This window comes from Netta rufina (genome assembly GCF_964035555.1).
Source record: "Netta rufina genome assembly, chromosome: 3".
In the NCBI taxonomy this organism is placed as follows: Eukaryota; Metazoa; Chordata; class Aves; order Anseriformes; family Anatidae; genus Netta; species Netta rufina.
This window is the reverse complement of record NC_140125.1, coordinates 105,743,014-105,885,702: the sequence shown is the minus strand read 5'-3', so window position 1 is coordinate 105,885,702 and position 142,689 is coordinate 105,743,014. Positions and strand designations below refer to the sequence as shown.

At 47.1% G+C, this 142,689-nt stretch overlaps 5 protein-coding genes across 6 annotated transcripts; 1 reads left to right on the top strand and 4 right to left on the bottom strand.

Annotated features, from left to right (window-relative positions):
* Positions 1-13,826: 13,826 nt before the first annotated feature.
* On the bottom strand, positions 13,827-18,608 carry RRM2 (ribonucleotide reductase regulatory subunit M2; the record flags this gene model as incomplete). Of its 2 annotated transcripts, none has more annotated exons than XM_084284997.1 (10): positions 13,827-13,979; positions 14,358-14,471; positions 14,607-14,711; positions 15,131-15,264; positions 16,007-16,101; positions 17,208-17,341; positions 17,830-17,946; positions 18,127-18,281; positions 18,367-18,436; positions 18,516-18,608. In XM_084284997.1, 10 exons carry the CDS (start codon positions 18,606-18,608, stop codon positions 13,827-13,829), a joined length of 1,170 nt encoding a protein of 389 aa, XP_084141123.1. The 2 variants fall into 2 exon arrangements, with proteins under 2 accessions (XP_084141123.1, XP_084141124.1); XM_084284998.1 differs by having other exon boundaries at positions 18,127-18,261; positions 18,371-18,436.
* A 12,022-nt stretch (positions 18,609-30,630) lies between these two features.
* CYS1 (cystin 1) lies at positions 30,631-37,147 on the top strand (the record flags this gene model as incomplete). The annotated part of the gene is made up of 3 exons (XM_084284471.1): positions 30,631-30,789; positions 33,240-33,292; positions 36,452-37,147. The coding sequence occupies 3 exons, from the start codon at positions 30,631-30,633 to the stop codon at positions 36,558-36,560; spliced, it is 321 nt and encodes a 106-aa protein (XP_084140597.1). The 3' UTR covers positions 36,561-37,147.
* A 1,326-nt stretch (positions 37,148-38,473) lies between these two features.
* On the bottom strand, positions 38,474-46,710 carry KLF11 (KLF transcription factor 11). The gene is made up of 4 exons (XM_084283334.1): positions 46,602-46,710; positions 44,109-44,363; positions 41,818-42,769; positions 38,474-40,008 (listed from the first exon to the last, which is right to left on the bottom strand). Exons 1-4 carry the CDS (start codon positions 46,641-46,643, stop codon positions 39,662-39,664), a joined length of 1,596 nt encoding a protein of 531 aa, XP_084139460.1. The 5' UTR covers positions 46,644-46,710; the 3' UTR covers positions 38,474-39,661.
* A 2,455-nt stretch (positions 46,711-49,165) lies between these two features.
* On the bottom strand, positions 49,166-74,737 carry GRHL1 (grainyhead like transcription factor 1; the record flags this gene model as incomplete). Its single annotated transcript, XM_084283358.1, has 16 exons — positions 49,166-49,291; positions 49,653-49,717; positions 51,036-51,121; positions 51,824-51,912; positions 51,993-52,030; positions 53,150-53,289; positions 54,714-54,765; positions 57,437-57,595; positions 65,662-65,756; positions 66,750-66,861; positions 67,210-67,366; positions 67,835-67,911; positions 68,298-68,688; positions 70,096-70,166; positions 72,260-72,446; positions 74,718-74,737. The coding sequence occupies 16 exons, from the start codon at positions 74,735-74,737 to the stop codon at positions 49,177-49,179; spliced, it is 1,854 nt and encodes a 617-aa protein (XP_084139484.1). The 3' UTR covers positions 49,166-49,176.
* Positions 74,738-82,912: 8,175 nt separating this feature from the next.
* On the bottom strand, positions 82,913-131,107 carry TAF1B (TATA-box binding protein associated factor, RNA polymerase I subunit B). The gene is made up of 15 exons (XM_084285228.1): positions 131,041-131,107; positions 130,197-130,295; positions 129,632-129,719; positions 127,666-127,763; positions 127,275-127,370; positions 126,574-126,706; positions 122,921-123,077; positions 116,262-116,361; positions 95,267-95,414; positions 92,906-93,083; positions 92,553-92,599; positions 89,991-90,081; positions 89,460-89,530; positions 87,037-87,262; positions 82,913-83,596 (listed from the first exon to the last, which is right to left on the bottom strand). Exons 1-15 carry the CDS (start codon positions 131,056-131,058, stop codon positions 83,425-83,427), a joined length of 1,722 nt encoding a protein of 573 aa, XP_084141354.1. The 5' UTR covers positions 131,059-131,107; the 3' UTR covers positions 82,913-83,424.
* Positions 131,108-142,689: the final 11,582 nt, after the last annotated feature.

Here is a 142,689-nt window from a genome sequence, read left to right as displayed (position 1 = left end):
TCTCACCAGATGAGGCAAGACAAATTAAGCCACCATCGGCCATGGGAAGGCCAGCAAGGTCACAACATATTTGGGAATTCCCAGAGGAGACTGGGGTACACACAGTGCTGGCAGTAGGTACTCTGTCAGGTACCCTAACACGCAAAACTAAAGGTATGGAGTGATAACCTGCTGTTATGACACATACCACACATACCAGGGTTTTAAGGAAAACTGTGAAGAAGAAGAATAAAAGTAAATAAGATTCCAGCTGGAAACTTTGCTAGCAAGAACAATGCAGTTCCAAAACCAAGAGTACTGAAAGATTCATGCTATCCTTGTCGGGGAGAAATACAGAAAGAAAAGGACGGGTATGTTTTAGACTCAAAAGTAGAAGTCAAAGTACGGCTTTAAATGAATAGCAGAGATGCCTCTTCACAGATTTTGAATGGATACAAGCAGGCTAGGAATGAAAACAGCAATTCTAGGCGTACCACAGCATTGCTCATGAAAACTCACACCTGAATACATCTGTTACAAGCAGCCTGACCACCAGTTTCAGCTGGAAGGCAATCACTTCCCCCAGCACAACACCTCCACGTAACAAGACGAGTGTAAACCTAAGTGATGTGTAGACAAACCGTGATCCTTGGTTGGGTGCAGCCTGAGGAACCTCCTGGATCAAAGCCTCGATGAATTTCACAGCCCCAGAGTGTGACAGAGGGAATTAAGTAAGCATCTGAAGGGAACATGCCCAACAACCTGCCTACAGGAATGAAAAGCAACCATTAAGGGGTAGCAGCTAAAACAGAAATTGCATTGCTAGAAGCCGTACTTCAACATAATCATTATATTTATGTACTTTAAAATCTTGCTGTTAAGGCTTTAATCAGACTACTCACTTGAAATAACTGCTAAATCCTACACTTTCAAAACCAGATTTTTTCCATCTACATCTACGCAAAATGATCAGAATATAAAGGTTTCCCCACCATGGGATTTAACTATTTCCTGATGAAGACAACTTGCAGAATCTGAAATAAATTATTCCTGCAGTGCAACTAAAAAATGCTGCCTGATGGACTGAAAGCACCGCAATATCAGTACATGACAACACACCATTAAATCGCACCATAATCAGAATCTGCAGCTCCCAGGTTCGCATTCAGAATCTGAGCCCAGGTAATTCAAATCTTGCCCCCTCCTTAAACTGAATAAAACATGACCTGTGTTTCTGTTCTGCATATTTCATTCACTGTAGCTCGCTTCCGTGCAACTCTCAACAGCAAATCCTGTGAAACATAGGGGGAAGACTGCACACTTCCAGGGTGACTTGACTTTTGCTTAAAACATGTTTTATGTCCTTCCCGAGCACAGTTTTCCAAGGACAACACCATTAGTGATGTGATAAAGCACTGACTGCCCACATGGGGAAGGCTTTGAATAAGAAGACCAAGCACCACGTGAGGGCACATACCTTAAGTGTTCCCACCTTTCCCAGCCATGGGGGAAGGAAGAGGTCTTCTATACAGCAAGAACTGGAAGCTTCATCAGGAATAAGAGCCTTGTCCAGTTTCTTCATCTGTCTCAGGCACTCAAGCTGGCATCTGGATTTGGTTGCTTGAATTAACTCCTGTGTCCCTCTGAGCTTCCTTCCAAGTAGCCAAGCCACAGAGTACACCTCACAAACCTTACACAGGTGATGAAGAGCACAGTCCCCAACTTTCAGTTGCTCATGGGAGCTGGCAGCACTCGATTATTTAACCTACAAGGGAAAAATTTTGTCCCACAGAGAACAATTCCTTGGAGCACATCACCTGCACCCCATATTGAGAGCAGGCAGCCTGAGGCAGGGGGGAAGAAGAGTGAGACACCTCATGTGGAGACCCACCAGGACCTGCTTGTTGCTGCTGCATCCAGCCCTGCACGCCTGGAGGAAAACTTGCAGGTTTGGTCTTTTAATCTATGAGGGAAGCATGTTAATTCTGTAAGAGAGAAGAAAAGATGTGCTTGATTGGATTTTTGACTCCCACCCAAAGGAAGGCTGCGCATCACCATTCTGTTCCTTCACAAATCTAAGCATCTGCTTACCAAGAGCTTCAACTCTTCACCCTTCAAAGAAGTCATCATAAGGAACAGGCTGATAAATTTGCTGCATTTGATTCTTAGATGAAGGTTCTAGTCAGAGACTTCGTGGGTTAGCAACAGTTACAAAAAAAACATAAATGGATACGTATCTTTGTAAATAGATAATATGTAAATGAATTATGTCCATAACTATTTTCATCTGATTTTATAACATGAACCTCACATCCATGACATGATCCATTCAACATGTTAATCTTTGGCACGGATTAAGCATGACCTAAATTTTGGTCTGTCTCTCGTGTGCTCTTGCAGGAAAAGGGCTGTTTACAGTCACACAGCTCAGGCATGATCCCACAGAAACGCACACAAACTCAGGGATCTGCTCCGTGCAAGCCCAGGGCTGTCGGCACCCACCTGTGCAGAAATGCTCCAACACTCTTTTATCCTTCTTTTGTAGTTACTTTGCAGACATAGGCATCAAATGGAGAAAACAACATGACCACCACACCGCCTGCACTGTTTCAACTGCCTTGTTGCCACGTCAAGCAGAACATCAGGGCAGGATGGGAGGGAAGCACGAGGGAGAGAAGGAACACGGGGCATGCAAAGCAGAAATAAAAATGCAAAACAAAAACTATAGCAGAGGAAATCAAGAACAAAAGAGGCAAATTCAGGAGACAGGCAGTCGTGAAGCTGACAGGTGAAGCGATGCGAGGAGCGCATACATGACTGGATTGCAGTAGGCATGATGATGCTCTCATTCCTATCAAAATGGCTGTCACATGAATGCCTTCCCTGTGCCTCTCTATTTACCCTTTGCTGAAACAAGGCTCGCACAGCTCCCAGCCCAGGACAATAGGCAGCCATTCAAAACTTAACAATAGTCTGTTAGTCTATTGAGAGCAGCTCTGACAGATGGGCACTGCTGGATTTAGATGTGCTGGCTCGCACCGCTCCCGCCTGCTGCTCGCGGTCCCGCGCATTAGTGTAAGCCGCCCTCCTTGGGCTCACCCTCTCTTTGGCAATCACATAACCCCAGGGATTAAGCAGCAAGCAGAGTGCCTGTTCAGCAAAGGCCTGGAAGAGGTTGGGTGCGAGCAGAGGAGGGGCAAAAAAAAGACAGAGCAAACTGGAGGAGGACAGGCCAGACCCCAGCATGAGGTATCCCGTTTGCAAAGCCCACAGGCTTCAAATGCATCAGCAACCCCACGCAGCAGCTCCCAAAATCTGGAGCTCACCTGACCAGATATAAATGTCAGCACAGGAGTTATTACCAGGGTCACCTGCACCATCTGTGGAGAGCAATGGGCACTTGTCAGGCACCTTCCATCCATCCCTCTGGAAGCTGGGGTCTGATGGCGGTCAGACGAGCTGCTCCCTTCATTAACCAGAGCTTAGGGTTACCAGCCCAGACATAAATTTCTCTGCCACTGGCATAGAAACTTAGGAGAAATTAATCCCAGGACAGTGCACGTGATGCTTGCTTGTCATGCAGCCAGCTCCATGCCAGCAGCTCTTTGGCCAAGATGAATAAATATCCCTTTGACAATCTGATGATTAAAATTAAACATCTTATGCACGATGTCGATGGAAAACTGAGGGAAGTGGCTTTATGTAATTAACAACTGTTTGGGGAGATTTTTCAATAAGTTTTTAAGGGCAACATTATTTGTCATACACCTGCCCTAATCAAGATTAACACCAAGAAAATGCGGTTGCCTCTGGGAAATTACTCACCTTGCAGACAGTACAGGAAGCTTTTTCTGAAGTCAGGACTCATCTTCGAGTGCCCAGTCTCGAGAATATGTCAAGAAGACACCAAGGGATCGGGGTGTGAGGGTTATGACGCTTATGGGTTTCCAATTTTTTTAAAAAAAATACCGTTTCAGGAATCCGTACCCCAAAAACCAGAAGCAACCTGCAGAGGCCATACCCACACTGGAAGCACAGTTCAGGACACTTACCACGTTGCTTCAGAGCCACTCTGCTATTCCCAAGCCTGGCATCCTTTTCTGAGGCACCAGCCCTGCAAGTAAACGAAGAACGAAGCCTCAGCAACCTTTTGCTCTGTGGAGGGAGCCACAGCCCTGTAACACAAGACGAGGCTAATAATATCTTCAGGACACATGGGTCTGGGTAACACAAACGACATGATGGTGATTCAGTTCGTAATTAAACTTCCTGTTAGAAATATCAAGGTTCCTCTGATGGCACCAGCAATTGCTCTTCTGACTCATCTAGCTGTTGCCGTAGCCAGGCAAAATGAAACCTTCTTTGATCCTGAAGGTATAAATAATTAAAGGAACTATTATTTTGAAAGAGTACCTGGCATTTCAGTTACTGAAACACCATCAAAATAAATAGCTACATGCAGAGGAAAATACTACATTCTACTCGAGAATGGTAGCTTTTATTACGATGTGTATTACCTGAAAGACAGCAATAAAGCATCTATCCAACCATCCCGTGGAAGAGATTTACTGCCCATCCGTAGCTGCTTCCAGCAAGGTTATCCTACATGGCCAAATGAATCGTAGTCAAGTGAGAACCAGAAACCCACACCTTCCAAGCCACTGTTACAGGGTCAGCAGTATGGAAAGTCTTGGTTTTTTGACATACAGGCCCAAATTTTCCTTGGAGTTAGTACTGTCTGAAAACAGATTTACAGGCCCAGGCCCCAGGAGCAGAGCAGTACACCATGCCCTTGGAGGCCTGGTGCATGGCTGCGGTGTGAGCCCTCGCTGCCTGGAGCCTGCACACTGGGCTCCTGGCTCCGAGGAGCTGAAAATTTTACCCCCAGTAGAAAAACATAAAAGCACTGCACCCCTTCCTAGCCCAAAAAGTGACCATTCCCATAGGGCCCAGAGGAAAATCTGCATCAACTCAATGAATAAGGCAGGGGAAGATGTGAGCCCATGCCAGGCCTCTGTAGGGCCCCCAGTGTAAAGACAGAAGCAGCCTCTTTACCACAAGGCTCCCGAGACCCAAAAAAAAAAAGGCTTTTTAAAAACAAAAAACGTTTTTAGCTCATCTCTCGGGAGGTCTGGAGCAGAATTCGCAAAGCCTGAGGACTGACCAAGTGGCACTGCTGCCACACGCAGCACCCCAGCTGCCGGGAAGCATTAAGGCTGCGGTTAGTTAATTAGGGAAGGGATCGTAAGAGCCTCACAGTTTGACCTCACCCTCATTACAGACGGCACCGAGCTGCGCCACTCACTCCAGCAAGGGCAGGATCAAGTCGCCTGTGGCTCACGGCAGCCCACTTGTCCCCATTGATGAGTCTCTTGTTTCTCTTTGCCACAAACAACTTGAAAAGCCAACAAACCTAGCTCCTGAATAACACACGAAGGTGAGAAACCCTTTCCAGCCTCCCTTCGGCGAACTCTTAAGGATGAAGCACAGGGCATAACAGCTCCCGTAATAGTTCCCTTGCTGGTACAAGTTCGAGGTTTATTTTTTCCATCGCTCCTCTTCCTATTTAATTTACCAACTTGATTTTTGGCGGCACAAAAGGCCTGATTTGCAAAGATGCCGTGAGTGAATTCGGGGGAACACAGATGTACAGCTCTTCTGAAAAGCACGCCTCACGCTGTGAGACCAAAGACTGAAAAATTACCAGCGAGCGCTCTATTTTTAGCTGCGCTATGTCATAATATTCACCATTTCCAAGCAAAACTTTCTGGCAAATATTTAGAAGGCAGCTTACAACCCCTGGCTCTGTCAGCAAACCACGGTGGCTACCCAGGGCTGCTGGCTGCTGTTTTGCCTCTCACCATGGCACTTTTATGTGGCTTCTGCCAGTTGGCACACATAGGACAGGCTGACATGAGGCAAACCTTTTATGCTTTTAACATATGGGAAGCAAGGGATAGTTAAACCACTGTATTTGGGGCCAAAGGGCCCACATAAGCCAGTGGAAAATATTTCTGAGTTTTCACAGCAGGGCATTTGCAGCCCTTCTGAACACTGGCAAGCTTTTCCCAGCCTCACGTAGCCAAAGAGCAGCACCAACCTGCTAATTAGCCCTGTTGAGATGGATGCTGCTAATGAAGGTCTGCTCTGCCAGGGTGTGGGCTGGGGAGCAGCACGAAAACCAAAAGGATGGAGCTGCACAGATCAGCACTGCCCAGCTCCATCCCTCCTCCAGCAGCCCCATGCTACAATTCAGGCTCTGTCCTCGAAGCTGCCCCACGTCCTGCTCCCTGGTGAACCCCCAGAGTTGTGCAGCTGACATGACAGCTCCATTCACAGCCCAGGGTTTTAAATGAGCTACCAAGCTCAGCAATACGTGGTTTTCTCAGCAAGTCAAATGTGCTCTCCAGGTGAAGCCACTCAAAACAAGAGCTGCCTTCCACCTGGGTTAAATACCAGCTAGTGCTTTGGTGAGCAGCAGGGAGGGGGGCATGCACACGTTCAGACCGATTAAACCCACCATTAACACCTCACCCAAGATCTACTGTGTGATTGTACCTGATATACATTATTCCTGGACTGACACTATCCTAAGTGAAGGATTTACAGGAAAAAATGAAGAACCCACCTCTGCTGTCTTCTCATCACACCCTCCCACCCACCCCAATATTTCTAACACCATTAAGTCCACCTCCCTGTTTGGATTGATTTTATTCTGCAGGAGGCTGCAGGGAGAGGCACAACCCTGATTTTGGTGGAAAAAGCCTAAATTAACAAACATAATGCTCTCCCCCTACTGAGGGCACTGGTGACAGCATCCTGGGAAGCCCATCTCTATAGGGGATGCACAGCTTGATCGCTACGGCCCCAGCATCCAAAAAGAAAGCTCAGCAGAGCAGGCACAAGCAAGAACTAAGTTCAGTCATTGATTTAAATACATGGCACATCTCCTAAAAGAATTATCCCCATCCTCTGTTGTATTGCACAGTGAAATTGGGCGAGTGTGATGCACTTTCTCATAGTCCCCTGCCCACGAAGTTGCAAGGGAAGGACTCGTGCTGCAGATTCAGCAGCTCCCCAAAACCTCAGCAGCCCGCATGGCAAAAAGCCTGCTACAAAATCTTGTAGAGAGGATTTGAATGCCTACTCTGATTGTGAGCTCTGCAAGCAAACAAGCAGGGGATGTCCTGTACTGCTGCAGCAACTACAAGAACAGATCCTGTGTTTTCCCTCAGGGGAAGCCCCAGCAGCCCAGCCTTCACCCCAAATGTGACAGTCACCTGGCACCTCGCAGACAGCGGGGCCAGCAGCCTGGGCACCGCACTGCTGGGCTCGCTGCTGGTTTTTCCTTGTGCAGGAGCCCCCCTGCTGACAGCCAGCTGTAGTGCTTGCAGCAGGTACAAGTTATTGCAAAACATGACTTCAGATTAAGTGCTGGGGCAGCAGCCTAACTCCAAAAGAAATTCTGCTGGAGCTGATGGAGAACCAGAGCATGGATGGGTGAACAGGAGGTAGAAGCAAGCCTGAGCTCACCTGCAGAGGTGAGGGGACAGCAGCCGCAGGAGGCTCAGACACAGAGATGTCACCATAAGTACCAGCTGCATGGCCAAGCTTATCAGGAAGCCTGGTCCTGAACATCTCTCTTCAGGCAAAGTTACTTGGTCATCACAAACAACTTTCCCTAACCTGCCCAAAATTCACTCCCCCCTTGTGGAGTCTGAGCAGCGACGCTTGAGTTTATGCGCACATTTAAATCTCAGTCCTTTTGCACGTGTTATGTGGGGATGCGAGAGGTGAAACTGCATCTGCTTCTTGATTATCTACACAATATTGAACATTTCACTTGAAACATTTTTGCTTTAATTAATTTAAATGCAATCCAGCCGTCCTGCCATTTCATATGTAATCCTGGGATTTAGTAACAGCAAGAGCAGTAAGAGCTGAACGATGAAAAGACAGCAAGATTAAAAACTTACCATAAAATTAGCCTACTTCACATAGCAAATAGCTTTTCAATTTGACAAGGGATAACCATTTTATGGAAAATGTGTATTAAAAAATAATCCTGTTACATTCTCCAGCGTTTGCCAGTCTTAGCTCCCAGGCAGCAATAATAACCAGATCAGGCTCAGTTTTCTGTACGTCCACATGTATTTACAGCATCATCAGGAGTAACTGTAATAGCTACATCGATAGGAGATGCAATTTCCAGAAGCAGTAATCGAAACAGCAAAGTCATTGTTAAGCCTTGAATGTGTTTTGCTTGAAGCTGTTAGAGAATCCGATACACAAATTAATATTTTGATTCCTTTTAGGAGGGAATTACATTTCACTCCTCCTTATAGCTGGGGCTGCATTTAAGTGGCATCGCAGCAATGTTCGACCAGAACAGACACTTGCAAATGGGAACGCTTGGCCCTGCTAACATCTCTGTTGTGAAATGCTCGTTTCCAATCCACTCCCTGCCTGAACACACTGCTGCTTCTGAACTTCATCTAATGAAACCTCGTTGCTCCACAGCTTCCCTGCCAAGTCCCTGCTCCCTTCTGCTCCACTGAACTTTAACTTTTGAAGCACAGAAGTGTACTTTTTTTGGGGGGCTGAAACATTTTAGCATCACCCTGAAAATCAATTCATGGCAGAGATAAACCATTTAATTAACTCCAAGGGAGAGAGGTATAGGAATCTGGCTGTCAGCACACTTTGCTACTTACAGAACCAAGATAAAACCAGAGCAGGTGGCAACCTGAGGCTGCTATTCATTTGTGTCCTGAATTGGGAAAAACACATCTCAGTGTCTCGCCGAACAGTGATTTGAGGTGGGAGGATGGAGATTCACTGACACAAACGCTTATTGAAAGCTCCTGGATCACATCAAAACAAAATTATTACACAAAAGGGTGCAAAGGAAGTGAGAAAGTCACCGCAAGAAGTGCAGCCGAAGCCCAATGCTTCATCCTGATGTTGAATCAGGAGGATTTTGCCAGTTGAGTGGCTCAGGGATAAATTCTGACAAATAATTGAAATTACCCAGGAGGATAGGCAGGAATTCCCTTTGCCATTAATCAGTAACTGGGGAAACAATGTGGCTACGGCTATCAGAGAAGGCCAGCAAAATATGAAATAAAACCTGTAAGTGGTCAAATAGGCACCAAATGGGATTTTGAAGTGATGAGATGGGCCCAGGTTTCTCCCAAAAGCTTGGGCACTGACAAAACACGCACCAACCTTCAGGGCATCAGATTCAAACCAGGGATTAGTGTCACTCCTCCGCTCTTGCAAAATCTCCTGGGGCTGCACCCCAGCAGCACCTGCAGAGCCATGGATTTGGAGGTTTATTTCTCAGGGGACATATCCAGGTACATGCATGCATAGCAAAAACTGGTTTGCCCCAAAATTTGACCATCTACAGAAATAGCTGCAGGCACCCTCCTCGGGACCCAGCAGCTCGGCCTGGAAGTGGCTGATTTAACAGTTTTAGTTACCTGCCAACTCATTTGCATGGCATTAATTGGCTCAGTTACCTGACGATTCATTTGCTAGAGTCACATTAGGATGAGGTTCTAGCAAAGTAAAATTGTCTCGCTGCTAGGGCAAGTGGAGACTACACAAACTGGATTTCACCAGGAGCCCTCGACAGCACCAGAGGCTGCAGCAGGAGTACCAGCACCCCCTAGCCCAAACACCAGAAACACAACCCAAAAGACCATAGTTTGCAAGTCCAACCTTTGGATGTGCAAAAACTGCTAACTCTCCCTTAATTTAAGCTAAATCCTACAATATTTGGAAGTATAAATTACCAGTAAGTGATAGCAGAAACTGGCCTTGGATGCTTTTTTCCCCCCCAGTCTGCTTCCAAGAGGCACCAGTGTGTATCCAACATGGGAATCTTCACCCTTAGGCCAGGGCAAAAGCCTCCACACGAGCATTCAGTGCCAGCCAAGTGCTCCCGAGTGCTGCATAGCACAAGCATCTCCTAGTAATTCACTGTAATCTTCATCTGACGAACAAAGCAACGTTGCCTGCGGCTTGAACTACACACTGCATTACAAGCCCGGAAAAGGCAGGAGAGGGATTTGGTTACTGGAAAAAAATTGCAAAGCCATTCCACTACGGTATGTTTCTCTTGATATTTCAAGTCTCAAAAAAATGAGTAACAGCAGGGGGGAGAAAAGGTGTTCATTTTAAATTCATTCACCCCCGATGCGTCTCAGGATTTCTGCTTGCAGCAAGAGAAGAAGCATCCACAGCAGGGGGGATTATAACACCACCCTTTCTTCTGCACTCACCTTCACAGTGAACTCCTCTCCAGCAGGTTCAAAAGCACACGGTGGTGTGGGGGGTAACCTAAAATCAGGAGCTAAAGCCACAGCTCTGGTGGCCAGCCAGTGCCCCAGGACTTGCTGTTAGCCAGCAGATGGCCAGCAGAGCACCAGTAACACCCAGACAGGGGAATGAAAACTGGTGTTCCTTGTCCATCCCACAGCTACCTGGCATTTAGCTAAGAGCAGGTGCCCAGCAAACACCACCTTTTATCTGCTGATCAGCAAAGAACCCATCACTGAAGATATCAAAGATGTCATCTTTCTGGCACGCAACACTCCGAAGGAATAAAGCTGTTTCTCCGCAGGCTGAGGAAGGAGCAATGCCACCATTAAAGGCAGCTGAGGCATAACTCTGACCTATAAGCTAGTCCCGATGTGAAGTCCTGTACCACAGAAACCGAGTGACTGTGTTGTGTGAATCAGAGGAATCAGTAACACCCCCAAGGGATGGATTCCTAAGAAAACAGCAGCTTCCCATCAGCAAACAGGACACGAGCAGCTCTCAGATCCTTTCTGATGGAAGTATTTACTACTTATAATTCATTAGGCATGGAGGGGCCAAAGAGGTAATCAGCAGCTTAAAATGAAATGAGGCATCACTGACTGTGAGAAGTGGGCTTTGGAAGAAGAACTCCATTCACTTACTACTTTTGGGCAATTTTTCTGACTTCTCACCGGCATAGAGGAAGCAGCTACCCTCCGGGGAGCGCTCCAGATTGTTAATATGCCTTCAGATCCGCAGGCTGGCTGTGCCCTGCTGCAGGCGTGAGCAGCAGGAACTGTTCTCTGACCTCTTCTGGGCACAAATTGCTGTCATCACTCCAGGAAATTTGAGAAATCTGGGGATTTTCTTTGTCATTACATCCTAACGGTGCAGTTGCTTCCTGAAGACGAGCCTAACCTTGGGTCGCCGCTCTTGCTCCCCCACATTGCCTAAGATTTTACATCTGACATGCAATTTGGAAAGAGAAAAGGTGTCAATTAGTTAGAGGCTTTCTCACCTGTACCCATGCAAGTGTTTTTTAAAACCAACAGAAGAAATAAAAATAATGAGAAAGCTTTAAGTTAGTCTTCTTCCATTGCATCTGGTGCTGTTAAAAGCTGTTAATTGTATTAATAAATATAACACAGGGGGATAGCTAGGGATCAGGGCTGCATAAATCAACTGACAGACATCAGAGCATTGCACGAAACACATCCGTTTTTACGTATCCCTCAGTATTTTTCCTCTACTAGCCTAATTGCTTTGCACTTGCGGCAATTACTGTGCCAGAACCCCCACCAGACAGCTGTTCTGATTCATACACATACAAAAAAAAAAAAAAAAAAAAAAAAATCAGCCCTTCCATCACTTCGCTTCAGTCTCCACTGATTCCTCTGCCTCCGTTCCCAAACATATCCTGAAGGGTCAGTTAAATTTTCACTTCCCTTCATTTTTCTGTTGGTTTATTTCTGAAGGGAAGCGACAGCTTCCATTATCCCCTCGGTGCTGAGGAGGATCAAGTGTCAAAACAACTGGCATCTCGCTCGAATTAGGAACTAATCGCTTCCCGGTAACTAAGCATTTTATCAAGGCTTGGACGTGATCTGTGTAATCCAACCAACAGCAAGATGTTTAATTCCTTGTGAAAACAAAATTAAAAAAGGCGGGGCCAGATGCAAAGCTTTCCTCCGGATCACACCATAAGAGCTGATTTGCATTACGGGGCGTTCGTACACCAGAAGTCAGTAGGCATTTATACATCTGCGAGGCCAGGAGGAGATTAATACCGACCACAGCAGGCCTTATTCTCTCCTTGAATCGCTTCTGACTAATTCCTATCTAATCCATCCCTAATGCGCCCACGTCTACGGTGTCTGTTACCCCCCGAGTGCGCTTGGCTAAGGGACTTTCTTCCTGCCTGCCATTAGAAGATGACTTGGCCATCACACCTCCATTTCAAGCAGCACTTCTGGAGTATCTGCAAATATAGTGCTGGTTCTTATCTCCTGAGTTCAGGGTAAAAAGAAAATCACAACCTGTCCACCCCAATCATTTCCATCCTTGCCATATATTTAGAATCAAGTAGAAAGGGATCGTTACGATACAGCGAGACCTGACTCAGAAAAACGAGCTCAAAACCCAGCTTGCTGAGGGAGCAATGCTGATACTTAGCAGGAAACATGCCCAATAACGTTAAAAAGAACCAAGTTTCAGCATTTCAGAATGATGCATCTGGCCATTCAGTCTAACACGTCCCCAATTCCAGCTCCCAGCACGTTATTCTCAGCCCACTGCGACTGCTGACCTGTTACCAACATCAGTGCTGCAGGGGCATTTTGGAGCCATCTGTTACACGTCTCGCATTTTCTGCTTTGCATTCCAGCCTTCGGGGATTTTTCTTTTTTAATAATTTATGGTTTTGTTCCCTAGGACAGCCTTAGAAAGCACATCCTCCTTTTGTTCCCTAGGACAGCCGTGCACATCCTCCCAGCTTCACGGACCCAGGGGAGGAACAGTCACACACCATCAGCTTCAGTGCACCCAAGAGTGAAGGAGCAAGGATCAGCAAATCATTTACTTCTAACCCAAGAGTGCATCTCTCAGAGAAGCACCATACGTACTGCACACATTTTCAAAGAGGGAAGCCTTCAGCAGAAAGAAGCCAACTCAGCATTCTTCCAGCTCACAGAAATGGTTTAAGTTCCATCAGGTTTCTTTCCCATTATCAAATAGACCAACACAAGGAAGAAGACAGTAGCCAATTTCAGTCTCTCAGTGGGGTTTAACATGAAATAATGTTCCCAGATACTGAAGAACAGCAAAATCTAGCCACATATTGTTCTCCAATACACAGAATATCCAGCTTATTACCAAGTTGTTCACCTTCCATACCCTTTTGTTCTTTGACAGATTTTAAAATCATTGCAGTTTGTTTCACAGAACCATTTTTTCATGTTATATACCAGGAAAGAAGCACAAGACACAAAAGGTTCGGTTGCAAAATCATGAACTTTTAGACTTGCATTTTACCATTAGAGTATTATGAGACAGTTCTTTATTTTGAAAGTTAAAGTGCCAGGTTTATGTACAAACTATTAAAATAACATAAAAAAAGTAAACTTAAAACCTGCTAAGAAAGCAGTGAGGTCATGTAGCTGCCTCCAGAGTTTTCTACAGAGTATTCAACAAGTTTAAGGCCAGAATTTCCCAAACAGTCCTTTCTAGATGTGGAGAAGCTAGTGGTGATTACCCAAAGCCCCCATCTGGCAGAAGGAAGGAGCCCCCATTTCACCAGATAAGTAGCGTATGTTGCAGGAGATACATCTAAGCATTCTAAGAATTAACACCTTTGGCAAAGTCTAACAAAAAGGGATTTTACTGCTGGGGTTACACTAGCCTCCTTAGAAGTACCCATGTCTCCACACCTCTCAGGAGTGGGATTTTAGTACAAAACATGAAGTCACAACGTGACTCAATTTGTTTGATCTTTCCTTGTGACGAGGAGAGCATACACACTAACTCATGCCATCTCAGTCCATTTAAAATTCTGCATCCAGGGTGAACGAGTTGTCTGTGGGCTTTGACATGACTCCCATCCTCTGGTATTCACCTACTCGCTTCTCGAAGAAGTTGGTCTTGCCTTCCAGAGAGATGTTTTCCATGAAATCAAAAGGGTTCTCTGCTTTGTATATCTGAAATGCAAAGGTAATGAATGCTACAGTCACTAGGGGTGCTCAAATCTGCAACTCATGAAAGCATTACAAAGATGGCTAATGACACCACTGGTAGGCTTGCTATGCAGTGAACAAAAGCCTCTGCCCCACGTCTTCGCTGTTCATTCCTGTCTTTACATTCTCGTTCCCATTAGACAGAAGCACAGCAACTCCTACGTGTCTTTCATTAGTGTTCTTTTGCCTTTTCTGCTGTGGGTACCCAAACAGTTCCTAACAGCAGGACTAATAACTGAATCTGTAAGTTATACCAATATCGCTGCAGCCATTTGAGGATTTGGGTTTCTGGAAGAAATTAAACTTACTATGGTCATGACAGATTCTGTGTGTTAGCCTTACCTTTTTAAATCCCAGTTCCAACATAAGCCGGTCTGCTACAAACTCGATGTATTGTTTCATTAAAGTGCAGTTCATGCCAATCAGCTTAACAGGCAGTGCCTCCGTCAAGAATTCCTGCAGAAAACAGAAGCACACCGTGTACAGCAGCCAGCATTCACTCTGCACCGTCTAGGGTAATTTTATACCCAACAGCTCCACAGCTTTGCACTTAATGGTGACCAAGTTCCTAAACAAGCAGCAGACAATTACCTGTTCTATGAGGACTGCATTCATGATGATTTCTTTCACCCTTTCCTCCGACGGTTTGTGTATCAAGTGCTTGAACATGAGGCAGGCAAAATCACAGTGCAGACCCTGGGAAGAGGTTTCAGAAAATTGTCACGAATGCTGATTTAAAAGAACCACTCGAAGCAGTAGCACAGAGTAACTAGCCTAAAGACTAAGCACCATTATTGCCCTTGCCACATGAGTGTTATCTGCAGTCAGCTTTCTGCCTACCCAGGAGGTGCAATGAATTCAGGCCAGTACCAACTGCATTTGTTCCCTCAGCAAGGGAAAGAGCTGGTGAGAAACTTTAAGCTCCTTCTGAGTTAATAAAATAATACTTTCACTCACTAAGATCCACGAGACCACATGTTTACACACTTTAGTGAGCTTTACAGACTGCCTCTTTCTAAATACAACCCTGCAGAAAAATACAGGCTCCAGCAGAATGTCATTACTTCGAGCCACATGGCACATCACCATATTAACTGCTAAAATTTGAGCCTTACCTCATCTCGACTGATGAGTTCGTTAGAAAAAGTGAGTCCCGGCATTAATCCTCTTTTCTTCAGCCAAAAAATTGAAGCAAAAGAGCCAGAAAAGAAGATGCCTTCCACGGCTGCAAAAGCTACTACACGTTCTCCTGTTACAAGGAAATGGATGTTGGTATCACATGGAAGACTTAACAGGATTAAAGCTGAGAAGTTGTGAATAGACTGATAAACAGAGCCCTTGAAGGACAATGAAGCCTTCTGCTCAAGGCTGCTATAACCTATCCATAAAGCTATTCTAGCAAAGGCTTCTGGTTATCAAGTAGAACTTTGGAATAAGAGAAGTAAAACCAAATTAGAGCAGCTAGCAGGTAGCTGAAGCCAAGGCTCCTTCCCCTTGGTTAAACATCAATGCTGCCTTTTTCCAAAGAGTGCACACAAAGAGTAGTCATTTTGGCAGCAGATTGAAGTCAGTGTCTGCTCATCCTTAATTAAGTGAGGAACTTTGGCCTCATTTAATGCTTTAGCAGTAGCACAATAATGATCTCTACCATCTCTTCTCACCTGTGAAGTGAGACATCAAGAATCACTGGGGCAGAGGAGCCACTGCCTCCAACTGCTACAAGCCTGCTGGAGATCAAGGGCCAGTTCTAGACACGTCTTATCAATTTGTTCATACAGCAAAGTATATGAAGATTGCCATGTGAACTCATTATTCAAAACACCAACAACTTTACAAATATTCATGTTCATTTGCAAGACGAAAATCTCCAGAATTATCCCAGGGCATTTATTCATCCCTGTGACAACAGTCTCTAAACTGCCTAGAGGAACGGTGGTTCCTCCATCCTGCTAGGGAAGGAATCTCGCTCTGCTTCCAATAGACGCACTCACCATATGTCGCTTTCTTGTCCCCAATCCAGCGCATGGCCCAGTCAGCCTTCTTTTTAACACATGGTAACGTTTCAATAGCATTGAAAAGGAATTCCCTGCAAAGCAAGACGCGTCAGTAGCATGAGACAGCAGCACAGCAACATAACATTCTTAACCATAGATGGTGTTATTCTCACAAGTGCTCTGTACCCTCAATATTTAAGTGACCTGACCCATTTTATTTTGCACCTCTCTCTATTTGTGTCCATCTACTACCTCTGCACCACCTTTCTGTCATGTCAATACCAGTTCACACGAATTTCTGACAGTGTCAAGGGCAGTACTGTTTCACCAAGTATTATACCTGAAGGAGGCTTTCAAAACTACAGGCCAACATCCAGTGCCAAGACCTAAGTTTTCAGGTAAGCAACTCTTCCTTAAACACTTAGTGGAATTAAGCACCACAGAGCAGACAATTCTTCCTTAAACACCTGGTGGAATTAAGCACCATGGAGTAGAAATGTCAGCTTTCAACAAGGTATCAGCAACTAAATCTCTCTCAACCACATCTAGCACCAGTTATTTCTCTCAACAGATGTTGGTCTTACAAGAAAATACCAGAATAAATCTAGTCTAGACTGCACAAAAGCCCTGAATTTAGCTTTAAAACGCAACTCTTGAATTGATCCATCTCATTGCACTTTGGCTTTGTTTTTTAATCAACATCAAAAGCCACTTTGGGGAAATAAAGTGTTTTGCTTGCTATTAAGCCCAGCAAAAACAGTCAAATCACTAGGTGCTAACCATTAACTAGATTTGCAGGGTTTTAGAGATATTTTAATACAAGTGGTAAGATTCTTTAATACAAGCAGCAAGATTCTCAGAGAAAATATCCTACAGAACTACCTGCTAGGTGCAGTGGGTCCTCTATGTGAGAGCTTACTGTAATTTAATATAGCCACTTGTTTGTTGTATCTTTTACATAGTTTCGTTTCTTACTTTCAGCGTTAAGTGGTTTCAGTTTCCTGCAATCTAGGCAAAATCTCACACTTAAGAACAAAAAAATATTCTCAAGTTGCTTTTAAGCAGCACTTTTACCATTATTTTATATACATCTAGTTCAAATCCCCAAAATCAGCTTTCGAGTCAAAATAATAGATATACAGCAATTATATCTCAACAGCTCAGAGTTTCAGACCTTTCATTGTCAGGCAACACTAACCTCTCCTTAGAATCCTTGATGTACGTGTCAATCAGAAGGCTATACATTTCTGAATGTATGTTTTCCATGGCGATCTGGAAGCCATAGAAACAACGAGCTTCTGTGATTTGTACTTCTTGACTGAACCGCTCCACCTAGAGGAAATAAAAGAGCATTTGTGAAAATTGTTAGATAAGTTGCAGGTTAGAAGCAGCGGTGCTGTCTTTAACTACTCTTGCTCAGCCCACAGAACTCTCTGCAGATTAGTCCCAGAAGTGTGGGGTCTGAGCAGGAAGAAGAGGAGCAGTTGCCCCTCACAGCCCCAAGCCATGAGTTGGTTTTTAATCCCAGCAACAGGAAACTTTCTTAATTTTCCTCAGCCTCCACTAGGGAGGAGAGCAGTGGCAGGTTAGAAACAGATCAAGGGCTCTGAATTGGGCAAGTGCTACTACTGTAGGGCAATGTTCACTGGGGAAAGGGCAAACTTGGGTATTACAAGGAGGAAATCTGGTCTGCTAATCAGGATCAGGCAGCACTACATGCCCTAAGCAGACAAGCTGGCAGTTGTGCCATAAACCATGCAGTTATCTGGCTAGGCTCAATCCCCAGAGCGGCCGGGTGTCGGGGCTGTCCCCACACCCACCAGGTTCTCGTTGACAATGCCGTCGCTGGCAGCAAAGAAGGCGAGGACGTGCGAGATGAAGTATTTCTCCTCGGGCTTCAGCGACTCCCAGTGCTGGATGTCCTTCGAGAGGTCGACCTGAAACGTGAAGAGAAACACATTAAGAGAGAACATTAATAGGAAACGATGAAATGAGGAGGAATAAGAGCTCCTGAAGCAGGGATGATGTGGATGAGACACCCGTGGAGAAGCCTCAGGGCTGCCCCAAGGCTTGGGGGGGGGTTCCTGGAGGAGATGACCCCGTGGGGACCCCCTCACCTCCTCCGCCGTCCAGAAGGAAGCCTCGGCCTTCTTGTACATCTGCCAGATGTCGTGGTACTGGATGGGGAACACGACGAAGCGGCGGGGGTTCTCCCGCAGCAGCGGCTCCTCCTGCTCGGCGCTCCGGGGGCCCTGCGGCGGGCGGGGAGCGGCTGAGGGAGGGGAAACGGGCCCCGAGGGGGCACCGCCAGCCCTGAGGGAGCCGATTTAGGGGAAAAACGCCTTCGGGGCGTGCACTCACCGGCTCCTGGAAGATGTTGCGGGCCGCCTTGCTGGCCAGGACGCGGCTGCTGCTGGCGGCCGGGGGCTGCGGGGAGAGCGGGGCGGTGAGAGAGGGGCCCGGCAGGGAAGGAGGGAGGGCGGGGGGGAGGGAAGGGGCCGCTCACCGTGTTCTCCTTGTCGCCCAGCGCCAGGCCCTTCAGGGCCGGCAGCCGGGGCTGCTCCTGGCGGGCGGCGAGCGGGGCGCGGGCGTGCAGCATGGCGGCGGCGCGGGGAGCGACTGGGGGGCGAGGGGTCCCGCCGTCCTCTTTATATACCCCTTCGAACTTGGCGCCACAACGTCCGCCGGCCAATCAGAGCCCGAGCCGCGCCCCGAGCGCGGCGCTCATTGGGCGGGAGGCCGGCCAGAGGCCCGCCTCCCATTGTGTCTCCGGGAAGAGGGGCACGGAGGTTTTGGCGCGCTCGCGGAGGCCACGCCCACCGAGCGGGCAGGCCACGCCCCCTGGGTCTCTCTGCCCCCCGCCCCCCCCCCCCGGGTGCTGAGGCGCCCCATGGGCCCGGGGCCCTTTTCTCCCTGTAGGAACCTGAGGTGCTGCCCCCCAGGCCCCATAAGTTCCAACCAGTCACACAGTCCACATCACAGACCTGGGGCCGGGCTCCCCTCGCCTGGCAGCCCCCAAAAAGGCCAGCCCGGGCAGTGGGTTCAGGGCATTTGTCCCATTTAGGGTCTGCATGCTGACGGCAGGCACCCACCCCAAAGACTGAGGGCTCAATACGCACCCCAGCCCTGGGACCCAAAAACCCCATCCCGGTTTTTTGCGCCCCCAAAGACCACATCCCAGCGCCCTGAAAAACCCACCCCAGGCCACCCTGACGGCCTCTGAACCTGATGTAGGACACCCCAAGCCATAAGAGCTGTTCCTGTTAAAAAAATAAATAAAAGAGGCTGTGAGGCCATCGAGGCTATCCCAGCCTCCTACATCAACCATGGGGTTGGCTATCAGGGAGAAACCTTTCCTGGCCATCGTGCTCCACAGCCAAGGTGGTGCCCCCATATGGGGTCAGGAGGCAGGGGGCAGCTCCGGCCACCCCCCAGGACGGTGATCCCTGCGGCAGGAGGGGCAGGGATCCCTGCCAGCACCCTGTAGGGCCCTGCTATCTCCTGCCACCTCCTCAGCAGGCACCTCCACCCTGCCCTGCTGCCGGGGAGCAGATAGCCACAACCAACCCCACAGCCCATCCTCCTCCATCACAGAACTGCATCAGGGGGCAGCCATTTCCAGGGGATTTTAGGCCCAAAGGGGGTTTTAATTGCGGCTCCCTGATCACAGACAGCGTGCCCCATCTCTTGCCACACATGGAAAATTACAGGAGCCTGTCAGTCACCACAAGCGGATATTTCCACTGCAGCTTCCTTTGGGTTACATTCCTCTGCCTTTACTCACACGAAATGCATACACAGGAAGGCAGCCCAAGCTGGTCCCTTGCTGTGGGCAGCTTGCAGCAAGCAGAGCTCCTGCACGGCAGCTTTTCTGGTGCATCTCAGTGACCACAGCACCAAGTGTCCCCAGCTGCTTTTCTCTTGCTCCAAAAACTTAGCTTGCCCTGCTCACAAAGCAGCCAGGAGCCCCCACGCCCTTCAAAGAAAAGCAGCCCCAAAACCATGGAAGTCAACAACCGAGGAGACCGAGGCAGGACAGCAAAGGGTGATCCTTCTCGCTGCCTGCTTTTCTGGTGGCATCTGCCAGACACAGCCCTGCAGAGCCTGGGAAGTTTGGTATTTGGCTGGGTTTGGTCACAGTCACATCAAGACAGGACCAGCAGCCTCCTTTCATTTTCAGAGCCTGTTGCTCTGCCAGGACAAACTTCATCTTGGGGCCCAGCAGTGACCCCATGGGGGCAGAACAAGGTGCAGGGGACCCTACTGCTGGTCAGTCCCTGTGCACAACCAGGCAGCAGTAGGAAAGATCCCAAATACACGCAAAGAAGTGAAAGATGAGACAGGCACAAGCCTGCTTGTGAAGGCAGTGGTAATGGGCAGTGAGTAATGAGCATAAACCTGGCCTGTCCCACTCTGGCCTCAGCGTTAATGAGCCGAAATGCAAGTTTTGCTGAGGGTAAAGGGATTAGGACGGATGATTTGATTAGCCCTGCTGCCTGGCATCCATCACGGCGCTCTGCAGCCAGCCCAGGGGCTCAGCTGCCCCAGCTGTGCCTGCCGACACACCCAGCTGAAGGCAGGGGAAAAAGAAACCTGCACAAGATGGTTTCCTGTGACTGTAACTTCAACACACACAAAAAAAAAAAAAAAAAAAGGCCAGAAGATGCGTCATGTCCCATCCCCCCGGTTCCTTCTAAAACCTGTAACAAATCTACTCTCTCCTCCTTTCCCATAGCAGTGCTTGGGGCAGAAGAGGCATTATTTTGTTTTGTTAACAGATACCTCTCTACAGCCAAATTACTACTGGTGTTTCCTTCCTAGGAGTTGAGAAAAATTTCCATGATTTAGGCATCCCAGATCCATCACAGCAAGGCATTACATGACCATTTGTTACCTACTCTGCCTTAGAGTTGCATCTCCTCCAGTTTTCCACAGTAGTTGCCTTCCCTTGTTACTGCCCCCATTTCTTCTCTAGTTTTTCTGTTATTTTCCAGTATTTAAGTTCCAGTCTATGCCCTTTTCTGCAGTGCTGCCACATGAATTCTTCAAGACAAAGCACTTTGCAGCCTCTTTCGCCTGGGCTCCTTCCCCATCCCCGCCCTGGCCCTCGGGCTCACATATGAGCTGGTCCTGCTGAGCACCAGCCTCCATCAGCTGCTTCCAGCCTCATTTTCCCCAGGCCGCCCAAAATCTGGAGCCCAGAGCCTCATCTCCCATCCTTTGAAGCTCAAAAGCAGCTCTGCAAAGTGGCCCCCGTGTTCCCCAGGGACACCATCCCTTCCCTGGCACCACGCTTCCTTGCCAAGCGGGACAACCTGGAGACATTTCTCCGGCTCTGAGCACCACTTTTTAAACCCAGCTACCTGCACAAGGCATAAAAATCCCCCAATGGAGGAGCAGCCATGAGACAAGGACAATTTTCCCGCAGCTGCCCGTCCCCATCCCCTGGGGAGCAGAGGGCCAGCAGGGGCTGGTGTCCCCGGGGCGCAGCAAGGCAGGGGGCACAGGCAGGCCCCTGCAGGGCTGCAGAGGGGTTTGTAGAGACCAGGATCCGTCCCTGCCCGACCCCAGGATCCTTTTCCTGGCAGCTCTGACCCGGCGGGGACAGCAGAGGGAGCCCGCAGGCCTCCCCGTGCGCCCCCGCTGCGCGCCGCAGCTTTGCGCAGGGCTTGGGCAGGGCAAGGGGCGCTTGGGCAGCACGGCAGGGAGAAAGAGCAAAGTGTTGAAGATGTCATCTCATACCCTAGAGACAAGAAGGGAAAAAAAATATATATTAAAATTAAAAAAAAAAAAAAACAACATTTTTCTCAGAGTCATTGAAGTTCCTCTCCTCCTCGTCTCCCTGTAATTTGTGGACCCCCGGTGCCTTTTTAGAAATAATATTAAATTTCCTGCATGTCAACCAGCCAGTAGACCTGATCCTGGACGTGACTTGAATCCGATGCCGTGTAATTCCCAACAGAAGCCGTTTAACCTTGTGTTTTTGGAGGAGGACACCTGTCCCGCTGCCCCTTCAGCCCAGGCATCCCCTCACCACCCCCGGCTGCACCCACCCTGTGCCTGCCCCTGCTTCATCTGTGCATTTCCCCCTGTGCCCCATCCTACCACTCCCAAAAATGCAGAGGACCTCAAAGGCCAAGAGGCTGTGCTCACAAACACCACCACGTGCTGATGGGACAGGCAGTGGTGGCTTTTCTCACCCAGCTGGACCGGGGTTTCCCTCTTCTTCCACTTAGCTCCTTGTCACAGGCCTCCAGCAGGGACATTTCACGAGCGGATTTTTAGCCGTATTCTTCTCGCTGGTTGCTCTCAAGCCAGTTCAAAGCTGCTGGAGCATTGTGCGACCTGTTAGGGTTGGTTTACATTTAACATTGTGAAAATAAAAGAAAAAAAGAATTAAAAAAAAAAAAGAAGAAGAAATAAATATAAGAAAGAAATAAATATAAGAAAGAAATAAATATAAGAAAGAAATAAATATAAGAAAGAAATAAATATAAGAAAGAAAGAAAACCTCCTGACAATTTGGGTTTAGAGAGAGAAAAAATAAGGTGAGGTTGGGTTGCGGGGTTTTTTTTGTTTGTTTTGTTTTAACCTAAAATCAAGTCAAGCCTGTAAGCAGTGAGTGAGGAAAAACAAGTTTCTAACCCAGCAAAGCTGGCTGGGCATTGCTAAGCACTTCCCCAGCTGTGTTTTATTCACCAGGGGGAGGGCGGAGGGTCTTCTACTCGCAGCTCTCTCAGGACAATTGTTATTTCCACTTAAAACGCTTTCAGGAGACCCTGCTTTTGAGTCCAATCAGTGCTAAACAAGAGTCGGGGGAGAACTTTGTCTCCTTTTAAACCGAAATAACCTCTTTATGGGAAGTTCTTCTGGAACTGGTGTAAAAACAAACTATTTTTTTTTTAAAAAAAGAGAGAGCAGAAATCATACCCTTCTTTCCAAAGCAGGCCTCAGCTGCTATGGTTACTCGCTGTGCTGGGAAGAGCCCTTCCTGGTGTTCCCCTTGCTCGGAGCTTGTGCAAAGCCCGAGCTGCATCTGCTTGCAGGCTCAGGGCCACTAGCGAGGATTAAAAGGCTCGTTTATAACAAATTGCAATTAAGTACCTTGAGACTGCAGGAGAACAACAACTTTCCAATAGACACCAGCACTCAGCCTCCAAAACTAGAAGAAATAAACCCTCTTAAACCCATTTTAGGAGACCAGACTTCTCCTTTTGTTCCCCCATTTTTTAATTAAGGCTGGATGAAGAGCAACAGAAGCTTTCAGTGGGTTGCCTCCCAATATCAGACAATATTTCCTCCCAGTATCTCCATCTCAGCACGAGGGGATGATTCAGATGACATCCTAGTTTAGTTTGCTCTTGCACCAAGAGCTCAAAACCCTGCGAGGAGCATCCCAGGTGCTCCTGCAGCCCCCGGTGGTATTTCAGCAGCTCTGCAGAAGCCCAAGACCCACGCCTCCCAGACCAATGTCCTCCGGGGACCCCTGGGATCAAAAGGCAGCACCAAGACCTGCTGCTGCCTTCAGGCAAGCGGCGTGGAGGCGCTGCCAGCTGTGGAGCCGAGGCTTTTGCCCGCTCAGGGAACTGACTCAGCCGGGAGCGGGATGGCATCGGGCCGCGCCGGGGGAAACGCGCTGCCGTCAGCACAAAGGGAGGCCACGCGCAAGGTTTTATAGCTCGCCGTTCATTATTCCCGTCCTTCTTGCACCGAGGTGTCAAGCAAGAGCCTGGAGATGAAACGGCAGGAGCCAGCATACCGATGCACGTGGTGGTTTCCAGCCCCGCGCCCTGCTCCACGGCACAGAAACCACCCGGACTTGGAAGAGATCGCAGCCCGCCCCCGTGTCACAAATTTCCAGTTAAATCCCCACCTTGCAATCCCTTACTCAGGGCTCTGAGCTGCCTACTTTTCTCATCTTTTTATTCTCCTGACAGGCCAAGACCGCTTGGTTTGTGAGGACGGGTGGTTAATAACCCCGGTCATTACGGTGCCGAGCACCTTGCCAGCCAAGGGAAGCGTAGGCAGGCTTCTGCAGCCTTTTTTTTTTTTTGCTGTGGTTTTGAAGAAAGAAAAGGCCTTCTAATTAAGTCTGGGCTTACCTCAGAACCCAAACCTACATCACTATCAGGAGATTCAGCACTAAGTTCTTCTGGGGCTGTGGGAACCGTTTCCACCAGCCAGCAAACCCCGTCCACAGAGGTCGCATCCACCCCGACAGGAGCAGGGAGCCCCATCAGCCAAGGCTTACGCCGTGCTGTCACAGGGAGAGCACGTGCTTGCTGCAGCATTTTGTAATAATTAGTACCATATACGTTGTCTCCAGGACTTTAATGCCCAACCTGTGTAAGGGCCATTTCGTGAAGCTCAGCAGAAAACCCCTCGTTATTAAGCAAGTCATTATTCCTCGGTAAGTGCGCCCTGCTCGTAGCGATGCCCTGACACGTCCCAGAAGGAGCAGGCAGCAGGCAGCAGCCTGACTTGCTCATGACTCAGTGACATTAAGTCAGCTTGCTTTAACTAACCGTCTGCGATGCTGCGAGCCCTGCTCACCCCACAACTCAATTAAATAACACAAAATTTGCAAAACGCCACCGTCCCCAGATCTAGACTCAGGTCTCACTTGGGGTCAAGACAATTGGTCTAAAAAAGCAGATCTGACAGCAAACTTCCATATGCTTTATTAAGGCCACTAAAAGCCTGTGAGTGCTCATCTCTAGAAGTACCTGAGGCACCAGTCCTCCTCCTTCTGGGAATTTCTCCCCAGGTTTAGGAAGCACAAATTTGTCTGCGAGCACTGCTCAGGTGCTGCTGAGAACTGACCCAGGTATTTCACAGCATCCCGGGGCTGGCTGAGCAGTGATGAGAGCCTCAGAGAAAAATAAAAAAAAATAAAATAAAATAAAAAAAAAAAAAGAAGGGGATTTATGCAGAGATGATGTCCAGGTGCTGTTGCACACAGATTTTACAACCAGGGGCATAGGAGGTCAATTGAGGTTATCTTGATGTGATGGTAATAAGCAGTTTGGGCCTATGGTAAAGCAGAGGAACAGTAGAAGAAAATCACGTGAGTGTACGGACTATGAATAAATAATATCACAGATCCCACAGTTTTGTTAGGAATTACTTTTCTAAGCAGAGCATCTTTGCTCCCTGGGGTCTGTCCCCACAAGGCACTCTGTTTTCCCAATTCTGCTTAGGTTTTCTACCCTCAGCCACGCACATCTGCCACATCCCCTCGGATTACACACACCCTTATCTACCTCTAGCTTTCCACCAGCTCCAGAACAGCTTTTCCCTCCTGGGCACCACCCCCTTGATGCTTAAACCTTCATACAGCCAGGGCAACAAACTCAAGTTCACCATTTTCAGCGCAGCCAGCCCTGGTTTGGCCACATCTCTGGTGCAGGGTCGGCCCCTGGAGTGGTGAATTTGTAAATCTGCCCTGTTCCCATCCCTGTAAATCAACGCCAGCACGGGCAGGGAGCATTTCCAGCTCGTGTTCCCACAGGACTGGTGTGATGCTGGCCACCTGCTTGGGACCCAGCCAGCAATGCCACCCAGATAAGCGCACTTTGGACTTCCCTGCAAACAAGCGTGGCCTCAGAGGACCCATCTGTGTTGGTAAATAAAGGCAGCCAGGGCCTGTCCACAACACAAAAGCCCTCTGAAAAAAAAAGAAGCAACACAAAAGCCCTCTTAGGTGGACGCTGTGGAGGCTTCCTGCTCCTCCTCCTCCTCCTCAAACGAAGCAAGGAAAATTCGGGTGGGAAGAGCCTCCCAGCAGTTACCTGCTCCAGCCCCCAGCTGCCAAATCGGCGCAGGTTGCCCAAGGCCAGGCAAGTTCTGACAGCCTCCGAGGATGGAGACGCCACAGCCTCTTTGAGCAGCCTCCTCAGTGCTTAACCACGCACAGGGTGGGGAACTTTTCCCCGTTTTCACTGGGAACATCACCTCTCCCTGTTTGGCCCTAGAGAACAGTCCAGCTCCATGTTCTCATAAGCTCAGGCCCGTGGTTACCACCATGCAGGAAATCAGGCTTTGGTTTTTATCTTTTGCCCTCCTACTCCTGCTCCAGCCATTTATTTCCTATCCTGACGTATTTATGAGCTGCCCACACAGGTTCAGTGCCCCCCGGGTACCAACTTGCACAAACAGCACCAGGGCTGCCCCTCACTGCTCATCCACGAGGCCATGGCATCAGCACACCCCTGGGGATGTCCCACAGATGTTGTGAGACCGCTGATAGCTGGTGGCCATACAAATAATGTTCAGAATAATCCTGAGCAATAGGATTTCAGTAGCCCACTGACACCTGTGGGCTCATTCACCTGTGGGAAAGGTAAACGAGCAAGCCTTATCATTTCATTCACTTTTCACAGGTCAGAAGTTGGGGCACAAACTATTTTTTTTTCCCAGTTGCATGCTGATTGGGAAAATAAACCCCAAACAGAGTTTGATTGTCCAAATTTAACCTATTGTCAGTGCTCTGCTGTATTGAGGACATCCGTGGCTCTCCTCCAAGGAGATCAGCAACAGGACCCAGGGAATGGCCACAAGCTGGAACAAGGGAAAATCTGATTATGTTTGTGGAATAAAAGCTTTCACCGTGAAGGTGGTCAGATGCTGGAAAAAGTTTCCCAGAGAGAATATGGACTCAAAACTGGGCCAGGCCCTGAGCTGTGTGACCTAGCTGGCCCTGATCTGAGCAGAGGGTTGGACTCAGACCTCCAGATGTCCCTAACAGCCTGAATTGTTCTGTTATTTTAGGGCTTTGAGACCCAGCACTTTCTGAAGACGGGTCTGTTGTCCGTAAAACCTTCCCTGCCGTGCGTCTCTTCAGACGTCAAATACCAAAAATCACACGAGCTCTTGCAACCAGCAAAAGGCCGAGGCTCCCCCTCGAGGTAAAAGCACATCATTTGGCACTTCAAAGCCCAGGTGGATGACGGACAATCTCTTGCTGTTGCCAGCAGAAGTGATGCTTCCAGATTGAGCCCCAGGGCAGGATGCACACCGCCACTACAGACCCCCCGGTGGCTGCGTCCCCTCAGGGACACGGGCTGGCTGGCACCAGGACAGCTCATGGGGGCCAGGCACGATCACATTACAGCCTCTCAGCGAGTTGTTCCAGGCCCAGAGCCACTGACATTATCCAAGTGCGTGCCTCTGACCGTGGGGCACTGCCTTGGCTCCAGCCTGAATTGGGCTAAGGGCACACAGGGACAGCCAGCAGGGCCCCGCTGCCAGGGGACAGCCCTGCCAGCTCCCGTAACTCACGCGGGTGGCTGAATACTAGGTCAGCTTCATTGCTTGCTGGTGGGATATTAACCTCGGCTGTTTTTTTCCTCCCTGCGGGTTAAAACCCCTGGGGAACCAAGTCAGATGCTGCCCAGGCCTTGTGAGAGCAGGCCTGGTGTCACCCGCCTGGTGTCACCCCAGACCTCTGCGAGCCGCAGCTTGTCCCATTAAGGAGATTGTCCCAAGTGTTGGTGGCACTGGGATGAGACATAGCTGAAGGATTGCTCTCTGTGGGGTCCCAGCAAGCCTCAGCTGAGGGAGCTGAGGTCCAAGCCCAGCAAGGCCTTGCCCAGCTGAAATCCCATAGCCTGCCCCACACCAGGGACCAGCCGGTCTTCAGACCTCAGCCTCGGCCACACTGAGGGGCAGAAACAGCTCCCAGAACTGGAACCAGAGCAAAGTTTGCACTGGGAGGGGAGGTTCAGCCCCGACGCCCAGTGCTTGGTGCTTCCATACACCCACAGGCCTCTGGAGCTCCTCGGCTCAGGGAGGTGGTGGTGTCACCATCCCTGGGGTGTTCAAGGAGAGGCTGGATGTGGTGCTTGGGGACATGGTGTAGTGGTGACACTGGTGGCAGGGGGATGGTTGGACCAGATGATCTTGGAGGTCTCTTCCAACCCTAATGGTTCTGTGAGCCCCACATGGGGACAGGGCAGCAGGGCCAGCACACACACCCCACAGCAGCTGGTGGCAGAAGCTCTCCCGTGGCACAGCCTTCTGTGGTACCAACAGGAAAAATGCACAAGGACATGGTGGTGAAACCCATAAAACATAACCCTTCCCTGGGCCGGGACTTCTGGGCAAAGCAGGGCCCTGCCCTTAACCCGTGGGCTGCAGGAAGGGAAATCTTTTCCTGACAGTGCTCAGGGTGCAGCGAAATCCAAGAGGTGTTGAAAGGACAACTCTTAAAAATAGGCTTTTATGTTTATTTATTTAAATACGTGTTCTCAGCAGGTTTTCTGATGAGTCAAACCCCGGTCCTAAGCCAAAGCCCAGCTCCGCTAATTACACAGGGGCAGCCTCCAGCGTGTCCTGGGCTCCATCCTGCTGTAGGACAGCTCCTCAACAAGGGAACCGGCCTCCCCTGCTGGAAAACACCCACCTTGTAGGCTCATATTTTCCTCCCACCTTTCCAGACCGTCTCAGCTGCTGCAGGGGACGCCCAGCAGCTACTTGAGGCCTGCTGTCCCCAGGGATGGGGCAGGGCTGGGGGCACCAACCCACAGCTCCCACCATCTATCCCAGGACCTCTCCTCTCTGGGTCCCACCGGCCTCCACCTCAAGGATATTTTTTTCTTGGGGCTTAGAGGCACAGGATATGAGATCCCCACATCACAGCCTGAAAAACCATCACAACTGTATTTTTTTTTTAATTTTTATTTTTGCAGGTTTGGTGCCAGAACTGTAGCAAACCCAGGTGAAGACTACATCAGGGAAAAGGAATTGAAGGCCAGGCTAGCGGTCCCATTGCATGGTAGAGGCAGGCTCCAATTTGAGCAATGCACACATTTCCTTGCTGCACACGAGTTAATGCTAGAAAGGCGGATTAATAAATAAACCTGCTCACCGAAGGGTGACACCAGCCCCGCAGTTCGCAGTGGGACAGATTGAGGTTTTCCCGATGGCTCTGCAGAGACCATATCTGACATGATATATACATTAACTTTGGGTTTAAATCCTTTTTGTTCCACTGCTCTTATGCTGAGGGAATATATCTGTTGAAGATTTGTAGAAAATCCAGTGTCAGAAAAGAAGGCAGAATCAAAACATGCAGCGTAATGCTTGTTGTCACAATGTCAGCTTGCTCAATGTGCTACCTGTAGTGCCCTAGAAAAGCTCTGGTGGGAAGACAACATGAGAAAGCAGAGTTCCCCAGCCCTGTTTTGGTTATCATGGTGAGAGGAGCTGCTAGTTCACCCAGCAAGCACACTCCTTGTTTGCAATAGGGATCGTGACCGCTGGCACCCCGCCGTGCCCTGTCATCCCTCCTTGCTCTCCAGCTGCCGTCATCATTTTTGGACACGGGTCAGGACAGTCATTCTCTTTTATTCTCCTTTTTATTCTCATACTCAGGGAATGAGCAACCTGAAAATACGATCAGAAAGGGAGATTTGGCCCAGACAATTGCACCTCTCAACTCTGCTTCAACCATTGATTTCAGAAGTCCGGCAAAGCCCAGCAAATACCCCAACGGGGCAAACCAGCCCTTGTGGCTTTGCTGGATAACAGCGATGTTAAAATCTGTGGCAGCAGCATCCCCCAGCAGGGCCCCGGAGCCGCTGCCTCCCCCGAGGCCATGTCATGGCCGCTGGCTGGGTGCCACCCGCAGCTGCCAGCCCTCGCTCCTGAAGATCAGCCAGGATGCTAAACACCGGCCCTGCTGGGAAACCATGCTTAAAGCCACCAGAAAAAATAAATAAATAAAATAAAAAGGGATTTGGTAGCTGATTTTTGCTGCTTTTTCCAAGAATTTATGGGTTTACCAGGCTTTTAACTTTCTGAAAATCTTCACTTTAGTCCCCAGCAGACTTTGCAGCAGGGAAACATCTCCCTGTCTCCTGGATAAACCCTGGCAGCATTTTGGGTCGCCGCTGCCCCAACACTCCCTGTCCCCAGCTGCTCCCAAACCCGACAGGCTCAGCTCGCCGTGGGACGCAGGCTGTGCGCAGGCGGCGTCAGCCCAGGCGGATCCGAGGGGCTGCCCGCAGGCTGGGAATTTTTTTTTCCATCGGGGCCGCCAGGAAACTTTCCAGGAGGCTCCAGGCCTGCAGGGAGCCGGGAGCTCTGCTGGTGGCCAGGGCCTGAAGGCAGTGCCACCGCTCGGGACCGTGCCCAGAGCATCCCCTCTGTCACCTGGGGCATGTCACCAGCCCTGGACGTGGTGCTGGGCACCCTGAGTTTCCAAAAACCCCCCGAGGGTCCCCTGTTGTGGCTGGGGATCTCGCAGGGGCTGCGAGTGATCCGTAAATGCGTCGCCCTCCTGGCTCCCCCAGTTTGGGGAGGCTTTGGGGGACACCCCACGGAAGGGCTGATCCCAACCCGTGGCTGCTCTCGGGGCTGTGGCAGCCTCCGGGGACCCTCCCCGAATAGGGACGACCCTAGGGAAAGCGGAGAGAGGGCAGAAAAGACAGCAAGGCTCCCCCATATCCCCCCTTCCCCCGTTTTCCCCATTCTCTCCCCCTCCTCCCGGCCTCCCCGGGGGCTCCTTCCCCGCCCGGCGCCGCTCCCCCCTCGCCTCTTGACCGCCCCCTCGCCCCCCTCCGCCTGCCCCGGAGGCCGGCCCCAGCCTTCAGCCGGCCCCGGCTCCGCTCCCCGAGCCCATGGGAAGCGGCAGCAGCCGCCGCCGGGGCCCGGTGGCCACGGGGGGAGGCGGCGGAGGCGACCCCCGAGGGCCGGGGGCGACCCCGAGCCCGGCGGAGGCGGCGGCGGGGGGCGAGGGGGCGGCGGCGCTGCCCACCCCCGGCAGCCCCCCGAGGGAGGTAAGTGCCCCCCCGGGACCCTCAGCGACCCCAAATCCTGTCCCCTCCCAAAGCCCAAGGGTGGTCGCAGCCCCCCTTGGGGGCTCGGTGTTACCCCGAGTTGCTCCTCGTCCCCGTTGTTTCCTCGGGAAGCCCCCCAAAATCAATAGGGTTTCCATTACCCCAAAGGGAACCGGCCCCAAATGGTTCCCGGCCGCTGCAGCTGGTTCAGGAACTGCTCCGTTTCCTGGATTTTCCTCCGGGGAGGGGAAAAGCAGAGATTTGTTTTCTTTCCCCTTGCTCAGAAATCACCGCGGGGTTCAGAAATCGTGAAGTGTCCGAGCTGGAAGGGACCCACAGGGATTAAGAATGGTTTGGGCAACGCTGTCAGACACAGGGTCTGGTTTTGGGGTGGCCCCGTGTGCAGCTGGGCTCCACCATCCGTGTGGGTCCCCTGCGATTCGGGGTGCCCCGCGTTCCTACAGCTGGTGCTGGGGCCAAAAATTGCTGGCATCGTTCGTCTTCGCTGGAAGTTGCTGTTGTGGGAGCTGCGTCCTGGTTGTAAGGAAAAAAAAACCCCGAGCAGGGGCACCGCCAGCCCCAAGGCGTGGGTGAAACGTTCCCACTGCAGCAGCGTCTCTGGGGGTCCTGAGAGGGGCGAACGGGGCTTAGGGACGTGGTGTAGTGGTGGGACTGGCAGTGCTGGGCTTGCTGGTCTTTAGGGTCTGTTCCAACCTAAAAAGATCGTATGATTCCATGATTTACTGACAGAAATAAGTATTTGGGGTGCGATACTTTCAGTCGTTTTGCTTTTTTTCTATGACCAAACCGCATGCCCGTGGCACGGCGACGATTTGCACGCAAACGCAGTCAGCGAGCGGGAGGCTCGGCGAGCACAAAAAGCAGTTTTATGCGAGTCTTAAAGGAAAAAACAAAACAAAACAAAACAAAACTGAAAGAAAGGAAGTTTTGGGAACGACAAAAGGAGAGAGCTCGTACTATCAGAGGGAGGTTTGCAGGGCAGAGCTGGGCTCCTACCTGCGCCGAGGTGGCCGTGGTCCCTCCCGGGCAGCAGCCCCACGGGCTCCGTGCCAGCTCGCAGGATGCGGGTTAGGATTTAGTTAGGATTTAGTTAGGATTTGGTTAGGATTTAGGGTGTTGTGCAAGCCGCCGTCCCACCCTTCCCACGGGGAGGTTTGTGAGCTGGGGGGCAGGAGGAGATGTGGGGTGAGGAGGGGAGGGCAGCAGTCCACCGCCCAGCCGCGGTGCTGCAGTGACACAGGCAGAGCCTGCCTTAACCATCTTCTGCTGGGGTGCAGCACGTCTCCAAAGCCCTGGCTAAGTCCCAAAAGCTGGGTTTTTCAGCCCAAACCAGGCGTTTTCCACCCCTCGGTGCATCACCCTGCTGCCGGACGCCCCCAGCCGACGGCAGACGCGGTTTCCTGCCCTCGCCAAACCAGGCCTCCGGCCGCAGAAATCTGATCGCCCAAATCTCGCAATTTATCTCTGCCTTTCCTTCCTGCTTTTATTCATGGCCAAAAAGCATGTCCCCCCCTGAGCCCAGACATTGCACGGGTCACTTTGATCCCGGCACCACCCCTGACCCAAACCGAGCACCGTGCACGCGTTCCCAGCCAGAGGATGGAGCAGAGAGGGGCCCGTCCTTTCCCTCCTGTACCCATTTCCCCTGGATTTTGTTCCCGAGGTGCTGCTTGGCCACCCACAGCATTTCTCATGTCGCTGGAGGGTGCTGCCTGCCGTGCCAGCAGGGCCAGCGGGCTGCTTTTGATGCTCCCACTTTCCTGGGAAAGAAGCCTCGGTGCTGACGGATCCCGGGGAGAAGGTGGGAGCGGGTTTTGCAGAGGGAAGCAGATCTTGCCGCTCTGTCCCGATGAGTAATTAATTCTGCCTTCCACCCACATGACACGTACGGCTCGTAACGTGCAGCAGTCAGCCAAAAAAAGGGGGGGGAAAAAGGCAGCCGAGCGTGAGCCAAACCCACCCGCAGTGTGGGAAGGAGGGGTCCCATGGTGGGAAGGGCTGAAACCCATGATTTGGGGCAGCAGCATCCTGGTGGGGACAAGGAGGAGGATGAGGATGAGGAGGATGAGGCATGCTCCAGGATGTGGAACATTTTGTTGGCAGTGGGAGGCTGCTGGGAGGTGATGCTCTGTGACCAGAAGGGAACTCTTTGCTGGCCATCAGCTCGTGCAGCCAGCCCCAGGAGCTGTTTCCAGGCCCCAAATCCTGGCTTTGGGGCTGTGCCTGGCATGTAAGACATGGTGGCTTCGGCAGCCAGCTGGGTGCCCAGAAAGCTGAAGGAGAGCTGGCAGGACTGTTGCTACTATAGGGATGCTCTTGCACCTCCGTCATCTTCACAGAGGTTGTTTGGGGTGCAAACACAGCCCCCTAGAGCTGAACACAGCTCCCAGATGTTGCCACTGAGATACCTGATGTTTGTTCTCTTCAAGGCTGTGTTACCTGGAAGCCCGCCCGACACAGAGAACAACAACGTCAGCAATGAGTGAGTTCCCTTCCCTTCCCTTCCCTTCCCTTCCCTTCCCTTCCCTTCCCTTCCCTTCCCTTCCCTTCCCTTCCCTTCCCTTCCCTTCCCTTCCCTTCCCTTCCCTTCCCTTCCCTTCCCTTCCCTTCCCTTCCCTTCCCTTGCTGGAGGAATTCCTGCACAACCAATTAAAGAAATAAATGTTGAGTGGGGAGCAAAAAGGAGACAAGGAGACTCTGCAGAACCACGGCCAGGAGAGCAGGCACCCGTGGTGGGTGCTGGGAGTGGGCACGGACTGCAAAAATTCACGTGGGACCCCATTAAGCATGGCAGTGCACAGGTCGGATGACATGGCCCAGGATTGTTACAATGATTTTCTAATTGCTCCCAAGCCCCGTGTCACGAGCAGAGTTGCCCAGCCGTGGCTTTGACCCATTTCCCCGCCACGAGGTCTTGCAGAAGGCGTTGTAATGATTAATCCTGGACTTGCCCGTCCTCAGCAGAATGATAAAAACCCGTGGCCTGGATTCATCCCACCTCATTTCCAGGCATAGCACTGGGGCTGACTTGATTAACTTGGCTGACCTCTGTAGGTCCCTTCAGCCATGGCCATCCTGTGGCTCTGGGCCTTCCCAGTTCTGGACAGGAGCACACGTCTTGCTTTCCTCTTGCCTTAAATGCTTTGCTTTGGCCTCTAAAATCATCCTTACTGCTGCTTTTTTAACTCCCTCCAAGCTGTTAATAACTTTTTAGCCCTCAGATACCCAGAGACATCCTGATGGGTTGCCTTGGCCTGTTTTCCTTTGCTGTCCCACCAGGCTCTTCTCCTGGCACTGCTAAATCTCATCTCTCTCCCTGCCCCAAAACAGCCAGATCTTGAATAATTTTTCCCTCGGCGTCCTGGCCTGCTGTTTTCTGAGCCAGGAAGTCTCAGAGCCCTCGGCTGGGTTCAGCAGGCAGCGCCTCGACGTGGTGGCGTCCCTCCTGCCTTAGCCCTCTCTGAAGACACTCCCAGAGATGCAGGGTGTGCTGGGGCTCCCGAAATCAAATCCAGACTTTGTTTAACAAGCCCGTGAGATGAAGGATGGGGCTGGGAGGGCCTCGTGAAGTCCCTTGCCCATGCTCTGGCTTGGAGCCACGCTCAGGCCTCCGTGTGGCCAGGCCCTGACAACCAGGCTGAGGCCTACACTGCTGTCCTCAGGGCGGAGAAGTTTCTCTTTTGAAGCAGATGGAGCCACTCTTTTTCAGACGTACTGCCGTTTTTCCAAATTAAATGACAGATAGATTTGCCACAATAGCAGAGAGAAGGAACTTGGGCACGGCCCTGCTCGTGAAGTGAATGCTGCCCCCTTCATCCCGCTGGGTTCCGGGGCCTGCGTGGCAGTGGGCTTTGCTTTTGCCTTCTTAAAAACACACATTTATGTTTCACCCAGCTTGAATTTTACCTGGAGACTTCCTCTGGTGCCTGGGGGTCACCAGCCAGGCCAGGGGATGAAGAATAATTAACAGCGAGGAATTAGCAGTCGTTAGGAGAAACAATGGCTCTTCTGTGGGTCCACGAACGAGCTGCCAAGAGCTCTGCCTCCGACCCGACCTACCGTGTAACGTGAAATTAGTTGGACTGTCCTGGCGCAGGGTTTATATCAATAAATCAGGTGCCAGCTGGGTGTTTAAGTCGGATTGCTCCATTTCCTTTTCCCGATTCTTTCAAATTCAAAGGAATTCGCTTTGCAGCTGCTGGCTCGTGGGCACTGGCTGCCAGCTTTCCGCCCTTATTTGCTGCTGCAGCAGAAACCAGAGCGCTCACAGCCCTTCAGGAGAAGAGAAAGGAAGAAAAGGAAGGCGCAGCAGAGCCCGCTGGCTAAATCCTCCTCGGGAGCTGCCAGGAGAAGCTGCAGCCGAGGGCAGGGTGCAATGTCCGTAGCCCAAGGCCCACATGATGCGGCTGCCATGCCAGCTGGGGGCCAGGTGGCTCCCGGGAGAACATCAAACTATTCCTGACATGCACGGGGCACGGCACGAGCACTGCCAGGCTGGGCCAGCTGGGCTTTTTGTCTTAAAAGGTGCAGCTGCCTCCGTGCAGCTTGCTCCAACGGGCAAGTGCCTGCTTCGGAAACATTACAGACACGCCTGTGCCCAAGGAGAACCGCTCCTGGCTACCAAAGATGGCTGCGGGTTTGTGAAACCAACTCCCAGATATGAGAAAGGTTCCTTGGAAAAGCATTTCAGGGCATTTTCCTTCAGTTCAGGGCATTTTCCTTCAATTCAGAGCATTTTCCTTCAATTCTCATTCCACACTTACCTGCTTTGGGGCAGCTCTCATCCCATAACCAGGGTTCTCAGTTTTTTTCCCCAAGGGATGCTGAGACAAATTCATCCAAGGCCAAGGATGAGATGGAGCTCATCCTTAGACACATGGTAAGCCGTAGATGCTAACGGTGCTAGAGCTAGAGCCATGCCATCGGATATGAAAACCTCATTTTAGTAACCAACTGACTGCCCTACAAAACCATTTATTTCTCACTTACCTGTTCCTGGAGGGCACAAAGTGAACGCACCGAGCTGCAGGTCTGTGAAGACGTGTTAATACCCAAGCTCCTCCAAGTGAATTGTGGGCCCAGCAGAGCCCACACACAGAGACCAAACCTGGGGAGGGGTTTGTTCAGGCCCGTGAGAGCCCGGACAAACAAAACCACCTTTTAACCTTTTATCTTACACATCTCCAAAGCAGAAGTGCAAAATACCAGACCTGGGGAAACGCAAGCTGTTCCTACAGGTAATGTCCAGCCCTATCGAAAGGGGTGGAAGCCAGAGGGTAGGCAAATCCTGAAATAAATAAACAGAAAATAGTCCAAACACCTTTCTGCAGAAAGCCTCGAGGCTAGGAACTGGTGTAAAGGTTATGGCGAGCTTTAGCTGGCCATAATTCACCAGAGGGTTATAGGGTTACGGGAGTGTGAGGCGCAGCATTGCGAGGGCTTCACTTTCATGAACTCACCGGCTGAAATAGGTGCCAAGTAATAGCAAACATCAGCCAGAGCTGGAAATCTGATGCGTATCTCTGTCTCAGCGAGCCACTTGCGTCGCGACTGTTCTATTCACAAGATGAAATCAGTGCCTTTTTGTGTCTTCGCAGCTGGGCTCCCCCTCATGCCCGCAGTAACTCCTGCCCTTTGCCAGCAGGTGCCCGGGAGGGAGCAGCAAGCAGCCGGCGGGGCGCCCGGCCGTGTCCTACGACTGCGCGGAGGAGGAGCTGATGGCCAGCATCGAGCGGGAGTACGGCCGCTGAGCATAAAGCGGGGGGCAGGAAGCTGCTGCCGACAGGCCACAGCCAGGAGGAGGAGGAGGAGGAGGAGGAAGAGGAGGAGGAAGGAGAGGATGGGCAAGAGGCAGTGCGACTGCTCCGGAGGCACGGAGGATGACCTGAAGAAAACCGTATTTCCCAACGAAGGCGTACTAGAGCTCTGCTGAGATGGTGCTTTGAAGGAAAACCTTATTTTTTTGTTGTCCTGGCGATGCAGGTGCTGTACCCGCAGCACAAGGGCTTTCCCCCCAGTCCCAGCAGGAGACATGTCCCCAGGGCCACCTCACCGTGGCCATCTGCTTAGAGAGGGCCTTGCAGAGCAGCTCGTTGCCACCCGTTCTCAGCCATCGCTCCTGGCCTGCCCGTGCGTTTCTTCTCCTCCGTAGCTGGTCTAGAAGAAAAATCACTACAATTTATCATTAGCTGAATCAGAAAGGCTGGATCGCCACGGAAAATCGTGTTTTCAGCGCTCCCTGACAGGGAAGCCTGGTATTTTAGGGTTTCTGCCTCTGTTTTGCCTGCATCTTAATGTGCTATGAGTAGCTGCTTATTATCAGGAGTAGAAAAGTGCCTTATTTCTGCCTTCAGCTGAACCGTAAAAGGTGCCAGATGAAATCTGCACAAAGCGTGTGCAAGCGCAAGGGGAAACAGCAGGGCGCAGCTGTATTTCGGCTTCTTTGTCGTTCCTGAAATCTGTGTAAGGGAAAGAAGCGGATCTGTACTCTGCATAACTCTCAATAAAGGCAAATAAGCCGTTCAGAAAACGTCTCCAGTCGGTGGTGCCACTTTTTGAGTCACCATTTGCTGTTTTTCACCTGTGTTTGCCTTTTCACGGCCGCAGCCAGCAGCTGGGACAGCGCCGGCAGCAGCGCCTCGCCTCCTCTCACCTCCCGTTCCCTTCCGTGCCCCCTCCTGTTCCCACGCCGCTGCCATCTCAAAACGTAGCGGCCAGAAATAAACGCTGCCCTAACCTGGGAGGCAGCCGGAGGCGCTTACGAATGTAAACAATTACAAAAATAAAAAAAGGCTGCGCTTGAGGGCAAGTGAAGCAGTGAAGCCCTGAAGTCTTCCCCTGGCCTGGATATATATCCTAAATTGGATGTCTTTACACAGTTCTGGAACATATGTTTATAGGAAACCTGAAATTTCACTTTTTTATGATTTAAAAGTGGTCATATTACATAGTTTTTTAAATAGGAATTTAAAAAAGATACATACAATAATGCCCAGCCACCCCTCCGCACACATCTGCAGGAGGAAGAGCCGCCTTTGTGTTCCCACACCCGCCAGGAAATTTCGTAGGGTCAGCCCATCGGGTCCTCCCCGTGATGCAACAACCTAACACAACCTTGTGTTAAATTATGGAGGGAGTTCCCAAGCCAGTTTGCTCAGGCGGACACCAAAAAGGGTTGGTTTGGGGGGAAAAAAAGCAAACAAAGAAAAAAGCCGCACACAAAGTACTGAATTGGCTATCAGATTGAGACAGGACAGTCCTCCCCCTTTATAAGCATGCTAAAGCAGCATCAAAAAATCAAACCTCTTGTTCTAGGGAACTTCAGAGCAAAAAAAAAGAGCCGAAATCTTTCATTTTTCACCACGTTAACGTGGCAAAGGGGACGCTGCCCCCGAAAGGGTAACACTGCAGGCATTCAGTGTGCCCGAGCACATTTTGGGCCGAGCCCCGGGGAGCACAAAGCAGGCCTGCACGTGCACACGCTGCGCGGCACGTAGGCCAGCCAGGGGGATTGCGGCGCGGCGAGAGCAGGGCGTGGATGTTTTTAGGTGAGGCACAGAGCTCCAGAGCACCCAGCACAGGCTCCAGCCCTACGCTTACAGGTAAGAACAGAGATTTCCCTCCCCGGTCACATTTGCAGCTGGTGTAAAAGAAAATCCATGCAGCGGGGAGAGTATTTCATTTAATAGAAAAGGGTGATTTCATACAAAGTACAGGGGGGAGTATAAGGCCACATAGAGAGCATCATCGGGATGACACGGTGGCTGGTTTTTTAAGTTAAGACATGATTAGTATTTCCTCTGGTGCTTCGATACGGGTAAATGAAAGCCTGGAAGAGTTTCCTATAAGGTGCATAAGCATCCACAAGACATAAAAAACTTAATTTCTCATTTCTCCTGTGTTCAAAAAAAAAAAAAGCCCGAGACCCAGCGAATTATTCACAGGTTATCTTGCCCTTTTTGCATGTTTTCAGTAGATTTTGATATGCTGGATTAATGGGACCAAAAGGATCATTTTTAGTGTCAAGGCTGCTCAGCAGTATTCGTACCTCCCCTGGAGCAGCTCCAGCAGAACAGCCTGGCTCCTCCAAACTTTGCTGAGGTGGAACGTGGACCTGGGAATGCCCGGCACCTCGGGCTTTACCAGAAATCACAGCACCCCCCACTCACAAAGGGTACGAGCTTGGCTGAGGTTGGAATCCTCAAGGCTTTTATTCTGCTTCTGTTGTGTTTTGAAACAATGCCACACACAGATCTCAAAATCTCAAACCTCCGGTGCCACCTGCACAAGGAGGGTGTAACAGCACCAGCCCGCTGCAGGATCGGGATCCCAAAGCGTTAAAACCCCAAACACTGAGTTTTGAAACGTTATGCGTTCACAGAATGCTCTGAATGCGTTTCTTTAGGCTACCTGAAAAAGTTCCCAAAGCCCTGGGTCTCATCCTGCACACCCCTACTAATGCAGGCCAAGTAATTGCCTGCATACCAAGACCAAAATGAATAAATACAAAATATATTTGGTATAGAAAACACTAGTATAAAAATTAAAAATCACCCTGTTTCACTGTCCATCGGAATATTAACAGCAAGCATTACAAGTGACTTTTTGAACCTATTGCCGAAATCATTTCAAAAAGAGTTCTGCTTTCCTGAAGTGCTGGTGATTGCATTTGCCCCAAAATGGAAAAAGAAACAACACGTAGGGAAGGGATGAGGAAAGACAGGCCAGATTTCTCACATCGCATTAATAACCGAGGACCTAAAAAGAAGGAAGCTGAAGTGTGCACAGACACGCTGGGGGAGGAGGGTTGCGCTGGCAGTTCTCTCGCAGCCAGCAGAGCCCTTCCCGACTTTCAGGAAGCTGGAGGAGGAGGCGCGCTCCCAGCCTCGCCCTGGCAGACAGCTGGCGGCACGGGGATGAGCATACCGAGAGCGCTGCTGCTGCCGCTGCTTTTGGGTTTCTCCACCGTGGCGATTCTGTTCAGTTTGCCAACCTCTGTCTGCCAGCTGGGCACCTTCTTCGTGGTCATGTGGCGGCGGGTGTGCTTCGTCAGGTGGTCGCTGCGCATGAAGCGGCGCTCGCACACGGGGCAGGCGAACTTCTTCTCCCCCGTGTGAGTTCGGCGGTGGCGGGACAGTTCGTCCGAGCGGGCAAACTTCTTGTCGCAGCCTTCCCAGTTGCAGCTGAAAGGCTTTTCTCCTGCAGGACACGAAAGAAACACAACTTGTTGTCATTATGCTCCATTTCATCGAAGAACTAACTTATAAGTTCTAGCCTAAAAAAAAATCTGATCTTTTTCCCTGAACTGCTCATGCATGAAGTCACCATTTGCTGAAGTGGAAGCTTAATTCCAGTTTCAGAGATAAGCAGAAACAAGACCGATGATTTTTATTTCCTCACCTCTATTCTAATGATCTTTAATCAAGCCTATTTTTTTAATTGTCCAAAACCCAGTTTAAAGAAAAGTGATTCTTCACAAAGCAACATTATCTATCGACTGAACCAGAAGCAAATCCCTCTGAGCCCGTCCCTCCTACGTGGCCACTACACGGCATCAGCAAATATTGTGGGCAAGAAGGAACCTGGAATCCAACCTCCCAGACCCGCTGAGGTGCTCCAGCACCGCATACCCCCGTGGGGTACCAAGGAACACCCTACACGCCTGCGTGCCCAGACACCGCTGGCATTTCTGGCTGCCAGCACTGAAAGCAGCCAGGCAGGCTTTCAGCGTCACCTCGGTGCCTGCTTAACATCGGAACCGTCCCAACCAACGTGACCCGCAGAGCTCCAGATAAACATCTACCGCGTGACCAGATTTACGGCATCCCTTTGGAGCAGAACAAGAAGGCCGGAGGAAAGGACGCACCGCAGCAGCTCTGTCCTCATTGCAGGGGTGAAGCTCTGCACTGGGTGAGCGTGGTGGCAGCTGAACGAGCGGGATGAAGCAGGAGCAAGCTGAAGCTGCTCTGCCCACTGGTGCCGTGCAGCAGGCTGGCTTCCCTGCAGATCAGCAATGCTCAGCAGACACCCGCTGCCAGCCCGTGGCTGTCCCGCAGCGCCAGGTTCACTCAGCAGCCTGCAGCGCTTCCCTCAAACCCGCACTGAAGCAGCCGAGCTCTGCTTTACACGGATTATCGGCTTCACACAGAGTTTAAGCTCTTTTCCCAGAGGAACTGTCCGGACAAGCTGGCGAACTGCTGGGAAGCCTTGCCATGGAAGCTGCCTTCTAATAAACCAGAGGGTGGGGGAAGTAAGGCAAGGAAAAAAACTAGGCAAATGTTTAAATGAGCTGGTCTATACCAATAATCTGCTATCCTAGGCCTTCAACACCAAAAATAGTCCCTTCCAAGAGCTCAGAAGTTAGTTGTAATAGAAGCTCTGAGCTAGAAAAAGGGTAAGTGAAATACATTTATACTGCCTCCACGCTAACTAGGTGTTACGGAGCAAATTAGCGCTTACTAATTGTAATTAACTTCCATTTACTTACACAAAGGGAGTTCTGGAAGTAAGTGAGAACAGTTAGATTCCTGCAGCAGCGCTGCTTCCCAGCACTGTAGCCCAAAACCTTAACGCACACCCCTTTAGCCTAGGCAAAGCTCTAGGAAAACGTGCAGCATTTGACTTTCTCTCTTTCCTTTTACTTTACAAAACTGAACGGCAACCACCTGCGCTGCAGCTGGGAGATCCCTCCACGCTCAAAACAAAAGCTTGCACAATCCCCTTCAGCCTAGTCCAGGTGGCAGAGATCCACCCCGATCCACACACGCACGCAGCGGGCTGCGCTTCGCTCCAACTACAGCCCGCGAAAGCCAGCTAATGCTACGGGGTCAGCCGAGGTCTCCGAACAAAGTCTGGCTTGTTTTGCCCGCCCATGAAGAACGAGCATTCTTCTCTTCTCCGAGAGGAGCACAAGATCCCCGATCACCTGCCCCTTCCCCTTCCCACCCCTCCCGGAGGAGCCGCGCACTTCGGCACCCCGAAGGCAGGGCTCATCCCCCCAGTACGCACCCGTGTGGGTGCGGAGGTGGGCTTTGAGGTGGGAACTCTTGAAATAGGTTTTCTTGCAGCCCGGGAAGTTGCAAACGTAGTTCCTCCGCCTAGAAAAGTCCATCTGGGGGGTGCAGCTTTGCCCGGAAGCGATGAACACGGGGGCTGGAGCAAGGGGCAGTAACTTGGTGCTCCCCACCGTCACGACCGTTTGCGGGCACGGCGGTGCCTGCGGGACGGCAGGCTGGGGGAGAACCAACATGACGGTCCCCTGAGGCACGGAAGGTCCCATGAGCACGGGCTGGGAAAGCGGGGCCGTCTGCGGGAGGATGGGTTTCATCGGAGTCGAGACCGCCGGAGCGGGAGGCTTGACGTAGGCGTTGATCATGCTGCTCTGTCTGCTCAAGGGGACGGAGATCTGACACACAACCTGGGGGCTCGACACGGGGACGGGCGGCACCGGGGTGGCTCTTTTCTGCAAGTCCCTGTCACAGTTCTTTGCCACGTGGGGCTGCGGCGAAGCGGGGCGGGCTGGAAGCTGCCCTTTATCGGTGGCGGGGTCGTCGCGGTCACGCGCGTGGGGCGGATGCTCCGGGGAGGTTTTGCCGAGGACGTCGGCGGCAGCGCACGCGTCCTGGGGCGCCCTGCAATGTCTTCGCTCGGCCGCCCCGCACCACTCGGCCGCCTTCTCGTGCGGGGCGGGGAGGCGGAGGCAAGCCGAGCTGTCGCCCGTGTGGCGGATCACGCTCGTGGCCATGGCCCGGCACGGCTGCGGTGTGGAGGGCTCGGCCCCGCGGCTCTCCACGCTTATCAGTGACGGTTTGCTCACGGGGGACGCGGCGGTGGTGGAGGTGAGCGAGCAGGAGGCCGTGTTTGCCATGACAGTCCTCGGCTTGGAGTAAGTGAGCTGCGAGGAGAGGAGCATCGCGGCCGACATCTCCACGAAGTCCGGGCTGTGCGGCGGGGTCATGCACTGCACAAAGAGAGCGCCGTTACACAACGCTGCAGCTTCACAGCGCGGTTTGCTACGGTTTTTAAAGCAAAAAGAAAATTTGGCCCCCTCCCCAGAATGTCAGAGCCTGCTTGCTGGGGAAAGCAGTTAAAGCGTGCGTTGCTTCACCTGATGGCCACTGGGAACAGGCGTAAAAGCAGTCTAATAACAGGAATGCAATGAGGCAGGCTGTAAAGCTGTGTATGACTGTTCCACGTCTCCTCGCTGCCTTACAAAAACCCTCTGCTTTCTCCTCCTCAGCAGCAGGAGCAGCTGTAAGAGGCTACGAGGGCTCTGCTGTTCGCAGCAAGCAGAGCAGTGACAGCAATCCCGTACTGTTTAAACTGCTACCTTCCAGCAAGGCCCCAGTCTTTTAATAATAATCCCCCACCAGCTGGCAGGGCAGTAGGATAAACACACACAGACTGCTCTCTCCCCTCACCTACTCCTTTCCCTCTGGGCTCTTGCTGCCACCACCTCGCCTTCCTCCTTTAATACCAAAAACTCAGCCCACGCCTGGCTCCTGTGCTGCTCAGGAGACAGTTCCAATGCTGAGTGCCAGGAGCCAGAGAGGAGCAGCCCAGCAGCCAGCTGCGGTGCCACCTCAGCCTTTTTTCCTCTGCTGCTCCTTTCTTCTGACCTAAAAAGTCTACCGGCTGAAATAGGGCCTTCTAAAACCCCGATGGCACAGAGGGTTGCCTTTTTTGCTGTTGTTGTTTTGTTTTTTTTTTTTATCTACGTTTATTGCAACACAAATTGCAACAACAACAAAAAAAGTGATTCAGCTGACATTAGTCAGCCAGAGTAGGCCAATGCTCTGGAGAAACAGCAGGCTGCATGTAGAAACACAGCATAAAGCTAATTAAAATCCCCGTTTCATAATGGGAACCTGTGCTTTCTCTTAGAGCAACGAGAGCGAAGCCAAATGTCGTCAGGAGCCTTTTTCCTAAAGCACTTCCAGCTAAGTCAGCGCTGAATCACCGCAGCTGGTTCTGCCTTTCTTACTGCAAAGCCTCCCAGAGGCAGGAAGCGCGTTTTTCCACCGCCCAGGCTGCCCAGAAAGGCGGTGGGGTCTCCTCCGAGGCCACCTGGCCGTGGTGCTGGGCACCCTGCTCTGGGTGGCCCTGCACACCTCAGGGCTGTGGGATCCTGCAAAACTTCCAGCCAGCACCCAAACTGCCTGCCCACATCCCTACGTTTGCTACCCAGAGAGAGCAGAAAGCTGTGGCTATTCCCTGCAGGGACACGTAAGCAAGGTGAGCATCCTTCCCATCAGAGGGCTGTAACCTCCAGACTTATTCTGCAGTCACGTTTCTCTTACCAGCGTGGACAAATAATCCTTTGGTAACTCAGAAGTAGCCTCGGCGTGCATTGTGAAATCGCCAGAGTCCGAGAAGGGCGTGAGGGGTCTTATCTTTAATAGGTCACCCTTCTGCGATCTTTGCCCCCAGGAGCTCATGCAAACAAGGGCTTCGACGGCTTCGATGTCATTCTGCTCCAAGGTGCCGCAGGAAGACCTCTCGCTGTCGTGGCGCTGCCGTTCTCGGATGGACTCGTAGATGTCCACAATGTCAACCTAAAGGCAATCGGATTACCGGCTGTTAGGACGCGTCCGCAGACAAAGCTGCCGCCACCCCCGCGCTGTCTGCTGGCGATGAAGGTCATCTGAAACAGATCCCAGGCCCGCAGCAAGACTTTTACCAGGCAGCTCAACTCTTCCCCTCCCCCCGCCAGCTCGCCTCCCCACCCCCTTACTCTTCTTTTAAAAAACAAAAAAGAATAAAATAAATGACTTGCAGGAAAGGAATTGATATGTGTAACACGCAGCTTGGGTTTCCAGGGCTACTTTCCTGGATGACACCGCTCTGAATAAACACACCCCTCGCCTGCACACCAGCAGAAAGAGAAGAATTCTCCTTCCAACCTCGTTGAGGCAGGGCTGTCTCCCAGACCCCACGGACTGCTGGTATTTAGCACTAATCTCGGTCCTGCCTCACTGAGAGCGCAGCTTCCAGGCCGGCGGTGAGATGCTCTGAGGGCTGATCTCTGGCTCAGGGTACCACGCTTTGCAAAGACACTTCAGCAGCGCAGAGCGAAATTCAAGCCCCATGCTGCTACGCAGTGTTCATACACTGCTGAAAAGGGCTTTTAATTAAAAAAATAAGAACCTCTGCGTTGTTATCACACCCTTCAGGGAGCCCTGCTCCTTGGGGGACAGCACTTTGGGACCGGAGGCCAGGAGCTTTGTTACTGACTCAAGTAACAAGCTGAGTGGTGTCACGGGGACACAGATGTGTGTGCGTGACGCTGTTGCCACTACAGACACAAATGTTTCCAACAAAATGGATCTGAAACAGCGAGCGAGCCACCCACACAGGGCTCTCACCTAAAACACCAGGCACCCAGCGCAGGGGCGTGAAGGCTAGGGACAGGGAGGGGTTAAGGCTCTCTAAATTAGGAAGCCAAGGGGTTGAGTGCTCAGGAAAAGAAATCAAACATCTCCACGGAAAATAATGTCAAGTGGAAGGCGGGCGAGCACGATGCAGGGCGTGAGCCCCCATCACCTGTCAAAGAGGTGCCAGGCGAGCTGCCGGCACCGCCGGGCCAGCGCAGCGCTTATTTCAGGATTTCATTACTTTTTTTAGCCGACATTTCAGGCGAACGGCTTCCCCTGCTCCCAAATAAAATAATAATTACATAAAACAAGGGCTTCCCGCGGCCGCGCCGTGCCCGCTGCCAGGCCCGCCTGTCCTCGCCTCACCCCGCGGCAGGAAGCGGGGGCTGCTCCTGCTCCTGCTCCTGCTCCCCGCGGCGCCGCCACTTCCTCCGCCCGGGGGCGAGGCGGCGGCTCCGGGAGGGGCCGGGGGGGGCGCCCAGGGGGGCCCAGGGGCTCCAAGCCCTGCAGGGACCCGGCCCCGGCCGCCCCCGGCCCCTCGGGGTCCCCTCAGCGCCCCTCTCCCCTCAGGGTACCGGCCGCAGCCGCCCCCAGCCCCTCAGGGTAACGGTCACAACCGCCCCTCAGGGCAGCGGCACCGGAGACCGCCCCTCAGGGTCCCGATATCTCCTCAGGACCCCCGATATCTCCTCAGGGTCGCGATATCCCCTCAGGATTACGACCCCGGCCCCTCAGGGTCCCGATATCCCCTCAGGGTCGCGATATCCCTTCAGGTTACCGACCCCAGCCCCTCAGGGGCCCCGTAGCCCCCTCAAGGTCCCCAATATCCCCTCAGGATTACGACCCCAGCCCCTCAGTGTCTCGATATCCCCTCAGGACCCCCGATATCCCCTCAGGGTACCGATATCGCCTCAGGATCCCGACCCCAGCCCGTCAGGGTAACGATATCCCCTCTGGGTGCCGATATCCCCCCAGGATAACGACCCCAGCCCCTCAGGATCACGACATCTCCTCAGGATCCCGACCCCAGCCCCTCCGGGTCGTGATATCCCCTCAGCATAACGACCCCAGCTCCTCAGGGTCCCGGTAACCCCCTCAGGGTCCCCGATATCCCCTCAGGGTCGCGATATCCCTTCCGGTTACCGCCCCCAGCCCCTCAGGGGCCCGGTAGCCCCCTCAGGGTCCCGACCCCAGCCCCTCAGGTCCCGATATCCCCTCAGGATAACGACCCCGGCCCCTCAGGGTCGCGATATCCCCTCATGTCCCGACCCCCCCCGCCCCCTCCCCGCCTAACGGTCCCCTCCCCGCCGAGCACGTGCCCGCGCTGCCCCCCGCTGCTGCCCCCCCCGTACCCCAGCTCCCCGCTCCCATCCTCTCCGCTCCCCTCCCTCCCCTCCCTGTGCCCCGCCGGGCGCTCACCGGGGCCGCATCGCCCATCCCCGCGCCGGGCGAGCCGTGCATGGCGCGGGCCCCGCGGGCGGCGGCGGTGTGAGCGGGCTGGCGGCACGGCGCGGCGCGGCCACCCCGCCCCCGCCCCTCCCCTGCCCCGCCCCCGGGGAGCGGCCCTCGGCCAATCAGCGCGCGGCGCGCCCCGCGCTCGGCCAATGGGAGGCGGCGGGCGGCGTGATCGCGGCGTGCCGCGGGGCTGGCGGCGGGGGGGGCGCCGCGTGGGAGTGGGGGGGGGAAGAGGGGGGAGGCGGGGCGAGGAGCGGGAAACTGGGGGAAAGGTCGGGGGCGGGGCCTAGACGCGGAGGGGGCGTGGCCACTGAGAGGGGGCGTGGCCTGGCGGCCACCCCCGCCAGCTCCGTGCAGCGCCGCACGTGGGCAGCGGGGTGGGGGGGGGGCGCCCTAAATTGCGGGAGTTTTGGGGACACTGGGGGTGGGGGCACCCCAAAAAGCCGCTGGTGGGAAGGGGAAGAGCCCGAGGTGCTGCCCCCACGGGCCTACGGAGCTCCGCACACTCCCCCGTGCAGCCCACGTCCCCGCCCCATTGAATGAAGGGCTGCTGGTTAGAAAGGACCATATAAAATTTAATAGGGCGGTGGGAAGTACACGGCGAGTTACAAAACAGCTGAGGGACCGCGAAACGCACACCCCGCAGCGCTGCTACTGCTCCAAGACCCGCGGCCCAGCGGAAAACAAGCATCAGGCTGGGGCTCCCAGCCGTGAACCCCACACCCTACACACAGCCACAGCTACTGAGGTTCGGCCCTAAAACTTCCATTTTTAATAAAAACCTGTAAATATATATATTCCGTATCTAAAGATCAGCTTTAAAAAGTTCCCTTGCCATAATAACTCCATTCCCCGGAAGGTGAAGGGAAGCCCAAGGGGGCAGGTCCAGTGCCAGGCTGAGCGCTCTGTGGGATCGCTGCAGGGGCTCTCTGTAGGGTCACGGCCGTCGTCTGTAGGGCCACGGTGCCGTGCTGCTCTCCTGCAGCTCACAGACCCCTGGGATCCATCCTCGTGCTGGATGTGGTGGCCGTCAACCCACGCAGAGGAGAGCAGGCAGCACCCAGCGCAGGACCCAGCTTGGGATCCCAAACACAACCCCCAAAACACTCATGTCTAAGTCATAAAATAATAACAATAAAATATATATATAAAAAAACAACCTTCTGAGTGTGTAAACCTGAATTTCTGCAATTTAAGCCCATTCCCTGGCGCTCTGCTGGCCCGAGGCTCCAGCTGGGGCTCTCCCTGTGCCAAGTGGAGCAAAAGGCGGCTCTCCTGTTTCCTGCGGGCTCTGCTCCTGCCCCAAGCAGCAAACCCTACCCGTGTCAGTCTCGCAGCCCTATATCCCGGCCAGATTTCCTACCCAGAGCAACCTCTGTGCCCTAGGCGAAGCACATGCAGCTCTTCCCAGCCCCAAAACACGACAAACCCATGGTGAATCCCCATTGCTAGGAAAACCAGAGGGGTAAGGACCCAGCACTCGCCCTTCCCTGCTCGTGTGGCACCCCATAACGTGGGTTTTTGCCCTAGAGCCCGGTGCTGCCGCTCCCCTGTGCGCCCCTCACTCGCTGCTGATCAGAGGGCGCCTTTCCCTTCCTTCAGAAGCACAAACGTGGCACCATGGCACTTCGGGGAGGTTTCTGGCACTCCCTGCTACCAGCTGCCCCATAGGATGCACCCCATTAATGCTCAGCCCCCAGCTCCCTCGGGGCGCTCTGCCAGCGTCCAAACGCGCTCCCCTGGGGCGGAGGGTGAGGGTTTGTCCGGGTTTAAACAGCCCCGTTAAACATCTGCGTCCCCTGCACGCGGCTTCCTTCTCGCTGGGCTTCGTCGCAGAGACTGGCGGCACGCAGGCGAGGAGCAGGGTTTATATATATTATATATATCACTCCTATGTACACAAATTTACAAACCTTCAAAAATATATTGCACTTATATACAATATAGCTTCATCTGACGAGAGTTCACACAGTTACTAAGGCGAGTTCTTCATAAGCAAGGCAGTTTTTACTCCCTCCCCCCCCCCCAAAACAAAAAAAAAAAAATGACCTCAACGACCTGCCCTGTTAAGGAGTAAACATCACGAAGGCTTCTCTCCGACCTGCCCCAAGTCCTCCGGGTGTCACGGAGTGGTTTCACAGCCCTACCTCGCAGAAAACAGGCCGGCACAAGGCTAGTAGCTGAGAACAGGCTCCCACGTGGCTACTGAAGAGATAAATAAGGGATCACCGCTCTACAAGGCCACCTTCCAAGGGTTTTTTTTTTCCCCTCCCGTAGTTACTAGTGTTTTATACATGCTCTCTATTTAACTGCTGCTCTCTGCTCGCTCATTTCAAGTGCAAATAAGGCCATGAGCGTTCCCACCTTCTCTGGGAAGAGCAGAGACACAAAAGGTGTTAGGCAAAAGCACTGTGATCCCCAGAACGAGCCGACAGCTGGCTGGCTCCTGGAGAAGGCGATTAGTGTTTTACCCAACACGCCAAATTCTGGGAAAATGTTCACTCGAGACCTTTGGTTAAAATCCAGAGGCTCAGCGATCTTAGATCTCGGTGAGAGTGAGCTTGTAAGATCCCCCGACCTCTTCGATCTGCAACTGGAAGGTGTCTTCGTTAGAGTAGTGTTTCACAATGTTGTCGTCCATGTTGACCAGAATCCTGGAAAAATAAAAAATCAGGCTTGAGGTAATTCTGCTATGAAAGCACAACGCTCGGAACCACGTTCCAAAGGCGATAAAAGCACTCATTTTTCTGACCAGAGGGATTTGGGGGAAGGGGCTAAGAAACTGAAGGGGCTTCAGAGAAGATTTAGAGAAGAACCAAGAAAATTCCTGAAAGATTAAAAGGAAAAATAAAGGCGTGTTCATGAGCTGAACTTGGAGGGCTTCTCCAACCTTCATGGTTCTGTGATGTGGGATTTGCGTATGAGCAGTGCACAGAGGCATTTAAAGCAGGTCTGCCTACAGGTTTGGAAAAAGGTGTTCATGTTCTCAGAGTTGCAGCACGGGTACGTACTCACCCCTTTTTACACTTTTTGAAGATCTTTCCTATTTTGTCGAAAGGAACGTCGTACTTGTCAGATATCTGGAACAAAAGGAAGCAAGCATGGGTAAAGCAAGGAGACTGCCAGTGCTGCCTTCCTATTGTACGGAAAGCAACAATAAAAGGTCTGCTCTGCCCTTTCAGGGCAATATTAAGTCTGGAACACAAGGAGAAGCCTAGAGATGAGAGCCCCTCCTCTGCAGTTTGCCAGCTTCAGTGCAAAAAACGTGAATGTTCTAAGCCCGGCCACTGATTTCTCACCAGGCAACCCCCCGCCCACCCGACAAAAAGCCCACACAGAGCAAGAAACAGGAAACAAACACTCAGCATCCTCTCCGGGCTGCCTTCAGCACATTGAAAGCCACTTTTAAATTCAGTGTCAGAAGGGTGAGGTGAAAACCAGTCATCGCAGTGGCTGGTAGAGGGGGAAATAGCAAAAGAGCAAAGAACCCTGCTGTTAAAGACATACACTGATCATAAATGTCTCCCTTTACCCATCACAGGGTTCTCCAGGTGGAACCACAGCCTCTGAGCATGACATTTCATCACACAGACATCAAAGTCACAGGGTGGTATCCTAAATCTGATTTACCCGGGCAAATTGCTCTATTGCACTGACAGCGAGCACCAAACCAGTACGGACAGGGCACAAAAGCACGGGAGGGGCTCTCCAGCCTGCATTTTTGAGCTTTGATTCCTTGTTTTACGAAGTCCAGGTGAAATAATCAAGGTGCAGCTTCAGTGCAGGACCCATCCCTGGGTCCCAAAGCTAACCTGGCTGTGCAGCCACAAAACATCTGTCCTCTGCGCCTCGGCAAGGCACCAGTCACAGAAAAACAGGCAGAAATGTCAGTGTTGAGCCTGTGCCAAGCATCGCGCCGTTCCCCAGGGTTAAGCTCTGAATTTCCTTGCAGCACTGCAGCAGCAGGGGTGGTGGAAGGCTATTTTGGCAGTCACCCACCAGGGAATTAAATTCATGCTTGTGTGCACGGATGCATAAAAAAAGTATTCAAGCACACTCAGAAGCTGAGACTTGAAAAAGACAAGCCTGGATTTTCAGGAAGGCTCAGAAACACCTTCTTACACTCAGACCTTCAGTGTGTGGAGTAAGTCACTTAAAAGGGAAGCTTCCAAAAGCTCCTTCAGCAGTGAATCGAAGTGTTATTTATGTTCATTTTCCCACTAGTGAAAGCACACCAGCCTTCTGCTTTTGATCCCAAAGCAGCAGGAACACAAGGACACAAACTGGGATCAGCATTCCTACGATTATTTGTGCACGACTGGACAGCCAGGGACTACACTCCCACTCCTTTTTTCCTCCAACTGAAGGCAAGGACTAGGAAACAGCCTCGTTACTTACAGCTTCCATCAGGCCTTTCAGAGATGGGGTCTTCAGCATAAGTGCATCAAAGACTTCTTCTGACTCTTTCCGGACATACAGCAACACTGGAAAACAAATCAGAGAGGAGGTAACTGTGTAACTGCTCCTCAAAGACCTGGGCAGTAGGTGAAGCCAACCCAGCCACCTCTTCCTTTTTAATTAATTTATTTGTGTGCTCCCCCACTCCTCCTGTGCTGTCTCATCGGTCTTCCTTCCCCTTAACAAGCACCCTCAGTGTTCTCAAGCTAGCAGAGAGTCAGCGTACAGAAAATCAGCCCCATTAAAACCTGCGTTAAGGCTGAGGAGCAGGCCTTATCGGCTAAAAAGCCAGGACTTGGACATCTTTGCCAGCTTTAATCCGTCTTCTAATGACTAGGTATTGCAGCCTGGATGGGATACAAGGGTCTTGTTTTGTGGCATACAGCAGCAAGAGGAACAAAGAGGCCTCATTCCCTTTTGTAAAATCCATCGTTCCTTTTTAGTTTACGCAGACTACAGCAGTAGCCCCATTCACATCCAACTTGGGAGCTGTAACCTTTGCCACATCAGAAGTTTAATCCTCGCCTTTTAATCCTTTAAACTTCATCATCGTCTTTCCACACACAGCTCTCACCAGGCAGCACCCTCTGCACCATCTCCAAAGGGGATCTCATCCCAAAGGGATCTGATTTTGCACGACCCCACAGCAATATCCAATCCCACAACAAAGTGCAGAAGTTGATAACAGCTTTAAAGAAGCAGAACACTCTCCCAGTTTGGTTCAATACCTCTTTTTGGTTCTTCTATTCTGGCCATCTTATTAGGACTGGCGATGAAGTCCTCTTCACCAATATAAGCTCCTCTCTTCAGGTTGGAGCTGTCATTGACAGGACAAAGAGTTAGGCACAGCACGGTTAGAGACAAAACTTGATGAGGCTGAAGTAGCACCACTCTTACCTTTCACCCTCCAGCTCTTCCGAAGCAACAGGAAGGACCTTTTAAAAACAAACAGAACATTTATTTTTGACTTATGCAGAAAAACTTGGGATGATCCTGCTGCTATCCACCCAGAGGTGCCCCAGGGACGAGTTTTTGTTCAAGGATCGGTACAGGATACAGGGGACAAAGAGGCTGCCAGGTAGGGAGCCTGCCGAAACTACACTACTAGAAGTGAGATGCTTGGGTCCAAGCAATAAATGTTGCCTTCATTTTAATAAACAGATAATATTTTTGCTTAGGGTTATAAAATATTTTATCCAGAACTGGATTTTGTTTCTTTTCTTATCTTTCAACCCTGTATCAAAAATAAGATCAATTTTCCCAGAAGCCACTACGCATCTTTACCTCTTCATAAAAGAAATTGAAGGATCGCAAATGCTAAAGATGGGAAGATACAAGAGCCAATTGGTTTTCTGTCTGGTGCAGTGTCTTCCATCAGCACTCAGCAGTAGGAACCTTTGATTTTTAACACGTGCTTTTTCCTACAATCTTACAGAAACACATTTATTCTCCCAATCCCTGGTAGGAGCTCAGGCAGTGCTCTTCAGAAGTCAGGTTAACATTGTCACATGCCAGAACTCTCGACACAGTGAAGCTGAAGGTTTTGAAGTTTCACTCGTGTTTTTTTTTTCCTTCCAGCTTCCTGTCAGCTGGGACTTCCCAGGAATGCTGCGGCAGGGTGCTCTGGCAGCAGATCACAAAGCTGAGACATTCGCCAGCTCCGCCAAACGGCTTTTCACTCTGCAGCAGGCTGAAGAGAGAGAAGCCCGAGGTCTACAGCAGCCCACCAGAAACCCGACAGACTTTACAAGAGAAAAACAGCCTGCGGTTCCTTCAGGGAACTCTCAGCTGGAGATGCTTGGGGAAAAAAAAATCACTTCAGGTTCTTACCAACAGGAATTCATTTGAAAATAATTAATTCAGACAACATCCCTGGGTAACTCCAGCCAACACGTCTCGGAGCAACGTCCCTTGCTCATTTAAGGCTCGCCCTGTGTTTGTGTACAGCCCCAGTGCAGACAGCCTGGTATTTGGGATTTATTTGCACGCACAGCACCCCAGACTTCTTGCAGCTACGCCCCCCAGCCCTCCCCAAGCCTGCGGGCGGTGCTTACGTGAGCCCCGCGCTGCAGGTTCGCAAAGTGAACGTCAGGAATGAAGAGGACGGGCTGCGTGTCGAGGTCCATGAAGGGCTTGAAGATGGTGATGTCCGTGCGCTTGTGCGAGGGAAGCATGGGCACTTTGACGTCGGAAACTGGGGAGAGAACAAAGAGGGGGGTGGAGGAGAGGGTAAATAAATGGCAATGAGGCCAAAGCTTTCCTAAATCATTTCAAATGCACAGAGGCTGCTGGGCACAGTCAGGGTCAGAGGGAGAACCTCCTGTACCAGGGAAGTTTGAGCCTGGGTTGTCCTGGGGGAGGGCCTGGACCCCAAAAACCAGCTTGTTTTGCAGAGGAACAGGAGTTTGCTCCATCCGAGTGAGCTGCTCGACTTCATTCAAGCATTAAAACAGGCTGGGGAGCGCTCTGACCACTCACACAGAGAAACCCAGGTCTTCCACGTATTAAGAGGACCAAACAGAGGGCAAAAGATGATCCAAGCTCCCCTCTTCTCCCTAAGCATCCCCCCAAAATGTTGCTGAATTTCCCACACCAGAAAGTCAGAAGGAAGACAGAGAATTAATGTGCCACTGATTTTTTTTTCCCCCAAGATTGCTCAATTCCTGTAAAAAAAATAATTGGTGACTTTTGGTGAAAATAATTCCTGCCATTGAATCCACGGGCACGTGGTATTAGAGATCCTGGAGGTGGGTACCACAGCTTAGTGGCTCAAGGCAATTAAAAACTCCCCACACGAGAACTGAAGAGCAATGGTTTGGGCTTTCCAGGAAAATAAAGGTCACTTCGGGCTAAGCCCAAGCCGAGGAAATTCATCCTAGAAAGCACCTTCTGTAAAATCACAAGACCCTGGGAGTCAGTGCTGGAGCTGCTGGCAGTGCGCAGCCATTAGGCAAAGAAAAAAAATCTCCTGGGAGCCGCCGGGGGACTGCCTGTGTGAAACTGTGCTAAACCCACCTTCTTCTCGGGGCAAAAAGCAAAAACCCATCCCTTTTTCCACCTGCCCTTGAGCAAACGGGTTCCCTGGGAGCATTATCTGCTTCTGAAGCTGCTCCAGCTGCCCGGACCTGCTGCGTCAGGAAAATCCTGCCCAGCAAGGCGGGAGGTGCGTGCTTGCTGAACCAGCCCCTGATTGTAGCAGGGGAGAGCACACGCCTGCCCCACAAAGAGGTGAGCAGGGAGATGTTCCTCTAAGCTGCTCTGTTAGCGAATAACTAGTCAAAACACAGGGGCTGCTGCAGTCAAAATAAAAAAAAAAGTTTCCTCTGCAGCAGTAAAAACACAAAAATCTCATCCCCACATCACACACAGACTGCTGAGGCCCTCGCTTCATTCACACGTGTGGAGAAGTGCAGGCCTAGGTAAGTTGTGAAACAGCGAGTGACGCCATAAACAGCAGCTGAAAACAAAACCGATTCCACAGGGGATAAAAAAAATGGACTGAGGAGAACACCAGCGCACAAGTTACTTGCAGCCAAAATGAGATCTACTATTTAAAATACTTGCGGAGTAATTTCTACTTACAGGCATTCAACTGAGAGCTGGGGTCAGTGCACTTGCCTTTTCTTTTGCTTTGCTTTCGCTCTTCATCCCTGATCTTCCTTTCCGCTCCCTGCCAGACAAGAGATTAAGGGAAGGGGGTGAGAGGAAAGGTCTTTTTAGTTTGGGTTTCCATCCACAGGCAGGAACAGCGATTCTTTAAGAGCTGTGTTTGTGGAGGTCAGCTTCAGTGTACAAGATGATGGCAACGTTGAGATCTGCCCAGAATTTACCTCCAAGTCCTGCCACCTAAAGTCCAGTGACCATATCCGAGATGAAGCCACTGGCTTGTTTTTCAAGTCAGATGGGGATGTGATGACAAAAGCAAAACCAACCGTTAAGAAATGTGATATGAAATAAATCCGAAGTGTTTGAAACAAGAAAAACTTTCACATTTTCTCAACGTAAGAGTTCAGTAAGTAATCTTTAAACACTGATCTGTGAAAACAAAGCCACATTGGGTCACCAAGTGCCAGCTACTTTTCTGCACGTCACACAAACAACACAGCCAAAGCTGCAGACACTCATTGCTTTAAAGCAGGCGTTATTTCTTCTCCTCGTGCCAGTGCCAGGCTATGGCAGAAGCCACAGCCCCCCGGTTCCTGCCCACACAGCCCTGGAGCTCCAGCCCAAGCAGCAGCGGGGAGGGAGCTGTATTTCCTGCCAGGTACACGCAGGCAGCTCTAACGGCGAGGAAAAAGGAAGTCTGGTTTGTGGGGACTGCAGAGGATGGCAGCAGGAAGATCACGTCTGGCTCCAGCCCGGTGTTTTCTACCTTGTGTTTGGGATTACTGAAGTTCTGCCACTCAGACTTCACGCTACAGAACTGCGCTGTCTTCGATGTGAGGAACACACAGACGAGGATTTGGAGGTGTTTTGAGGAAGTCTCCTCCCTCCCCCCTTTCTGTACAGTCTCAGAGCTCTGTTTTCAATCCCCTGCAACCTGCGGCATCTCAGCTGCTTTGGTAACAGCCCTTTCTGCTTCAGGGTAAGATAATTTTTGAGGAAGGAAGAAAAAGAGATATGGGAAAGAAAAGACAGAAGCCCAGTATTCGGCAGTTCTGGGATAAACAAGCTCGTAAGAAAGAAGTTTTCAAGGTGATGAAGCTGGGAAAACTGCCTACAGCCTGAAATCTAAGGTTTTGTGCTCTCGCCACCGTGTTAAAGGCCTCAGGATTTTGTGGTTGTTGCTTTTCTCCTGCTAAGTCTCTGGTTGTGTAGAGGATTCTTGGGCTGTACAAGGGAAGATGTGTTTCGGAGAGGGGGGCCGTTCATTCCTCCCTCCTGCAGGGGAAGGGGGCTTGCTGGTAAGCCCCAGACACGCAGGAGAGGAGCTCCCCGGGTGCTCCGTGGCGCGGCCTTTCCCCTGCAGGCCATCCAGCAGCACCAGGCAGGGGCTGAGCAGGGCTCTGTGCGCTGGGGAACTCAAGCCGGGCTCCCCATCAGCGTGCCCACCGTGCCTCTGCACCTGCCAAGGCAGCCGGGGCGCTTGGCTGGGGGGGAAATGTCACCAGGAGCCACTTCCCGGTCGTGGAAACTAGGGCAAAGGGGCTGGGAGACGTGAGGGCATCGGGGACACGGAGCCAGACGGGTCTCATGTAACAGCACGGTGCTGCAGGGAGCCAGCTGGAGGCTGGAGCCGTGCCCCGCAGCGTGCAGGAGGCGCTGGAAAAGGGGCACTGGCTGCAGGTCCTCAGGGCTGTGCCCCTGGAGCTTCAGCTCCTCCTAAAAGGCTCCCCCTGATAAGAGCACTCGCCTGCAGGCAGCGCCACGAGGACAAACACATTAAGGACTGAGCTGTGTGGATGCTATAGTAACCGTGCTCCTACAAGCAGCTGTGATAAGCTGATGGATCGCTCGAGATTTAAAGCACGACTGCTGCTGGGAAACTGGGAGCTCTTGCTGAAATGCCAGGGCTCCTGCAGGTGGCTGGAGGGGACGGACAGGGCTGGGGTTTGGGCCTCAGTGCCTTCTCTCCCCCTCTTTCCCTCCGCTAATTCAGCTCCAGTTTGCAAAGCATCTGGAGGAAGCCAGCGGGAGGAAAGGTCGAAACCCCAAACGAAAATAAAGGATCCAGCGGCACGGCAGGGTAACGGGGTTTGATGAAATGACGTGCTCACCGAGCCTGCCCTTTTATGAACCAACTTCACAGAAGAGCATCTGCAGAGGGGTAGCAGCAAGAATTTAGCTCCCTGGTAAATTTAGTAAGTTTGTATTTAATACAAAACTGGACAATAAAACGTGGCAGGGTGGAACCATGGGATGCTATGGCAGAGGCAGACCCCGTGCATTTTGGGATCTTTGCCGCAGTGCCCTAGGGTGACAGGAAGCCCATCCGGAGAGGACGTGGTCCCTCTGAGGATGGTTTGGATGGGGGCAGGTTACAGAGACAGGCAGACATCCCTCCCTCCACAAACCCAGCGCTTTCAAAGGCTGTCAGGACACAAGCTGGGCAAAAATAAAAGCCTCCACCCGCTCAACCCACCGGGTGCTTTTCCGAGTGTCTGGACCACCACATTTGATCCTCTGCCACGGGCTGACCTTTCTCCAAAGTCACCACCTACACGGCGCTCAGGAGAGCAGCAAATTGATCTGAGGTCATCCTAACCTCCACGAGCCAAGTGGAAGGGGTTGGAATATTTTCCCTTGCACAGGAGCCCTCGGTGAGCCCAAATCCCAAGCAGCCCCCTCAGCTGTGGAACAGCCCGCCCCAAAACATCACCTGCACGCTGAGCCGGCCTCACCTTGTCGCAGAAGACTTTAATCTGGCAGTAGGCTCGGTGCACGGGCTTGTTACTCCTGTTGTTGTAGCTGTAGGTGTCGATCTGCAGGTTCAGGGGCAGGCCCTTCACCCCCTTCTGCGAGGAGAAATCCGTGCTGAGGCAGTTCACAGAAATGAAAACCTGCAGGAGAGGAAACCAGTCCGTCAGAAGTGCCACGGAAATTCCTGGCAAGGCACTACACGGCCAGAGCTGAGAGCTAAGTGCAGGGCCTCACCCTCCAGGGAGAGCTTCCTGTCTTTTGAGGCATCAGCTGAGAGCCACACGAAGCAGCACCACGTTCCTTAGTGTTTATAGATAGCATTAAAAGGAACAAAACCCTTGAACAAGAGTGAATTGCCAACTCTCAAACTTCAGGAGAGCTCCACCCATCTTTCCTTGGTATTTTTTATCTCATCTCTCCTCAGCAAACCTTTAGCAGCAGGAATTCTCCTCTGCCCAAGCTTCACTGGGGAGTCTTTTACCATCCTGAAAGACTTGCATTAATTTGGACGTGGTAAACCAAAGCTTGGCGAGTTGCACCTGATCTGATACGAGCACACAGAACTTCTTAAGTTGTATTAAAAGCTATTAAAATATTAGGCAAGCTATTACCTTTAACCAAATAAATAATGCTATCATTTCAGTGAGAGAGTTCCTGGGTTTGGTTCTTAAAACTACAAACACCATTTGAATGTTCCCCAGGAAGACCTGCAGCACCCTGTCAGAGCTCAGAACCACCAGGAAAGGGCAGTATTTTCATTATTCTAATCAAAAATTGAATTAGGGGAAAAATGAATTAGTGATTTTCAATGCATCTAATTTCATTTTCTTAATTGCCTCAAAAAAAAGGCTCTCCTCTCTGTCTCATGAGCTAAGGGTGGCAAACCACCTCTGAAATAATAATTTTTTTTACAAAAATGAGGCATCCAAGCTGTGGGAGCCAGAAGCACGCTGTCCTGCTGCAGGAGCACGCTCCCACCGCCTCGTTGCTGATTTCTCTCACCTCTAACACCGAGCGCCAGGCTGAGAGGCTGTGCAGTGAGCTCCTGCCACCTTCCGGAGCCGCCTCGGTACTGCGAAGGCTCAATCGCAGCTCGGAAAGGCGAGGAGGTCTGTTTGGGATCGCTGTTTGATCGCTTCCCATCCCATCCCTGCCTTTCATCCGCCCGCCTCCCCTTTTTGCTGCCTTCAGCTCCCAAAGCGCATTCTGGCAGGGCCCTGGGGAAAGCTCGGGGGTGTTTTCGGAGCTGCTCTCGCCCCTTTCCTATAATCAGCCGCGGGCACAGCCTGAGTAATCGGCTTCCCTGAGCAGGGGGGTGTTGTGAGAGAGCCGTGGCTCGGGTGTTTGCATGCTTTGACATTTTTAATCTTAAGTTTATTTACCCCTGATGAATATTCACACGCAGCTCTCCTGTCTGCACGAAAAAAGGGGGGATGTTCTGCGGGGAAACACGCAGCAGCAGCCGCCCCAGAAGGTCTGCCACGGCCTCACAGCTCCTGGGAAATCCCACACGGGTTTCGCAGAGGCAGCACGTCTCTCCTGGAGAATTCGGGGCCCAGTTTTGGGCTCTGCCTGCAGGCTGCTGCCCGAGAGGCTCCCTGGAGGCCGGGTTTAGCAGGGAGGCAAAGCACAGGCGGCTCTCGGAGCCTGGGTCTCGCCACGAGGGGTGGGTGCTGCTGCAGGAGGGCGCCACGGGTGTCCCACGGGAATTCAGGGCCCCGTCAGATGGCAAAGATTATCCTCCCACTCGAAGCTCTCCTCATTTGCTTAGCTGGGGCTTTGAACGGCTGACTTCATTTTCATGCCCTTTAAGTCTTGGGGACGCCAGGCAGATGACAACCACCTCCCTCAGAGCCTGGCCGCTCCTGTTCCTACAAAGCCCTTGGGAAAGGCTCCCCTCCTCCTCCTCCTCCTCCCTCCCCGCCCTACAGCTCCAAATCCTATTTTTGAGCTTAAAATCCCCTCCACTTCCCCAAAAACAGCCTTGCAGAGAGCAGCTTCTCCACTTTGGGCTCGAGCAGTTTCAGCCAGGAGCTTTTGTTGGGGAAGATTTGACTCGCCCCGGAGAAGAAACGTCAGGCCCAGGGACTGCGCCAGCTCCATCCCCACCCCAACATTGCCAGAAGAAAGAAAAACGTAACCGCAGAAGCTGCTCTGCGTCTCCAGCCTGCTGAGCAAGATTCCTTTTCATCTGTCCAACCTATTTTTCTAAGGGCAGTTCCGCATTCTCAGCTATATTAAGATTTGTTGTTACTTTTTTAAAAAAAATACATTTTCATCTCACCTCCCAGGATCCAACACAACGACGGCGCTTAAAAATAGAGCGCTGTCAAGCCCCAGCGCTTACAGCCATGACTCAAAGCCTCAAAAGTTAGGCAGATTTTCTTTAAAACAGATCTGGAAAAGGATTAGGAACCCGTTCCCGAGCTATTTTGCTTGCTCAGCAGTTAAGCCTTGAGTGTACGTTGAATCAGATCTCCAGGCTTTTCCTCTCCAGCCGAAGCCAGGCTTTACTTTTTCTTTCTTTTTTGTTGCTTTTTCACCCCAGCGTGTCCCAGAAACCCCACACCCACCGCTCCCTCGCCACCACATCCCGTGTCCTGCAGCCTTTGGGGGCAGAGGAGCAGCCCGGCCTCACGAAAAGCACAAACAGAGGCTGTAAAGCGGGGAGATCTGAGATCAGGATGGGAGGCAGCGTGGGAAGAAGCCCGACCTCGTGACTTCCCGCGCTGCTCGCAGCTGGTAGGAACGGCGCCGTGCCCACCTCGGGAGCCACGAGGAACCATCCGCGAGCTTTAATAACGCAGGAAAAAATTAATCCGGCTGCTCCGCTGCGTGCCCTCGAGGAAGGGCAGCGGAGACAGCCGAGCTCTTTCCACACAGCACCTTTTTCCAACCAGATCTGCCTTTCAAACAAGCCAGGCGTAATTAAAGGGCAATCACAGCGCTGCAGGAACCTCGCTGTCAGCGAGCTGAGAGATGCCTCTCTGAAAGGAAGGGCTGGAGCCCCCCAAGCTCTTCCCCCCGATTTATCTTGGCCGTCGTGCAGCTCCTGGACGTCCTTCTGGGATTGTCCTGGTCCCACACACGGTAGGCAAAGGGGTCCCAGCACGTTCTGGGATCGTTTCAACCCCACAAAGGGGCAGCCTCACCTGCGGACGGGCTCCCCACGCACCCAGAGCTGGCCCAACAGGACCCCTGGGATCCACGCTGCTCCACGCTCCTCCCTGTGGGCTCTGGCCGGGGAAGGCAGCAGTTGCTGTGCAGCCGATTTTACCTCCGTGTTGTTTTCACTTTTTGCAGGACAAAGAGACACAGAAGCCCTCGACCGAGCTAACCCGAAGAGGAACCTTTGGGGCTGACCCGGTGAGAGCAGCCCCAAGAAGCAGCCCCAACAACTCATTTATCAGCCACGCACTAAAGAGAAACTACCCAGAAACTCCAAGGTTGCTGCTGAAGTGCTGACGGCAGAAGGCGTGTGGTTTCCCTCCAGGCTTGGACAAATATGGACACGGAAGAGAAAAATAAAGGGTCTTTGCTAAAGATACATCCACACGGACGTATACAAGACGGGATGCACACAAGATGGGCCTTAACATGCTCAATCCGTGCTGCGAGCTGCCAGGATGCAAATCCCCTGGCCCCAAAGCTTTATGATTTATGCACCAGCGTGGCTCTGAGGGGTGCTAACGAAGAGAGGTGGCTTCCAGGCTCACAGTGCGAGCAGAGCTCTGCCCGCACACATCCACCGGGGCACGTCCTAAGAAAGCAGCGCTGAGAAAACTGCTCTGGCTTTAAAAGAGAAAAAAAAAAAACAAAAAAACACCAAACCAGCTCAGTAGGGATCACCTGAGAGGTCGCTCGTCTTCCTGCTCTCACATTCGTTTCTTCGCCTCCCACATGCGCACCGCAGGTTTTGCATCAGCAGGAGGCGAGCCAGGAAAAGGGAGATAAAAAAATAAATTGGGCAACTCGTGCACCTGTGGGCTCCCCGCCTTCGGGATCGGACGCTCCAAATAAGGCTCGTCTGGCAGGGCCACAACGGGGCCGCATCCGCTGGGAGCCCGAGGAATCGGTCTGCAGCAGCCCCCCAGCCCCTGTGGGTGCCTGGCAGAGTCCAGATCATCCTCGGAGCGAGCTGGTGCCACCAACAGAAGGAGAAGGCAGGGGAATGAAAGGAAAATGCAGATTCCTGCTCAAATGGGAAGGCCGATTGGTATTGCAGCGTGTTCTGGGGCGAGGAAACGCACGAAGCTCTGCTCCCAGCACGTGGGAAAAGCGGGGAGAGAGGTTCCCACTCCTGCCAGCGCTTCCTCCCCGCCCCACGCTCTGATAAGATAAAAGATGCAGCCCAGGTGGCAGCTCCCGGCGGGGTGGTTCGAAAGGAAACAAAAGCAGCAGCTTGGGGGGGGGGAGAACAATTGGCCATGAGGTAAAAAAGACAAAGAATGAAGTCTGCCAAGGCACAGGCATGGCTGAAGAGGAAGTTCTGCCATAAGGTATGAAAGGAATGGAAGTTAAAAGAAAAATGTATGTCCGTGTTGCGAGGCAGGCAATCCTTGCAGTGCTTTCCCTACATCCCTGCTCCACGTAGCTGTGCCTCAAAGTCCTCGTGGTCTGCAGCGCTGGCTCCAACCCAGCCCCTCTCCTTGAAGTATGTTTGACTCATCACATTTCATCGTTTCATTTCCAACTCACCAAACCTGTACGGCCTCAGCGCTGCTCGAGGTGGCAACACCTTCTTTAATGAGGCATATGACTGCTGCTTCATTACAATGGCATCCCTACAAATCCGGGCAATATTCATCAATCACAGAAGCTGAGCTCTTCCTACAGCCAACACAAAGCCAGGGCTACACCAGAAGAAACTCTGAAAACCAACCAGCAGCGTACACCCCAGCCTTAATTCAAGTTAAGAGCACGAAATCCGCCCTCTTTAGAAGAAGGCAAGAAGTTCTGCCCAGGAATTGCAGGCAGGAAGCACAAGGACTGCCAGAAGACCACCCTTGCGGGGCAATCTGATATTTCTGAAGGCTAATTCCAATTAGCCACAAATCACCTTAACGCACCACTGTCCCATTCATCTTGGGCAAAAAAAGGGCATTGTTTGAACTCTGTCATTCAGGATGTCACTTGAGAGACCTCACAGCACCTCCTCCTCGGTGGGAAGAAGCCAAAAGCTCTACCAGCCAACACCATGGCCACACCCTCCCTGGGTACCCCTTTTTGGGGGAGTCTTTTCACATAGTGTCTACTTACAGCACAGAAAGGTGCCTCAAACACCACCTTCAAGCTCCTGCAGCCACAAAATCCGGCAAAGACACCACCACTGAGAGGACACGGGTGTGTTTTGCCAAATCCTGCCTCTCCTTGGAGCTGCAGCTGAGCAGGTCGGGCACGTGAGCCGTTTTGGAGCCCCCCGGGCAGAACCCCAGCCCCAACCCTCCTGCTCCACGGGATCTGAGCAAAGCCGGATCCAGCACAGCCAGTTACCCCTGGGGAAAGCCACCCGGCCAGATTGTTCAGCCGGCACTGACCCGAGAGCAAGGCCGTGTCCCCAGGCCAGAGGTAAGGAGAGAGAAATTTGTTCCACGCAGCCTAACGGGTAGCAGCAGAGGTAACAGGACCACAGCCAGCACAGACTGGCAGGAAAGGCGGGTGAAAAACGCGCGCTCAACCACGCGCCTGGCAACAATTCCCATCAGGAGACCTCTCACGGATAGCAGCCAGGGGAAGGAGAACCAGGCATGCTGTATGGACCCCGAGGAGACGGCTCCCAGTCCCAAAAACTCACACCCTGAGCCTACAGATGCTTCTCCCCATTGCCTGGTGGAGGCAACCCACACAGAAAGCACTGCAAGGACAAGAATTCCTCTTCCCAGCTTCAGCAACAGACTTTAAAGACAGCCAAGCCTGCTTGGTCAACAAGGAGGGGCAGGCACCTCCACAGTGAGCCCCATCCCAGCCCTAATGAAGCACCAGAAGATGACGAGTTTGTCTTCAGACACCCAAAAGCTGTTACCAAAAGAAACAATTCTGCCTTGACCGTCTGCCCAGCGCAGCAGAAGCCCGGGACGGGGTGGGAAACTGTTTGAAGTCTCGGCCAGCCTGAGGGTGACTCCAGCTTTCCCCGCCGCATGCAGGCGGCTCTATCAGCTCCCATCTCTGCCCGACTCAGCAGGCCATGCTCCCACCCAGCTGGGGCTGCTCCCGAGCGGCCGTGCTGACTTTCCCAAATCCCCAGCTCAACAATTCGTCAGCTCTATTCCCAGTTCACCATCCTCCCTTCTCCACAGGGCCTCCTCTCCACCTTTCTACCCTTCCTTCACTCGTGCCAGTCTCAGAAGCATCGCTTGCTCTTTCCCACTCAAAACCTGTCTCCCCTCGCCACTCTCACTCTAGGTCCTGAGCCCTTTTCCGGCTTGAACACGCTCGGGAAGCCCAGCGAGTTCTCAACACACCACTTCCCCAGCCTGGCTGTTCCCAGCAACTCCTGTGCTGTCTCCCAGGAACAGAAGAGGGCAGAGAGGAGCTGCCAGAAAGAAGCACAAAACAGCTCCAAAACCCACAGGCACTGATCCCAGAGTGGGAAAAGCCTGGCACGCGTGAAGTGCTCCTGGTGCCCTCCACAGCACGCTGTCACATCCTGCTTCCCAGGGGACAAGTTTCTAAGCAGCAAGGCTTGCTGGCTGCTTAAATGCACCATCCATGCCTCGCTGCTCTTATTAAAGACCAGACATTATTTATTTCTGATGCTACAGGTCTTCCACAGGAGCTCAGCTCTCCTCACTCCCTGCTCTTTGTGTATTCTTCAAGAATATTCTCTGGGGGAAAAAAAAGAGATGGGGGGGGAAGGAGGGAGTGCGTGCACGCAAGGTAAGCGAACCATGCAATAAAAATTGTTGAAATTGGCTCAGGCATCTCCTGATAAGATCACAGGAGTTGGGAAAGAGCAGCAGCTCGGCTGAGAAACCCAACCACTGACAGAACGCATCCACTCAGGGGCAAAAAAATAAAGAAGTTGAACAGGCATTTAAAACACAGAGCGTTTGTTACAAATGGGAGTTCTTTGAACACTCCAAATCCACGGTATTTTAGTCCTAATGTGATCCTGATGCCAAGAGCACAAGCATTTGGCTCCTGGAGTCACAGCGCCTTCAAAGCACACTGATCTTGCGCACTAGGAGTGAAAGCCTGGAGACGAACTCGCCTTCTGTAGCTACAAAACCAGTCTGGGTCACATCTCCCCGTGAACTGAAATACAGCCCCGGGGGTGTCCTGAGACATCTCCAAACTGCCACGGGCAATTTCCCTGCGGGCCTGCAAGACCTGAACGTTCAGGGGTCTGTGGGGCACCTGGGCGATGACCACTTGGCACCAGGTTCACACAGATCAAGCGCCTCAGTTCCCCGCTGAGGAACCTGTTTGAACGCTTCGGTTCACCTAGATGAGCGCTGCTGGCCCCGCTACAACCAGCATCTCCGCCTGGACGTGCCAAGGATGGCGCAGGGGAGGTGTTGCACAGTGTGTTTTTGGTCCATAGGTGCTAAAAATTCACCACGTCCTCTATCTGGATCTGCTCGGTGCCTCTTGGCTTGCTGACACTGCCCTGAGAGGGGAAATTGGGAGAAAAATAGCTGGGCTCAGCGGGTGGGAAGGGATTGCTTTCCTCAGGACAGCCACCAGAAAGCCTGGTGCCCAAATCCCTACCCAGCTCACAGCAGGCACGCTGCAAGGCAGCTCTCTGCAGCCAGCAGCGAGATCAGAAGGGAGTTCACCGGGAGGCTGCTGGAACTGGAAATAGGTCACCGTGTGTTGGCACCTGCGGGTTTAGCAGCACTGTTTGGGTAGCTCAACAGCAGCAGCTGAGGACGAGCCCCTCGTCCCAGCCTTAACCCCTCAGGAATTGTCCCCCTGGCTCCTGCCAAGGGGCTGTGCTAACTGCCAAGCCCCGCTGCGCTCAGCACCGCCTCATCTCCCCTGGAAACCCTCGGCGCTTCCTTCTGCCAGCGCCCGTCTCTCAGGGAAGACGATTCAGCCAAGAACCCGAAAGCAGTTGCGCATCCAAAGCCTCTGAAGAAACAGCCGGGAGGTTTTGCCTCACAGCAGAGCGTAAACAAACTCGTTACACGCTAATCACCGGGTAAGGCCACACGCCCTGCCCTTCCCCCCCCAAAGGACGGGCAGCCTGAGCGTGCTCACACACCTTGGCCTCCTCGTTGATGTCCCAGGTGAAGGAAATGGCGTTGTAGGCGATCTCCTCGATGTTGCTGATGGTGTTGAAGCTCTCCTTGTAGTCAGCTGTTAGAAAGGAGAGGCGTGAGGGAGAGGGAGAGGCGATACCGTCCGGAGGAGCTCTTAATTCACACACACAGCAGCTAGAAACTGCAACTCCTCAGCAACCCCTTGGGGGCAAAGGAAGCTGAACTGTATTTAAAAAGGGATCATTAAAAAGGCTGCAAATAGCTCTCATACCAAGCACACAAACAAAGCAAAAAAAAAAAAAACAAAAAAAAACAGGAGGGAGGGAGGGGCAAAATAGGGGGCTCCCAGGAGATCCCTAGCAGCTTCTCCTAGAGGAAAAGCAGACAGACACTGCACGTCCCGTGCCACAACCTGCTGCGTACGGGAAACTCTGCTCCGGATGGCAGAGGAACAAGCTCACAGTAAAACTCCTTCACTAACAGAGATTTGCATGCGCGTCTGCTGCAAGTGCCAAGTGATTAATCCCTGCTTTTATTCGCAGAAGGAAGGCGAGGAGCACAAGCCAGCCTTCAGCCAGAGGAGGCTGGACGCCAGCCAGCCACTGCCTTGTCTAGAGGCGAGTGGAAATTTGCAGTGTTTTCTTTTTTTGCTGGGCACCAAAACCAGCTGTGAGCAGAGCTAGGGGAAGGAGGATCACTAGCATCGAGGTATTTCCACAAGGATTTGAAGAAATCATTAAATACACGGTATTTAAGACTGCTGCAGAGACCGTGGGCTGCAATTTAGCTACAGCCACCAAGAAAGGCCAAAGCAATGACTGTCTCCAAATTCCATCTCCCAGCACAGGGCTCTAAACTCAGCCTGCTCCTGAACGAAATAAACCCCTCCAAAATCCAGCCCCTCCACGGGGTCCTAAGAATTACACCAGCTCGAAACAATCAGCAGCTCTCTCCAGTCTTTCAGCAGAGCTACGGAGAGTTGAAAGCCTCATCCAAAGGTTGCTTAAAATAACAAAGCTTTAGCAGAAAGCCAAACGGTGCCAAGGAATTAGGCTGGAGTTTGACATCAGCAAGAAGAGTGTTCCTTTACCTATGTCAATGCATCTTTGTTTGGCTGTGTGCTGTCTCGAGTGCCAATATTTCCAGTGCCTGAGCTGATCTTCCCTTGTTTTGTCTTCAGCAAACACCACCATGATGACGCTCTGAAAGGAGAGGGGGAGGGCAGAAGATTAAAGAAAACCCAACGCAAAGAGGCGAAAGAAAAGGCCGCGGAGTACGTTTGTCTTGGAAGTCCTCCTCGGTGTCGGGTTTTCCGCTCGTTGCAGGGGTTGCATCACCTGCACGCAAGTGCTGACACCGCTTCCTAGCAGGAAGAGCCAGGAGGGGTTGGTCTGGAAGGAGGTGGACGGTGGAGGAATGAGTGCTGAGGTGACAGAGCGGGTAAAAGCTGCCCGATGCCATGATGCTCCAGTTGGGATTTGCTTTGGGAGAGTTTAAGCTACCAAGACGCACGCCCTCCCTCCCAAAAAAACCCAAAAGCTGCCACTTACTCGGACTTTGCTGATGGGGTGATGGATTCCTTCGCTGCTGCTCACTTCTTTCAGCGTGATGGGGTAGAACTGGCCTTTGTTCAGGTAAGTCATCGTGCTGTCCCCCGGCTTCTGCCGCAGAGACTTGGAGGCCTCCAGGGTGTACTCAAAGTTGTTCCTGCGAAGCCAAGAGGACAGCGATTGCTAAGGCATTTTCCTGGAAAGCTGATTAAATGTTTTACATTTAATTTGGAGAAATTCCAAAGTCGTTAGTTGACTCACTGAGCCATCAACAGGCGAGGAAGTTGGAAAACAGGATGAGCCCCTTTTTAAAACTATTCCCTTCATGAATGAAGATTTCAGAGAGGTTCTTGGCAAGCTAAATTCCCAGTCACAGCAGCAGGCCGGCCTGGAAGCTCTCTGACCCATCACAGAGCAGCAAGCTGCTCTCACGGAACAGAAAGCTATCCATTAGCTATTAGCAATTCAATTAAATTCACAAGCTAATAAGCTGCTGGTGATGCTTTTCACACCCAGAGCCCAACAGAGACTCAGGGCAGAAGGGAGCGAGCTGCACCGCTTCCTCACAGAAAAACCAACTCTAAGAGAAGAAGAGAGTAAAGGCCAAGGGGGGTTAAAGCATTACCCAGAAATACTGTCGAAAACATAATCTTCTGAATTCATGTTGGTCATCCGGAGGTTCAGTTCAGCAGGGAAGAAAACCTGGTGTAGACACAAAAAAACAAAACACAACAATTAACACGGCAGCAACAAGAAAAGTCAAGATTAAGCAGATACCTGTTGCCACAGAACTTCTGGCGGGCAAATTGATCATCAGATAAGAGCTGATTTTTGGTCTGCACCCACAGGACACCAGAGCAGGTTTTTAATCCTAAACTTTTGGGTGTCAACTTAGCACAACATCTCAGAAGCCTTCTGAGTCAACGTATGGCAACATTTTAAAGCTTCCCCATATCTCAGAGACAGGGAGCAGCTACACAGTTCCTTGATGTGTGGCTTTAAAATAAATAAAACCACGGTTACTGCCGTTTTCAGTGCGTACCATTAAGACAAACACACACGGAGTGTGTCTCTTTTTTTTTTTGTACCTCTTGCACGCCTTCCTTGAAGGTCTCAGAGAAGGTCGAGTCCGGCGTCCGCCTCTGGGAGTTCTGCGGCTGGGTGTTGGAGCTGAACTGGTCGGGGTTGAGGTTCCTGTCAAACACCACCACCCGCTCGGGGGGCTCGGGGTGGTAGACGCTCGGAGGGATGCCCACAGCAAAGCCGTGGGGCTGGGTCTCCGTTTTGATGGAGTGGGTGGGCATGGTGGCGATGGAGACGGTGACGGTGGTGTCGGGGGTGGTGAGGTGGCCCCTCTTGTCCATGCCCATCTGGGGCGTGTGCGGGAGGACGATGTTGAAAGGCACATTCTTCAGGACCTGGACTCTGTTTTCCCCGGCGGAAATAAGCGATTGCTCCGTCACGTTCGGGATGTTGTTCCTTCAAAAGGCAAGGAAAAAAAGTAAATAAACAGAACTTTTCACTTTCTCGTTAAACAAGAACTGCTTGTCAGCCTTTAGGACAATGACAGCTGATACCAACTCTAGTGTCTGTGAAGAACGGCTCTACTCTAACCTGAAAAGCTGAGAAAACTCATTAAAAAAAAAAAAAAAGAAAAACCACTCACCCACTGCTAATAACTCCACCTTGGAGATGAATTACCCTGGAGCAAAGGGTGAGAGTTCACAGCCCCGATTCTCACTGCCTGGAAAACAGCGATCCAAAACCAAGCGCTGTGATGCTCCCCTCACCACACGCAGGCTCACGCTAGGCTGCACCAAACTGCTGCCTGGTGGCCAGAGGGGCATCGGGAACGAGCTCACCGCTCCTCTGCCCTACAAGTCTACCACCCAGGAAGAGCTCCCGGGGAAGTCACAGCCCTCCTTCGTGCACATCCCCTAAGAAAACCCCCATCGAGACTCCCCGGGGTGGTTTGCATAGCTTCACGCTCCCCACCCCACCGCACCACGCTCATTTCTGCCAGGATGACACCGACACCTGCGGCCGAGCTGACCTCAGAGCCAGCAGCCGCTCGGAGCCAGCCCTCCCTTCCCTTCTCCCTCCCGACAGCGTGGTGCTGCCCTCTGCTCTGCACCAATTCGGACGCTGCCATCCCCCTGGGGAGCCAGTTCAGCTCGTTCCACTGGCAGAAAACCAATCTGCTTTTTGTCCTGCTAGGTTGTGGGTCAGAGGAAGACCACAGCTGGTGCCAGGGGAGCAGTGGGAACACGTGGCGGGGAGCCAGGCTGCTCTCCTCAACCAGAAGTCGTCCGAGCAGCCCACAAAACCTCACCTCAGGTCCTCAAGACATTTTAATCTGCTAATCAGGGCAAAGGAAGAGGATGGGGGGAGTGGAAGCCTGTCTTGAATGAACCTCATGCTCGTAATATTTAATTGGTATCTTCATCTGCTTTGGGCAGGGGGCACAAGAGAGGGAGGGCAGGAAGAGGAAGAAGAAATAAAGAAGTTCCAGAGGATACGAAAGGCCATGAACAGTCCCTACCCCACAGCCCATGTGTGAGGGAGCAATGCTGCTGGTGCCTGAGACCAAACTCAGCGGTGAAGAACCAAGATAATTGCAGGGAAAGAAAAGAAAAAAAGACCTCTGTGAGCCTTGGGAAGGGAAGCTTTCACTGAACATTAAAGGAAGCAGCTTCTGCCAAGCTGACTGTATCACACAAGCAGACGGAAAGCAGAATGGACAGCAATAAGCAGCAGTTTGGGCCTCAGCTCTCCACAGCACAGCCCAGTCCCTGCCCTGTTCCCGGAGCAGCAAGTTCCCTTTCAGCAGCTTTGGTGGTCTAAGAGCAAAGGGAGAGAAGCAGACACGACAACAAGAGCTAATACCTTTTGCTATGATCTTGGTCAGGATGCTCTACCTCTGGTTTAGCTGTTGAAGATCTCCTCTCCCTTGGCACCTGGGAAACACAACACACGCTGTCATTGCATCCCTCCTCCCATCCACACAAAAAATTGGCCCTTCAAACACAGCCATCACAGCTCTTCCCCCTCTCTGCTCACATTAAGCTCTCTGAGGCCGCTCAGGGCTTTAATTTCTCCTCAGAGACCAGAGGAGCGGGGGCACCAGGCTCAAACACTTGGACCCCGCGTGCCACCTGAAGGATTAAAGCCAAAATATTCCTGTGCAAGGAGGAACTGACTCCCAGCACTCCCCTTTGCTCCACGGGCACACTCGGACACTGCTCGCGTTTGCCAGCTCAGGTGCAAGGCAAGTAATCACCGCTGCGCCGCTAATTAGCTCTGATGCTGAGGACGTAGCTGCATGAGAAGCATATTTCTCTTAATAGCCCCTGACTAAAGCCTGAATCCTGTCTGTTCCACCTAACACGAGGACTCCAAAAACCCCAGAAATGGATTTTCCACGGCCACCAGAACTCCGAAAACCTCTGTCTGAGGACCCCCAAAGGCCAACACAGCTGCAGAATCCACGTTTTGACTGAAAATTTAACTTCCCTCAGACCCTGCTAGCAACAGCCGAAGGATCAGGGTAGCCCATTAATCAAACAAAAGAGTCTTCAAGTGTGTCTTTTTTTTAAATATAAAATATTCAAAGGTGATCTCATCGCTGCTTTTAATATTGCAAAGGGAGAGGGGGCGTATTGCGAATGCCGAGACGCTGTCCCTCTGACATTACTTCATCGCAGCCTCCAATAAATCTTTCAGCCCTAACCGTCCTGCCTCACAAGTGTGCTGAATACCTGTTTTTCCACCAAATTTCCTACACACCTACTGATACCCAAACACGAGGAAACCCCGAATTAGACGTTAACGTACAGCAAATCCCTTCTGCTTCTCCGAGCATGAAGGATCGACATCGCTGTTCTCTTTGTAATCCACACGTTTAGAAATCAAAACTGATTCTGTGGGTCAAAATTGTTCTGGTGAATGTGATTTATTCCCTCCCCCTACCCAAAAGGGCAGCAAGCGCAGGCACAAAAGGCAGTACTCTCACAAAACCAGCCAAATAACACTCCCACCAGTGAATCTGGGGCATTTTGTTGCATGCGTGGAGCGCTAAGCTCCGCATAAAGCATTACAAGACCATCTTGATACATAAGATGTGTTCAAATCAAAAAAAGGCAAAGATTTTGTATGCCCAATGCCACCTCTGCTAGGGTTTGAGGAGCGTACTGAGGCTAGCAAGTGCACTCAGTGCTGTTGGAAGGCAGTAGCCAAAACGCCAGGCCCCAGAGCCAAGCTCCCTGCCTGCTCAGCAAAGGAAAACCAGGCAGCTCCAGCCACTCCAACAGAAGCACGACACCTCCCTGCCTACAAGTGTCTGCGGGCCTCCACCGACTCAAACGTTGGGGTGAAGGAGGCCACCCTGGCTTGGGCTTCCCGTATTTAGAGAAGAAAGCTCAATGAAATGCACTCCATGCAGCTCAGAAGGTTATCTGCTTGGATTCAGCTCACCCGGGAGCATTTAGGAAGGTAAATGTCTCTGAGAAGACCTCAAATGCTAAGGGGAGACAAGGAGAGCTGCCAAAGGATGAACACGTTAACAGCTCGCTGAAGGTTAGAGGGAAGCAGGCACCAACTCCCTCTGGCTGGCAATCCCCCACCCACAACCAAAAATTCTGCCTCTGTAGCTTCACAGCAGCACAAAAGCCAGCGGCCCCACCAGAACGGGGCTCACACGAGCAAAAGGAAATGCAGATCTGCATTCAGACACGGACACGCTCCAAAGTTTCATTCATCAAGACTATTTAACGACTCTGGGTTCTGCAGCGGCAGAGTAAAGCACTACTGGATTTTTTAACCATCACAGCAAGATCCAGATCTTATTTTACTGAGCTAAAAATTAACCATCTTTCAGGAGAAACTTGTGGATATTTTTTTTTTTAAGCCCTATATTTTAAAGTCCTCGCGATAAATTCATGGCTTCAGCAAAATCCATGCCACGACTCTTTGTCATCAAGCAACCGATGCTTTTTCCACCGGTGGAATAAAAGCTCCAGGGGCTGCCAGAAGCACGCCCACGCCAATCTACCTTGTAGTAATCGTACAGCAGTCCGAGGGCGGCCGCGCTGTCCTCGTCGCCGTTGATGCTCATCATAGCTTTGGTAGCTGCCGTAAGGGGATTTTCAAGAAAGGATTTCCAGGCTTCATCTTCGCTGGTGTACGGACGTCTCTGGGAGTAGAGAGAGTCATTCTGAAGAACCAGCACGGGTCTTTTACTTGAAGCATAAAAAAAAAAAAAAAAAGAAAGAGGAAAAAAGCACCTGTTAGAAGTCGTGAAAAACATTCCTGAAGTTCTTTCAAGTTAGCTGCCCCAGTTTCACAGGGTTCAAGTTCTGATTCAGTGCGCTGCAAGGATTAGTCAACACAAAAAGCCCAGAAACCTAATTCTGATCTCACCCGTGCTCAGTGCAAATCGGGATTAACGTGAGCAAACTCAGCGGGATTACACCAGCCCATACACAATCACAGGGCCGTTGAAGAGCACCCCAGACCTGCTAAGGCTCTGAATCCTGCCCAGAAGTTATACGTGCTTGCTGGCCTACCACCTACAAAACCTCCAGCACATCCTGTGTAATGGTAGCGAGCCGCAACCTGCTCGAGTTTCCATGTGGAACTAGAAAGTGTGAACCGACAAAACACCTTTCTCCCAGAGCCCTCAGAAGGTGCCCGCGCTCTCCGAGCCCACATTAAAACACCAAAAGATTTGCTGTCTGGTGACTGCTGAGATGTGAGCCCAGCTTGAGTCAATGACAAGTTAGAACTGGGAAGGAGACAAAACCTCGGTTATTTCCTTGATGATGTAGTGCATTGAGAAACTGCGTCTGCTCTGAGCATTCTGCTATTGCTGCGAAGGAGAAAGGGACAAAACGTGGACTTTCAGCCCATAACTGAAAGCAGGACAACCACAGAGCCCTACCAGCTTAGTCACCTTGACAAATTCGGGTCCTGTTGGTGAAACACGTGCTTCATCTTTAAAGTCAGTTCAAGAAAACCTTTTTTAAATCTGACTTTTTAGACGAACTGAAATAGTTTTCCTTCCAGTGCAAGCGCAACATTAGTTTGCTAGACTGGGTGGAACAGGGGATATTTGGATTTTCCTCAAAAACTCAAAAAAAAAAAAGTGGATTTTCCTTCCAGTCCATAATAGATCGATAATAGTTCGTTTAAAAGAAAGAAAAAAAAGCAAACAAAAACCCACCAAAACACATCCTCACCACCTTCATACCCCTTCCCCGGAAGATAAGGATTCTTTTCATCTGTTATTCACCCAGATGCATTCAGAGATTGAAATACACTACGAACACAAAAAGTTGTGAAACGCCAAGTTGTGAAACGCTCTAATCACTGTAATCAGCTTAGCGCTCCTGCATTTATCACCACCTTCTCCCCCAAAGGTTGCCGAGCACCCTGCAAACGATGCGCTCGGTCCTTTATCGCTTACACAAGCAGCCCCGCAGCTCCAGGGGGACAGCTCGGCGGGGTTTAAGCGAGTGGGAGTTCCCAGGATGTATAAGAGCACTTTGTACCTATAAAACAGCGTTGTGTAGTTGGGGAAAAAAAAAAAAAAAAAAAAAAAAAAAAGCAAATAACAGAAGAGACGGGCTCTCCACCAAACCCTTTTATGGGGATTTGTGTGTGGAGTGCCACACGTGTGCTAAATTACAGATTGCATGGGGGACATCCACCTCCCAGCAAGGAGCACACAGTGTAAGATAAAGCTGGATTCTCTCAAGGGGTGGACAAGGATCCTCCTGTTCTTACACAACGCGCTGAAAGGAACCGGGAATATCCGAAACAAGCGGGTAACTCCTCGAGTCAGGTCATTTGGGAGAAAAAGGGAGGTGAAACCAGCGGAGTGCGGTGCCTTTGACCCATCCGTGCGATGCCAGGAGCCAGAGGGGGGGAGAAGGAAGGACGGGGGGCAGCAGCAGCAGCACCTGGCCACCACGAAGCCTCCAGCCGCCGGCTCCTCCGCCGTTTCCCCATCCCGGCCACAGCGAGGAGCAGCACCCGCTGAGGCGAAGCCCAACGCCTGGCAACGCAGGGGACCCCTAACAGCCCCAAATCCCCCCCGACCCTACAGGAACCCACGGGGGCCGCCCCGTTACCTGCCGAAATCCACCTTCCCGGCGGGGTGCGCCTCGTAGAAGTCCATGGGGCCGGCTCACAGCCCCCAGCCGGGCATTGGGGACGCGTGTGGAGGGGGCGCACACCCCACAGGCGGCCTTTAAGGAGGAGGAAGGGGGCGGGACGGCCGCGGGGCTGCCCCGGCCCCCCCCACACACACCCCTCAGCCCCCTGAGGCGGCCGGGGGCTCCCCGCCGCCATTTCGCGCCGCCCCGCCTCAGGTCGCGGCCCTAAGATGGAGGGGGGGGGGGGGGGGCGCCCCCTGAGGGGCTTCTCTCACCCCCCCCCACCCCCTTTTCTTTTTTTTTTTTTTTCTTTTTCTTTTTTTTCCCCGCCCCACGGGGCCTCGCAGCACTCACTTGTCGTAGTCCTGGGTCATGTCTGGAGGAGGAGGCGGCGGGCGGCAGAACTGGCCCAGCGGGTCGGGAAGGAGGGACGGGAGGGAGCGGGGGCGAGCGGAGGGAGCAGCGCGCAGCCCGCCGCACCGACGGGTTCTGGCGGCTTTTCTCGCCCGCTCAGGTGGCGCCGCCGGCCGCAGGTGGACGGGCGCCGCGCGGCGCCTCCCATTGGCCAGCGAGGGCGGCGGGGAGGAGACGGCGGCTCCTCATTGGGTGGAGGGGAGGGAGGGGGCGGGACCGCGGTGAGGGGAGCGGAGGGGACGGGCGGCGGCGGCGGTGAGGGGGCTGAGAGGGGCTCGGTGCTGAGGGGAGAGGTGAGGGGAGGAGAGGGGGCGTCTTCACGCTGACGGGTGCTCCTGAGATTTAATAAAAAAAAAAAAGAAAAAAGAAAAAAAGAAAAAAAAGTTCCTGAGGTAAAAAGAAAAAAAAAAATCTGTTCCTGACGTAAAAAAGCCGTTCCTGAGGTAAAAAGTGAGTTCCCGAGGAAAATAAGTAAATGAAAAGGCGTTCTTGAGGTTAAAAAAAGGCCGTTCCTGAGGTAAAAAGTCAGTTCCCGAGGAAAATAAGGAAATAAAAAGCCGTTCCTGAGGTAAAAAAGTGAGTTTCCGAGAAAACCAAGTAAATAAAAAGCTGTTCCTCAGGTAAAAAAAAGGCTGTGCATGAAGTAGAAAGTCAGTTCCCGAGGAAAATAAGTAAATAAAAAGCCGTTCCTGAGGTAAAAAGGCCGTTCCTGAAATAAAAAGTACCTTCCTGAGGAAAATAAATAAATAAAAAGCCGTTCTTGAGGTTAAAAAAAAGACGTTCCTGAGGCAAAAAGTCCGTTCCTGAGGAGAATAAATAAAGAGCCGTTCCCGAGGTAAAAAGGTTCGTCCCTGAGGAAATAAATAAATAAATAAAGAGCCGTTTCTGAGGTAAAAAAAAAAAAAAAAAAAAAAAAAAGGCCGTTCCCGAGGTAAGAAGTCCATTCCCGAGGAAAATAAATAAGTAAAAAGCCGTTCTTGACCTAAAAAGTCAGTTTCTGAGGACAATAAATAAATAACATGCCGTTCTTGAGGTAAAAAAGGCCGTTCCTGAGGTTAAAAAAAAAAAATGTTTCCGAGGAAAATAAATAAATAAAAAGCCGTTCCTGAGGTAAAAAAGGACCTTCCTGAAGAAAATAAATAAATAAAAAGCCGTTCCTGAGGTAAAAAAGGACCTTCCTGAAGAAAATAAATAAATAAAAAGCCGTTCTTGAGGTTAAAAAAAAAAAAAAAAAAAAGAAAAAAGAAAAGAAAAAAAAAAGGCCATTCCTGAGGTAAAAAGTCTGTTCCCGAGGAAAATAAATAAATAAAAATCTGTTCCTGAGGTTAAAAAGTTCGTTCTAGAGGAACATTAAATAAATAAATAAATAAATAAATAAATAAATAAATAAGCCGCTCCTGAGATTTAAAGGGCCGATCCTGAGGTAAATAAATAAATGAAAAGACCGTTCCTGAGGTAAATAAATTTAAAGAAGGCTGTTCCTGAGGTAAAAAACACCTTTCCCCCGCGCTGCTCCCCGGCGGCTCAGCCCCCAAACCTTGGGGCCGGGTTCCCCTCCTCCCTCCCGCCCCGCTCCCCCCGCGACTTTCCACACTAAATCCTTTTTATTTTTTTTACAGGAAAAGTCCTTAAAGACGGAACATTTCGCCACTGCCCCGGTACAGTGGACCCCAAGGAGGGAAGGGGCGGTGGAGGACGGAGGTGATGCTGCTGAAGCCTCAGGGTGCCAGTGGGTACGAGGACATGGGTACGTCCAGTGGGGGCATGCCAACAAAAATCAGCAAATCTTGAGTTCCTCCTTGAGAAATACAAGGGTGGGAGGCCGCCTGCTGAAGTAACAAGCTGAATCAAAGCCCATGCAGCAGCCATGCTCTCTATCACATGCCCAGATGCTGCAGATAACTGCTGTAATTTAAAAGCGTGTGGACTAATGAGAGGTCTCTCTTCTAGGTCAAAATCTCTTCCCTATTTGTGCAGGACGTACTCCAATGCAAGATTACAGAAGGACAATTCAAGCAGCCAACCGAGGGAAATATGAAACCAAAGGGAACAAACTTTCACTAAGGGTCTAATTCTGGAAGTTGCCTAATATCCTCCGACTGGATTACAACTGGCATTCTAGAAACAAAATGCTTTGTTTGGGTCTGCAAACACTGCCACTGGGATGGCAGAAGATAAATATTGCTATCTGGGGAGGATCTCGCTCTACTATGTGAAACGAACTGACTTGAATTGTTCTTCGTGGCATGCAGTAAAAGCTATCCCGTATTTTTAACCCATTTTAAAATCTCGTTCTGGATTGCACAGAAGATGTGATTTCTTACCGGCTTGCACTTCTGAAAAAGTGCTATCATCAATTAAGATGTCAGGAAATCACATTTTTCCAAACGAGTAAAACTGGCTTTGTTTCCAACACAAATTACACAACCAGCTCAGCATTAGAAGCATTGGAAAGGGCTGCTGACTTTCTCAACTGTTATTTTTCCGTGATGCTCCCTGTTCTTAGAGCTCGGGGATGTGCACGCACGATTGCTGCTTTTTTGGCACATGTGCACACTTTTCATTAACGCTAAAATTTGGCCTTACCCCGTGGCTCTCAGTGACCCGGGGGCAGTGTGCCTTGAAGTTCAGCCAGCTGCTCACACTGCACCCCAATTGCTGAAATCTCAGTAATGTGCCCTGCTTGGCGTTTCTACTGTGCTAAAGTTGGCCGAGGCCTTATTCCGAATAAATCACGGCTGGTGCCTCTGCAAAAGAGCCTGCTTTTCTTAACAGCCTGATTCACAGATGAAAACGTAGTTATCGACATGGCAATCACTTCCACGTTGAGGAGACAATGATACAAACACAGGATTGTGACACCACTGACTAATCTGCCGGTCACAATCTAGACTCTGTAACACCAGCGGGAGGTGGATTTCTGTGATGTCACTGACCCGGTTGCATCAGCGCTGGATAAAATCAGGCAAGAAGCACAAAGGGATTGAGGAGGGCTTTGGTTTGGGCACGAAGCCATCCCAGCCTGGTGTGGCAGCGCTCTGGCAGGACTTCCCTTGCCCTGTGCTGACTGGCGTCCGCTCCAACTGCTTCCCTCCCTCAGCCCTTTCACCTCCGTGTCACTGCTCTCCTCCACCTCTTGTGCCCTCCCCTTTTCCTTTTCCTCTTCCTCCATCCTGCCTTCAGTGCTCTCCTTCCCTTCCTCATGCATTCATTTCCTGTTAAGTGAATTCCCACCCGAAACACCTAAAGAACCCCACACACCATTTACAACTATCTGGCTGAGCGCCGTCTCAGCGTACTCACCCGTTTCCCTTTTGCCTTTTGACACCACTCTCGAGAGAAATTGGGAATTGTTCTGGACAAGGATCACCCTCTGCTAGGACTTACCCAACAAATAAGGATCTATAAGCTCGTGCGTGATAATTAGCATCTTGGTGCACCGGCCATTCACACCTGTGTAACAAACAAGTTGCATCAAATTTGTAACAGTATTTCTGATTTCGCAAAACACGGCAGGCAGTCAAGGCAAGATGCTTTCTACTTCATCTGAACCCCTGAGATGTTGGAGCTGCCTGTAAGGAGCACCGAATCTTCCATGCTTCACTGCACAGCCCACCAGGTAAGCTCTTCTTTTCTGCATTAGGCCATGCAGTCGCCGATGATACAGCTGGAAAAGTAACCCAAAGGAGTCAAAGGGATGAAAAGAAAGAGAAAAGCCCAGGCAGAAAGTTCACGAGCTCACAAGGAAGAGAGGTAAAGCAGGCGCAAAGGAAAGGAAGAGGCAGACAAGTGGCTGTGGAAAAGGAAGGTGGAAAAGGATGGGGAAAAAGGAGTCAAGAAATAAATGAAAGCTCAAAGTGTGAAATACAGAAGAGGAAAGTGAAACCAAAACAGTTGGCTTTTCAGCCATACCCCTATATGCAATCTTGCCAGTGTTCCTTAAAAATCAGATTTCCCCTTTAATTCTGCATTTAGCCTTAAAGATAACACAGAAACCATTCGCAGAAAGCAGACTGTTCAGGGCCAGGAGACGCAGCTCCGCTCTGACATGCCTACCGCATAAATGAACCAAATTTGCAGTAGCCTACACATAAAAAGAAGTCAACCTGAAGGCTCGGATTTTATACCGGCAATAAAACCTTTGGCTGGCCAGTCTCACCGAACGTTCCCCAAACCCATAAAGCACTTCCTTTGGATGTAACTCCTTTGCACAAACACCCTGCCATACGGGGTGAGGGCGATGTAGCAAGGGCACAGCGCGTGCAGCTCTTTGCCTGCACGCTGTCCTCTGCCTAATCCGCTTTGCTCCACAGCGCAGCCAGCGCTCAGCTGCCCAGCCAGGAGCTGCAAACAGCGCGGAGCTCGGGGACGAGCCTCCCTTCAGCCAACAACATGTTTTGTCACGGGCTTGTGCCGAAGCAGCACACCTCACTGCGCCGATGAGCGTCCAGGTTGCACTCGGCTGCTGGGGCACTGCGATATAGTTTTGGATGAGCAAAGCCACTGCTGGGACAACACGGAGGTCTGGGATGGGATCCAGATCGCTTCTCCAGGACGGAGCAGCCACGTGAGGCTGTCAGAGTTGTTGGCTTGTAATTTCTTTTAGAACCGCCTGCTTTGCTGCCAGAGGCAGGCTGTGGATGCTGGCGAGCGGGGAGGAGCGTTCTGGCTCTCCAAACGCCGCCACGAGCAGTCAGACCAGGGCAGCCACGACCTCACGTGAGGACACCAGCATTTGTCATCCCGCGCTCTGCCAGCCCTCAGCGCACGCAGCACTGAGGGAAGCTTTCATCTCTGCCCGTCCCCACAGCTTGGCATTCCCTTCGTGCTCTTGGATCAAAATATGAGGCTCCATGAACAAAGCTACCCTGACTCTTCTGTGCCTCTAAAGCAGCGTAAGAATTACTCAGCCTGCCACAGCCAAGGGATGGATTAGCCACGGTGCAGACAGCTACCCAGGGACTTCACATCTTTAAGACTTTCCCGGCAGGCCTGTGGGTCCCAGCCCTTTTGCTCCCAGCTGGCCCTGCAAAAACATCCTGCTGACAGCTTTCCATAAACACCCTACAATGACTTTCCAGGCCCATCAGCAAATCTTGGTCATCCTCAAAGGGAGAAAAGCCAGCATTAAGCAGTCAGGCAAAGAGACTTTGGAGCTTCCCGGGAAGTTGTGAGCAGTGAGTTTTCATTGCATTGCCTGCAACGCTGCACGAAGCTTGCCCAAATCTCCTTCACACCATTGTTCCAGGGGACGTGCAAATAATAGGCTAGGAAAGATTTAATTACCCATACAGCACACTATTGACAATATATTGAACTAGGATTGCTCACAGGCACGTAACCTTGCTGATTCTCACTTCTCTTGCTAAATCAGGCTCAGGGCCCTTGCTCAGCATAAGAGGTTCAGGAGAAAGTCAAACATCTCTCCTTCCTGTCTGGAAAATGATAAAAAAAAAAATTGAAAAGAAAACAGGTATGTGGCAGACTAAGATGATATTGAGGATGCAAACACACTGAGGCAGTGAAAAGACAGCGAAATCCCAATTCTGTTGGAGACTAACTTTCAAAGAAAACTAGACGTCTGTCATATTTCTCCAAGGAATCACTAGAAAGGTTGCATTATTTAAGGAAATTCAAAGTAAGGCTACATTTGTACTCTGGATGGAAAAAAACAAACAAACAAACAACAAACAAACCAGCATGTTAAAGTATAATACGCAAACTGGGAGAAGACTAAATTCACTTTGGAAGGCACATCAAGGTCTCAGAATAACTGATACGCTTTTGTCTAAGCTAGTAATTAGTCAACTATTCAAAATCTTCTCAATAGATGTTTTAAAATTTCAACCTAAAAAAAAAAACACTTGGTTTTAACCTCGCTTGGAGGTTTGAATTTCCCCCAGAAGAAGTACAACAAGGCCCGTATCAGAAAGCTGAGCTTTCCTTGGCCATTTTCAGCAAACGGTTACCAAAAGGAGCTGCGAGGTAGAAGCAAATAGAGGAGGTGTTGGGAACTGCTGTGCTGCAGCAGACACCCTGCCCCTCAGCCACCTGCCAGCTCCACCTCGGGCTCGTGTTAACCGGACCCCAAGCGATTGTCCCCAGAGAGCTCGGCTACATCCACTGAAGACAAGGCACTCCGGTGGCTCGTCAGCTTCGTAAACATCACTGCTCGAGCGTAAGTGCTGATTGATTAAGCTGGATTGAACTACCACGAAGTATTTCAGAGGCACACCCTTTTCTTTTCAATCTGCCTCTTCGCCCATGTGTCCAGAAGGCACAGAGCTGCTGATGATTAATTGCGAGCTCTATTCCAGTTTATTAAAGTACAACTTTAATTTATTCTAACATCTAAGGGAGCTTTGTTACTTTTGTAACGATGGAACAATGAGGACGGTGTTTTTAATTTACGAAGCTGAGATTTTACTACTACAGTAGTTTTAAAAGAAAGGTGTACCTATAATTAAGTGCACAAGTCTTTCAAATGAAGACTTCTGAATTAAAGTAAGCTTTTATGTATGTAAAGTGTCTTTTAGATAGGTAATTCAGGACTTTAGCAAATACTATAGTAAAGTGAATGGGATATTTTCAGGAGTTTGAGGAAGCGCTGTTAATACACAGTGTTAATGCTTTCACATTTCCGTCAATTTTTAACTGACACAAGTACTTACCCAGAACAAGAACAAAGGATAATTTTCCTAAATATTTACAAACTTCAGTAATTCGCTCAGGTGAGGTTAAGCATAATAAATAACAGCTGATTTTAAAATACAAACACGAGATCTGCTTCAAATTGGTACATTCTGACTCCATAATGTAATTATCAGTTCGAGGGATGTCCCAAGTCTTGAGGTAGCTAGCACAATGTGGCAATACACGATGAATTGTATCACTTAGGAAACATTTAACACAGACAACAAGTAACAACTCAGCCTGTACTCTTCCCCCCACCAAACACTGTTTAGCTTTGTGTTGCTAAAAGCATAGTTTCTCATCTGCACATCACAGTCACTTTATGGGACCACTGCTCTAAATCCCTGTTCTACAAGAACTGCTTAAAATGTCTAAAAAAGTAAAAACTTCCACCCAAACAGTATCTTTTCTGCCACCTCCAATCAGGACACTATGTTCTACTCCACTGAGCCTGTGAAGCCTTCGTGGCTTGCCAGCATTTCCAAATAACTCTTACAACTTACTTTTAATAGCCTGCCCGCCCTCCCTTCCACACATTCCTGTCTGCTCTACCTGTGCTTGAAGTACTGCTTCATCGCTTTGCTTCAGGTGGGTAGGGCTGCACGTCTCCTCTCCTATCATTCATTCATTCACCTGCTCCCAGTTTTTAGACAACAGTTTCACAGATTGAACTGCAACAAATCTGAAACCCTTCCATCATACTTAGGCTACTCACTGAGCTGATTACCTTCTCGGATTACATCTCACTGAAGCCCAAGCCTTGCTCAGGAAGGAAGCTCTATTACTAAAATAAAATAAAATAAAATAAAGTCTGCAGACAGCATTTGTCTTGTCCACAGTACCGCCCGGGAACAGCTGGTGGTTTTGTGATTGATCAAGTGTATTTGGCAACTCCTGTACTTTGTGCTGACAGATGGAGTTAGGGAATTTTATTTCATTCAACCGGAGGCAGAATTATTCAGCTGTGTGTGTATCTGCTCAACATATCTCTGCTCAACATATGTATGTGTTATGGTGTCTTTAATGTAGTCGTAGCACCCAACTTCATTTACACATTGTCTGGGATAGCTGGAAAACACAGTGCATAAATAAAATCGAGCATGAGAAACGGGTAGAATGGCTGCGGCACAAGCTGCTGCATTATGAAGCGATCAGAAGAAATGAAGTGCAGCTCAAAAGAGAGTAGCATTGCAAAAGAAGGATGACAGGAGGACCTGGCAGCTATTGCTGTACGACAAAAAGGATGGGGAGTTCCAGGCATAAAGGCAGCTGCAAAAGCTGTGAAGGCTGGAGTGGGACACGGACCCAGAAGGCGTTGGCTTGAATGAGAGGCTCAGGCACAAGGAGAGACTGGGAGATACTCAGGATGCAAAGAAATGTTGAAAGCAGTGCCAGAACCGCTCCAGAACAGACCGTGTAGGAACAAAGACTAAACAACTCACTGCAGTGAAAACATCAACCACCTGCTCCTTTTATTTGTTAACACGCTATTTCAAAACAAAGTAAACATTACTTTCTAGAAATATATTTGCCGTCATACAAGTCGGTAAAAAAAAAAAAAAAAGGTAGCATTTTAATTGCAAAATCTCACAATGCAATTAGGTGCCAACGTGCTGTCCAGTATGCTTGAAGTATGTAAAATTATGTGGAAAAAAATGGCAATTTCATAGCTTCCTGTTGGCTCTGTTGCAAAGCGAGGAAATAAATCTTGGTAAACAGTTTCCTTGGTAACTCTCCCAGTTGGAAGCCAGTGACTGACTTAAATTACGGACGAAGTGACACTACAGCTGCAGTGCAGTGGCAGAGCCCAGCGCTACGACCTTAACTGAAGGTTTCTGTGCAGGAAACAGGAACATTGGCAGTGTAGATGTGATACCCTGGTTCGGGATCGAACCAATTCACACAGCTTTAATACTATTATGTTTAAGTCTCTTTACTTCCTTAGGCCTGTGTTTTATTTTGGCTTTTTGGAGAGTTTTTTATTAAAAAGTTTGTGTTCTATCACACACACCTCTTCATGGATGTAAGAGGGCTGTATCCTCAGAAGAAAGGAGAACAGCCTTAGCACAAAATGGTAACTCTGGGGAAAGTCCACTTCTTTGTAGTGCGCCAGATGACCACACAACCTGAAAAGAAAGAAAGGAAATCTATCAAATTCTACTTAGAGAAAAACTCCAACATCTTATCAACCACCTCAGTCACAATTCTTGTCTACAGTGTCACTTCTGTCCAGAAGAAACTTAGAGGACTGGCCCAAGACATGTCAGAGATGGTACAGAAGCATTAAAAAATTAAAACCTCGCATAGCTTCTTGCCCTATGAATTAGGATCATCCCGCAGCAGATGAGAGATGTGTTTTTTGCCAATGGCAACCCATCCAGTTCTTGTCCGCTGCCTGTGTGCGCTAAACACAGAACACCTGCCTAAAAACACGAGAGGAAAGCTAAGCTCACACCACTGGAGTAATATAGGAAGCACTGGAGCATATGTTGGCCGTGTTGACAAAAAGTAATTAGTGCTATAGCAGCCTTCTGCTTAATTATTTTGCAGCCGTTGTGGCAACAATTTTAAGGGAAATGAGGAGTTTCACTGCTCAGGTGTGTAATGAGAACAGCAGACTGGGCTTGCTAGTAAGAAGCACCAAACACACCCAACCAAAGATGACGGCGGATGCACAGCGCAGATAGCTCAGGAGCAGCAATATTGCTTGGTTCAGCAATTTGGGCTGGAAAAATAACCTGGTAAGCCCAGATTTGCTTTTATTAAGAATGGAGAGTTTAAAGAAGCATAAAATCCAGCTGCTTCAATTAAAACAACCCACCACTTTACATTCACATGAGGATCCAGGTGCTATTCACCGTATAAATCCTATGCAGCCTCCGGTTTACTACGTGTTGCCCTGGGATGTGGAGAAGCAGAGTTTAAATTTCCCCTCTGTCTGATTCAGAGCAGCGGTCTTAAATATTCACCAGAACAAGGACTGGAACCTGTCTGTCCCAATTTTTATGGGCAAGTGTGCTAATTACTAGACTATAGAGTCATTTGCTCGCTCCCTCTGGCCCAAAAAACATTTACATTTTACCTCAAACTGGAGGAACAGATAGACCCGTCCTGGAGTACCATGAAAGTCACACTTCGGGGAGCAAAGGCTTTGTTTGAACCCTCCTGAAGCCTGGCAGATTGGGAATCTGAAACTAGGTCTCTCACACCGTGGGTCCCATGGGCTGCCCGACAGATTCTGTCCTCGTGCTGCCCAAAAGCTGCCAGCGACCTCTTACAAAAACTGTTTTCAGCTTCTCCTTTCAGCAGTGTCAGAAGGATCCAGCTGGCTCCACAACCCCACCCAAAGCTTTGCTAAGTTCAAGCTTCACTCATAAGTGGTGTCAGTTGAACCAAATCTCCATTTTCTGGCCAATACAAACTTAAGCATTTTGTGACAGCCTCATGTGAACCCCACGTTTCAGCACTTACAACTCCGAGAAATAGCTATTTCTGTGCTATTTACACTAAGAGCATCTCTAAAGAGCTAAAAAAATTTCCAAGAGATTTTAAATTTAGATGTAATAAGGGCAAAGCCCATCTATTTTTCTCAACACTTTGCACACGTAACACTTTACCATATATCAGCTCAAAATAGTCATATACCCAAGTAATTTAGAACTCAGCTTAAAAATTAAAGCTTTACAAGAAATGAACATGTAAAAACATTTTACCCCTCAGTTTACCACTCTCAGCTTTGCCCACACTGGAATTGCACTTCAGTCCTACGACTAAAGCATTCCAGCAGTCCTAGTTGGACCACGCTGATTTTTAGAGGATTGATATCTTCGTTTTTCGTTCTGTTACACATACACACACTTGCAGAGGATAAAGCCCCATATCTGAGGGAGTAGATGTTATTTTCCAAAGTTAAGTAAGTGTCAGGTGTATAATTAACTACTTGCATTGCAAATGAGATAATGGGAAATTTAACCGGTAAGAATTTAAATTCAAATCTTGCTTTATGAAGGCTATGACAGTTTGCCATTAACATTTTAATACATTACATATGAAAATGCAGGCTTAAAAACAGACTTTGCATGAGAAGATTATTCACGCAAACATACACCGAAATATCCACTCATTCCGTGTCTATATAAGATTTACGCAAATTTGTGGTAAAAAGGATTATTACCTCTCCTCCCTTAAAAAAAAGACGGGGGGGAGGCAAAAAAAAAAAAAGCTTCTTATTCATACAAAAGAATGAATCCATACAACCGAAGCTCTTGTAATATAACACTGTGTTTACATTATTCCAACCCATTTCTGTCACGGTGGATATGTGAAAGGCAATGTGAAAAGGAAAATAAAGATAAGCAAATAAATCCGCTAAAAGAAAGGACTGCATACAGGTGAAAGCCAGTTATTTTCAAGGGGAATATTTAATGTTTTAAAAATCAGGAATGCATTGCTAGGATTTTGTAGGGCCTATTGCTCTCTCTAGCATGACATTCAGAAGTGTATAGCAGATACAGATTTAAGATGTCGTTCAACACATGTTGAAGAACACACAAATGAGAACTCATTTCACATTAATGTACCCGACCTCCTTTCCAAAAAAAAACAAACACATTGCACTCATGAGTTTTTGCAGAATTTGACACAAGTGGAAGGTATTAAGGGATGAGTGAAAAGTGTGACACAAACTAGGCTGACACTGAAATATTCATATAACCTTGCACAAGGCTGGCTAAGCTGGGCTATAATTCTCCTGGCTCGTTAGGTCCTTCAAAGTAAATGACTATACTAACAGATAGCATCGTTGTTCTGATATACCCTTAGTTGAACAATTAAATAAATAAACAAATTCCCTTTCATTTGGAAAGTTGGGATTTGGGTAAAGACGGACTCTAAACATTCTTAATAATAAGCACGAGACGTTTCCTTTTCCCAGATTTCTCACTTTACTTTTCCAATCTGCTTGCAAAAGCAGCTTAGAGGAAGCAGCGATCGAGCCCTTTTCATTCCCAGTCATTTTATTTTTGGATATATTTTGAAGGCATTAACTAGCTACTTATCTGAACTCTGAGTGCTAATTTTACGATTAAATTTTGATTAAGACCACCAAAAAAAAAAAAAAAAAGGCAAGAGTGATTTAGAAACAACATTTTCCATGCTTTTTGGGGCTCAAAGGAGAGAGGAATGGAAGCTTTCCCATTCTCTTAAGAGCAGTGGTGCAAAAGTTTCTAAAATCCTACGGAGACGGAAGCATAGTGAGTATTTCTATCCAGCTGCTACTCTTGCCATGTGACTCTGGCTGTTGATTTTGTCTCATCTCCTCTCTTCGCAGAAGCTCGCTTTGATCGCTCTTCATATTACAATGTCTACTCCCAATCCAAGACTAACCCTTCCGCACACACCCCTTTCTACAAAAGATTTTAAATATATGTGAAGACATAGTTGTATACACACCCCGTATTTGTCATTTGGAAAGAAAAATATAGAGAGATAGATGTATACACACACACCATACTTCACTGTCAGGAGATTTTTCCAAAAGGTATTTAAGCAAAATGTGAATACTTACTTTTCACGGCATAGTCTAATTGTGCACAGCCAATAGTCAGGGTTGATGGTTGTAAGTACACCGTTCTTTTGTTGCAAAATTCCCTTCAGGCTATGCCCATGAAAACAAGTCCCATCTGTGTTTTCTTCAGACCAACTTAACTGAAAACTTGAAGGATTTGGCCTTTCGGCAGGTTGCACTGAACCAGACAGCTTGCAAAACTGATTTTGCAAGTTCACAACCATCTCTGCACAAATAGAAACAAACAAGGAAAAAAAAAAAAAGGCAGAAGTATTAAGTGTTGGAGTACTCTTTAGAGGTGATTTACAAAGGAATAAAATAGGGGTATTTGTACCTTTAAAAAACAAAACAAAACAAAACAAACATCTACAAGGAATACTGAGAAAGTTTAGGGCTCTGTGGCCAGGATGCCTTCCACTGCATTTACCTGGCCATATGCTATCACTTGGACTGGCTAAGATTTATTGAGTAGTTTCTTGTGTGCCAGAATTATGGAAGCCTGGCTTCATACACGTATGGATTTAAGGTTACGCTTTTCATAGTGTAGATTTCAACTGGAAATAAAATAAATAATAATAAAATAGACACACCACCTTCCTCCACTACTAGTGAAATACTTGGAAAAAATCTAATACATGGTGTAAGAAAAAAAAAATCACATCGAAGTGTTTCTTCCTCTCAGTGAGAGCATTTTATGGGGTCTCCCTCTTCTCCCTACCTACCCTCTTGGAAGCCCACAGGAACAACTTTGAGATTTCTAAACCCCATCAAATGCAAGTGAGGATGACAAACTTTCATACTTTACTGAGGCTGATGGACAGAGAGAAAGATGTTTTGCTGACGGATCGGCACACACAGCATGACAACATAACCCTGTGTTTCCCTAGGATAACAAGCCAGCTAAAAAACGCTGTTGTTGGAACTCCAGGTTCTTTTTATGACCTGTATCAGAGTAAGCTCATTCATAAACTGGAAAAAGGCAGGAAAGATATCCTAAAGTGATCCAAGGAATGGGAGGCTTATTTTGCAAGACAAAAGATAAGCTTTACTAAAATCAACCACCACCACCCACTACCACTGCTAAAAGCCAGAAGGGTAAAAAGCTGCTACAAGTAAAGGAAACTTTCAGACCAAGAAACATGTGATCTATCCAGAAATAACCAGCCAAAAGTACGAAATGTTTAACACCAGCAGGACAGCTCTAGAGCACTCTCCGCGTAGGCATTCATCATCTCTGCTACTTAACATTGTTTTACGATGAATCTTGCCCAGCCAAAATGGCACTATGGGAGAGTCTGCCTGCAGTAGTTGGTGGTAAAGCTCAAAGAGAAACAGAGCCACAAGGGGAATCCAGAGTGGCACAGAAATAATAAACAATGAATATTTTTTCCCTTTTTCTTACAAACACAGGAAGTACAGGGCATCTGAGGAAACCATCAGCTTGGAATAAAGTGAAACGTGTTTTGCCGCAGAAGGTGACTCAACTGCAGGATCACCCCTACAGAATTTTGAAGCGTAAAAACATGAATAAAAACCAAATGCATTCTTGCACAGGAAGTCCAACACAAGCTATTCTAACCAAATAGGACTCTACAACGTGCTTCCAAGTCCCTGAACCAGTCACTTCACGAGACTGGAAGAGCATATAAAGGGAAAAACATCACTTGGCACACTTAACGTCTCTCTCCAAATACCTGCTGCTTGCTACTATTAAGTGTAGAGTAAAGAACTTCATGTTTTATTTAGTTGAATAAAATTCTGGTTCTCCTATTTCCACAGACGAGCGTGGTTTTTGTTGGTTGTCTTTTGTTTGTTTGTAATGGAAAAGTAAATCACTATAAATTCTTAGAGATACTTCTACAACTACTAAAATAAAATGGATGGACCTTCATTCTCACCATATACAGCTCACTATTTGAGTAAAGTCATGTTCAGACAAAAAGCCTCCTTGTATTTTTGTAGAAAACTGCAAAAATAACTGGGAGAGAATATGGACAGGCAGGGTTGACCAGCGGACATACTGGGGGACATTCATATGAAGGACTAAAGAAGAGAAGGGCTAGAAAAGCCATGGGAGAGCAACAAAAATCAATGAAGAGCACAGTTATATAAAGGCAGATGACAAATCGGTGCGATGAGGACACAGTACTCATTCTGAGATTGCGTTAAACAGGGCATTAGGAAGACTGGCAAAGGGAAGACTGGCAAAGGCAGTTGCAATTAAGCAGGAGGAAAACGTCTGATTGAAGAATTCCAGCCATGAGTTGTAAAATAGCACTACGTTAATTTTACCTGGAGATGAAAGAAAGAAGGGAAAGTATTTTAAGATGTAAATGTTATCACAGTCAGGGCTGCAGATTTTCTATGATGGGAAAACTTGGAGCACATTTCTGTGCTGGTGGAAAGAGGCAGAGTTTACTCACGTCTTCTCCTAAGGACTTTGGATTTCTTCTTGACTGAATAAAACAACGGCTTTTCACATCTCCACAGATACCTACAGCAAGAGAAATAGAAGTTGTTAGGCAGAAGAAGGATGGAGCAAGCGCGTAAAAGAATGGCAATTTCTTAAGATATTGCTAGAGCTGTTAAAATAAAACCAAAATAATCTAATGGTTAGCACCATTAAATCTAGGCCATCCAACACATACAGAAAATCTTTCTTTGAGTAGACAACCAGATGCATGTAAGATTTATTGTAATCAGTTAACTGTTCAGTTGTATAAGCTACTTGTCACAGAAAGCAGACATTTAATTAATATGCTGGATAAACTTGATGAGTGTAAATAGAAAATTAAGATAGGGATTTAATCACTTTATTCACCCAAGCTTGCTGGATGGAAATATGGAGCAAATTCCAAACCTTTTCCACTTCTGGAGAGGTCAGAATTTCACTTTAAACCGTCTACCTTAAAAATACTATTAGGAGTAGTAATAAGTACTTAAAAACTTCTTACTTGGCTCTTTCTTCATCCAGTTTCTTTTGCTCTGCATCCAAGGAACATTTTATAACCTTGTACCACTCTTTGAACTCAAAATACGGACCACCTGAATAAAACATTCACACTTTAGGTTGTGAAGAAGTGAAAGAAACACGTGACACGCAGACTACCAAACTAGAGCTCCACAACATGGACTGGCCTTTGTCTGTTTGAACGTTGGCTTCAAGGAATTAATGAAACTGTAGGTCAAGCCTAGGTCTGAATAAATGATTTCCAAAGCTCGGATTTGAAACAGTGTCATCAAGACCCCACTGTCTACCCTGTTGCGCATGAGATACTGCAGGGCAGGAAGGATAAGCTTGCCAATTTTATTCACTTTATATCACCGTCCCATATTTTTAAGCACGGGCTTCTCACTCACTGATACATGAACAAATATTTACCAGCACATGCAAAAATATGAAGGCACAAGGCACTCCAGCTGCACGTTTATCACTGATGCTCCAAAGAGGCATGGGACTGAAGCAGATCAACAGGGTACAGTAAGAATAAGAACTGCAAACAGAACTCCGGCGTAGAGTACAATTAAAATATAACCATCTCTTATTACTCGTGGGTGTATTATCTGCATTGTGAATTAACCAAGCTTTGCATTTCCCCATTACCCCAGCTGCACTGCACTGATGCTTGCATCATGCTCAGCTCTGCCAGCTAGCTGTTTGAACTGTTTTGAGGGTGACTATACTGCTCTTATGATCGAACTTCTGTATTTTTTATATTATCTGTGCTTGTTCGTATTTGAGTTATCCTACCGCAAGATGTCTTTAAAGCTATGACTGTACAGATGGACTCAAAAAACAACAAACAAATGAAGGAAGAAAGATCCTTCAGTACTTCTTAAAATTCAAAGGTGTGGATACCATTTCTTTCGTGAAATCCTCAGCCCAGACAGTGCTGAGAGGGACGTCCAGGGGAAGAAAAAACTATTTACATTTATCTTAATACAAATTATTAAGCATCTGTCACAAGCAAGCCCACTGCCAGAGACTACAGTAACCGTGTAGCTGGCTGGTGGTGCTGGTCCTACCTTCACACAGCTGAGTCAAGTGGAAAACATACAGCTCTGCGATACGCACAGACAGACACACACGTGTCTCAATCATTTCATTTGAACATAAACAACAGTGTGTATGTGTGCAGTTCACAGCACATAGCCACACAAACACGCACTAGGTAGCTACAGCTGTCTGCCGTACAGCTCCCAGTCTGTCTTTAAAAACTACAGGAGCTGGGAAAAAAAAAAAGACTAGAGAGAGGAAAGTTAAATTGAAAATGAAGTTCACATACACCGAATCCTTACAAGTCGGTATTAGCCATTATTCATTTCGGTACGCTAACTTTGGGAAAGTGCCAGAGGCAGTTTTGAGCTCTGGCACTGATCGGTGCCTGAACAAAAAACTCTCACGTCGGCTGCTCGCTGTCACTCCAACGTCTGAAGAACAGGGACAACACAGCACAGTATATGGATCGTTTTGTACCAGCAGATTTCAAAGAGAAAAAAAAAAAAAAAAAAAGTGGGCAAAGAATGAGCTGTTAATTCCCAAAGGCAACGAGACTGGTTAATAAGGTAGAAACCCTATTAAGACATTAATGGCTTTGAGCCTGGGCTCGTAAGCAGTTGTGCAACTTCTACTCCTGTCACTATTACGTACTCCAAGTTTTCAATGGAAATGAAATTGAAAAAGTGAGATCCCAAATAAGTTTGCATATCCACTTAAAAATGAGGATTACGGGTTTTAGTTGGGAGTAATGACTTCTCTGCATCCAGCAGTAATTGTGCTCATGCCTGGCTAACACTGATTTCTGTTACTGACTTAATTTTTTTTAGAAAGTAACAGAAGGGTAAAAACGAACCCAAAACCGGATGGAAGGCTGAAAACATAAATCACCATAACACATCTTTGATCTTATCTTCAACTGTGATCTGGATAAGGCCATGGAGAATCTTCCTGAGGATTTCTAATCTTTGATTTGGTCTTTCTGCCCTCAAAGAACCATGTTCACACCATTATCTTTTCTATCTTAATTGCTCCTAGCTTTTCCACACTCTCTCAGGATTATTTGGAAGAAAACAGATTACATCTCAAATATGTTACACACTAAGACATTTTATTTAACAAGACTAAACAAGTTTGGATTGTATCATAAATGTGGTTTGATGCCCCTAGTAAGTATCTGCTATTTACGATCAAAGCACGTTCCCTCTTTATGGTATAACCATTCACCTTCAACTAACATGCAGAATGATCTAAAACAAGAGGCAAACGTGAAAAGAAGAAAGGTATCCACTAAAACACATACAAAATTCCTTATCCGGTACAATAAGAATTACGTGAGGAAGCCAAGACAATTTTATATGAAGAAGATGGTGTTTTCTTTCAATAAAGACCTTTCTAAAAGGAATAAATCACAAAAAGACACTTTAACCATCAAAAGGATTAAGTCTTTCTAATCCTGATTACACAGTTATTTCATTTACAAAATCATAAGACTGCTTCTACTGGAATATTTCCGTACCTTCTTTGTTATTTTTATTTCTTTCTGCAGCAAAGCCTGAAAGTAACCTGGAAAAAAAAAAAAAAAAGACCATTTTATAGCCCCAAATACTGCACTTTTCACATGAATTTAAAATACAACTGACAAATATGACACCCTCATTTTCATTCCAGGTTTCAGATTCAAACTGGTGATTTGTGAACATAAGAGACGCTCAATTGCTAAAATGCCTTCGAGATCACGTTTTACGCTACTGAACTTAATCGAAATTAAAATACTACAAATCAAATATTACTAAAGAAAGTGCAACCCAAGACAGTCACCTGCACCATTTGAAAGTTTGGGCTTTGTTGGAGATTTGCTTGTATACGTACCATTCATAGTGATCATCTAATAAAAACAACAATTTCAGAACTACTACAATTATTGCTGCAGCAAGGACATCGTATTTCACTTTTCTTGTTGATTTATTTCCAGGCGTGAGAGTCAGGAAATCCACTTCTCCAAAACCAATCTTTTTCACCACTCGACAAGTCCAATTATGTAGTTCATCTAATTAATATAAATAAAAATATAAGTGCATTGAGACAAGCTAAAAGACTGGTACGGTACAAATATATTGGTCATTAGAAGAAAATGATGCTTACATTTTTACAACTGGCCGTTTTTCAGGCTGAGAAGCATTTTTGGATATTTTTATATACCGTGGGTAATCTTCATTGGAAATACAATGAAAAAATGACGCATGGAAAAAAAATCCCCCCCTTTTTTAAATGTTATCCAAAAGATGTTGTTACATGATCCTGAACGTTGTTCCAGGAAAGCACTCTTGGATCCACACACAGAACATAAATACAGTTGAACTCTAGTTTCAAAAAACCCCGAAAGCCAAAAACTTGTCAGGAACATTTTTCCTGTCTATCAACCAAAAAAAAAATGTAGGGCTGGGGCAGTGCTAAGAGAAGCAGGGGCTAGCTGGGCACAGCAGCAGGCTGGGGAACGCTCCCTGCTGAGGCTAAAACGGGTAGTTTAGGTTAAAACTGGCACTACGCCGTAAAGACTAATTGCACCCGCTAGTGTGGCTTATGTCAAACCTACACAACTGCAGCTCCGAAAGCAGCAGCAGGATATCCAGCCAGCCTCTTATTACTTCATGCTTATTTTTCACAGATACAAATCCCCCAAATTTCTCACCCTTCCTGCTCAGCAAGAAATACGGGTGGCGGTTACATCACCATCAGATTCCACAAAGGTTAGCAATGTATGACTAAGTACAACCTTAATCCAGCTCTACTCTCTATTCTCTTGCTCCTTACAGAGTTCAGCACAAACTAATTTTTAATCCTCTCGTACGTAACAGTAAAAGCTGAAAAGCATAAAAGCATTTTCCAAACAAATTTATTTACAAATATACTGCCAATATACTTTCTGATCCTTTAGGTATTTTAAACCACATTTTCATTATTATTCAACGTCCTAAGAGACACTGCCAATTTATTTTAGGTGTTCAGGCAGCAACAGCAGTCTTTTTTCAATAAACTAAAATAGAAATAAAATATAAATACAGATAAAATATAAATGATATAAATAAATAAAAAGATACTTTCCATGATGAAAAGTTCAGTTGCAAGGAAAGAGTGAAGGACAATATATTCTGCTCTTATAGCAAGTTTCAATGGGTACACAGCTTTATATTTCTCTGTAATAAACCTAAAAATGCCAAATTTCTAGCCTTTCTTTGACTCAATTGACACCTTATAACGTGAAATATAAGTGAGCCTCTACAGGCTCTAGTGCAACACTGGTGTAAAACAACAAAGGCAGAATTTTTTCTCTGGCATTTTATCCCTAAATCTTTTGGTTGTCTTTTTTTTTTTCCATTAGCTGTCGGTATGTGGAAAAACAAAGTAGTTTTATTCAATGTAACTAATTGCAAAATAAGATTTAAAAAAAAACAAAAAACAAAACAAAACAAACAAACAAACAAAAAACAAACAAACAAACAAAAAAATAACCACCAACAAAAACAATTTCTGGAATGTTTGGGGGAAAAAGATAATTTACAGGCTATTTGCCCACAGATGTCATCTCCAGAGCCAGCAGTACTTGACAGAAGTACAGTAACCCAGCAGACACAGGTTACATGCTAGGACTCATCGGTTTTTATTTGGTAGTTCAATAATCAAGACTGAACTTACGAATAAGCAAAAATTTCATATTTATGCAATAAATTATTTCAAAACTAAATCAGAAATAATCAAGATGGGTTGATCTGTCACCCCGCATCCCTCATTAATGCTGTTATGCAACATTGTAGAACATATATTCAACTTCACACATGACAACTCCTTTCAGTGCCAAGCAATCAGGTCCTGACTTCATGCATCTTTTATCTCAATAAGCCACATGACTTCCACCAGTGCCTCTGAGCTCACACGGACACTGAAAGGTCTCAGATGAAGTGTCCGCTCAACAGGCTGAGAGGCAGCACCGGAGCGCCCCTGCGTATCTGGGCCTTCAGCACCCACTTTCAATGTTTGATGAAGGTGCTTTCTACAGAAATGATCTTTCAGCTCAAGCTTAAAGATGCATTAGAAGAAATATTAGAAGAAAAATTAGAAGAAAAAGAGGAGGCGCTTTTAAAGTAGTGATTTGAGGGTTTTGTTTTTTGTTTTTGCTGGGGTTTAATAAACTGAAGAAAAAAATTATCAGTTTGGGTTTGGGAAAATATTTACCAGGTAAATTAACTTCCATCAGGTACTTCATGCACAACATGTCCGGATGGAGAAAGCAGCTCTCTGTTATATCTGGAAAACGAGGCAGGTCCAAAAAGGCTGCAAGTTCAATCATTTTGCTGTACACCTCTTCATACACAGGCCATGACTGAAAGACAGGGACAGAGCAGGTTATGCATTTTCTCTTTTACCCTATCGTTGATTTTAAATTACTGATTTTAAATTCTTTATTTGATACAGAAACACTGCCTTCTTCTAACACTCTGTATGACTAAACACACATGCAAGAATGGAGCCAGACCGCAGCATTGCAGAGAGAAGCACGGGCTGGTTTTAAAGCCCATAAAACATACAAAAAGCCAAGAAAACATTGCTCGTCGGACCTGCGACCGACACACTACCTTTTCTGTGAAGTGATCGATATGTTTCCGGATGCTCCGAGATTAAAATTGCATTAAAAAAATTGCTAAAGAGGAAAATTGCTAAAGAGGAAGGAGATGACAATCAGAATGGTGACGTTGGGAGGGACTCTTTGGGAGCATCCAGTCCAAGTGCCCTGCTTCCAGTTGGATTTTGAGCATTTCCAAAGATGAAGCTCCACAAGGCTCTGTGGGAAACCTGCTGTTCCAGTGGTTCGCTGCATTTGTTATACAATATGTGTTTTTTTTCTCATGCTTAAATTGATTTTCCTGTATTTCATTTGTGCCCATTGCTTCTTATCCTGTCCCTAGCGACCACACTAAGGATATTCTTCTTTTCCAGGCTGAACAGTGCCAGTTCCCTCGGCCTCCCATCATTTGGCAGATGCTTCGTGCCATCATCTTCAAGGTCCTTGCTGGGACTTACTCCAGTACATCCATTTTCACAGCATCTTGTCCACCAGGACTCCCAGGGCTTTCTGTGAAAAGCTGTTTTCCAGTCAGCTGGATGTATTTGTGCCTGGGGTTAATCCTCCCTAGGTGCAAGACTTGACACTTCTCTTCGTTGGACTTCAGGAGGTTCCTGTTGGCCCATTTCTCCAGCCTGTTGAGGTCCCTCTGACTGGCAGCACACCCACCTGCTGTATGAACCACTCCTCCCAGCTTTACATCATCTGCAGACTTGCATAGGGTGCACTGTGTCCCATCCGACCCTTCATCTAGGTCATTAATGAAGCTATTAAACGGTACCGGCCTCGGTATCAAGCCCTGGAGTACACCATCAGTGCCTGGCCTCCAGCTGGACTTCATGCCACGGACCAGAACCCTTCGTGCCCAGCCTTTCAGTTTTCAATCCACCTTGCAGTCCCCTTAACTAGTCCTTAACTTCATCAGTTGGTCAATGAGGATGTTGTGGAAGACTGAGTCAAAAACCTTGCTTAAGATGAAGAGCTTCCACCAAGCCTCCTGCCTGTCATCAGAGGTCATCAGGTTGGTCCGACCATTTCCCCTTTGTAAATCCATGCTGATGGCTCCCAGTCACTGTCTTGGACTTCTATGTTTGGAAATGGTTTCCAGGTTTATTTGCTCCACCACCTTCCATACTTACGCACTCATTTATCATTTTCCAAACTATTGACTGCATGAAGAAAATTCCCCCAATTTCTCCTGAGATTTTCCTGTTAGAGGAGAACATAACTCACGGCCAGATTTTGGTAAGCTTCTTCATAGCCAACTCAGCAGGACCTGGTGGAGTTTGCAGAAGTATGGACTGTAAGATTTGACCTTGGTTTCTTAATACTTTAACTCTTCTACTCAACACTGTACTGCGTGACTTAATTCTTTATATTTTAAATGGTTACTTGAATGTACCTGTTGAAGTGGTAACTCCCAGTTGTTCAGGCTACGTTACCCTTTTACACGTATAAGCCTTGCACTTTCTGCTTGGCCTTGGCGGTTCTAACTCAGCAGAGCTGCTTATCATCTATCATATCTATCAAGTCAGCTTGTGCTTAAGGTACTTTCCTTCAGCAGGAATGCTGCAGGAGTTTACACTTTGAACACGGATTCAAAACTTTCCGGAACAATGCCGAACTCAGGCCTCTGGTTTTATAGACCAGACTGAAAACAAAGCCATTGTGTTTACGACAACAGCAAGGCTGAGATAATGCTTTTTCGTCCAACCACTTGGTTTCACCTATTTTAACATAAGCTATGTGGCAATTGCTCAAATTTCATAGTTTTTGAATGATTGCCAAACATTTCCATTCATTTTCTTAAACGATCTCCCCCCAGACCGCAGTTAAGATTTCCTTAATTGCATTAATACACACTTAAGCAAACGAATAACTCCACTGTCGCTATTACACATGCAACTTGGGTAACAGTTAGGAAGTTGTATCATGTTCATTATATTTTCTAAACAGTGTTAAAAAGTGGCTTAGACTGCGACGTGACAGTCTTGAGAAACAAGAAAAACATGCGCTACCAGGCTCACATTACTTTCCATTCCTCTTAAAAAGCAGTTCTGCATTGAATACCAAAACAATCCTGGAACAAAACCTGAATCAGACGTAACTCCTCTTGAGTGTATCGGGAGAAAAAGGAAAAGTCCCAGATAATTCAAATAAAAGCAGCGTGAGAGTAATATTCCTAATTAGGTATAAAGGAAATGCATTTTCCCTTTGATGAAAAGCAGCTGAATTAGTAGCTTCTTAATAACATAGCACAGATGAAAATGAAGACACCGGGGATTCAGTCATTTGAAGCATTCCCTTTCCCAAACATGAAACTATCACCAGTGAAGTTATCTGAGCAGTCTAATTTTACAAAGAAGTACTTTAAGGAATGTAACTCTTAATTTGAGGGTCCAAGGCAGGCACCTCTATCACTGTACACAGGAGCTTTTCTCACCGTATCAGGCTAAGCAGACAGCTTTCCTGTCCTGGGCTCTCGTGAATCATCCCTTCATCCTCACACCCAACGCTGACTTTTGTTTCAAAGCTTTTCGAATCCAGTCCAGGCTTTTGTTTGCAGTTTAGAGAAGTCAACCAAGTTATTTTTCACATGCTCTTTGCTTCATAATAACTTTTTTTTTTTTTTTTTTTTAAGAGCAAACACAAGTGGCGTAAAAAAAAATAAAAATGAACGCTGAGTGCTATCATTTGGCTGGTTTTGAAAGGGTGTTAACAGAGTTAGTCTGTTCTTAGCTGATGTGTGTTCATAAGGAGATGTAAACACAAGTGGGACATGCAGATCTGGGGAGGACACGCTCATCTCATAAAGACCAGCCAAATCAATTGCTCCTTTCCTGGGCTTAACCCCCTGAGCTCAAAAGCACTGACTGCAGTCATCGTGTTTCTACAGCGCGGCGCTGAGTCAGGACAACGCAGGATGGACTGAACGCTGCGCCGCAGGAGCACGCAGTCCTCTCCTCACCTGCAAACTGCCAGAGTAAGCTGAATCAAAGAGAAGATCACATCTCAGAGACACATCACAGCAAACAAAGGGCTGGAAGGCTTGAAGGTTGAGGACTGGGGAGACTGGGGAGCGTTTCTAGCCCTGAAATTCTCACCTGGCACCATGCACATACCCTGTTTGGCTCTGAAAGAGCTCGGAGTTCACGCTGCAAAATCTCGCTTGCTGGGAGGGTTAAAGCAAACAGAACGCCCAAATTCCATGCAACAGGCACAGTAAGTGTTAGTACAGTACTAAGAAAAAGCAAAATACTGCAGTCGAGCAGCCTCCAAAGTCACATAACCACAGCATGGCTGAGGTTGGAAGGCAGCTCTGGAGGTCACCTGGTCCAGCCTAGAGCAGGTTGCCCAGGACCACGGCCAGCTGGCTTCTGAAGATCTCCAAATTGCTAAGTGCTGATAAAATTTATCTATGAGATACTCACTTTCTACCTAGCTATGCATCTCTCCCAGGAAAAACCAACGTGATAAAACAAGTTGCACCAAAAATCAACCAACAAATCCAGTAGGAAAGCGAGTTCCAGAGCCGGGGCCTCCTTCAAGTGAAAACACTGCCTCGTGATTAAACCCCAAGGGAGGAGTCCTTGGACAAGAAGGGACAGCCTTAGATCACAGGCCACACGTCCTCCAAGCACAACTTTCGCTTATCCAATTGCAAATTAAACGATTTTTATTACACATTTTCAGTTGTACCTCTGTGCTAAATATCAGGACACCTCCCCTGTCCATCAGCATGCGGAGTTACCGAGCCCTCGCTTTGTTTGGAGAACCTGGGAAACACTCGGCGTATAAAACCCAGTTACAAACCCTCGAGGGCACTTAATAATTTCAGGAAGACTGACAGAAAACCCTTTTAAAGTTATGCCACCCGATAGCCCTTTCAGGTGTTTCGCAAGCTGGAATTTCTTCAGGACTGATCAACAATGCTGACAGAGCCCGTACCCTGTCTAGATTGGGTGCAGAGGTTACTGAGAACTCTCCTTTACAGCTTTGTCTTTAAAATCTTTGTCTCTTGTTCTCACACATGGAAAGTAAGTTAACATCAGGTTTTCTACAGAAAGTGGTACAAAAAATTAGTACTACTTGAGAATAATTTTATTTTTTTCCCTCTCCCCTCAATTTCTTATAGGAGAGAAAATACACGCTGCTCAGTCGGTAAAGAAGTGTCTAGAGTAAGATTTTCGTTATGATACACGCTCGTTAGGCTATTTAAATCAGCTGCCTTTATCTTTCCAAGTTACATGGAATTTTTCACCTGTGCTAGAAAAGAGCCACCTGGTTTCCAGAAGCGAACGAGCCAAATTATTACCATGATAATCAGATCAGAGCAACGAGTAATTGTTTGGGGTGAGCCAAGATTGCAGCCTCCCCTACTTGTTTGGACAGTATCAGAATGTTGCTGATCAACCAGCAGAACACAGTATACAACTGGCTGGCTTTCTAGCTTCATTTGCAGGCTCCAGAGCTTTTAGTTTTAAGCGTGGTCTGGCTGACTCTCTTCTTAGCTCACCGTACAGACCGTTTTCTCCTACAGGAGGAGAAACCAGCAGTACTCACATACTCACAGTTCTGTTTAGTTTATTGTGATTAGGTTCTGTCCTTTCTGAAAAGAATTAATCGTAGAGTTCTTTTAATTCTTACCTTTTATTTATTTATTTTTTTCCCCTACATACTCTTCTCCAGTACTTTTTCCCCAGCACAGTTCCCTTTCTTTTCACCCCTCTACCTGTTCATTTCCATCCAGACACCATCTTTTGTCCCATACCTGCCTTGTCTCTAAGGCTCTATCTTCAGCTCTTCAGCAGTGGACACGTTTTCTACGAGCTTCCTCTAATTGACCTTTTAATACTTTTAATACTTCACTTTTTCATTATTGGCTTTTTGTAGGTCTCCGGGAACTTGTAAAATTTGGAGTTTGGGTATGGGGGGAATTACCTGAAAACCTGCAAGACCTTGTCATTCTGGAGATGCCTGGCCTGAGTTTGAAGAAGTGTGCCAAACTTCTCAGGAAATGGGGTAAGCAAGCAATTTAACCTGAAGATTTAGATCAAATTATGAGTGAGAAATTATAAGTTATTAGGAACTCTAACTTTCAAACTAGGGTAAGATTTGGTACCACATCAGCCCTACGGAGCCTGGCTCGCTGCAGTTGCTCCCGCTACTCAGCAGGCTCAGCTCTACCTGCTGGTCGGCAGCACCAACACATCCTGCCAGCCTGACGTGGGCTGAAGCCAGCTGCAGTGCTCGCAGCTTACACAACAGGATCGACTGTAAAGACACCCAAATTCGTATCTAATAGTGAATAAAATGACCTCGTGACCCAATCATTATGTACTATATCCATAATGTGAGTGCAAAGCCCAAACTCCTCCATTACTGAAGATTTTTTTTCTCCCATGACTTGGGTATTGCCCTCACCACTGTAGTACTCTCTCCCATACAAACATGCACTAATAAATGCTAACGATGTCTATTTTTAATTGTCTTCCTCCCTCCCCTTGCCTAACCTCTATCTGCCTCTCAGCGACCACCGTCCTACCTGCAACAGCAGGAAACTCCCGCAATAACTCTTACACACAGATAAAGGGCAATTAAGCAGTGTGCATTATTATCAATAAAAACCTTCCCAAATAAGCAACCCTCTCACTAATACACATTTTTTCCCAGCTAAGTCAGCTGTCAAAACTAAGACAGCCAGCTCTGCTGCGGTAAGATTCTGGGCAGTCTTAACATGAAGTTTGCATGAACAGTTTGTTTTCCAGAGAACAGGGTATGGACAAGAGACATACATGATGTGAAGGATGGGCACTGCGAGCACTGTTATCACTGCTGGGCAGAAACAAACTTCCCAGCCTCATGAGGTGGAAGCATGGTGGGGGGAACCACTGCACACTGCTCTTCCATCCCTTCCCTGCCACCACCAGAAAGAGCAGAGCAGGTTCGATGAGCACCAAATCTGCCTCGGTACCCCCGTTTTTACGTGGACTAAAGGAGCAGATGCATTTCTTCAAACACTGATATCCATGAATCATGTACAGATGCTGATGTAAGAGCAAAGGGTGTGCCTGGAATTATTAAAGGGAACCAAGTGACAAGGACGAACAAAGGCAGGTGAAACTGCGACAGCCCCACTCAAATACCTGCTGAGAAACAGGTGGCTGCTGAGAGTTCTTCCAGCAGAAAAGGCCAAGCGCAAGCTTCTTGCTTGGTCAACAGGAATTGCTGCTTCATGAGGCTCTCATGGAGCAGAGAGGATAACTGTAAGGCTACGACAGGATAAGGGAATCAACTGCTTCATCTTGAGACAGACAAACATGTTGCCCAAGTTATCTACTTGGCAACACATGGGCAGAGAAAAAAAAAAAAGGAAACCAAGATAACACTTGAACATCACACAACAAGTAACAGTGGCACTCTCTCTGTTGTTCTCCTTGATAACTGTCCCTCAAAATCTCATCTGAAACAGCTACTACATCTTAAAGTCCCAAATTACTCCTGAACATCGATGCAGAGAGGAAGTGAGAAGAGACTCAATAAACAACGTTTATGCATTTTTGAGAGAAAAAGAATATCTCAGTGTGCTAGGAGGATACTTTGCTGCATTGAATTAAAAGTTTTTATCATGGAATTCAAGATGGCACAGGGATGAGCCAGCAAGCCACATGCAAAAGAAAAAGCTAACTGAGCATTCAGTACAAATGTGCTCCTTCACTGGAAAAAAAATATATATATTTGTGCGTATTGCAGACTTTTTAATATGCTACTTTCAGAGGAATACATCATATTCATTAGATGTTTCCTGGCTAAAGTGGTTTTTGAATAAATGAGTTTCAATATTATTAAACCAACAGAGACACGTGCTTGAGTGTTACCCACTTCGTGCTCAAGCTGCATCTGAACGACAGATACCACGGCTCTAAAAAATGTAGGCTTTCTAGAAATGGAGAAAGCAACAAGGAGCTGGTCTGTCATGATGTATTGAAATGAAGGAGTTTGGGAACAAATTTTATTGAATTTCACAAATATTTTGGTAGGTTTGTTTTCTTTCTTCATTAAGTAATGCTTTGAGACAGGTATGGACAAGCTAGAGTTTCTGTTACACAACAGCAAGCTCCCATGATAAACTTGATTACAATAACCCTTTCAGCAGTGAACTTCCTCCTCAGCTTTTTTTTTTTTTTTTTTAAATAAAAGCCTCACCCTTGCTTCTTTTCATTCTGCACTTTTTTTTTATCCTGAACAAGTACTACATGCACCTGCTAGAATGAAAAAAGAAAGAAAGAAAGAAAGAAAGAAAGAAAGAAAGAAAGAAAGAAAGAAAGAAAGAAAGAAAGAAAGAAAGAAAGAAAGAAAGAAAGAAAGAAAGAAAGAAAGAAAGGAGAGAGAGAAAATAAAAACTGACAGAAAGACATCCCCCCCAACCAACTTCAGATTACAAGGTATCACAAAACCCTGGCAGACCAAAGCAGGAATTGCTGCTTGTTTTGGAAGGGAAAAGCATTACTGATTAGCAGAATTTGTATGGCTGGAATTTTATACCTCTCAGAAGATTTTTAAAATAAACAAGCAGGACTGGCTGCTGCGCTCATTTGAATTCTTCACAGAGTTACCACTAAAAGAAGAAAGTCGCAGGGCAATTAGGCTCATTCAAATTGTAGTCAGGAGAAGAGAGATCTTCCCAATCCTTACACACCAGACCAAATGTGATTTTAGGAAAGGGCCTCAATGAATAGAGGAGCCCAGCTACAAGGCAAGCTTGGTAGATCACTCCCCAGGGAAGCAGAAAGCTGTTGGCACTGCAGTCTGAATGCTGGCAGAAACCCACACCAACGCTTTGACCTGTGTTCCTGAGTCAATTCATCGATTTAGTCAGCAATTAGCAGTCTGAATCAGACCCAAACTAAACAACAAACGCACAACCCACCAAAACCTGGGCGGTGAGACAGTCCCAGGGGCAGAGGTTTCCCCTAAGACACAGCACGATGACTCGGAGATGTGGGTATCAGCCAGGATCAGATTATGAAGTAATTCGGGACCCTTTTGAAAAGGCAGCAGGGAAAAAAAAGAAAAAAAAAAAAAGAGAGTATTAAATTTAGGAAATCTTCAGGTTTACACATGACAGTACCACAAACCCACCCTGTTGCTTCGGGCAAGTCTCTTTGTCCCAGTTTCCCAGCTGTCAGGGAGCAGCCCAGCTCCATTTCTCCCAGCCCAGCCTGAACGGAGCCGCCACCGCCTGGAGATGGGCATCAGGAGGAAAAAAAAAAGAAGCCCACGTTCTGCAACAGCGCTGGCTCGACGTGGCGTGCACTACAGCAAGCCCTAACTCCCACGTCGGATGAAGAAAAGGAAAGATACACGGAGCAGCTCATCGCCTTCCGTGTATTAAACTGAGACGCTATCTGGTAGAAACAATAAGAGATTAAATGATTCGGGACTACACCCTCGCATGCTTAGACATCGGCCTCAGCTACAAGTAAATTCATTCCAGTAATTCCTAAATTCTGTACATTTAGCCTTAAAACCTTGGTCACGCTTGGGTGCTGGGACAGGCTCCCCAGGGCAGTGGGCATGGCTCCAAGGAGCGTTTGGACAGCGCTCTCAGACACATGGTCTGATTTTGGGGTGGTCCTGTGTGGAGCCAGGGGTTGGACTTGATGATCCTTGTGGGACACTTCCACCTCAGGATCTTCTATGAACTCTAAGACATATTAATACTGTCGTCTTTTTATATTCACAAATCACCTCTACTTGTATTTAGGGCCAAAAAGAAAAGAACCAAAGGCTGTTTAGAAGCATCACTTTACCAAAGTCAAAAAAGCCTGGGGGACCGTCAATCCTACTCATCAATAGGAAATCTTACATTCCAGGCACTGTATTTAAACAAGCAATTCCTTTAGTTACTCCACCAAAATGTCATCACAAAGTAACTGCATGCAAAAGCTTGCTTCAAAAAGCAAAGCTTTTGCTCAAGAAAACTGTAAAGTTTGCACTGCTTAGGGTTCTTTGCCATAGGTTAGCCATATCCCTTTTTAAAAAGGATTTTGTGTACTTTTACCATTTAATCATTCCTCAATGTACTTCTAGTTAAACCAACCCCAGACTCCTCAATCTGAAACTTTAAGGACCGACACTAAATTCACCCAACTTAAAGGCTTGAACTATGACTTAGAAGAAAGGTTGCTGAGATACCTAGTTAATGAAAAATGAAGTTTTACCATCTTAAGAAGGTCTCTCCAGAACACAAATCCCACAAACGGAAACCCTAAATGAAATCCCAGAACAACAACAACAAAATCGGCTGCATCTCATCAAGCAAAAAAGATCTATTCAGCCTTGCATCCAGCAGCAAGCAGGAGAGATGAGTACGGATGAATTTAGGAACAAAGCAAGCCACAATGACACTTTCCCAAATATTTGTCCAGCTTCACAGAGCTTGTGGCTGAGCCAGCAGTGAGATCTCTGCACTTATTAGCCCCATATGCCTTTTTTTTTTTGTGTGTGGCCCCTGTCCAGTCATTACCTGCCCCCTTTAACACCAACCGATGGCAAGCAGTCCCTCCAATTGCCCAGAGGACACACGAAGCATTTCCTGCTGTCAGATTCCGAACCAACAGGCCAGCAAGCTCCATCTGACACCTCCCAATTCTTGTATTGGAAGAGACATCGAACGTTTGCCTCCTAAACAGAGTAAACTATCATCACAGCTTCCTCTTAGTCAACTCTTCTTTAGCTCGAAAGATAAATAGATATGTTTAATTGTTTCTTGTAGGAAACCTGTCCAGATATTTGATTGTCCTTGTCACTCTGCATACCTTTTAGAGAGGGCAAGCAAACAAACAAAAAACAAACAAACAACACAACACAACCAGAATTCCATAGATTTGTTAAGTATGGGTGCCTGATGGATTTATACATCAACAAAGTGCTGTTCTCCGTTCCTTTTTGGAAATTGGGAGCAGTTTGAAAATAATTCGACTGTAGCTACAACAGCTGCATGTTTGAAATAGGATCAGGAAGGGATTGTAGTAACCGGTACGAATAACATCATGCAGATATTTAAATTAAGGTCGGTACATGAATGTAGCAGCATTGATAATACCAGCTTTCACAGAACAGGACAAATTTTCTACTTAAAAAAAAATAATCACCTTCTATTTAACAAACATGGGTATCATGGGCTTATCTGTTGATTGAGTTACACCTCATGGGTGTACTCAGACACAAAGACGACACTGGTGGAAAGAAGTATACCTGTGTATTTTAATAGCAGCTCATGGGTCAATGAATTATAGTCTTTTAAAAATCATACTAAAACCTGAAGTATAGCGCTCACCTTGTGTAATGCTTACCCACTGTAACGATGCCATACACGATACAAAGCCTGCATTGTATCAGCCTTTCAAGATCTTCTCCTTCCCACTCAATGTCTTTACTTACTACTCTTTTCCAAATAGAAAATATTTTTAGACATCTGCTGGACGGGATGAAAATCGGAGAAATTGAAAGCTGTATTTTCTCCATCTGTATTCTCAAAACTGGAACTGAGAGGTTCTGTGTTTCAGTAGATGAAGAAGAGAGCAAGTTTCTTGCAAGAAATCTGGTCAAGAAGGTAACATTTTTTCAAGACATTCAAAGCTGTTCATAACAGAGTGTTAAGAATTTTATCAAGAAGGTAAAGAGAACAAAAGTGAAAAACAAGAAGGAATAGAAGGATGAAGACGAAGGATCCTGTATGTATGCTTTCGCTTATATCTGGATTTTTTATTTAGAGTTATCATTCTTTAAAAATTACTTCTGCAGGTGTAGGTAGTGTCTCTGTGCACCAATGACAGGCAATTTACTTCTTCTACATGGTCTACTCACAAACAATGGTCAGCAGATCATTTTATTTTAAAAACCACCTTCAGAATAAAAATTAATTTAAACTTACCAGCATGCTCATTTAATAAATTAATTTCAGAATGGGAATGTCAATTTAGGGAATGAATGCCTGGCTGTCACCAAATCAAATTAGCAATACCAAACCCATGGTAGAAATCCTTTCTTCGCAAGAACTTCAGTAGGGTGACCTCATGCAGCGCTCAGAATACAGAGGAATTTCACTCCTCCTTAGACGGTGGGACAAAAAACATAAAGCCCTAAAACAGTGATTCACTTCTTCTGCCCCTCCTAGAAGAGTACTATAATTAGGAGACTAAATCCACACCCACAACTAAAGAAACACGAGCACTTAAGAAACACTGTCAAGTTTATAAACTTCTATTAACATACCCAAACTCTGTAATGAAGCGAATGCTAATCCTTCTGCTTTTAAGATGATGAAATTGCAGATCCAGAAATAGCATCTTTGATATAAAACAATCCCAAAGCATGAAATGCCATTTGCTGTAGGAAAGCACTCGGCCATATTGCATCCATCCAGCTTAGGGCAGAAACCAATGAACAATACAAGCAGACCTAAAGGAGGAGTTAGCCTGAAGAGCAGGATGAATACCCAGAGTTTTAGTATCACGAAAAACAATTGCCATGAGATTTCTAAGGATCTCCAGTGGCCAATATTATGACTCCATATATTCATATAAGCTCACGCCACCGCTACAGAGTTCACCCAGAATATCTAGCCCCTGGCTCTAAGCACCGAGACGGGCAGGGCCGAGCAGCCAGTCCCCAACAGCGGCCTCGCAGACATCGGGCTGTGCCCCGTGCACCTTGGGGCTTGAGCACAGCCTGCTCTCCTTCCTGCCCAGCAATACTGCTCATCCCTTCTGTGAGGTGGGAAGGTGTGTGTTTGCTTCCTGTATTCGAAAGGACAATGAAAAATAACGTAAGTTTTGTTCTTGGTGCAAGGGGGAAGATGTGAACGAGAGCAGCATGCGACCTCCACGAGCTTGCCCAGCCCTGAAGGAGAAGAGCTGAGTGAAGGCAAGGAGAGAGGCATCAATACTCTAGGAACAGTCCCTCTTCTCAACTCTGGCATCTGCTCAAGTATCTGGGTCCTATCTGTCTAGGTTCATGCATTTCAAACCCAGTAACATATTTTATCAATGGGACATGGCCCCAGTTGCATAAAGGAAAACAGAAGAAACCCGAAAGTACCTAACAAGAAAATGCAAACAACCTTTTCCATCATTAATAAGCCAAGCAATATACTTGATACTTAAGTAATAAGTATTATCTATGTGTTATTCAGAACTGCAAAATCACATGCTCTAGAACAAGCTGGCAGAGATTATTAGAAATGACTGAGGACTGAACGCCAAATTACCTCCAAAATTGAGCCATTAGGCTTGAAACCTGAAGACTACAGCCAAGTCCTGGTTTTGGTTGTATACAACAGGTAATCTTCGAAATATTGAGCAATCTTCTTTCCTTTATCCATGAGAAATCCTCCGATGCTACATTTTCCTCCAGGCTACCTGACAATTCTTCTGCCCCCAACATTCACAAGGAAATCAAAATCAGGAGGCGTCTTAGACTTCTGAAACTTGCCAGTTAAATTTACAAAACAAAATTGCTTTTACTATGCTTGAACAACGCCGGGTTGATTCAAATACATTTTTGTGGCACGTCCCCATTTAATTTAAACCAGTCCTTACTAAGCAACTAAGCTGTTAGATGGTGACAAGGCAAAAACGTTTATGGTTCACAAGCATTAATAACTGTACTCCAAGTATAACTGCCTATAACCACAAGAATTAGGAACAGGGGCAAAATCTGAGGTTCAACCACCTTGGGTTTAACATCTGCTGCCGTGGTAAAGCTCAGCAACATTTAACCACGCTGTAACACAAAAGATTACTGCTATAGGACCACTGTGAAGCTGGAAGAGAAGGGGGTATACATCCTGCTGCCTTGGGTAGCAGCAGGATATAAATCCTAAATTTAAACCTTGTTCTCAAGTATGGTAGATACAAAAAAATCCCTGGCAGCCAGACATAAAAGCAGGTACTTTAGACCTCTCAAAATAGCATCTTGGCCAGTCACTAATACTCCTTGACAGTTCCTGCTTTTTACTTTAGGATAACAGAATAAAGGGAGAACACAACCAGGGGACCAGAGCTGGGCAGAACTGACTGCACAGTACTCGGGGACAGTCTCCTGGATAAAAGAGGCAAGGAACAGCTCCGTAGCTGCTCTGCAATGAAACAAAAAGGGAAAGGCAGCTAAGCAGCAAGGAAAGTGCACAACAACAACAAAAGGACCTTTAATTGCAATGCTACAGGTAAGTCGTGAAACAAATAGGAAGAAAAAAGCAAGCTTGTTCTGTAACTGGAAGAAGAACACAAATCCATCTCGTTCAAACGATATGTAAGGAAGAGAAAATTTATGTCTGCAAAAAAGTACAGCAGTATCTGATAATATTAATGGCTTTTCAAAGGATAGGATCAGAAAATTTACACACCAGAAGCTTCAAGGAAATAACTAAGGCGCTCTCTGAAACACAAATGCTGTTTTTTAAATAATCCTAAGAAATTCTAAAGATCAAAGAGCTCTCAGCATTAGTATTTAAAAAAAATGTAAAAGGGGAGATTCAGGAACTCTAGAATTATTAGCTTGGCATGGATCCTGAAGAAAATAGTGCAATGACAATGGGAAAGATGGAAGCTAAAAATATCTTGTCAGTCAAGCAACCTTTGTAAGGTCATAAGAGGAGAGAGACGATTGACACTTCAGCTTCAATCCACAGGAGCTGCTGATCCGAAAAGACATTTTTATTCTTTCTGGAAGAATTCACAGATATAAGGGAGGCCAAAATCAAACACCACCACCACCACAAACAAACGAAAAAAACACATTCACACACAAGACCTCAGTGGAGGACTCATTATGGCACTCCAAACTCAAAAACAGCAGATCCACTGGAAAACAAAGCATGCAGAACTAGTGAGCAACACAGAGCCATCCTTAATAACAGAAAATCTTGGCAAATTAATCTCAGAAATCTTTGAAATCCTCAGGAGAAATGAGATTTGACTGAAGCTGACATAGAAAGATGGGGGGCAGAAGGATTAGTATGGATACTGAAGTGCTGCTAAGAGTAAAATTACGGTGGAAAAAGATAAAGAGAAGCAGAAGAACAAAAATAAAATATAAACTGTAGAATACTGTAAAAGAAGAAACAGAATTAAGAGTTTTTAGACAGTATAGAGAAGAGATCATCTGCCAATGTTTAAAGCAAGCCTTTCACTCCTAAATAAAAGAGGAAGAATGTCATAATCAGCACCAGAGAGGGGGTGTGTGCATGTATGAGTGCAAGGTATATACTCCTTCGACTCAAAACAATAAAATAAAAAATCCAAAGCATCACACAGAATAAAATGCTCTGCACTAAAGCAGCACATTCTGAGAAGAGCTTAAGAGTTTTCCAACCCACTTGAGAATACACTATGGTACCCACTCTTACCTGGTTACCTGGTACTTGGTTACCTGGTTACCTGGTACTTAACTGGTTACCTTAAGGAAAAGGCAGGCCCTGGATGAATTACCCCTCTTCTTAGGGCACCAAATATATGTATTGCTTTTCAAGCTCTTCCTTTTGCTATCAAAGCCAGCATCAGATCACAATGGAGTATGAATTAAAATTTTTATTGAACTGAACACAATGGAGAACTGCCCAGAATTACCGGTCTAATGACACAGACACAAACAGACAGCATTTAATGCTGAATGATGAGCTGTTAACCACGAAAGAAAGAAGATAGCAGGGAGAAGAAAGAGACAACAAAAGGCCTTTCAGTGAGGCTGGCAAATAAGAAAGGAAAAATGAAAGATGAAACTATACAAATATAGAAAAACACTGTACAAATGAAGAAAAACACTTACTGGAATGAAATATATTTTAAAAAAGGAAAAAATCTGGTATGGGCAGAGCAAGTCATAGCAATGCAGTGTAATATAGGAAGAAATGGTAAAGGTGGGAGAAAATCCCATGAGTTTTGTGATGATTCTCCCTGTCCACTGCTATTTTCTGACAAACACAATGTATTGCTGCCGCTTTTCCTGGACGAATTCACAAATTTTGCATAGGCAAAGGGAAGGAAGATGCTAACATCCCTCTCACCTAGGAGTTTAGAAAGAATTTCTGTATAATGGAGGCCTGAATAATAACAGTAAGAATTATTTATGGATTGAAATTAGGGATGGAAATAGAAAGATATTTGCTCTCTGTATTTCACCTAAATAGTGCCTCTGTTAATAAAGCTAAGTCAGCAGTAGGATGGGTAAAGTATAATAATGCATACTAAGACAACCAAAAATTAAGCTGGGTATTTATGTTTATGTGTTACAAGGTCAAAACTGCCTAAATAAATTTATTATAACAGTCAACAATACTCAGAGGATTATTAAAAAAAAAGAAAAAGGAAGACATAAGAACAAGATTAAATCCTAAATCAAAAAAGGAACTAACTTAAGAGGTTCCTAGACTACAAGGTGTACCAACACCAGTCTCAGGGGCCGGGAAGAGAAGGGCTCTTAGAGGGAAGCCGCTCCATCACCAGACTCCGGGGCAGAACTGGTAGAAAGAGGAACGAGGTGGCCACCTATTCCTTCCACCTTCAAGGGCAGGTTGGTGGGCAGCTCTGAGCACAACTCAACAAGCACCCACTGAGCTCAATTTTCTCCTCGCACCCCACCCCTCAGAAAGAAAAAAAAGAGTATTTCTCACTAGGGTTAGGAAGAAAGGAGTTATTTTAGTGGTGGTGGAGAGGCTGAAGGCAGGGAACCTCACTGAGGTCACGCGTCTGGCCCCTCGCCAAGTCCAGCCACTTGCGCATCCACAGCGAAGCCCATTCCAGGAGCTCTTCGGGACAACAGGATCTGAAAGATATTTATGAGGCTACACCTATCCTGTTCCACACAGCACATACTGCAAAATGACGTGTTTGTTATCTCCAATACTTTGGTAAATCGAGTTGCCCAACAGCCATGGGAGTGACCTGCTTACCCGTAGGTTTGCGAGTGCGTCAAGAACACGAGAATCAAAACCAAAAAGCATTTCTGGGCGCACGCACGAGATCTGCGAGGCGTTAAGGGTAAAAGACGCCAAAGACTCATGATTTTTTACAAATGAAAGCTACAGGTAGACTTGAGACAGCAAAGCAGAAGCAGCTTTAAGGCACAAACAAAGGGATTACACAGCAGCTGATACAGTACGCAGACCCTGAGTCAGAAATGTAAGGGAAAACAGACCTCCGGCAAGGGCAAGCTGTTGCTAGCTCAAGAGAAAACAGATGCTTGTGATCAGTTTTATACGAGGGTACAGATTAAACTCCTAAAAGCAAAACAGAGGGGGTGTATCTTCGAGACGTATCCCTACTCCAAGTAGAAATGGAGAAGGAATGCGTGTGGAGATGCACTGGAGGAGAGATCCTATCGATAACAACCTGAAATCCAATTAGCCGTACACCTTCATACCTACTGCTGCTAATTTACAAACCAGCTGGAAGTCTTACACTAGCAGGCTTTTAAACAAGCAGATATTCTCTGCAATACGAAGGAAACAAAGATGGTATCTACCTAAAAGAGAAAAGATGACTGCTCATCACCGTGTGTTAATTATTGGCATATGCCTTAAGATCAGCAGCGATTTAGTGTAGTGAAACAAATTGCAAATAGGAAGAAAAAGCCTTGATCTGCATAGAAAAACCAACAAAACCCACAAGTATTGTATTCTTTCTTGATGCATAAGACAGTTTTTATCACAGGGATAAGCGCACATGGACTCTGCTTTACCAAAATGCAGTTTTGCAGCATAAGATAGATATTAGCTTTTCTTTTATTGTTTTGGGAACTCAGAATTTGTCAATTAGGAGCTGAGCAGGAGCTTCCTGCTGCTGCTGCTGTTAGCCCCATGAACCCTCTGATTGTACATTTAGGCAAAACCCATTTATCAGATGCTACCTCCTACCATACAGATGATTTTAATAGAGGAATAGGATGTCTAATCAAGTGGAGGTGTACAAAGGCGAGCATTGGAAAGATGCACGTATTTGGAATATGGATAAACAACTCGTTTCCCATTTAACACAAAGCTCTTCAGTAAAGTACTGTTATCTTTTATAAAATACTTGTGAGGTAGTACTCACCTCCAGCTAGACCTAGACCTGGCACATTTATCTCATAGTTATGCAGCACAATGAATGATACGGAGATACGGAGAGGCAGAGGCTCCTTTTCTCTCTTTTATTTTATTTTTTTGTTGTTTGGTTTTGCTTTAAATGAGGCAATTACACTCAGAGCTCTGCACACAGGGTTACCAAAACCAGTAACCTTTGTAGCAGGTATTTTAAATAAAGCTCAGTTTGGGCAGAATGACAAATTATGCCCTCCTTATTAGCTGGTCCATTACTAGCTCACGAAGGACTTTCCTGCCACCCCAAGGGACACTGCACCACCAGATCCACGGCGTGCTGGAGGTTAGAGGGGACCTCTGGAGATGGCCGAGTCCCACGCCACTGCTCAAGACAAGGCCAAATACAGCAGCTTGCTCAGCACTGTGTCCAGTCAGGCTTTGAGCATCTCCAAAGATGCAGGTTCCACAATGGTTTTGGGCAGCCTGGTCGTGTTCAGTCACCCTTCTACATAAAAAAAATAAATCTTATGTTTAAATGGAAGCTCCTGTGTTTCAAATAATGCCCATGGAGTTTCATCCTTTCACTGGGCACCAGAGAGAAGAGTCTGAGTCCATCCCACTCCTTCTGATCAGGTTTTACACACTCAGCTCCACACCCCTGAGCCTCTTCTTCTCAGGGATAAAAATCCCAACTCCCTCAACTTCTCCTTGTATGACAGATGCTGCATCTTTTGATCTTCTCCATCTGCTAGATTGAAAGCAGGACAGCAGAAAATCAGCAGCGATAGAGACTCCGTGCCTGTATTACACACAGCACTGAAATCCATCTGCTGGAAAGCCTGAGACTAGTCACGTTCCATGCATACAAAATAATAATAATACTGAATGAGGTAAGGTTAAAAAAATGTTTTGTGTACATACACACACCACTACACAGATAGAAAGTAGATGTGACTCACCTCGTAGTATTTGTTGCATTTATTTTTTTTTCTAAAGCTACGATAACTTCAACCTTGTACAAGTTCAGTGCATTTTGGGTATCTGGGGAATTGTTTCTCAAAAAAGACTTTTAAGCCACTGAGAGTGTGTATATGTGAGGTGAGCCTTATCGAGTTCAGATTCATCTGCACTGAACTGATAAAATAACACTTAGTATGACTTTCTTCTTGATTCAAATTTGTGTTGCAGCAGGTTAGCACAGGACACAAACACTGTAAAAATTGGTTAAAAGAGAATAAAAGGACATCATGAAGAGTCTTGTCAGATGTCTAGATTTTTTTTAAATGTCTGCAGTTTACATTTGCCAGACTTGAAGCAAAACAAATAATGACATTAAAGCACCTTGACTTGCCTGGTTAGTGATGATCACAATCTGATAAAAAGTTTTTTTGAAGATAATTGCCTGTAGAATATTATATACAGAACACCAAGGAGAAAAGAATGCAGGCTGTGTTTGCAGAAGGGAGCATTACACAATCCGACTTACAGCTCCGGGACAATCACCTTGTCTCTTGAATGTCTCAAAGCCCTGATGTCAAAACTGGATGCAGTAAGCTACCGGTGATCTCAGTGCTGCAACGAGCAGCAGGATCAGCTCTGGAACGTGAGATGTAGGGAGCAGATTGAAGGTTGTTGGTTTTGTTTGGTTTGTTACTGTGGGCTTTGTTTGTTTTTGCAATCCTTCGCTCAGTGATATAGGCAAAAATGTTAAAACCAAACAAAGCCGTGGATGCGTTACTAAAGGAGCAGTTCAGGCAGAGTAGGGAGCAGATATTCCTAGAAAGAGAAATCCACTGCAACATTACAGCAGCTGGAAAACAAACTGCACGACATCAAGCTTAGAGAATTTATGCCTCGTAATGAAAACAAAAGTAAGAAATGATTAGTATGTGTTTCCACTCAGACTTTGGTCAGGGGCAGGGGAGAAAGCAAGTATCAGGATCAGAGAAAAGCAAGATTTTCTGTCACACACAGGTCACCAATTCAGCTTTTAAATCAGATGCAATCTTCGGCAAGCTAAACTAGCACATCACACTAGATAACATCACTCACTATGAATCTTTAAGTCAAAAATCAAATGAAGATAACTTTTTTTTTTTCCAGTTTGTGAAAAAATTGAAGTACATATATGCTATGCGTATGTTTCAGACAGAAAGTGAAGTGGCTATAGTTCCTCTTTCATATAAAAGGTGAAATGAGATTAAATTGACCAGCTTGTGGGTCTCAAGTTGTGACATCCAGCTCCATGCCAAGCCATTATACAACCAGAGGTGGAGGCGTGCTATGGAGGGACAGCAGAATAATGCAAACCTACAGCTCTGGGAGCAAGCAAGCTAACAGGGACTAATGAAATCAGCTTCAGGACTGGCATCAGATACTCCAGGCCAGAAACAGCTCCATCCCAAAAATACACAGTAGATCTTCAATGGGTAATTGTCGTCATCTCTCTGTACATCAGATCTCCAACTCTGAGACACAGTACAAGTTCTAGGGTCGCAATTTGTATGAACATTTTACCTGTATTTTGTAGGATTGGGATTTTTGTTTGTACTTTGGCCTGACTAAATAAAAAAACAGAGCTTTATGTAACCGCTTTGAGAGGTTATACAACATCTCTACAGGATGGAGACAAAGAAGGACAGAGAGACTGAGAATTAAGGGTTAAAAAAATTTACAACCACAATTTCTAAATTTACAACCTGATGAATCTTTTCTATTATGGAAAGGTCTAAGAGAAAGATTTTACAGATTAGCTTCTGAACAGCTCGTGACCTGTTGAATAAAGCCACATGCTGGAGAACAGTAACATTACTTGCAGCAGCATCACTGAGGACCTTGGCTACACACACCTTCCAGCAGATGAAAACCCACCTTTTCCTGTCAGCAGAATTGCTGCTTTCTGTGTTTGAAAGCTAATGTATAATTTGCACACCTCAACAATCCGTAATTAACTTTTTTTTTTCTTGGAACACAAACCCCAGTGGGCAACCATCAGCAGAATATGCAGTAATCCTAAATAAGGGACAATTTACATTTTACTCAAACTGTCTCTCGCCTTGCAGCCTCCAGAAGGTCAGTAATCCCCTCATGCAGATTTTAGGTTTCACATATTTCAACCAGTACACCAAGACACAGAACAGAAGATGGTATCTAAACAACACTGAGCAAAAGTAATTCTTGTGATTTTACACAAATAAGTTTAAGAGACATGATATTATATTGCCCTTAGACATGGAGCCAAGTCCTATTTCTGAATGTTCCAAGTGCAGTGCTGAATACCTTTTCCTCCACAAGTACTTACTGATTTTGTTTTAACTTAGGTAATCAGCCCAATAAGGCTAATTAAAGCTTAAAGAGTTCAGAGTCACTGATTGCAATGGTTTCTGCAGTCTCCAATAAAAATGTGAAACATGACCTCTACAATGTAAGAATAGATTTCATCAATTTATTAGTACATTTACCCAAAAAGACACAAAAAATAACTTTAAAAAAAAATATATCTATAATTTTAAGGAAAAAATTACCTCGACACAAAAGATCCTAAGATCAAGGCCATATAATTTCATCTTCTCTGGAAAATCCTGATAAACGTTCAAATACGGAATGTGACCTTCAACAACAAACCTGCATAAAAAAAAAGAAGACCAAATTAAAATAATATTTACTATGACAAAAGTACGTTTATTCTAAAATTAATCCACAAATCAATATCTGATTGAAATAACATCAGCTTTATGCTGCCTAAGAAATTCTGTCTGAAGTCCTACACCCCTACATACTCCACCGTATGAAAACCAGTTCAAACATTTAACAGGCCTTTAAGTTCAAGCTCAGGTATGACTGACAAACGACACTGTTATAGCAACAAGCTTACACTCAACACGCTTGCATACAGTTTGTTCTGCACATTCTTCAGCTACTGCATTTTTGAAACTGCCTTAAGCCTCCTTGAGTAGCATGGAAGCTTTCTTTCAAAATTTGAAGGCTTTAAGTAAATTTCCCAAATTGGAGATGAAACACTTTCTGCTGCAGGAGGTTAGAGTGCAAAATATGGTAAGAGGGATGTCACAAAATTATGCAGGTGTACACAGAAGTGCAACTCAGTTAATTACTTTCTGTAGTCTGATTAAGAAAAAGTATTATTTTAGAAGGAATAAAAATGATATTGTACACTCATAAAATACAAAATCCTTTATTTTGAGTTTGAACTGAAGTAATTCCTCTTTAAAAGCTGGCTTTGGTAAATGGTTTACAACAATATTTTGGATTTTTTTTTCTTATTTTTTACTTATTTATTTAACAGATCTGATGGGATTTAACAACAGCTACCAATAAAAAGCCACCACCACACAAAACCCCTGCTCTTATCCAGCATCTTAGTGGGCTTTTACAGCAGGCAAGGCAAGCACCGAAGAAGCATCGATCTTTGCAGGGGAACAGGCACTATTCTCACGCCAGACTGATGCCTGTTAGTGGTCTCCCACAGGACTGAGTTAGAGCTGCCTTCCTGGCTCTTCCTCTCCAGCACAATTTTGTTCAAGTCATAATTTAAACTGGAATGAGTTAACACCAAGCAGACCAGACCCTGTTCCTTAAATAATATTAGAGATTCGGAAACAATTTTCCCTCCTGCCTGCTGTGCCTTCTGCACAACATCCCTCTCTCTGATCTTGCGAGGCAGACCAGCTATGTCTTAGCCTACAGACTCCACAAGCCCCTTGTAGGATCCTCTGTGCTTGCCAAGCTGGGCTTTGCTCCTGCTCCCGGCGCGGGGCAGTCCCTAAAGGCTTCCAGCCCTAGCCAGACCCAGCCCCCGGGCAGACAGACCAGCTTCTGCAGAGCACAGCAATCTCTGGCTGCCAAACAAAATGCGTCTGAAGAGGAAAAGCACAACAACAACAAACAAGGACGAGGCAGAGCAATGTCTTCGCTGATGATTCAGCCCCATCCTCAGCCTGTTGCAGCGCACGGACTCACCGTTCCTCTTCCAGCACTGCACCTCCACCACCACTCGCTGCATATCACGGGGTACGTGCTTGGAAGCTGACTACAATTTTATATAAAGGCCAGTTACTGTGGGAGAAGGTTATGGTTAAACCCTTTTTAAAAATATTTTTAACTGAATGCTCTATTTAATTAGAAAAATGAATTTAAAGTGATATTAAAATGAAAAGTGCCTCTCAATCAAACCTGTTTCTCAGTTAGAATAAACCCAGCATTTATAAGGAGTTCTGCAAAGTTACAGCAATCTGAACAACCACACTGCCTAATACTTTTTATTTCAAAGCTCTGCATATTGGCCTCTTAAATGAGGTAAGGGTCCTTCCTATATCAAATTGTGTGATGTACATTTTGCTATTTTGTTTTTTTTGACAGAAACAACCTGTGCAAGTAGCATTTCTGCATCCCAAATGGAAACGTGCGCTGCTCCGCATGTTTGCTGGGTTAGCATCAAACCCAGCATCTGCTGCTCGTCCTCACCACCCTGCCTGATCTGATGAGCAGCCTGCAGGACAGCTCCTTGCTCGCTTTAGGTCAGCAGCGATGAGTTGAAGCACTGAAATCTGAGGGATGGCTTCACAGAGTGGACTGAGACAACCCAAAGGCTCAGTGTAGCCAGCTGTGATTCCCTCCTCCTGTTGCTTATCTTCCTCTTCCACAAATTTAAGTCACAACAGCAGGCAAAACCCATTGCCCTACTGCACGAAAAAGAAAAGCTGGGTGTGTGCTTCCTGTCTTCTAACAAACTAAGGCTCATGGGTGGCTTCAAAAAGTGTCAGAACTGGCAGGAGGAAGGGGAGACATCACAAAGCAGGAGCAGAGAGGGGAAGCGAGACCTCCCCCTTCCAGCAACAGCATCCCATTACTGCCTCAGCTGAACATAAGCTTTGATGCACCCTTGGTAAGGAGCAATCACACAATCAGCTGCCAGATCTGAGGAGGTAGCACCAAGAAATTGAGAGCGGCGGCCTCCTGAGCCAGCACAGCAGCAGCTGGAAGAGGACAAACAATCAAGGCCGTAGGGTGTGGTGCAGTTATGATTGCAGGTGAGCCACCCTAACAGCTTGCTGCCTCCAAAATGGGAAATCCCACCCTCCCTTCTGTCCTCCGCATCACACTCCTGTCTCCTCCCTGCTGACAAAAGCACTTGTGGGACTTCTCAGACAGGGGATTAGGTTGAAAACTGGGCTTTTGTCTTCCAGGGTTTGACTGCAACCAGATAGATCTCCAGACTCAGCTGCCACGAGGTGGAAAGGGACAGCCATGCAGCAAATTATACTGCACTGAAATGTCCAGTGAAACCTTCTCATGCAAAATCAGAAATTATTTTCCTGATCTCCTGTCAACTAATACACCATAAGGGGGGTGAGTGCTGGCACCCAGGGCAAGAGAAAAGGCAGCAATATTTATGCAGAAGCACGTCCTTACTCCGCAATGGACGAGAGATGTCTGCAAACACGGCGGGGTGTTTTTTGTTTCTTTGTTTAAAAATTTAATCATGGAATCATTTAGGTCGGAAAAGACCTCTAAGATCACCCGGTCCAAATTTAACTTCTCATGTCAAAGCACTGCAACTGTGTAAAAAAAACAAACAACAATGACATCTTTCCTGAACCTGCCTGGAATGACTGTCCCTACACAAAAAACGTGCTCTTTTCTCAGGTGAAGAGTTGCTTTTATGTTCTAAAAATACCTGAAACGGCATCAATACCCTGTAATGAATACAATGTACTGGTGATTCAGGCTGTTAAAACTTACTCCAGAAGCCCAGATCTGGAACAGCACTTGAGAACAGTTTCTTCTGCCTGCTCTTCCTCCAAACCTGTCATTTCACAGCCAGGCCATCCCAACACTCGCAGGACTACGTTGTATCAGCACAGTGCTTGAAAACTTGAATGGCACACACACAGGAGGCAGTCCCTGCTCTCGTAATTACAGCAGCAGCAGCAGCAGCATGCATTAGTCAGGCCTAAGTGTGAAAAAAATCCTCCGTCCTCTGCATACTACGAGGAAATGATGCATCTGCTAAAGCCACACAGCAATGCCACAAACTGATTACAAGTTCAGTCTTGCCAGCGTAGCTGGGTATAACCTCATTTGAAAGGCATTAGTTCTCAGCCTCACCGAGTCCAGCATCCTGATTTCTTTTTTTTTTTCCTGCAGACCCACAATTTTATTAATTATTTAGATAAATAAAATACCACGCATCGAGCACTGTGAGATTATTCACAATGGAAAAGGATTTAATTTGTTACAGACCAGACCAGAAGGTTGTTGAAATGTTATTTTTAAATCAAAGTGTGCCTTTCGGAGGAGGTAATTGTAGTGTTTTTCTGTTAAGTGTGTCAAGCAGCAAGGAGGAGTGTATTTTTGGGGCTGTAAATCCTTTAAAAACTGGCAGATTGCCCTAGCATGGTGCCTAAGCATGTGTCACAAGGGAGGAGCAGGAGTCAGCTGACTTCAAGGTGGGGAGAAAACCAAACTGAGGACGAAACGAGGCAGAACTTTTAAGCACTGCTGTAATTCAGGTGGTTTAAACAACACAATTTGCCTATAAAGATTTAAAAGGCAGTGCTGAATCTTTCATGTTTTTCTCTGCGTGGTTTTCATCTCTGCTCTGCTGCTATTTTGATCTGCGTATCCTGCTGCATGCAAAGATGTCTCATTTTTGTCTCATTTTTTCAACTTAAATATTCAGAAGGGAGAAAAGAGGAGCCTTATGGTAGTTCTTGCAGTTTAGCCTTCTTTCCCCTTCTTCATCAAACTCGTGAAAGGCAAAGGCCTTAAGGGTAGGGAGGGAAGCATGATAATGTAATTACAGCCTTATAGGAGTATCGTATCATTGTAAAACTTTGCAATACAAATGGCATTCTTTCAAGCATCACTTTTTGCATTTAACTCAGTCGTATGTTCAGTGCATTTAAAGTCATTGCCCACTAGATTCATGCACTTACGAGAATATTAAACCCATACATTGTACCTAAATTAAATGATGCGTTCTCTTTCAAATCTTTTTATTTCAACTTCCAATTATTAATTTCTGATGATGTCTCTCTGCTGTATTTAATATCTGATTTTCTCTCTCCTTTTCCAGCTTTTTTGCTGCTTACATGTTTTCTCTAAAACCTTTTGGGCATTTGTGCTGAGCTCTGAAGGATCTCAGTGCACAGGATGTTTCTCCAGGTTCTGCACCAGTTGCTTGGCTCCCTCCTGCAGTCCCCAGCTTTTGAAGTGCCAAACACAACAATGCACCACTAATATGTAATCAACACTCCAGCCAAGTTCTGCCCTTTTTTTCCTTCCTTTTTTCACTTTTGAAAACAAAGGAATGAAAGAAAAAAGAAAAAAAAGACAGCATCATACTAAGACAGGAACGTGTGAGGACGTATTTGCCCAGTATGACTCCAGATGCTTTCCAGAAACAGTTTCCAAGGTAAAAAGAACAGACCCAAGAACAGATATTTGATTTCTCTCTCCCAACAGGATGTGCTAAGCAATAATTCTTTATTACTGTGCAACGTTTGCTCCATCCTAGTAACTGTTATTTACTACTTGGAGTTTTGCCATATACGTGCATTATCAGACCGGATTTTTATATTCATTTTCTAATCACTGATAAAAAACACAGAGTAGGCCAGGGTAGTTCTGACTCCTGCAAAATGTCCTTAGGGAAATACTAGTCAGTAATAAATTGTGTATTGAAAGCTACTTTTGATTTCTGCTATTTCTTAATCTACTCAGTATTTACTTCTGTATTGCAGCGCGAATTCTGAACACCGTGGCATTTTGCTGAACATTTTACAAGCATCTTTTATGCAACAGCATACCTAGCTATGCAAACACACAAGTTTGTGTGATTATCACTGATGAAGGCAACGGCCACCCCCTAAAGTTAAATCAGAGGATTAAATATTGTTTAACATCGAAATAATTTAGCTTAACTCATTTTACACTCAAGACACTGAAACATCTCCTTTCTAAAAAATACTCAGAGAAGAGTGTTCTTCAATGCCCATTGTTCTTAGAAAGCTTGTACAAAGCTAGAAAAGTGGTAGGAGGGTCAGCAGTACAGAGGGGAAAAGCCATTATGGAAGATAAGGCTCTGGGATAAGTCAATCAGACTTTCAGCACCAATACTAGTTATGTGCACCATACATGTGACCTTGTCTTTTAACCTACAGGTTATAGATTTGAAAAAGCAAAATGAAAGAACTGAAACCTGCCATTTTGAATGAATCTTGAATGGGTTTCTCCTTTTCTTTCTTCCAGTGCACCTCGGATTGCCCACTTACAGTTACTTGATCTTTCTGCTCCTTACGTTTTGGTTAAAAAATAAATAAATAAAAAATCTCCCCATCTTTTTAGAAATATCCACCATTTCAACACTTGTTAAAAAGGAGTGTCTGCACACAAAAAGGTCTTCCAAGGCAACCCCAAGAAGTCCTGAATGCAAGCTAGTTAGGCCTGATTTAAAGTATTTATCACTAACAACAACAACCAAAACAAACTTGACAAATTAATTTTTGTTCCTTCCGAAAATAAGGAGCGTGTTCATATCCATGTTGTAGGGGGTAGAAGGGAGTTGCATTGTCAGCAGTAGCCTGATGATCCCCATATTTAGCACCAAACCCTGCTGTTAGAACATTTTACATCTACTACATTAACAGCTCTATTATTACGAACTCTGATGATTACAGATAAAAAGATACGACGGCAAAGAAGGGCTTCTTATATTAATTTCTGCGTCCCCACTCCCGTGCGTGAAGCTGCCTAGCTGCCTTCCAGATCACTGTATACTGCTGGCATTGTTTGTAGGATGACACTGACGTAAGTCCTGGGGAACAGCTACTCATTTTCTGGCATGCTGACAACAGCAAAAATAGCAAAAACGTGACCATACACACCTCCAAGGAATCTTAAGAAATTTCAGAGGAGAAGGATAAAGAGCTTCTTGAGCACCAAACCCTTACAGGTTTTTGAGATTCACTGCAAGCAATGGAGGAGTGTTCTCATTAAGCAGCTCCACAAATTACGTTGGATAAAAGATAAGGAAACTACACGTAGGAGACTTCTCACTGTTACTGAGCAAGCAACCAACAGGGCAACAGTAAAGCTCTAATTAAAAAAAATATATTATTTATAAGACATTTATAACAAATATTTCACTGGAGACTGTTCATACCTTAAGAGATCAGATAATGTCATCGGTTCTCTCAGCCAGAGCAATGCCATGTAACAGAACGAAAGGGTCATTGGCATCGACATCCTCAGCGTCTCCTTTTGATTCTTCATTAAATACAGTCTACCATCTACCGATCCAGAGCACACGGAGGTACATTCTTTGGTTTATGTTTAAAACAAAAAAGGGAAAAAATGAGTAATTAATATGACATACACACAACCTTGGTGTACAGAACACAGGATTAAGGAGCATTCAAAGACCATGGTTCAGCAACTAGTCACATTTTCAAATCTTTACTTTGCAGCAGCTTGGTAGTTTAGGTATTTTCGCTAATAAACAGTTTAAGTAATTTATTCATCTACCATAATGTGAGAGGACAACCTGTTTAATCAAGTGAAATAGCAATTTATGAAGACATTGGATCATATTCAGAGGCAAACCTCACTCTGATACCCATAAAACCAGACCATTCAGTGGGAGCTGCACTTAAACTTGGAGAGCTCGAGGAAGCTGTTAACTCCTACACGACATACAACTACCACGAGCTGGGAATACTATTTTCCCTTTGATAGATAAGGGAGCAGTGGGGGAAATGAGGGCAAATTCTCTGTGCTTACATCAATACCTTGAAGGTGGGGATTAAAAGAGTTTTAAACTTCAGCGCTTTAAAGTTTGAAAGTTAAAGTTGGTTGTGACTTGTGGTAAAGTGAGAACTTTAACAAGAACATAGTCTACACTGCAGAGACTTAAGTTATGGTGTGTATCCATCTGCCACATATTCTCTAGCTGTGGAAATGCAGGTATTATGTAAAAAAAAAAAATCAATTAAATGAAAAAACAGCTTTAGAACATAAATGCATCAAATGGTAAAGAGGGTTAAAACAAACAAACAAAAAAAACAGCCACAAAGCAAGCAACACCTCCCTACATCCTCACTGAGATGAATCATTAAAAAATGAGAAGCAGCAACAAGAAATTTAATTTAGGGGAGTGACTTATGTGTTGGAAACCTTTTCGGCAGTGAAACCTTGGAGTTCAGGGAAGGAGGAAGAGAAAAAGAAAAGCTTCATCATGAAGCAGCCGGCACAAATGAAAATGTTTTGTATTTAAAGCACACCAACGTAAAACACCAGCCTCTGTGGAGGCTTTCCCCACTGCTTTCCCACACGCTGTTCGCCTGTTCGGGCAGGAACAGCGAAGGCTGGATCCCCAGCTCGCCAGCTGGGAGCTGCAGGGCCACAGCAAGCAGCCTGAAAAAAAAATAAATTTAAAACTTCAGAGGATTTGGTAGCTCCGTGGTTACGCCGGTGGGCGACAGCCAGGTCTGTGAGGTGTCAGTGGTCAGCGAGTACAGGTGTGGAGCCCACTGCCACAGAGCAAAACTGCAAATCTTGCATTTGAGCCAGAATTAGGCTTTGATGCCACCTACCGGCTCCTAAAACACTGTCGGGAGTAGCAGGGAGGCAGCAAGAAGTTAAAAGAGCCAGCTCACACACGCTCCTCGTGCAAAGAAATGGTGCAGTGAGAGGATCCTGAGATGTCTGCTGTGCATACGTGCGCTGGAGAATAAAGGCAGGAGCAGCAGCTAATCCTTTTAGTCAACAGGTTCACCTTTTACATGGACGCATGTGCTTAAAGGCAGCTTCGTGACTGAAGCTTCATTATTAATTTCACATTCAACTCAATTTAGAATAATCCTCGTTATATTTGTGGCCTTAATGATGGCACACAATTTCCTTTTATTTCTTGCAGCTTATGCAAGGCATGACAGCACACAATTACATGCAGCTAATAATTTAAGGGTTTAATAGGCTTCCCTAGCAATATCTCAGCGCTCTACTTGGTGGAATTTGCTATTATCCCTACACAAAAATAACAAAAAAATAAAATTAAAAAAAAAATACAAAAAAACACTTGAATGTTGGAGAAGCTTCTTAGGAAATAAAGAGAGTGTTGAATCTGTAGCAATAAAAACAGCACAGGAGGGGAAACCTATGAATTTTCCTAATAATTTCTGGTCGACTATATTACATCTGGTATTTCTCGTGTTAAATTTCAATATACAAACAATTTCTATGAAGGTTTTATTTCTCCAAAATGTGCTTTTAGTGCCACTAAGCTCTTATCCGCTTCAAGTGCTTTTAGTGGAACAGGTATGGCTACTTACAGGTGAATTCAATCTCTGAAACAACCGACCAAGAACAACATGTTAAAGTGTGGCCTATCTTTAGGCTATGTAATGATTCTAAAACTAAAATATTATTCTAAATTATTCTATAAATTATTCTAAATAATAAGAGACACAAGTAGCAAGGAAGAAACAAGTTTCTCTAGAGACAAAAAAGGGAAGAAAATTCAATGGAGTACTTCACTGAATTCTTTCCTATTCACACAACATGCATGTGTTTAACACTCAGGATCTGCAATGTGTATGAACACACAGATTCTTTACCTAAAAATCTTCTCGTATTAGTGCAATATGATGAAAAGTGTTTGCACTACATTGGAAAAAAATTGTCACCATTTTTTGCACCATTTTTCCCCACCTCTACCTCTACTCAGAAGTTTTAAAGTTTCTCAACATTTCTAATTGCTGCAGATCAAGTTTCTCATTCTATCATTTCTGGGCTTTATGAAAAAGAGAAAAATGTGAAAGAACAAGATTGCATTCTTCTGAGGGTAGGCAGGCAATACCACAGAAGAACAGCAATAGGACGGAGAGAGGACCACGACCATGTAACATGGGAAGAATAAACATTGAAACAGACAAAGAAGGAAAATGTAAGCAAAGAATAAAGCAAAAAAAAGGCAAAGAATCAGAAGTTTAGAGTGCAAGCAAAACTTTTCAAATATGCCTTGTAATGTATTTCCAGTAGCAGACATTGCAGCACTGTCTGGCATTACACTTGCACAGCACCGAAGGCTCAAATTTTCTATAACGTTTTAATTCAAATGTTCATGTTCATTCAAATGTAAATGCTTTTAAGTTGATTTGTGAGCAGAAAGAAGAAACTGAAGCAATGTTACAAGAAGAATTTTGATAAAGGAGGCTTGAGGGAAAGCAATAAACAGAATGCAGGGACAAAAAATACAGAAATACCAAAAACATGAAGGAAAAATATGAGAAAGGTAAATAAGGACATAGGGAAAAACAAAACAAAACAATAAATAAAAACACACACACAGAAAAAACAACCACCATAATATCCAGAAGAAAAAGAAATGAGAACCAACTCCTATTTTTTAACTTGGAAGTTGTGACTGACAGCTGTGCTGTTAGCTTGAGTGCTTATTCTTTAGCACCACAATGTTTGTGAACATCTAGCTTTGCAGATTAATAGCACTTTTTTTCCCCCTTGCAAACAGGACACGTGGAGCAATCTGGTTATAAAATACCTTCCTCCTGCATTTCCAGGCCCTGCTCAACTTCCATCTCCTTGTAGGAAGGGGAAATAAAATTAAATAATAAAAAGTCTTCTGTTTCTGGTAGAATATGAAGTACAGTAGAGGCAAATAGGACTGAAAACTGCACTTTCTAATGACACGTCAATAAGTTCTTCCAATTCGTTCTACACAACTACATGTAAGATGTATGTACAACTCTACAAAAACAGTTAAAACAGTTTCCAGATACTTCAGGTCATTGCTCCTACCTGAGACCTTGCCACTTGAGGAGGCAAAGCTGCAATCTGTCTGTAGATCTCCATCGCTTTCAGAGAGAGACAACAAGTGAAGGAGGCTAGGTCTGTCGGGTTCACTATCCATGTCTGTACTGCTATCACACACCTGTTTTTGTAAATAAGTCTCAGTATTATCTACTATTAGTTACTGTTTCAATCTGAGTAAACAAAATAAAGCAATAACAGATGCAAGATCTACAGTAAATGAAGTTAAAATGTGAACAGTTTGGATTTAATTTGCTTTGTGAATCACCAGTGTGTAAGGAAAGCCTACAAAAATATTTTTAAAATATTTCTCAAGACAAAAAAAAAAAGAAAAAAGATTTCTAGTGATCCCATTACATTCCAGTCTGCTACAATAACCAGAAAGTAGGTGATTTATAAAGTTTGATGAGATAAGTAATTTTGGAATAATGTATTTTTTATTATAATCTCTGCTCTATCTACATGCAATGTATGCCAAGACAAAAAAACTATGTTTAAATAAGCAACTTCACATATTCAGAAGTATTTGTTTCTTGAAATGGAAGGAAAAAACAGACATGTGGTACCCCATTTAGAAGATATTCTTCATGAGATTAATGTGAGCTAGATATGTAGCTTAAACAAAGGTTTATATTGCTGCTCTTTAAAAAAATATTCCACATCTCATGGGATCTGAGCTTTTCACTTACTGATAATGCCTTGACAGCTTCACTAGCTGGTCTGTCGCAATATGCCTGTTGGCTCTTCTGGAGGTAACGCCTCCAAAAATTGCACAGAATTTCATCCTGGTAAGTGAAAATGGACAGTGATTAGTGCAAAGTTTAGAAAACCATTAATTTCTGAGAGAACAGAGCATAATTGCTAATTCAGGAATCTGAATTATATTCCAGCTCTGACTTCATTACCTCCAATTTATAAATCATGTTTTAAAATTACCAGGGAAATTAAGTTTGTTTACATGTACTCAGTAGTTCTTTAAAAGGGGGGTTATTTGAGTCACTTGCAAAATTACAGTATTTTTAAATAACACCTCTGGTTGCACACTCATACTGTGGAGAACTTAGGCTGATCTTTACATACCTTCATTTGTGGACACACTCCTAGTGCTTCCAGAGCTTCAGCTTGTTTCTTGAGTATCAGCTGAAAGCCTTCACAAACATACCATTCCCAGCCTTCCTCTAATTTAAAAAATGAAAAAGCTTTTTATTTCCTTTATAAACAAACAAACAAACAAAAAAAAACAACGTATGCACACTTATTTCCACTTAATATTTCATTCCAGGACAGGACAGAGACATGTCTCCACTAAGTAACTTCAGATCCAAGAGCAAAGACCAGCTACACTGAATATTCCATTAACTTCCATTTATTCAGTCTTAAAAAAGAAGCAACATTAGTGAACAAGTGCTTTCTCTGCACATTTCCCAGCAATAATGTGTTTCACAATAATTTCTAATACGGCATTTGAAATCAAGTGGAGAGTTGTCAAGTGACCAGTTTTAAAATAGCTGAGAACCTATCATTAAAAAAAATTAAATACAATCTTTTCTTTCCCATTCCCAGCAGAGAAAACTGGAATACATTATGTTGCAGTGGTAAGTCAGGGAAAAAAAAAAAAAGCAGTATCACCATGTTCTTTACCGTTGTCTCTCACTGAATCCTACAACCTTAAATGAAAGGTTCTCAGACATTCAACGCTTCTAGCACATCCCAGCAAAAGGTTAATTTTGAAAGGAGAGGGCCTGTTCCAAACTATTCACTATTTCCTCAGACAGCACGATATTTACTTTTCACTCTCACCTCTCCATATTTGCTAGTCCCTCTTACATGCTTTTGGCCTTCAAAAATTTGTCCGCATTTCCTAATTTCCTCTGCATTCCCTTCACACCTGTTCTTCAGTTTTGTTCCTTCCAATCGCACCTTGCCTCTCACCATCTTAGAAGTTATCTGCCAAAAATTTCTACCCTGCTTTTATGATATTAGCTTTATCTGGTAACCAGAGATCCAGTTGCTCCTACAAACGTAGGAAAATAAGCTGCCGTAGTGTAACATAACTGCACTTGCAGAAGGGACTCTACATAGGTAAGGATTTCTTTCTTAAGCACGGGGGATGGCTAATGACAACCCCAAAAGGAAAAGTAAAAAGCTCAGAATAGTACACAAATCAGACTTTAGGAGCAATAAAGGATAGAGACAGGTGGAGATGTTAAGGTTGCTCCCTTTTTCACTCCTCCCTTCACTTTCCCACAATTGTTCTTTTCAACGTAACACAGTAATCTACTGCCACCACAGTACAGTGAAGATAGGTTAGCCCATTAGAGATAAAAATAACCCCACACTTCAGTCAGCATTGAAATGCATTTTTGCTCTTTGAAAGTGACCACAACAGTAAAGCGACTACCCAGCCATCACAGCGTGAGTTCATAGCTCCAGCAGCAGCTTCACCGTAACACACACAGCATATCACCATATGTAATGACTAGTGTACTTCTCAGCCATGAAATTAGAAGTGTAGAAGTGACTTAGGATGGAAGATGTAACGCTGCACTACCTTACTCTAGGTATTTAACTGTATGAAGTCTCATCCACATCGGTTTCTGTGTAGATCACAGGGCCAAGTACCTTCAACGCAAGCTGTACTAACATTCTTTAAATCAGAGCACTGTCACACCTCTCTTACAAAGAGAGACGACTTTTCTCTTTTGTGATAGTCATACAAGGAAGAACCAAAGGGATCACCACATCTGAATGAATGCCATAGGTATCTTCAGTATTGCCTTGCACAAATCAAAGTGTTGGTAAGTAATGCACAGCTCTGCTCAACGCAAAAAATCCACCACCAGCTTCACAGAGGCACCTGTGCCACTGAAGCTGGGGCTGCTGAAGGTTTTGACAGCATTTGGGGCATGTATTATGTTCCTGCTCTTGGTCTTTTCTAGCTATCTACTTTTGGCCACTGTCAAAGACAATGCGTTAGGTGAACCTTGACTGAACTGACCCAGTACAGTCATTCTTAAGCAGAACACAGAGAGAAGCACATACATACCACTTTTTCCTCGATTTCTTGAGCCTTTGGAGATTGTCTGTATTCTTGCATTACAAGTAACTTCAGTGTTTACAACGTCTCTAGATCTCTGCAAAACAGTAATGGATGTTAGCAAGAAAAAGCCAGGCCTAACTTGCGTCAATTGCTCCACTATAAAATAAAATGAAGGAATTGGTTCAATTTTCCTAAACTAAAAAGAGACAGACATTCAGAAATACCAAAAATAGAGAATGACTATTCTGGACATAGAGGTGATGTGCATCAGTTTGCCTACACCAGCACTGAACTGAAGTGCAGCAATAACCAAGCAATACTTTAAAGGCATCCAGACATTGTACCAGCACTATGGCTACAGCAGCACCATGTTCAACACTGGCTTGTTTTAGACTTCATGACTTGAAGGAACAGAATTGTTTGCAACAGTGTTAACTCAAGCGTTAAAAAGGAAGAATCGTGATAATGCCTTTAAGGAGAAAAACAAACATTTTCTTACATAAAACAATCAAATAAACAACCAAAACAACCAAAATAAACCTATTTGAAGGTCAATAGCTTCGGTTTTTACCTCAGTAACATTGTGGCAAGTTCTGCAATAAAACCTGCCTCCCTCAGTAAGGCCCCAGTTTACTTCTGAACACTGCACGCAGCGTTCGTTGAAATCTCTCTAAAAGAAAAAAAAAATAGTTTCACATGCATCCAAATACAACAAGTAACGCTATTACTAGGCTACTGCAGAGCTTAGGAAATTATTTATGGACAAGTAAACACGTGCCCTTTATCTTAGCTTGTGGAGATAACAAGTAATATTTGCTGTTAGCTGTAGGTAACTGAACAAGAAGGTGGCAAGATACTTTGTGAATTTTAGTATAAGGGGGATAATAGTTCACACCACACTGGGCATGGCATGAAAAACAAGCAAAAAACACCTATCCGAAATGAAAAGGGAGTAAAATAAGACAGAAAGCAGACACTGAGAGGCGAAAGTAAAACTAAGCTTGCAGCAACGTGAAGAACCATGTGGAGGAAAGCGTGCACGACTGGGCAGAGAGCTGGGCTCAGGGGGAAGGGTTACACCTCAGAGAAACTGGGGGAGAAGGGAAAATGGGGGGAGAAGGAGGACAGAGGGAAACCCTCAGAAAAAGGGGGAAAGCAGCGGGGCTGCGGCAGCCCCACATGCGCGGGCTGGGGCCGGGCAGCTCCCTGAGGGGGGTCTGCTGGGGCTGAGGGGAGCCTAAAGGGGCTGAGGGGACCCCAATGGGGCTGAGGGGACCCTGCCCGGCCCTCGCCCGCCGCCCCCACCCCCGCGGCGCCTCCGCCCTCCTCCGCCGCCCGCAGCCCCCGAGGGGCCGGCGGGGAAGCGCCGCCATCCCCGGGCGCAGCAGCCGCCCCCGCGGCTCCCGGAGCCGCACCGCCTCCTCCTCGTCCATGCCGGCAGCCGCCGCGGAGCCGCCCCGGGGCTCCCACCATGGCAACCGCACTGAGCCGCCCCGCCGCGGCCCGGCTCGGAAACGCCAGCCCCGCTGCTTGCGTTCCGGCCTCGCTGCTCGGCCGGGAGCCTCCTGTGGGGCTGTTTCGGGGTTGTGGTCCCTGCCATGGCTCCGTGGTGTTGGTCATGGCTGGTGGCGGCTGTCTGCAGCCCTCCCGCCTGCCCCAGTGCCCGGTGTCCCGTCCCGCCGCCATCCCGCAGCGGGATGGGGTGAGGGCTATGAGGGGGGTGATGGAAGGGCTCGCCGAGGGGCACACAGGGTCCCCGGGGGGAGAGAAGGACACTGAGGGGACATGGGGGGGTCCCCGCTGAGGGGATGTGGATGTGCCATCGCTGTGGGGACACGGGGTGCCTCGCTGAGGTGATGTGCATGGATGCTTCACCCCTGAAGGGACAAGGAGGCTTCACCTCTGTGGGGACACAGGGTGCTTCACTTAAGGGACATGGAGGCTTCACCTCCAAGGAGACATGGCATGCTTCACTGAGGTGCCATGTATGGATGCATCACCTCCTGAGGGGACATGGAGGCTTCACCTCTGAGGGGACACAGGGTGCTTCACTGAGGTGATATGTAAGGTTGCTTCACCTCAGAGGAGGATGGAGGCTTCACCTCCAAGGGGACATAATGCGCTTCGCTGAGGTGACGTGGGGACTTCACCTCCAAGAGGACATAGCACTCTTACTGAGGTGATACGCGTGGATGCTTCACCTCAGAGGGCACATGGGGGCTTCACCTCAGAGGGGACATGGGGTGTTTCACTTAGGGGACATGGAGGCTTCAGCTCTGAAGGGACACAGGGTGCTTGACTGAAGTGATATGTATGGATACTTCACCTCAGAAGGGGCATGGAGGCTTCACCTCCCAAGGGACATAGGGTCCTTCATAGGGTGCTTCACTGAGGTGGCATGGGGACTTCACCTCCAAGGGAACATGGGGTGTTTCACTGAGGTGATATGTGTGGATGCTTCACCTCTGAGGGGACATGGGGGCTTCACTGAAGAGATATCTTCACCTTCGAGGGAACATAGTGCACTTCCAATGGAGACACAAGCTCCTCTACCCCCAGGCCACCACAGTGCCTCTTCACTGAGTGTCCTCAAATCCTCCTGCCCGTGTACATGCACCGTGTCCCCCGGAGGCCCTGCCGAAGCTGTTGAAGGAGACTATTACTGCCTTTACAAAAGGAGACCAGAAGAACTCATTTAACTATGTAAAGCGCTTGGGGATCCTTGAATGAGGGAAAAGATGATCTGAAATTCACCTTCATTTAAAAAAAAAAAAAAAAAAAAAGAACCACCACCAAACCCCCAGATCTTGATGTAGGTCTCTAATTTCTGGTACGCTAATAATAATGTTTACAGATGTCTAAACACACTGAGATCTGTTATTGCAATGAATTTGCCCACAAAATTGGAGAACAGGTTTATGCCCCTTTAAAAAAAAAAAAAATCCTTTAAGTGAAAGCATGGGAAAAAATTAAAGCTAAAATATACATAGAAAGAGGTGAGGCTCCCTTGACAGCTGTGGTTACATTGATGTTGGAGGAGATGTACAGAGCTAGAGGGGAACTGTTTATGTTCAAGACAAAAAGTTATTACTCATACCAACTGTGATCTTTTTTTCAGTGTGGGATGAACATTTGTAACACCCATTAAAAGGAATTATGCATATAATTCCTGACATGGTAAAGAGGTGATTGTCAGCCTCACAGAAACGGAGCTAATATTCTGATGAAACAGATCCTACTTGTGATTTTAATTTCCATGTTTTTTTGTTTGTGAAAATGCAGTTCTGGGAAAGCCAGGCCATTTCATGCGTTGGATCTTCTTGTAATGAATTTCTAAGATGAAAAGCTATCTTGAAAATCTTCAGAGCAGCTATATTGCGATACAACAGGCATCGCTCCTGCTAAGGGCTGTGCTAGTGTCTGACGATGCTGAGAGCGGGCCACGGGCCATTAAATCAGTGGATTTAACTCAATTGAAGAACTTGTTTAAATTAAACATGGAAGTGACTGCCTTGATGCTTTCAGAAGGCAGGACCTCAGAGGTAGGACTTCTGTTTTCTAATTACAGCTGGTCAAAAAAAAATATTAGAGGAAGCATAGTCACAGGACTCTGCCAGTTGTTCAAAATAAGAACATTTCATCTCCAGGGGCAGCAGCTGAAGATAAAGAAGAAAAGAAGGAAAGTGTGGTGGACTGCGTGGGGACCAATATTAGTGTAGTTCTGGGCATAACAGTGTAATGGACAAACACTTACTCTACAGGTGAAGTAAAGATATGAAAAGCTACCAAACTTTGTAAGGAAAGTTGTACAAAAGTAATATTGGTGGTTGTAGTTATCTATTCATATCTAGGCTCTAAATAACTGCAAAGTTTCTATTAGTATTTCCTAAGACCATCAACTAACTAGCGCAGACTAGTAATCTGGTAGCAAAAAGTCAAAGCATAATAGGGGTAGCAAGTCTTCTATCTATTTCTTAAATATTTTTTGAAATGACATGTTTAAAACCGGTTTTTCAGCATATAAAATGATGTGTAACCTTTGTCCCTAATTACAAGTTACCCAAGCATACTGATAGGGGTATGATAATTTCAAAGCCAGGAGACAGACTGTCTTCCTGCTTCAGCTCACTTTTCTAATTAAGATCATTATGCATAGTAGTCAGATTGATTCAAGGCTCAGATAAATAATATGTCCTGTTGTTTCCATTGATTTGAATTTTTAATGAACCGGCTTCCACTGCTGATATCACATTTCTGTCTCTTGACTGCAGACTTTCCACATGTGAAAACGCAAAAATTACATCTCGAAGTGGAAGACGTGTCCTTTGGCCTATCCTTCAGGATATTGCTCACGAAATTGTACTGGCTCCAGGATAAGAACTTCTGCAACAGGGTTTCTCCCAAGAGTCCAATATAAACTTTACCCATTGTCAGACACCTACTACAAAGAGTAGGAGCAGAAATGCAACCTCAGCTGCTCTAAAGACTGTGAAGATGAACAGAAGGCAGATCTACCAGGTTCTAGTTTATAGCAAATATACCTAGTTATTAGCACCCACAATTTGATTTCTGCACCTTCAAAAAAGGAAAGTCTCTCCATGGCACAACTTGTGTTCAGAGACAAATTAGGGAAACAAGACGGAGATGCTTTTATCTGAACCAGCTGGATTTACTCTAATTGATCTCTAAAAGAGACCACAGCACAGAAAGGGAAAAGCTGTGCCAAGCAAAAGTGCAATGGAGACAAAGCTGTGGAGAGAAAGTTGTGTGAGAAGCGAAAACAGGAATGAACAAAGAGGGAAATGCTGATGGAGCACAGGGTTTGCAGGCAGCTTGGCAGGGGAGGACAGCCAGGGAGGGACTGAGCCACGTGGAGCTTTGAGGGAAGCAACAAGAAGAATGAATTTAATGTTACAGCTTGGACAAGCCCAGCATTGCCTCGTGATATTTAGTGTTTATTGTCCAGCTTCAGCTCTCAGGTTTTCATTTTTTAACATGCATTTCTGGCCCTAGTGAACTTGCACATATGACCTTGAACATCTGAAAAAAACAGAAAGCATGCAACTTTTTTTTTCTCCAAAATTTACTCAGGTTTTCTTGTGCCATTCTTAGGATGTGAGCAGCGTAAAGCTGAATTTTTGACTGGTGAAAGCAGCAGCCAGGAGGGAGGGCAGACATAGCGAGTCATGCACCGAGCACAGGGTTTGCACCATCACCTTCTGCTTTGCACATGTGCTGCGGCCCAGCCCATCTCACACGGGCGCGTTGCAGCGCCACAGGCTCACTCCAGTTTCACCTGTGGCTGCACAACACGGAGAGCTGCTGATTATCTGTGATCATCAAACCGTTTGTGTTGGAGGCACAGACCTCAGAGAGGGACCTCGTGTTCAGATGAGCTGCTCTAGGGGGCAAAACCCTTTAGGTTCAAACTCCTCATGTGGTCTGAAACCACGTTAACTTGTGGGCAGAGATCTAGCTGGCTGCCTGGGGATGCTGGAGGCAAGTAAAGACCTTGTTGTGGGAGCTGGCCTTCACCAGCAGGTTCTCTTCCTGAGGAGCACCAAGATGCTTTCTCTCTGTCCCTACCAGCAGAGATTACACCCTCAGGATTTGGTGACTGTGCTCATCTCATTCTACAGGGCTACACAGCAGGAGAAGGTCACTTCCAGGAAAGAAAGTGATCTTAGCAGCCACAGAGGAACAGAGCGGGCAGTGTGTGTTTGAATGTCCCACTGCGCATTGCAGGCATGTATAATGCCTTTATTCTCTCCTTCTCCAGGTTTATTAAACTGCTAACCTCTACCATCCAGTTATATTACTTTGATTGTGTCAGATTTTGTGTAGTTTCTAGCCTTTTATTTATTTCTTTTTTTTCCTAGAGAGAAAAATACGCAGCATACTAAAGGGGATCTTGGTTTCCACAACAGCCTTGTGCATCCATCGAGCCCTGAAGATCATTCTCAGGTGCATTTAATCCTCAAATGCAGTGGTATTTTCAAAGGAATCGAGAGCCACCTTGTGGAGCCAGGATTCACGAAGGGGCTCCAAAAAGTACTGCTGGGAACAGCTGCTCCTGGAAAGGAATTCAAATCCCACAGGATGCTGGAGGTTGCCAATTAAGTAAGCGTGCGCATGGCTGTGCATATTCAGTACCTGCACAGTGCAGCACACAGCTCCTCTGCTGATTACAACTGCAGCAAAGGAGCACACGGTGGGCAGTGGGATGCAGGAACGTAAGATAAGAGGGAAATGCAGAAAGTGGCAGAAGCAGGGAAGAAAATTAACACGTTCATTATATTCTGCAAAGCCTGGGTGGAGGGGGAGAGATTGTTGTTGTTCACAGGGCGTTTTTCACCATGTAATTAGTTAAGTCCTCAAAAGTGCTGATAAGTTTTGGAATCGTTCTCTATAGATTTCTGTCACAGGCTTATTTTCTCCACTATTCCTCCATTAACATCAAGAAATACGGCTGCCAGGGCCCTAAAGCTGCCCCACATATGGCAAAGATGGGAGCACTGATGGGCGTAATCCATAAATAAAAACATTCTCCGATCATTGCTCCTGCAGAGAAGTAAAGTGTAGTCTTGGCCCTGTTAAAATACAGACAAACAAACAAACAAACAGAGGTTGCAGTAGGGGCTATAAAGCAATTCTTTTACCTTTTCTCACCCATCATTTCTCACGAAGAGCCCCAATTATATGCGTGCAATACCAATGTGTGGATACCAGCATACAGTTCTGTAAAAAAAAAAATGAGGTGTTTTTTCAGTATCTTAATGTAGCAGCAATTTCACAGTGTCATTAGCTGACGTCTTAAAAATCTATTTTATTTATCACAAATTTTAAAATCCCTCCAAGGGGCAGACCTTAAATATTTCGGAAACTCACATGAAAAAGAAGGAACTGTGACACTAGAGTCCTTGTCTAGGAGCCAGAGAAGCCACTGCTGATGTAAGTGGGTGTGCTGGTAATCAGCTGGTAATCAGCCTGCTTATTGAATCATGACACAGGACTTCAATGCTGAGCAGCCATACATGCTTTTACACACCTTCCAGTGAGCTGCGTCTCAGCTTCAGAAGCTTTTTTAATTAGTTACACGCTAGTGAAGCTCTACGTTAAATTGCATTTCAAAAGAGATACCGCATTCAAAGTCCTTGATAACCAAACAATCATTAATATCACAAAACATGCTGCAAAGCAAGCAGCGTGTGAAAGCTTCCTGAGACATCCTTCTTTTTAGGACGAGTCTTAACAAACAAACCCAATATATCCTCTATGGTTACCAGAGTTCAGTCTTCCCTCTTTTTCAAACATTGTTGTGGCAAACAGGAGATATCTATTGATATCTATTGATATCATTATGGATATCTATTGATATCTATTGATATCCTTAATGGTCACTTCATATTAATTTATTTTTCCTCCATTAATTTAAGGGTAATCATGTAAGATGGCATGTGGTCTTAGGAGAAAATCTGTAAAAGACATAGAACAAGGAACACACAACTTCTACCATGGTTTCAACCACTGGAAATCTCAAGAAATCCCTGCATCTTTTCCTATGGTACTTCATTTCATCGTGCTTCCAAGAGGCCATCAGGCATGGGCTCACAGAGCACTGGGAGCGGGTTTCCAAGGTTTGTTCAAAAAAAATAAATGAATAATAGAGTATTCTACATTAGAGTACATGGAGGTGAACGACAGAAAAAATAAAATCGAGCAGAATGCAAACCTCTATTTTCAGAACTTTTCCAGGTTCAGGACTCAAAGCTGGACTTCCCAAGTTGCTTCTGCCAAAAGGAAAATGTGGTGGGGTTCAGGGGAATCTGGGAGAACCGGTAGGATTGCCTGCCCCAGGATGCAGAGCTCTTCAGCACTGACAGGCATGTTCAAGGTGACTAGACACAGTCCTGGAAAAGTAAGTTTTCCTTACCATTAAGGAAAAAAAATCCATTTTCTATTCCCTACCCTCAGCACACAACCTTTACAATATTTTTTTACTCTAAGCACTTACGCAGGGTTGCAGTTTTAAAATGAGAGTTTAAAAACCTATCCTTTTGTTCTAACTACAACATTCAAAAGAAAAAAAAAAGGCAGCAAACATTAAACTGAAAAATGCAATACAGTTTCTAGGAACCTATGCAATTAATGGATGATTTTTTAAGAGGAGGGCTATAAAAAGCAGTTATGATTGCTATTATAGTAATAAAAATGAAAGCAGAGTAAAATAGAGGCATAGGTTTGCTCTGACTTACAACCTCATTCCCCTATGGATTTTGCCCTCCTTTTCTCACCATCCTTTTTTCTTCCTGAAGAAAGAAAAGATCACCATCACTATTTGTAGCTTGATTAAGCCTTTAAATTAAGTGTGCTGTGGGACCTAGACAGGTTGGACAGAACATGTCAGTATATTTGAGTTCCTCTACACTGGGGTATTTGGGATGGGGATGGTTTTAAATACACCACCATGGCAAGGGCACAGAGCCGTGCTGGTTCCTCCTTCCCTTCTCCCTGCACAATATCCTTAAAACAATTTATTATTGTAATACATGGGCAGGTAGCAGGGGAAGGCATTGCTCCTGCAGTGCCAAAAAACTGCACGGCTTTGGTTCAGGTGCCAGTTACACAACAGGGGCAACAAGGTGCAGAAAGGCTCTGACCAGGGCCGAGATGTAACTGAGGCTCCTTGAGGATCTAGTGTTATAATCAGAAGAAAAACACTAAAATGAATTTTTAAGAGATTTTGTGCAATGAGGGTGGGAAGAGGAAAACTAGGGATGAGACATGCTTTATTTATTTTTTTTTTCAGTTTACTGACACACTTCATTTTAAGACTTCATTTATTAAACAGCACAGTTTCTACTTGAGGATGGTGGTTTAATTGTGATTGAAAATTGCCCACCTGGTGGCCTTTTAATGCCGTTAAAAGTATTCATTGTGATCCTGCACTGGTTGTTAGCCTCATTTTGAATATAAAACTAGTTGCTTATTGAAGTACAAACTTCAAGATCCCATCCAAAGCCCAGCAAGGACAGTGGAAAATCATTTGGTGGGGTTTGGATCGTGCCCTCTTGGCCACAGGCTCGGGCTAGGCGTGTGTGTGTGTGTGTACTGCAGCAATTACCACAGATGAATGTGTTCAGCCTTAGCTCACCCTTGGGAAACCGAAGCAGCCCTGTCACCACTCACCGATGGATCTGTTGATCTGTGCACCACCAGATCCCTTACTCAGATCAGTGCGTAATCCCACAGCACATCCTTCTGGAGCGATAGCCTGCTATTGCATCAAGGATTTCTTTTCCTGTTGTGCCTTTGTTATTTATTTCCCCTTCTTTTCTACTCCTATTGCAAGAAAAACTTCTGAGTACTGGATTTTCTTACAGACCCTGGGATTTTTTTTTAATGGTCAGCAAATAGATGCTTTGTTTCTCATGAATATAATACGTGGTAAAGAAGCCACGTGCCCAAATCACTGGTGCCTTCACAAGCTTTACTCTTTTTTTTTTTTTCATTTTAGCCATGCAAGTAAGATGCTACATGTTAGTTAATTCAAGAGTATATTCAGGGTGGTGAAGTGGTATACAAGGTAGTGAAGGGAATTTAATTAATTAATCCTACTGATTGTAGAATCCTAATGTGCCCTAAGTATCCTTCACAAGCACTGGTAAGGAAGAAAAAGAAGATCTTTAATCCAGGCCAGGAATCTTATTTTCATCTTATCCATGTCTGTATGACAAGGGCAAGCAATCCCAAACAAAGGCATAAACAGCCCCCACCCATCCCCAGCATTGCTCACACCATTTAGGCAATTTAGAAGAGTAAACAAAGATAAGGGATCTGCATGGAAGCAGCTTTAGGTGACCACAAATGGGTACCGCTGTTTAATTCAGCCCTCTCTCACCTAAACAAGTTTGTTTTCTCAGCGCTGTTTGTTTGTACTAGGGAGTGCTCGGAAGAAAATTCCAGCCTCCTCCAGATTACCTGCCTCAATGTTGTGAAAATTCACTATTTCCCCAGCCTGAGAATATATTCCTCCTACAGACACACCGCGTTTTGCAGCCTTGCCAACGTTTGTTGGTTGGTTAGTTCTTTTTCCCTGCAGCTCATCGTGTTTTGCTGGGACTAGAGCTGGTCTCTGAAGTGGGAGAAGCCCTACAAAGCTCAATCCAGATGGGTAAACCCATCTGATCAGCATTTCCGTCTCACGAGGCAGGGAAGTGGGGAAAGGCGAGATAAGGCAGAGGTAGATACGTGGAGGTTGGAATAAATGAATTGGAGGGTGGTGGCAAGGGAATGGTTTTTCCCCTCATCATTAATTTCCTGATACTGAAAAATGGAAATGATGAGAAAAGCTTGAGGAAAACTGCTGTGCAACATGCTTCCTTTTAAAATCCATGCTGAAATAATCTTCAGACCAAGAAGCTGAAAAACACATACACTGCTACCTGCCAAAATGTCCAACCTGCCCAGCCCAGGAAGGTGGAACGAGGAACCCAGGGTATTTTCCCCACTCTGAAGTTACGCCGAGACCCAGCGCAGGCAGAGGAGTACACGTGGGGCAGGACGGGGGTACAGAGGAGGACAAAATGGAAGGGAAACAGATGTAGGGTAAAAACTCAAAGACTAGAGAGCAGGAATGTGGGGGACACCACAGTTCTCCCATACGGACCCAGAAGGACAAGGACTTTGAAATATCACGAGGCAGATCTAAACCCACAATTTCTTCTCCAACGGAACCGGGCTGGTTACCTGATGTTTAGGGCCTGGTGCATGAGTTTGCAGTGTTCAGGATGATAGGCCCTGGCATTTAGACTAGAATAGCTCAGTTGAAAGGGACCTTCAAGGATCATCTACTCCAAGTGCCTAGCGTACCTCACACTCTGGCAAGGTGGTGAGAAAGCACCTGTATTTGCCTCTCTGCTGTGGCTGAGTGCATTCCTCTGCCTGGCAAATGGAAGAAGGTGAATAGATGAAGCTGTAGCAGAATTAACATCTGAAGTGACAATCTGTCTGCTCTCCCCCCTTGTTCATTCACAACCCCATGAGAAAAAGCAGCGTGCTGTTCATTAGTTAGCTCGGTGTTTTCCTAAACCTGCAGGAAGGTCCTTTCAAGACGCCGTAATGAAACCTGTTCGGATAATCCATGCACAAAGCCAGCCTGAAACAACTTTGAAGCACGGGTTGACAACAACAGAAAAGAGTCTTATGTGACCCTTCACTTCAAAAGAGGTGCTGGCAGAGGCACAGAGATTGCTGCCACCCACACAGGACATGGCTGAGCAGCTCCGTAACAGTGCATCGGGAAACAAAGCCACTGCCAAGGAGTCTGAACCCTCCGTCCTTGTGTTTCCATCTCCCTTTGGATAGGGTGCAACCGCTGAGGGAGAGCACTGATCACACAGAGATCACACATGTGGCCATGTTATGGCTATAAAAGAGAGGGAAGCTGTGCCCCAGGGTTTTAGCACCTGCTGGCACCTGGGGCGATGGGTGCTGGAGGATCCAAGTGGCCAGAGCTGCTCCGGAGCTGCTCCCTGGGTTTGCTGGGCGCCTTCCAGATGATGTGTTCCCTGCTCAGAAGTCTTCATCATTTAGGAAACTAAAGTTATATGTGAGGAGTCTGGGGAGAAGCCAAATTAACTATTAATGTCTCTATGCATATTTAATAGGCAGTTGCAGTCCTCACAGCTCTCCACTTAACCATCCCTTCCTGGGAGTAGTCCTGTGAGTATCTTGCATTAAGAAGCAGGGCTTGAGGAAGGGTTAAGGCACAGCTTATGTATTCTCCTGGCCTCACTCATAAAAGCATCATAAAGACCCTACATTGCTCTAAAATCAGCAAATGCAGACCACTTTTTCCTAGGTCTTCATCTGAGGCAAAAAAAGATATAGAAAAATGCATGCTTGCTACTTTTTTCCCCTAATAATCCATGAATGAATCATGAAATTAACGCCAGCTGAATTCCAGGGGTTATAGCTTTCATTCTGCCCTGGTTGGTCACACCTAGAAGAGGAGGTGAGGTTCTGCACCCAAAGTTTGTTGGAGATATGGCCACAGTGATCTGGCTGGGGGCTGTTGTTCGTGACACATGTACACCCAGCTGGGTCATCTTCTCCTCCCACCTCTGCCCTTCTCTCCTGCTCTCTCTCCTGGTCACTTTTACCAGTAGACTTTTAACACCAGAAACACAATGAAGCACCTGAAGGAGGCGGTTGTTTAACTCTCAGGACTTTGACTATGCAACCCTTTGGGAACAGCTGCTGATATTTTGCCGAGTTTCCTATTAACTCTAACCACTTGCTTTCTTTTCCCAGGTACTGCTGCATGGAGAAAGCATCCATGGCTGAGAAGTGACAGCCACTGGTGTCCCAGTGCTGGGGAAATCTGCACACTTCTGCTCTTCTAACTCCGCTGCACTTTGTTTGGTTCCATCAACATTTACTCATCATTATCTGGGTGATTCTTACTCTAATACGGCATGTAGCTGCTAATATGACATGTTAATATGGCATCCAGCAGCCCTAGCAGTGATGACACACGATATTATGCAGCACCAATTAGCACCTCACAATTAAAACCACGGGCTATTCTCACCCAGCATCAGCCCCCTTGAGGCACCCGTTGGGCCTCCCCATCCTTCTGCATTACCCACCAATGCGCCCAGGTCCCTGAGCAAACGCAGCCCCACGGATGGGTTTGCCTTTGCCCAAGGCAGGAATAGCCCAGGCTGCCTTCTCCAGCAGGTTATTTCTGTGTGCTGCAGGGACAGGGATCATTCTGGATCCTCTCAGCTATAAAAATTAGGAAGCTTTCTATTCCGAGGCGTAAGTGTTGTTTAGCTGCTGTATTGCACAGAGGCTCACATCATTATGTTGTCTTCTTTGCTTTAGTGCCAAATTAGAAATAAGTAAATATGGCCAAACAAACACAACACCGGCTATGGGAAGTTTTGTGATGAAATTCTGGAAGCAAGAGGTTGAGAGAGATCAGAGGACAGGCTTAAAAAAAAAAAAAAAAAAAAAAAAAAAAAAATTCCATATGATTCAGAGAACTGGAAGTGGTG

Bases quoted from the DNA above. Each gene is read 5' to 3' on its own strand.
- KLF11 (XM_084283334.1), bottom strand. From the start codon at position 46,643: ATGCACGGCTCGCCCGGCGCGGGGATGGGCGATGCGGCCCCG. The intron at 44,364-46,601 runs GTGAGCGCCCGG...GATTGCCTTTAG, and splicing joins GGATGGGCGATGCGGCCCCG to GTTGACATTGTGGACATCTA. The intron at 40,009-41,817 runs GTGCGTACTGGG...CGTGTCCTGCAG, and splicing joins CCACCTCCGCACCCACACGG to GAGAAAAGCCTTTCAGCTGC.
- TAF1B (XM_084285228.1), bottom strand. The intron at 127,371-127,665 runs GTATGTAAAGAT...TTCACTTACCAG, and splicing joins GAGTGTGTCCACAAATGAAG to GATGAAATTCTGTGCAATTT. The intron at 116,362-122,920 runs GTATGAACAGTC...TTTTTTATGCAG, and splicing joins ACATTATCTGATCTCTTAAG to GTTTGTTGTTGAAGGTCACA.